Raw genomic sequence first — 144,179 nt, forward strand, 5'->3', positions numbered from 1 at the left:
ATGAGATACATAGATGAATAGAATGTTTATGAGTTACATTACATGCAGCATGTGAGTTCATTGCGAGTGATTTTTAAATTTGCACATTACAATTTTATAGAAGAAAAGTAAATTACACAATGAAAATTTGAAATCTTATTTAAATAAACTAAATTTTAAATTTGTAAATAAATCGAGTCATTAAATTTACAAAGATATGTAAATATAAGGGGTTTTAAATTTACATCTTTCACACATAAGATATAATTTTTCATGGAAAATGAAATGGTTATGGATCAAGGAGTTAAAGTTTTTCTAGATGCATTTCAATGCCAAGAACCCAACGTAAGTCTCCGTTTCTCAATCGGAGGTCATTTGACCTTCCATTTAATCCCTACAAGGTTTAGTGTTATGAAGCAACTAGCAGATCCTAGAGCTAAAAAGTGCCTAAAAAAGGCTAGCTTGATAGATTTTGATACCATGAAGCATCCGTCTAGTATGTTCATGATTCCAAAGCTTGTTTGGCCCTCTGTGTCCCAGGACGGAACCACTTTCGAGTAGTGTGAACATGTAAAAACTAAATCGGTTAACTTTTTAAGGTTAATGATTAAGCTAAGGGCTTAAAAAAAAAACATTTTTTCAGCATGGATGAGGGGGGGAGGGGCACAGTTTTTTGACACCCTTTTGATTCATCAAGTGTGGTTTTTTAATTTAGGCAAGATCATCAGAGATGGAAGGCATATCCCCAATCTACACATTTAAGGCTTCAATGTGACTACATACATGTGCAATATGATGCAAGGAATGAAAATCTCTGATTTCAGAGTTTCTCTCTTCTCTCTGCACCTTGTTCCCATGGCTTAATCTATGTGAGAGAGGGATGGACTAAAGTGATAGATTTTGGGCATGTGATCATGTTTAAGTATTATGGAGCATAAATCAAAGGTTGGGGATGCATTAGCATGCATGGAAGAGCATCAATGGCTTTTCGACTTTCAAATACATGAGGATTCTTATTAAATTAAATGTGTAAGTGCTCCATTTTATCGTTTTATGATGAATCTTTTGCGCATATTATGGAAAATGATCCAAAATGTTTCAATATGATTTCTAGTATCTAAAGAATCATAATTCTCATTTGTTTCTTACTGTTTGTATAATTAAAAAATGTGAGAATTGTAGGATTTTGGAAAATTTGAGAGTTTTATGTGTTTTCATGGTTTTTTTTGTGTTCACATGGGGTTCTATGAAGTATATTGTTAGTTCTTGGTTCATGCAAGCTTTATAAGTCTAAAAATAAAATATTCCAATGATAAATAATAAGATAAATCAAGAATATTAAAAAAAAGATTTTATATGGGAAAATATTTATGCACCAAAAATTTACAAAAACTTATGGATGTGACCATGAGTGTATGGTGGGGATAGGGCATGAGGTCTAGTCTTACCCGATCTCCATTTTTATATTAAAGTGTGTATTTATTGATTTTTGTATACAAAAGACACATGAAAAATACTCTTTATACCTACCAACGAATGCAAAACTATAAATGGTAGGAGAAAAGGGTTGTGAGGAGTTAAGAATCCATTGGAATTATATATACATACATATACATACATATATATATATATATATATATATATATATATATATATATATATATATATATATATATATAAACATATAGGATTTGTTTCATGTTAAGTTTTTAAAGAAGGGTAATAACACAAATTACTTCGGTGCTACCTTAGGAACGATGCATAACGTTAGGGTGAAATCATGAAAAGGATTGCTTGTGCACAATCCATGTTGTTTGATCTATAATTTTACATGTTTGTGCACTTGAGGGCATTCACCTTTGCATTGCATTACATATTCATAGTATCAGAAAAATAAATCTTGGATGCATTGCACTTGATTGTTATAATCATTGACCTATGTTGAGAGCGTAAGGAATCCCATGATGTAGGATAGTACATTCATTCCCTTTAGGGTCTGATTTGGTAAGAATCATATTATCCCTTGGGATGCTATATAAAAAAACGGAGAGGACTATGTTACATATGTGATATATGTTTGGATAACATATCTTGGAGCCATCCCTGAGGCATAGCAGAGTCATAGTGCTAAGTTGGGGGGTGCTCCCTATATTTATGGTATGATGTACTAGTCACCATTATGTTGGGGTACTCCTTGTGCAGAGTTGGGAAGGGATTCATTGGACAATGAACAATACAAACGTGTGTCTAAGTTAGATAAGTGTGGGTAGCCTCTAGATGCCCCTGGCCATGAGGCCATGGGGTAGTTTGGTTGAGCATAGAGGCCCCGAATAGAGCCTTAGAGCCAATCCCGGGCCCATTTTTTGGTCTCGACATATTTTCTTTTCATACTTGCCCAAAGTGATTCAGGCCTGGTTGGAGAGGCAAGTGGTCTCAAATTTGCAATTTGACTAGACAACTAGCTTTTTGGCATCAAAATCTATCAACTTGGTCTTTGTAACATGCTTTTTGGCTTCTGGATCTAGTAGCTATTTCATAATGCCAAACCTTTCAACCATTAAATGGGAGGTCAAATGAACTTCGATTGATGAACGGACACTTACGTTGGATTCCTAGCATCGAAATGCAACTAGGAAAACTCCATCTCTTTGATCCATAACCATTTCATTTTGCACCAAAATGCCTCTTTTATGGGTCATGGGCTTCTTTTGCACTTGAATTCTGACTTCAAAACCTGATCTCAATAGTCACTATGTGTGTGTGTGTGTGTGTGTGTGTGTGTGTGTGCGTGCAAGCAAAAATTCAAGAACCAAAAGTTGATAGATACATGAATTTACTTTTTCATTCTTTTTAAACCTTTTTATACAAAAAAGTAGCGTTAGGGTTTCCCTAATATCATTGGGCATCTTGCCCATCTTTTCAACCAAAGATTGGTCTTTCCCCCTTTTACATAACTATAATTTGTGTGAGAGGGAGCTCAACTCTCATTTACAACAAATGATTTCTTTTCTCAAAGCATAATAATGTATAAAAAATTTACAGCTTCCATGTTCTACTCTTTCCTCATGTTTTTGTGTCTTCAAACTCGTTAACATTTACTACCCTCCTACTGGAGTGCCAGTCCCATGGCACCTACGCCAAAGGAGCATGATGTGGTTGACAAGAAGTATTGGATCAATCGATAAAGAGATCTTGGAGGGCTTGGTGACAAGAATATAAGAGGATGTGCAACGGAAGGAGCAATGGCATAATATATGGAGACTCAAGAGTTTCTCTTCTTCTTCATCTTCATTCCTTTTCTTCTCTCATTCATCAATTGATATACCACAAAGTGTCCTCTAAAGTGATAGATGCCTTTTGACCTTTAAGTCACTTCACACAACCTCTACTTTATTTATGCATGCATAAGATATGACTTAGCCTATCTCTTATTTTTGAATACTCCCCCTCAACCTCAAAATGAGCTTGCAAATACAATATACCAAGTACACTTCTAAAGTACTTGAACTTCTCTTTACCTAATGCTCTAGTAAAGATATCCATGACTTGGTCATTTGTTTTGACATATACCAAGTCTATCTTTCCATAACCTTCTCTCTGATGAAATGGTAGTGCAATTTAATATGCTTCATTCCTTGCATGGTAGACAAGTTTCTTTGCCAACATAATGTTGCTAATGTTATCATAGTACATGATAAGTCCACCATCTATCTCAATCTCCATATCACATAATAGTAATCTTAGCCATGTCTGCTCATATGCTACCAATGCAATACCTCTCTACTTAGCTTCTATACTAGATCAAGCAACTATGGGCTGCTTCTTACTACTCCAACTTAGCATGGCTAAACCAAATGAAAATGCATAGCTACTAGTGGACCTCCTATTCATGATACTTCCTACCCAATTGACATCTTGTAACCAAACAATGTAGGCTTGATCCCTTTCTCATAGAACAAGTCAATACTCACTATCTTCTTCACATGTATCAAGAGTCTCCTCAAAACATCCAAATGTGACTAGCATGGTTTCTACATGAATTGGCTAATGATTTCCACTAAATAACTCAAGTATGGTCTTGTTATGGTTAGATAGATTAGGCTCCCAACCATCCTTTTGAACATAGTAACATCCTCTGCATATGTCCATCATCCACCATCTTAATATTTTGATCTACCATCTTAATATTTTGATTCCATCTTTTGTATGTTTGACATAAAGTGAATAATCAGCCATGCTTTGCTGAAATTCCATGCTACATAAGAACTTTTGATCCTCTCACACCAAGCTCTTGGTGCTTACTTCAATCCATACAAAGCCTTTCTCAACTTGCACATATAATGTGGATATTTATGGTGTACATATCCTTGGCTGATCCATGTATACCTCTTATTTCAATGTACCATTCAAGAAAGCATTCTTTGCAACCATTTGGTATCATTTTTAGTCATAGATAGAAGCTAATGCAATGGTTGATATCAATGTAGCCATCTTAGCCACTTGACTAAATGTCTCTTCATAATCCAAACCATATGTTTAAGATAATATTTTGCAACTAACCTTACCTTGTATCTCCAATGAACCATCATATTTACACTCGACTTTATACACCCACTTGTAGTCAATTGCCTTCTTGACATAAGGCAACTCAACTAAATCCCATGTCTTATTCTTTATCAATGCATCCATTTCTTCATCATAGCATTCTTCCAATCTTTGTTTCCAAATGCCTCTTCAAAAAAAGTGGACTTTACATTCTGAACATATGATACCATGTATGCATAGTGCATCTTCATGAAGCCATTATATGTCAATCTATCCACTAGATGCCTCACTCTATCCGATGTCCTCAATTGCGGTGTACTAGATGGTGTCTCAACCATTCTTGCATGTGGTGGAACATAATTTCTTGCACTCTTTATCCCTAGAGTTCTAACATGTGGTATGCCAAACTCATCATCCATAGACTCATCCTTAGAACTTTCACCTATAGGCTTCTTTCCTTGTGTAGTTTCTGTGCTCTTTTGTACACTCCTCAAACTCCATGGAATATAATCAACATTGCTTTCTTCATGGACTTGAGGTCCAAAAATATCCTCAACATGCCAATTTATTTGAGTGTTATTTGTTGCAATTTTCTTTATGTACCCATCATTATCATTGCTTTCATAGACATTCGTCTCAACTATAGCTTTCAATCAATACCAAGACTCATAATCACTGAACCTCGCATCCCTGGTGATGTAAACCTCTACACTGACAAGATCATAATATTTGTAGTCCTTTTTCTTATATTGATACTTAAGAAAAGTGCATTTAATAGCTTTTGATTCTTTCTTTTTCCTCAAATCATAAAGGACATGTATATAATATACACAACCAAACACCCTAAAGTATGCAACTATATATGTCATTCCATACATCTTCTCATATGGAGACATATGATGAGTCAAAACTATAGGTGTCTTGTTTATGATATTGACTATAGTATATACTGTCTCAGCCTAATAATTCAAGGGCATGTACATTGATTCATCATTGCCATTTTTACTTCCACAATAATCTTATTCTTCCTTCTTACTACACAGTTCCTATTAAAATATCGAGGAGCATGCTACAGTGGATCACTGATGAGCAAGAAGACAATCATAATGGACCATAAGTAATGACAAAAGAGAATAACTGATATTATTGAAACATGGCAAGTACAATTGAATGATAATGATGGGGTAGAATGAGTGTGGGGATGAGTTCCTTTTATAGGCCTATAGTAGGTGGTATTGGTAGGTGGTAGAGACTTGAAAGGGACCATGGTATTTCAACTACCGTGGTTTTAATCAAGCATGCACAAAATGACCTAGTCTAAGTTGTCAGTGTGATCCTTTGCCTCACTGCACATTTTTCAATACCCCTCCTCAATCACAACCATAAAAATCATCGAGTATATAGAGGTTGTTATGAATAGGACCTTGCTAAGTGTAGACATGGAAAAAGAAACCATGTAAAGCTAGAGGCTATGATAACACCTCACTAATTGTGTAGAGGCTATGGTGCACATGTTACATAAGGAATAAATGATCTTATGGAAAGAACATTAGGAAAGTACACACACAAAATCTAAAAATTCTATCAGAATTTGAGGGGCAAAAGAAGGACTAATGGGTCCTACCTTTTGGTCTTGAGTGTCTTCTTCTTCTTCTTCTTCTTCTTCATTATTCTCTTCATCTTCTTTGATTGTCATAAGGTATGCTCTTTGAGATCTTTTCCTAGCATGACAAAACTTCTCAATATACCCATGTCTTCTACAAAAATTACGAATTATGTCATTTCCTTTTTCCTTAATATAGAGGAGTTTTTGGTCTCTGACAAAAGAATGGATCTAGAGCATGGCTATGGTGGCTTGAAGAGATAGAGCGAACTCATGAAGCCATAGAGTTGAAGATGTAGTGTCATACAAGTGAATTAGGTTCCAAGATTGATTAGCTTGGACTCATAAACACAGTCTTGTGTTGTTGGAAAATGACTTAGACTCTCAACTGAAAGGACAAAATTACCATCATATCACATTAGTCATCTTGCAAGTACAATGCTTTATAGTAGTTGGATTGTTCCACTCTCCTCATTGTGCATATGGGATTCAGGACATCTCTTCCTGAAGCATACATCATTTGCCTATTTCTCAATACCCCCCCTCAAATAATGAGTCCCTACACTTGCTGGCTTTTTCCCCCCCTACAGATTACCTGGCTTGGGAGACTAGCTCATAGGCAGCCTAGTTAAGTTAAATCTTGAGACTTTACATCTTTGGTAAGAGTTTTTACAAAGCAAATCCACTATGGGAACAAATTCCTTAGAAAAATTTGTCAGAGTTATTGATGGTAGCGGAAGCATCATTATCTTCTTCTTCATTCATGAATTGGTTTTAGTGGTGGTCATTCTATATCTACTGTGCTCTTTTCTTGTGGAAACATTCATTGGCAATATGGCCGCTCTTACCACAATAATGACATGTCATCCAACTTTTGTTGTCGGCGTTGAATCCTTGACCTCTTCCTTTGGGTCCAGTAGCTCCTTTGGTGCATAGGAGATTTTCCTTTGAGCTGGTCTCTTTTACATATTTGCTTTTAAATTTTCTTTCTCCATCAAGCAATGGTGCTCAATGTCTTTGTGAGTGAGAGACTAGGAACATGGGCACAAGTTTCTTATATGGATCCTTATTTACACTTGCAAGTAGTACAACTATTGCTTCATCTTCATCAATATTCTTCTTAAGAGTTGCAAGTTGGGTTTTTAGGCTCTTGAACTTGTTAATGTGTGTGGCCATGGAAGCACTGACTTGATATCTAGTTTATAAAACTACATGAGTAATTTTACATTTGAATTATTGCCAAAAATATGATGTAATACATCATTGGATAGACCCCAGGAAATAACACCTAGAGCTTTGTTGTTCATCTTATTCCATGCCTTTGTTTTAGGCTGGTCTTTTGCAGCATCTTCCTCTTTAGCATTGTCATCTGCATTATCTTCCTAAAAGAGATCCTAGAGGTCTTTCCTCATGAGATGGTACATGGTCTTCTCCTTCCAGGTGTGAGAACCTTCACCATTACTCTTTGCTATCTATTCCCATTCAATCATTTTAGAAGGAGGTCTTACCACGAGACTTCTCGGATAGTGTCTATCCTTTTACAAGAGATTTGATCAATGTGACTTTAAATCATTACACAACTTGAGAATATTCTTTGAAATAGGAGTCTGAAGGTGAGTTACTTTTGAGTAAGTTGAAAAAGCTAAAGTGCCAAGAAGCACTATTTGAGTATCAATAGATACTATGTCTTGAAGATCTTGATATTTGGCTTAATGTTGCTGGGTAATCTTTGAAATTCTTTGGACACTTTCGGATCTGCAGTAGGCTTGAGAGATACTGTCAGAGCGATCAAGATCACTATTGATGATGGTAGTGAGAAAAGACAAGGTTGCCAAGCCTTTTTTTAAAAAGTTTCTAGCTATGGTGGAATTAGGGTTTGTAGGAACATGTGATTGATCTTTGGGTCGTAGCAGATTGTATGCCCAACTATTCAGGACAAGATTTATTGGAGAGATAGCCTATGAGATAGGCTTCATCAAAAGCTTTATGACAGCAGGGTAGATTGCGCCGTGTGGAGGACGACGAACTGATCGTACGAACTGAGATCAGTGCAGTTCTAGGTAGTGACCTGGAAAACCCACAATGTCGACCAAGGAGGAGACCAATCTCAAGGTTCCATGTGTTGGCTTGAAGAGCCTCGAGTAGAGGAAGGTTTTCTTAGTTCAAAGCATTGACTATCTCCTCTTCTTTGGCTAGATCCAAGGCCTCTAAGTAGGCATAGTGCTATTGGATATGGCTGCCATAATATGTCAAGCGAAGATGGAGATGAAAAATGAGGTCATCAGGTAGCCTTGAGTTGATGAATTGAAGTTGAGAAGGCTTGAGAGAAGAGATAGATTGAGCTGGGCCATACTTAGCTGAGCTTTGATACCATGACAAAAGAACTGATCTAGAGCATGGCTATGGTGGCTTGAAGAGATAGAGTGAACTCATGAAGACATAGAGTTGAAGATGGAGTGTCACACAAGTGAACTAGGTTCCAAGATTGATTAGCTTGGACTCATAAACATAGTCTTGTGTGATTGGACAATGACTCACAGACTCTCAAAACTTAAAGGACAAAATTACCATCATATCACATTACTCATCTTGCAAGTACAATGCTTTATAGTAGTTGGGTTGTTCCACTCTCCTCACTATGCATATGGGATTCAGGGCATCTCTTCCTGGAGCATACATTATTTGTCTACTTCTCAACAGTCTCCTCTTGAGGTGCTTGTTTGTCCTTTTTCTTAAATCTTATTTTCCTCTTCAAGGAAAGAGCCTTTAGTGTCCACTAGATTTGGCTTTGGCATGTTGATTATTATGGTAGACACATGATCATACTCAAGTGTAGACTCTTGTTAAGTACACTAATGCAAATGTCTTCATCCATCTTCAAGTTGATTCCTACAAGTTGTGTTAACAAGATTTTCATATAATTTAAATGAGTTGGAAGTAAAGTAGTACTCTTCATTTAAAGCCTAAAAAATTCAATGATTAAACTATATTTGAAGGATTTTGAGTGATCTCCAAACAAGGTTTCAAACCAATCCCATGTTGCTTGAGAGATTTCACAATCATCAACATAATAAATGTAGTTGTCATCAAGTTTGAGCTTGATAATAGCTTGTGCTTTGTTATCATTTTTCTCCCATATTACTAAGAGTGTAGCTTTCCTTGGCTTATTCTCTTGACTAGTTGTGATAGACTACAAGCCTTTCTTCATCAGGATGGGCTTGATCCTCTTTTTCCATGTATGGAACCTGACACCTTTGAAATGGCATGAGGGTGAATCCTTGCTCATTTTAATTGCAGGAGTACCAGCAAATAATTAAGAACAAACTAGCAAAGGATTTGAAATTGAATGTGTCAAGGGACACAAGTGTAATATTTCCACACAATAAAAGTTAGTTCATTAGTTTGAAAGCTATTTAATAAATTAATAAGTAAGTAAGATTACTAATTAAAGTAAAAAACCAACTATATTAGATTTTGGACAAAACTAGTATATTTTAAATATTTTAAATATTATCCTAAAAAAAGATATGGAGATTTTTAGAACTGGATATCATTTAAAAGAAAAGAAAAGTGATGTTTTAGTTACTTTTGGAGATTTTATAAAAAGAAAAATAAAGAAAAGTGACTGGCGAAATCACGCACACCGCAATTGTAGTCTACATACAGAAAACAACACTTCGAACAGAGAAAAGAAGGAGTGAACTAAGAGCTTTCTAACCAAGTGTCTTGTGTCTAGGGTTTTACCCCCCTTTCGGAGCCAATGGAACCATTAGATTTATGATCTGAGGATCAAATCACTGATCTTTCCAAGATCCCCCTCCACAAAGAGCTCCACTTCTCAACCACAAGCCCTCTTCTCTAATTCACTATAAATATGAGGCATGGGGAGGCACAAGGGAGTATAAGGAGACCTCGAGAGGCTGTGAGAGAGAGGTAGAGAGAAGGATACCCCTCCAAGAGATTGTGAAAGAAAGCTTGAGAGAGAGAGAGAGAGAGAGAAAGAGAGTTAGCTCAATTCCCTTGTCTCGATCTTCAACTAAGCCATATTCTCTTACACTCTCTCATCTCGAATCTATTCCACCTTTCCTATCTCTCAAACCACTCGTGGACGATGGCTCCAAAGCAACAAAGTGAAAAAACCATGAGCACCAATGTAACTGGTCAAGCAACAAGTATTGCCAATGATACGGGAGTGCCCGAGGTTGTAGGAGTTGCCACTACCAACGAAACATCGGGTGTGGCTAATGCAAGCACAAGTAAAGATGAAATTCCTAATGTCGTCATGCTACCAAACCAGAATATTCATTACTAGATTATTATTTTTCTATATAAGATAATTACATAAGATATTTGCTTCCATATTCTTCACTTACACAAATTGATAACTCATCTAGAAAACATATTAGTACAAGCATAAACAATTAATTGCTATGACTTGCATCTAGGTTAATTGAGATTCTAAGTCATAGAATCATGTTAGAATTAATTGCCAAAGGTTATTGTACACATGTCTTTATGCGCATTCAATATAGTTATGGTCAAATGTGACAAGGTTAAGAGTTGACTAGAGATGGTTATAGAAACTGATTGTCTATTTAAGAGTCCTATAGATCATCTCGTTGAGTTATTGGCACAATATATTTTGTTAAGGAATTTCGATTATGTTTGGTAAGACATCCCAAATAGGAAATTCATGCCTTGCTTAACATGTTATAAGAGATGTACTCAACACTTCTTTATGGGGAGGATAATCCTCATTAGAATGTAAGGTTACCTTAGGATAAGGTCTACCTTGGCTATGTGAAGCTGTGAATTGGATGATGGGGTGATGCATCATTTGATATACATTTGAAAGGATTATTTGTGTTTGCTAGAATCTAGATCTTTGATTGAAATTATTGTCAAAAAGAATATAAGGAAGGATCGCGCTAGGCTACCCCCAAGCGAGCGGCGAGACTCTACTCCAAGGGGGTTATGATTATTGCTACAAGAGGCTTGGACCGGCTTCGTAGGTCAAAGGTCTGTCAGTAGGGATAGTATCCAACAGTAGGAAATGTAGGTGCTAGAGGGGGCTTTGGCTCTAAATCTTGCATTGTTCTTAGAATCTGATGAGCCCCTTCGTGACCAGGATGGGATCTTGGAACCCTAAATACTAGTTACAAGGGTGGAATCTTGGTGAGCAGAATACCCTCGTGGAAATCTGTGTATCTTCCGCTGGGTCAGAAAGAATGGAATTTGTGGTGCCACGTGATTTGGACCAGTTACTTCTGTTGGACAGAAGGGATGCATAATTTCTCTTGTATGGGAGACAAAGATTAGCTTGAAGATAAGTTAAGGAACTTGTTTGAACGTGTTTGTCAATAGATTGCTTTACTATATTTTTGTGTTTGTATTGTAAGTTATGCGAACGGACCCTATTCCCTAAAAGGCTTAATTAATGAAGCTGACTTTAAGTGTCACACATAAATGTGGTAGGACCTAATTAGAAAACTAAAGCTATCAAGCAGGTGGGCGGAACCCCCAATGGGTCAGTCCTACGGTAGGATGGTCCCAAATAACTGGGAGGCTTCTCACAAGATTTTACCATCATTCGACCTTTAGAAATTGTTAGGATAGAACCTCGATTCATGCCATTTTAGAGGACCGGAATGGGACTATGCCCTACGGGTAGAGAGGTTGAGCGACACATCCCTCTCATTTCCCATTCTCTTTGAACCAAGTGCGGCATGGTTTTGCTTCGGCTTGGGTATCTTTGTAAAGTAGGATGTCCAAGATCCAATGCTAGAATGCTGTTAGGAGACCTTGGCCACTAGAAGTCTGAATTTCAGGTCGATCCTAGTGGGTTCGGCCGTGAACGTTTCGTTGCGAGGCGGATTCGGGAAACCCTAGGTGACAAAGCTTGGAACATTCCATGGGAGTGCTGAGCAGCGATGCTTAGATTCATTTCTCGATAGACCGCTAAAAGAGTGCTAGGAAAGCCGATGGGCAGGCACCTCACAACAAGAAGCTCTAGTGTTAAGAGACATTACGTGAATATCAACAGATATTATGCTTTGATGAATCTATTATGTTGGATCTTCAATATGAATCTTCCCTTTGCTGAGCATTACTAGAAATTGAGTGTTGGAGTAGATCGAAGTGTTAATGACATGATTTAATCAAAGGAAGTAAGAGATTGAAGAGATATTTGAGCTTGAAGTCAAGTGGCTATGGCTGCCCACTCAAGGTTTTTGATGTTGAAAATCGGAGTGGAAGTAACATTGGGATGTGTGCACAAGAGGGAGATGAGAGCTAAAATTTCAAGAATAAGTCTTAGTTATTAAGTTGCTTATGAAAGTACAACTTGGGTCACTCTCACTCAATCAACTAATGTAGACCCATGGGCTATTTATATAGCCCCCCAGATGGCTAGGGTTAGGGTTTTCCCTTCCCCTTAGGACCATTCACACTTAGCTATCCTTATCCTCTCTAGTATAAGGAGGATTCACATGCTTACATTCTCAACACCCCCCGTCAATGACATGTGGCATTGGATTACAAAGCATGATAGGATGCCCCCCTCAATCCACAATTAGATGCCTTTATAAATCAAGCTACAAAGATGGTTATAGGTAGAGAGTTTACAGGACTCAAAAGAGTCGATCATCAAATGGTTGAGAGGCAAAGTTAGCCCCCAATTCTTTAGGTGGTTCTGGCACACTGGGACACTTACTAATAATATACCCAATCTTCTTGCATTTATTTCATTTCATCTTTTTTGGGTACTTCTTCTAGCAATTACTTACAATATGCCCTTTTTTATGACAGAAGGAACATTTCATGGAAGTTGTATGCATCAATAGTTGACATCAATAGTTGATCACAGGAAGTAGATGTTGAATTGCCCACCTTATGGTTTCTCTTCTCTTCATCCAAGAATGAATGGATAGTACTTTCCGAGGTGGGATTTGGGATATTCATTAATGTTGTTACAAGAGTAGGAAAAACTTTCTTGACAGCCATCAAAAGGACAACAATACATCAAGTTCGGCCATAGTGCTTGTATGTAAGCTAGTTAGGCCATAAGCCCTTTTGTATGGGAAATAAGTTTTCCTAGATCATCCCCTTAATTATATTCTTGATTGAAAAACTCAATTTTAAGAAAATTTTGTGATTTTTTTCCACGAGCACCATAGAGTTGTTCCAACTCATCCCATTTGGCCTTGGCAATAGAGTGTTGATCTACATGGTGTATTAAGGATTCATCAAGATAAAACATGATAATAGCTTGAGAACATTGATTGTATTACATATCATTTGGGTTTGAAGGATCAATAGGTTTGATCCCTATAATAAGAGACCAGTAACCCCTCTCCATCATCTTGTATTTGATGAGCACTTGCCATGGATGGAAGTCATTTCTTGCAAATTTCCAGATTTGTGGACATATGTCAAGATAGGGGCTGAGGCCATAGGAAGGTCATAATCCTTGTTAAATGCAAGTAACAATGTCTAATCATTTACAATAAGGGCCAATAGATCCAAACTAAATGAAGAAAATGGTCTATGTGTTCATAGATGCCACATAGCCTCACAATAGTGTAGACTTAAAACTGCAAGGATGAGAAAGGTTGGAAGTCATACATGTGGAGTACTTCAAAATAAAATTTTGGTGGTCCTTTCCTTTGGACAACAATTTTTTAAGGTTTGATTGTCTTCCTAGGCTTTAGTGAAGTGAACTTGGATTGAACTTCTGGCTCCTCCCAATCTTATGGTCTAGTGGATGAGTATTTGGTTGAACAAGGTCAATCTTGAACTTTATTATTTATGGAGGAGTCTGATGAGATTTCAATTACATTCATATTTCAATTTTATCATAAAATAGTAGCAAATAATGACAACTAAATATATTTTAGTGCTAAGAAGCACCATTTCAAGGTTAAGACCACTTGAGATGATAAGTATCCATCTTGGCAAGTTTAGTGAAGGCCACCAAATGAAGAGTTCCCATTGAAATGAAGAAAAAACATCATGAATCTGGAAGTAGTGTCTCAGTGATTAAAATCACTGTTAATGATAGCAGAAGGTGAAAAAAACAAGAAAATCAAGCTTTCAAGCTTGTGGCTATGGCTACCACTATGACCCATAGTTAGGCTTTTGTCTGTAGAGCAACAAGCAATAGGAAGAGAGTTAATCCAAAACCTTTTAGGGAGAGATTGTTGAGATATCGAGCTCCACTCGTGATATGCCAGGGTGACCGTTGTGCATTTATGTCACCGACGTGTTAGTTGCAGATGCGGTTGGTACACCGCCCATGAATAATAGCTACATGATAGCTATCCTTATCTACTCTAGTTCGTGGCTTGGTTAGTATGCCACCTTATTTAGTTGAGTTTGGTTTGAGACCCATATATAGGGTTCTTCTATTTCTTTGTATGAGAGTTCTTTTGGCTTACACAACTAAGAAGAGGAAAACTGTTTTCAGCCTCCACCCTTGTGTGTATTCCCCCATTGTGCAAGCAAGAAAGCTTCAAGTGAGACTCCTTCCTTCTCTCCCACAATCTTGACATGGTATCAGAGCCTTGTTCGTGGTAAGGAGCTCAAGAAAGCAAGCCAAGCTCGCGGTGTTCTGGTAAGAGGAGCAGTGTTGCTTTCATTTTCTGTTTTGGGAGCAGATCTCTGCAGGTAGCACAGCCAAAAAGTGCAGGAGTGCATTGTCTCAGGTTGAGACGCCCTTCGCGGTGAAGCAAAAGGGCAGTATATGCTGCCGGGGAAGGCTTTAGCCCTCGGCGACCTTGTTTTTTTGATTTGAGGCCATTTCGGGGCCTGTTTTGGAGGCGGAAGTTTTCTGCACGCACTCAGGAAAAAGCCCAGTTTTATGCTGTGGAGCCACTGTTCTACAGGTCGGTGAAAAGTTACTGTAGAAATTGCATCGTATGCTTATGTGCAGAGACATTGGGAGTTACAGAATCATCCTTGGTTCCTGTTTATGCAAAATCGTCACTAGGAAGTGACTGTGTGGTCAAATACCACTTTCACCAGTTTTGCAGATTTGCCCTTGTGAGGCTGAAGCTGTGTTCTTTGCAGTGACAGAACTTTTTGCAGTATTCTGGAATGGCGTCTGATTCTCTCTCACAGATTGTCACTGAAAAGCTTGATAAGAACAACTTCCAAGCATGGAAGTTTAGAATGATGAATTTCCTTATGGGAAAATGATATTGGGAGTTTGTTGCAGGAAATGAAGAAGAACCAGTTCTTCCTGATGTTCCCAATCAACAGCAAATGCAGGCATTCAAAGCATGGCATGAGAGAGCCAGGAAAGTTATGTACTGGCTATCTATCAGTATTTTAGACTCTATGATTGTGCATATTCAGGATGCAAGTACGCCAAAGGAGGCATTGGATACTTTGTCAAAAATGTATAGCACAAATATGCAAGCCAGGAAAATGCAGCTCAAGCAAGAGTTGCATAATGTGCAAAGAGAAAATATGAGCATCAATGACTACCACATGAAGGTGAAGAAGATTGCAGATGCACTTGCTTCCATTGGGTCGCCAGTGGAAGATGATGATTTAGTTTCCGTGACCTTGAATGGTCTAGGAAAGGATTATGCACATTTTCGAACATCCATTTCCGTTCGTGAAAGATTTCCTGACTTTGAGGAGTTGATTGCTCTTCTAATTTCTGAGGAGCAAAGAAATGGTGGTGCATCTTCTTCAGGAGGAACTTCAAAAGAAGCTGTCTTCTACTCAAATGCTGGAAGAGGTAGAGGCAGAGGTAGAGGAGGCCAATTTGGAGGCCGTGGTAGAAATCAGAATATGCAGCAAACTCAAGAAAATCAGTCCTATGGAGGAGGACGTGGTAACTCTAGAGGTAGGGGGAGCCAAAGAGGTCATGGTGGATGGCAAAGAGGCCAAAATGCAAACAGTAATGTTGAATGCTACTACTGTGGTAAAATGGGTCATATGGCTAAAGACTGCTATAAAAAGCAGAATGACATCATGAATGGAAAACTGCAACAAGGGAATTATGCATCTTCTAGTAGACAGGGTGATGACAGAAATGAGCATTTGTTTATGGTGCAGCACATGAACAATTCTGTGACAAGTGCAGAAGAAAGCAATGATGTATGGTATGTTGACTCAGGTGCATCAAACCACATGACAAGTTATGCAGAATGGATGGAGGATGCAAGGAAAATGGAAAAACCAAGATTTGTGGAGACTGGTGATGATACTGCACATCCTATTGTGCAGATTGGAAAAATTCCTTTGTCTATGCAGGATGGAAAAAAGAAATACATGTCGGATGTATTTCATGTCCCGAATATCACCAAGAATCTGGTTTCTGTTGGTCAAATGGTTGAGCAGGGCTTGCAGGTCAGATTTAATCCTCATGGATGCTTTGTTGAGGATATGAAAAATAAAGGTCGCTTGATAGCAAAAGGAAATAAGAAGGGCAGAATGTTTACATTGGATGCAGACATGTCTGAATTGAGTGCAGCAATGTTTGCACATGGGACCGGTGTAGTTGCAGATATTGATATCTGGCATAAACGCATTGGTCATGTTAATGTACAGCGACTTAAATCAATGCAGGCCCAAAATATTGTTGCAGGATTGCCCAAATTCAAGGTTGCAGAAATGCATAAGGTATGTGAAGCCTGTCAGTTTGGAAAACAGGCAAGGAAACCATTTCCTAGACATGTTCAAGAGAGTGAGAAGCCATTGGAATTAATCCACTCTGATATGTGGACTACTAAAGCTACATCTCTTGGAGGCTGTCATTATTTTGTCACTTTTATTGATGACTATAGCAGAAAAGTTTGGGTGTATTTTATGAAAAAGAAAAGTGAAGTTTTTGGGCATTTCAAAACTCTTAAAGCTATGGTTGAAAAAGAAACAGGCCTGCAGATAAAATGCCTAAGGTCAGATGGAGGGGGAGAGTACCTCTCAAATGAGTTTGCAAGGTTCCTGCAGGAGCATGGCATAAAGCAACAATACTCATGCAGTCATACCCCACAACAAAATGGAATTGCAGAAAGGAAAAACATGCATATTGGAGAGGTATCTCATGCCATGCTCAATGAAAAAGACTTGCCAGATTTTTATTGGACTGAAGCAGTTGCTACAGCAGTCTACATAATGAACAGGACTCCCACTGCAGCAATACATGGAATGACTCCAGAGGAGAGGTATACTGGTAGGAAACCAGATATTTCTCATTTGAAAATTTTTGGTTGCATTGCCTATGTACATGTGCCAGATGAGTTGAGATCCAAGTTGGATCCAAAAGCTGAGAAGTGCATCTTTATTGGTTACTCTCTGCAGCAAAAAGGGTATAGATGCTATAACCCTTCTACTCGTAAGTTTACAGTGAGCAGAGATGTTGTTTTTGATGAGATGAGTAGCTGGTATAAACCAGTAAATGTGATTGATGATGTAGATGCACAAAATGGTAATGCTGCACAGAATTCACAGCAGCAGTCACAAAATATTAGTGGACCTCGAGCGTCCTCTAGCAGTGGTTCACATTCTTCGCCATGGACAGGCAGATTGAGATCAGGAGAATCTTCTCAAAGCAATGCAGATAGTGGTATGCAGGTATCACGAAAAGGAAAAGAGAAGGTTGATCAGCCCATGTTTGATGTGAATGCAGGTCACTCTTATGTGGATGGTGAATCCAGTGGCTCAAAATAGAGCATTGATGATGAGTTGGGTATTCCTTCTATTGTTACACCTCGAGTAAGGAAGACCAGGGATGTTTTGAGAGCACCTGGGAGTGAACCTACTTTGCGCAGGTCTACCAGAGCTAGCTATCCTGTGGATAGGCTGAAATATGATGGATTTACAGCCATTCACTATGCATATATGGTCAAAGTGATACAGGAACCAGAACCCACTTCTTTTGAGCAAGCCATGGGAAAAGAAAAATGCGAGAAAGCCATGGATGAAGAAATGGATGCCTTGGAAGCAAATGCTACATGGGAATTGGTACCTTTGCCTAAAAGGTAAAAATGTAATTGGCTGTAAGTGGGTTTATAAGGTGAAGCACAATGCAGATGGTTCTGTGAACAGATACAAGGCAAGATTAGTAGTCAAGGGGTATGCACAAACATATGGCATTGACTATGAAGAAACATTCAGTCCGGTTGCAAGGATGGCAACCGTAAGAGCAGTCATTGCTATGGTTGCATCAAAGGGATGGTCTTTACATCAGATGGATGTAAAGAATGCCTTCTTGCATGGTGATTTGCAAGAAGAGGTCTATATGGAGCAGCCACCAGGTTATGTGCATGCTGTTCATCCTGAGTTTGTTTGCAGGTTGAAGAAAGCCTTGGATGGCTTGAAGCAAGCACCTAGAGCATGGTCTGACAAGATAGGACAGTATCTTGTCACTATTGGCTTTCAGATTTCCAAGGCAGATTTCTCACTTTATGTGAGAAAAACAGAGAAAGGTATTATGCTGCTTGCCATTTATGTTGATGATTTGATTATGACAGGTGACAGTGATGAAGATATCCTTCATGTGAAAATGCTATTGAAGCAAAAGTTTGAGATGAGGGATTTGGGAGAGCTGCGTTATTTCTTGGGCATTGAGGTGATTAAATCACCAAGTGGGATACAGCTCTTGCAGAGGCAGTATGGATTGGACATGCTATCCAAATATGGGATGACAGGCTGTAAGCCTATTTCAGTTCCTTTGGAGCAGAATCTGAAGCTGAGCGCAGATGCAGGTGAGCTTCTGGAAGACCCTACTATGTACAGACGCATAGTAGGAAGCTTGATTTATATGACTATTACCAGGCCAGATTTGAGCTATGCTGTTGGATTGGTAAGTCAGTTTATGCAGGCTCCAAGGAAACCACATTTGGATGCGGCTAGACGCATACTCAGGTATGTGAAGTCCACATTGCAATATGGACTATTTTATGAGACTGGGGTTCAGATACAGTTGCATGGATACACTGATGCTGATTGGGCTGGTATTATTTCTGATAGACGATCTACCAGTGGATATGTGTTCTCTTTTGGGAGTGCTGCAGTCACTTGGAGCAGCAAGAAACAGCCTACAGTTGCCTTGTCGAGCACAGAGGCTGAGTACAGGGGTGCAGCAATGGCTGCATGTGAGGTAGCTTGGTTGCATAAGCTACTTTATGATATGCATCAGTCTACAGATGGGCCAATTGTCATTTATTGTGACAACATGAGTAGTATACACTTGGCAAATAACCCAGTCTATCATGCTAGAACAAAGCACATTGAGGTGCATTATCACTATGTGCGGGAGAGGGTTTTACTAGGTCTTATTGGTCTAGTTTATGTCAGCACAGAGGATCAGGTAGCTGACATATTTATGAAGGCATTGGGCGCAGAGAAGCTGCGCAAGTTCAGAGACCTGCTTGGTGTGCAGGAATTGGGATTGAGCTCGAGGGGGAGTGTTGAGATATCGAGCTCCACTCGTGATATGCCAGGGTGACCGTTGTGCATTTATGTCACCGACGTGTTAGTTGCAGATGCGGTTGGTACACCGCCCATGAATAATAGCTACATGATAGCTATCCTTATCTACTCTAGTTCGTGGCTTGGTTAGTATGCCACCTTAGTTAGTTGAGTTTGGTTTGAGACCCATATATAGGGTTCTTCTATTTCTTTGTATGAGAGTTCTTTTGGCTTACACAACTAAGAGGAGGAAAACTGTTTTCAGCCTCCACCCTTGTGTGTATTCCCCCATTGTGCAAGCAAGAAAGCTTCAAGTGAGACTCCTTCCTTCTCTCCCACAATCTTGACAGAGATGCCCACTAGGGGGGATAACAAAGCCCCACCATAGTTGCTAGGATTGCACCGCCTGCTGTCTGTATGCTACCATGAATCTGCACACTGTTTTAGACTATGCCCCCGTTCATGTTTTTTGGTAATGCTTCCTTTCTACTATTGAAAATGTCCGGATTTGATGTATCATGCTCAAACACCTTGAGCTAGGAATGAAGTCTCTAGAAGAAAACTAGAGGTAATATGACCTCCTTTGCTCACACTAGCTCCTCCAAGGTTAAGGGGTTAGCTGTGGCTATGGAGGTTAAGGGATAAGATGAAGAAGATGAAGGCTCATGTGCACATAGTTGAAAATGTGGATGATGGAAGCTAAAAGGATTAGATGAGGCTCTGATACCATGTTGAAAATCAAAGTGGAAGCAGCGTTGGAATGTGTGCACAAGAGGGAGAGGAGAGTTCAAATTACAAGAACAAGTCTTGCTTATTAAGTTACCTATGAAAGTACAACTTGGGTCACTCTCACTCAATCAACTGATGTAGACCCATGGGTTGTTTATATAGCCCTAGATAGTTAGGGTTAGGGTTTCCCCTTCCCCTCAGGACCATTCACCCTTATCTTCTCTAGTGATAAGGAGGAATCACATGCTTACATTCTCAACATCAAATAGGTGATTGGTTTTTCATTCATAGCAGCTAGAGGAAGCACCATCTAGCGAGATTTTTTGTGAGGAGAAAGCTCATATAGTGGGCTTCAAATACCCTATGTTAGTAGGAGACATTGTTATGGGTATAGGCGATGTGAACTATATGACAAAGATCAAATTGGCTAGCGAGGGGGAAGAAGCACAATGCTGGAGCAAGTAGACCTTAATGTCAGGTTTTGAAGTGATACATAGAAGTGCCCTAACCTAAGAAAGATCCCTCCTAGTCATTTTACCAACTAAAACTACCTAGAAAGAGATATCCAAGCCCTCCAAGGTAGGTAGGTGGCTATGGAGTAGGTGAGAGATTCATGAAGAGAAGGACGGAACCAAAAACTCAAAGTATAATGACCTATTCGACTTGATTTATGAACGTAATGCCTAATTAGGAATAATACCTACTCTGATACCATGTTAAAATATTGAGGAGCATGCTACGGTGGATCCCTGATGAGCAAGAAGACAATTACAATGGACCATATGTAATGACAAAAGAGAATAACTAATATTACTAAAGCATAATGCAAGTACAATTGAATGGGAATGATGGGATAAAATAAGTGTGGGGATTATGTCGTTTATAGGCTTAGAGTAGGTGGTATTTTTTGGTGGCAAAGAGTGGAAAGGGACCATGATATTTCATCTATTGTGATTTAATCAAGAATGCACAAAGTGGCCTAGTCTAAGGTTTATTGTTGTTGTGATCCTTTGCCTTGCTGTTCCATACAAAGAGGCGGGTGTGATTGCACATTTCTCAACAATTCTACTATGCGTATATCTACAAGTAACTATTCTTGATAGTTAGGCCCTTGAGGAAAAAACTAGACATGGAGAGAGAGAGAGAGAGAGAGAGAGAGAGAGAGAGAGAGAGAGAGAGAGAGAGAGAGAGAGAGAGAGAGAGAGAGAGAGAGAGAGAGAGAGAGAGAGAGAGAGAGAGAGAGAGAGTGTGTGTGTGTGTGTGTGCACGCGCATGCGCATGTGCACATGAGTGTGACATTTTACTAGAGGTGCAGATAACAAAATAGGGTGATAAAGTAGATAATAAAGTAGATTTGTCTACAATCTTCATCCTCAAAAGCTACCATGGTTTCCCTTCTACACTTGTCCTTCACAGATCTCAAGAAGTAGTGATGTGATACTTTCCATAGAAGTACTCCTTGCCCTTAATTGTATCTTAATAGCCGAAATTCTATTAGCTTCCCACATTTTAATATAATTATTAGCATTTTGTAAGGGATGATGAATATATGAATCCTGAGGAGACACAAATACAATCAATTAACAAAGTTTCTATAGCCATTGGCCTTTCCCCCTCCATGATCCTTATGCAAGTTGTTGATGATACTAATGTAATGCTCCCTCCATGCACTAGGAACTTCTACATTTTTAGGAGTAGTTGACCATGCAACTGTAATTCTCTTGAAAAAATGTATGCCTTAAAGGAATGATATGTTAAAATTAAAAGGAGGTGAGATTTTGGTTACTATTTTGATAACTCTACATGTCATCATTATGAGATATAGATCTAGCTCTATGTACTCCCCTAGGAGAAAACATTCAATTTCAAGTGACATCCATTTTCCATGCCTCCTACAAAAAACTAATCTAATCAAGCACCCCTCCATGTGGCATCCATATGTCTATTGTGCCACACATACCTACTACACTTTAGCTCCATCAAGTGTATAGGATCAACTAGCCTCTATTTTTATTTGATACTTCTCCACTTTTTGTTTTTGTTCTCAATCCCATTGTCTCCCCCCATGAGAGCTATCTATAATATTTGTGTCCATCCTCCAATTCCCTCCCAAACTAACCTTCTATATATTAATTTGTTTGGAAATCCAATCTTAGCACTTGGCTCTACTTCTAGATGAGTTGGGTGAATACATTGAAATGATTGATACCTTTCACGATTCAAGCCTAGATAAATGGCCAATATGGCACCTAAATCATCTATAAAGGAAATTATAAGAACTTTTCACTCCTCCTTAATTAACACCAACATACCTCCTCTCCCTCTACTCTAAGTACTGCTTATATAGTTGTGATCCTTACATTCAACCTTGACAACTATATTAGGGCATGTTTTAATTTCCTAGATCATCATCACACTTAGTTTTCTAGATCTAGTAATATGTGATAGGCTTGCTTACTATTTATTATTGGAAAATAATTGTCTTACATTCTAGCTAATAATAGACATACATCTTGTGGTTCTCTCTATGTAGATATATTTATACGATTGGATCCAATTCTCCTAGCAACCTATATAGATTAATGAAATCCTAGAAATTTCTAGCCAAATTCTTAATAAGATTAGCTTTAGAATATCTACCCTCTTCTTCTCTATAGCTTCATTTTGAGCCTTACATCCACCATATTGATTTTGTCAACTCGGCATTCTTCTTATTCTGCATTGTAGAAATCCCTCTCTCCAACACATCCTTTGCATTTACTAGTTAGCCACTCAAAATTATTCTTTTTCATTTCCTCTAAATCATCTCTTTCCCTTGGATGTTAGTGTCATACTACTTTGTGGGAATCTTTCTTGGTTCTCTTCACTTTACTTGGCAATATCTAATTCAATTTAGATGTATATGCGTTTACACATGTGCAAGTGGTTGATATATGTAGATAACATTATTACATTTCTATAGGTGGTGTATTGTAGCATGCCCGCCTATCAGTTGTCCAAGCACGTTTTTAGCAGTCGAGAGGCGAGTCTAAGTGAGGCCGCCCGACACTCCCATGGAATGACATGGGGTTTGTCACCTAGGGTTCCTTGAGTCTACCTCACAACGGAATGTTTGTGGCCAAACCCACTAGGATTGACTTGAAATCCAGGTTCCTAGTAATCAGGTCTCCTGACAGCATTGTAGTGTTAAGTCTTGGACATCGTACTTTGCACAGAGATACCCAAGCCAAAGCAAATCCATGCCACACTTGGTTCAAAGAGAATGGGAAATGAGAGGGATGTGCTGCTCGACCTCTCTGCCCGTAGGCCATACTCCCATTCCGGTCCCCTAAAACAACATGAATCGGTTTCTAACTTAACAATATCTAAGGTCGAACGATAGTAAAACCTTGTGACAAGCCTCCCAGTTCTCTAGGGTCACTCGTTGGGGGTTTTGCCCACCCACTTCCCTTGATAGCTTTAGTTTTCTAATTAGGTCCTATCACCTTTATGTGCGACATTTGAAACTAGCTTCCTTAATTAAGCCTTTAGGGAACAGGGTTTGTTTGCATAACTTACAACGCAGACACGAAAACAGAGCGAGAAAAATAAGTTCAAACAAAATTCTTAACTCATCTTCATGTTAATCTTTGTCTCCTGCCTATACATGAGAGATTATGTATTCCCTTCTGTCCAACAGAAGTACCCGATCCAAATCACATGGCACCATAATTTCCATCCATTATCTAGAATAGGATCTTCCAATGCCCTAGACGTTGGGCTCATGGTAGTATATAACTCTGTTCCAAACTCGACAAGGGGTGTGCAGAGCTCCACTGACCCCAAGTGACCTAGGAGTGAGACACAACTTTCCATGGTTGGCCTTTTCACCACTCGATCTTCAGCCCGTGAATCGAGCAATGCCCTCTTGGGGTAATCCGGATTGCAATCTTGGAGATGATCCATCCATGCAAATATTCTTCCTTAATTAATCCAATTAAGAATCAAGCACAATCAAGGAAATCAACCTAATATCATCTTCCAAGAAAACATCCCTTTATTTCCCATGGCAACTTGTCATCACGGACCCCTGCCTTGCATTTACCATCAAGCACAAGCACTTGGAATAATCATCCAGATCACATTCCAATAATCAGTTTAATGCAAAAAAGCATTTAGAACAATGTTAGATCAATCAACAAACGGTGATATCTCTTTTCCAACATTGCAGGAATAATCACGGTAACCTTGCCATCTCATATCTCCTCTCCCCCTTGGGATCAAAGAGCGATTCTATGTAAAATTTACCTAACACTTCTTTCTTCGGCTAAGACATATATTAGGGTTTAAACATTGTACACAATATAGGTTCACTTGCATTGTTCGATAACCTAACCTTTCTTCTCAACAAGTACAATGACTTAGGGTTTCCTAATCCTTGAGCCCTTCACTTGCCCTCGAGTTGTTGCATCTAGCCCAACCCTATTCGGGGTTGGGCTAGATGCAACCACAGTCACTATTGGGCGGATCTCAAGGCATTGTAGTTTTAATCCTAATGATTGTTGTTTGTACTAACTACGCACAACTTTGAGATCCCAATGAAAAAATAGTTCATGATATTAGCAAGAATTTAATGCAAGATTAGTTTGTGTACTATCGATGTATGTTTCATACAATCTTCCCCATGCATGCACTGTCTATGTGCATAACCCTTAAGTAACCTTTATGTTCTTTATTCCACGTATGACTTTGTTGCGTAGCACTGCAATGCAAAGTATTTGAGTACATGGGTTTGTACAAACCTCAATGTGCCATATGCATAAATCTATGAAGGTCATCTATGGTTGTGGAAAGAGTTAACCTATGATCCCCTATGATTTTGTTAACTATCAAAAAATAAATTCAAGCTACTTGTTGAGATGAATTCATCCGCATGCCTATGCCTCAATGAATAGCAAAGATGGAAATTAGTACCTCGATATTTAGATATGAATTATCCATATCCGACGTATTCATATTTTCCAAAATGCCCTGGCCGGTGGCTCCATTGTCGGATGCAAGATTACCGTTGATACGAGTCTCCCTCTGTTTGGGGGCCATACTTTGGGCTTATGAATCTCTCTCTCCCTCTTCTTCTTCTCCGTCTCCTCCTCTTCTCTTCTTCTTCCTCCTCCTCCTCCTCCTCTTCTTCTTCTCTTTTTCTTCTCCTCTCTCTCTCTCTCTCTTCTTCTTCTCCTCTTCTTCTCCCCTCTCTCTCTCCATCTTCTTCTTCTTCTCCTCTCTTTCTCTCTCCCTCTTCTTCATCTCTTCTCCTCCTCTTCTCCTCCCCTCTCTCTCTCTCTCTCTCTTCCTCTTCTTCTTCTTCTCTTCTTCTCCTCTCTCTCTCTCTCCTTCTCCTCCTCCTCTTCTCCTCCTCTCTCTCTCTCCCCCTCTTATTATTCTTCTCCTCCTCCTCCTCCTCTTCTTTTCCTCTCTCTCTCTCTCTTCTTCTTCTTCTTCTTCTTCTTCTTCTTCTTCTTCTTCTTCTTCTTCTTCTTCTTCTTCTTCTTCTCTGTCTCTCCCTCTTCTTCTTCTTCTCTTCTTCTCCTCTCTCTCTCTCTCTCTCTCTCTCTCTCTCTCTCTCTCTCTCTCTCTCTCTCTCTCTCTCTCTCTCTCTCTCTCTCTCTCTCTCTCTCTCTCTCGTGCAGAGGCATGGAGGCAGATCAGAGAACCATGCTCACCCACAACGATACATGACCCTGCAGTATGGCATGGATACGCACAGAGTCTATATCATGTACCCACACAGCCGCGCTGATACCCACACCATGTACACCGAGACCGGGTATTTCATCCTTTTTCACCACTAGTATGGTGAAACATGCTATCTCACGGCTACATCATGGCCGCGCTCGAGACCAGTTTGATCTTTAGGCAGAGCATATTATATATGGCAGAGACACATTGGCTCCACTCATTACTCACCTCTTCAACCGTGCATTGTCTGAGGGGTTCCTTGACTCGTGGACAGAGCACACCATTGTACCTATCCACAAGTCAGGGGATCCTATGGATCCTAACACATATAAGACCATCATGATTGGGCCAGTTTTGGCCAAACTTTATGGCACGGTGATGGAGGAGGAGCTCAGCACGCTGGCAGAGAGAGAGTGCATGCGCTCACCCGGACAGCCAGGGTTCAGATGGGCATTTTCTACCATAGACCACATCTTCACTCTCCGTTGTCTGATCGACCAGACACGAGTGAAGAAACAGAGATTGTATTATTGCTTTGTGGATTTCCGCAAAGCCTTTGACATGGTTCCGAGAGAGAGGCTTTTTAGACACCTACTTGATCTGGGGGTGGATAATGACATGATGTGGGGTATTTATGCACTATATGAGCGGGTTACTGGCAGAGTCAGATGTCCGGGAGGTATATCAGATCCCCTTGTGAGCACCATTGGTGTGAAACAAGGATGCCCATTCTCACCGACTCTATTTGGGCTATACATTGATGAGATAGCAGAGTTTATTCAACAGTGAGCCGGTGGAGGTATAGATCTCAGTGGAGCCACAGTTCATATCTTACTATATGCAGATGACATTGTGTTGGTCTCAGATTCAGCTCTGGGATTACAGCAACATTTATTAGCATTGGATGATTTTTGCATACAGAGAGGCATGACAGTGAACCTTGGTAAAACCAAGGTTCTTATATTCCATACATTAGCTCAGATACGCAGACAGAGTATTTTCAGCAGGAGGGAGTATTGAGGTCACTGGATCATATGTATATTTGGGAGTCACCATTACAGCAGCTTCAGGGATTTTCTTGATGACATAGGCAGCTCGTGACCGCCTCACTAGAGGATACTCAGCATTGGCTCTTATGGAGCGACAGTGTCATCAGGCACATTTCCAGGAGCCCCGCACCAAGGGGTGGCTCTTTGATACTCTAATCACTCCAACACTGATGTATGGAGCAGCTATATGGGGGCCAGGCCTTGCCGATTATGTATGGACATTGATGATCATGATATCTAGATTGATTCGCAGCAAGGCCTCAGTCCCACATGACATTGTGCGAGCAGAGCTTGCCACACCGCCCATGCTAGTCGAGGCATTATTTCAGACAGTCTGCTTCCTACACAGATTTCATGATATGGACAGAGATCGCATTGCATATAGAGCATATATGGCATCTCAGGAGATGGCTCGAGCGGGGGATACCACATCATGGTATGCACAGACCAGAGCTTGGTTTGACAGACATGGGCTGGACATTGATAGACTCCCACCTCTTCTATATGATACTCAGGCTCCCACTTACACCCTCTCTCTCTCTGAGAGGAACGGAGTCATCAGACAGGAGATATGGCATATTTATATACAGAGGACATGGGTCAGCCCTACACAGCCACTGCCATCAAAGTTGGCATATTATTATACACAGTTCTTGAGCATATCAGAGCAGGGATTCATAGAGATTCTGAGATATATGCAGATCTATATGCCACATCGATTGAGAGTTCTTATTGGACAGCTCAGGGTATCATCACATCAGCTTATGATTGAGAGTGGCAGAGCCAGTGGCATCCCATGGGAGGAGAGGATATGCCCCCTTTGCAGATCAGAGGTGGAGAGTGAGGAGCATTTTGTTCTCAGATGCCCGGCATACTCAGAGTTGAGATCTAGATACACATTGAGCAGCTCACTTCAGGGATGTATGACTGATATGGATCAGAGATCATTTGGCTGTTTTCTGGGAGAGGCATGGCACATCAGAGAGCAGAGCACACAGCGGGTCCCAGTCAGAGAGGGGCCCACCCAGACGACTATTACACAATTCTTTCAGACAGACAGAGTGAGAGCTACTGTACCAGCCTCCAGCCAGACCTCCGGGCTCACACTACAACAGGCTGAGGACCAGCGTACCCGACGCCGCACGAGGATTCGTGGGTTTCGGACCCCATAGCCACACCGACAGGAGATCCGGAGGATTCTTGATCTACATCGACAGTAGACTGAGATCCGATAACACTCGACACATTGGATCTCAGATCTCCAGTTTTGCTCTTTCTCCACCGCCCATGTACCACATCCTGCATCCAGGAGGGATCACCTGCTATTAGCGACTTCGACGACTGCTACTACATCCCAGGATAGTATATCTCCCTGCATCTGTTACATATACACATCGCACCACTTTATCACAGCCGATACTTGTTCCCCTATCACAGCCGACATTTGTTCCTCTTTTGTAGCCATTATCTAGAGTACCAGAGCTACATATGCACATACACATACACGACACTTATCACACTCACAGCATCGTATTTTCAGTTTCCAGTTTTTAGCTTTTCATTCAGCACTTTTATTTTGGATAGCTGGACCTCATCAGTTGTATCACAGTTTGTCTCATAGGCCAGTTTTGGTCTTTAGAAGACGTTAATATAACTTTCTTTCTTTCTTTCTTTCTTTCTTTCTCTCTCTCCCTCTCTCTCTCTCTCTCTTTTTCGAAAGCAAGTAAGGCAGCCTATTATCTTCGCTTAAGGAGGGGGTTTATAGGTGGTAAGGGGGTATTACTAGAGCACAAACTGGAGTGGTGGTGTAGTTTTTTCCACCCACCACTTGTCAGCTACGTGGGGGCTTTGTTGTGGACTAGTGTTAACCCTCAAAAGAACAAGGCAAAAAATCTGGAAAAGCTAAAGCAAAAGACAAAGGCCAAGGCATAGTGAAACGGAAGACAAAGATGCACAAGGAGAAAAGTCCTAAATAAGGGAACAAGGCGCACAAGGAAAAGCGCAAGTCAATACTTTTGTAAAAGAGTGCAAGCGCATAATGGTTTAATTCAAGGAGTGCTGGGCTCTCACCCATGCAATTTGTAAATGTAGACGAGCAGTGGAAAGGAAGCTAGGAAGATAGAAGGACAATGGGAAAAAGGGCCTACGGCCATGTAAAAAAGGGGATAAGGGGATGACCGCCCAAAAGGGATTTAGGGTTTTGTATATAAAGTTGAAAAGTGAATGAGAAGCTCATTCTTGTGTGTGTCCAAAAGTGGCTCTCCTCTTCTTCTTCTTCTTCTTCTTCTTCTTCTTGCTTGCTTGAGCTTGTGCTTGAGAGAGGGAGTGTGAGAGTATGAGGGAGTGAGTGTGTGAGGGTGAGGGTGAGGGACCCGGGAGGAGAAGCTCTCCATCTTCTCCTCTCTTCTTCTCTTCTCTTCTCTTCTCTTGTCTTGCTTGCGGTGATGGAGCTTGGAGCGTGGAGCTTGAGGCTTGAAGCTTGCACGGATAATGGAGCTACCGGAGTGCGTGGGAGAGGAGGTAACTTGATCAACATGGAGGTAAGCTCACTACACCCATAGATATGGATGGCACGTCGGCTATGTGAGAGGTAGCCATTAGTGCTCGCCTTAGAAGCTTGAACAATAAGTGGTCCGTGGGTCTTGGCGGTTGAGCGAAAGCTCCCACATTTTGGTTCCATTGCCGGGACCAACGGATTCAAGCCTTGAGCACTTGCGCACTTCGAATCGAGCATTGAAGTAGGACTTTCCCCGAACTGGTGCTTAAGGTAGATAGGTAGGAAATGAGGGAGTTTGAAGAGGTATTCGATCTCCTTAGCAAGTAAGTTTTTGGTTTTTTGGATTTAGAAAAGCATGTTGGAGTAGTGTAGGTGATTTCTTGTGATTTGTATGCATTTAGGGTAGGAAAAAACAAAGAAAAAGAAGCAAACAGTAGGGTTTTCTATTGCTATATAACAGGATGAAACATGAAAATAGGGACACAGATTCAGATTTCTGGCAGGAAAAGTATGAGGGGCTAACTTCTGAGGTCACAACAGGCTGGGATGGGGCAACAAGAGGGCCAGGGAACCAGGAAAGACCACATTTGACATCCTGCCTTTTGAGAAGAGAGTGAGCTTGAGAGCTAGGGAGAGAGAGAGAGAGAGAGAGAGAGAGCTGCGGAGAGATCATTGACGTGCTGATCGATTCGGGCACCACATTGTTTCTAGGTACACCAAGCGTTTCCCTCTGTTGCTTTGCATCTCATTGGGCAGCACGACACGATTCGTTGAAGTAGACATTGGCTTAGAGACATCGCGTGCAACTTGTGGGCCGTTGGCCATGCAATCGACCAGCTCGTCTGAGTCCCAAAGTAGGATTGCGATATCTCTGGAGTCGAATCGTCTGACTCCGAAAATTGGACCTCTCTGAAAACCATCTGACTCCGAAAATCGGACCACCTTTCCGATCCGATTTCGAGAATCGGACCAATCCCAAAACCGGACCACCTTTGCCTATCTGATCGGACACTTGATCGTCTGATAGTCGGACCCTGAGAATCGGACACATGAAAATCAGATGCAAGGAATCGGATGAGTTCAGAATCAGACACTCGTCAAAATTGGACGTCTATACGTCCGATTCTAGAAATCTGACGTGACTAAAATGGGACCATTGGGCCAATCAGACCAACCAAAATTGGACATCCGATTTTGATAATCAGACTCCTGAAAATTGGACATCTGAGAATCGGACAAAAAAAAACTGTCAAAATCGGACAGGTATCTAGAACACAAATTTTGACGCATCTAAGTCCCAAAATTGACCCCAAAAGCTACGTAGAGCTAAAGGCACATCACAAATCCATCACTGGGCTGAAACTTAGAGCAATTAGTTCAAAATTTGGCTATAAACGGTCCTCCAAATTGTGCATGGTGTTTACCGTAATGGCTCTGCGGGCCCGGGGAACTGCCCCCCTAGACCCCCGTAGAGGGGGTTCTGTCCCCTCTGCACCTCCCCCAAGTAGGTTGGAGAGAAAATGCACGCCATGATAGGTCCTCCAAATTAGACCCTAGTGTAGTAATGGCTATACAAGAGCATGGATTCTCACTTGCAAAAGAGCAACCAAAAGCCCATACTTGAACAGAGAGCAACAGAGACCCTAGAACATCAATGGGCCAATCTAGCCAACAAGGACAAAAAGTCCACACTGCAAAAACACATACATGTTGCATTCGAACTGCATCTAGTCAAAGCGAAAAGAAACAACATCAAGCTACAAGAGCGAGAATGACTAGATATGACAGTCCTGACAATAGATGCTCCTTGAATAGCACTACACTGATGATCCAAGACATCAGTGGAGAATCCACATCTGGTCGTGCAGTTGGGGAATCAAGGGCATTTGTCAGAAGGCTTAAATTTACAAGCCAAGACCTGAAAGACAAAGACATAGTACCACCTGCTTATCTTAGGGTCAAACTCACCACGAAAAGAGAACATACTATCGATGCTCTGATTGATGAAGGAGCAGATTTTAATATCTTGACCTATGAATCATGGACCCTACTAGGCCAACCATACTGACTAATGCAACTCTTAGCCCTTACGGGGGACAGCCACAAACACTAACAGGAAAGTGCAAAATCCTTGCGACAATCGAAACTAAAAACTTGCCTATCCTATTTTATGTTCCTCCAAGTAGTGCTAATTATAGGAAGGAAACCCTCCTAGGAGGACCCTTCAAAAGGGCGATCAAGTGTGAGGCCGACTATGTAGCACAGAGGATATACCTGACACTACCGAGTGTGAGGATAGTCACAACCTTTAGCAAGGGTGACCTCATCAAACCTCAAGGGAAAGGCAAGGAGGGTACTGACATAACACTCAAGCTTGCTAATGAGAGCAAGGACTTGTTGGAAGAGTTGATACAAGCACAGGTAGAACAACAAGAACCAGTGAGAGACACCATGCCTGAAACAAGAAGGTCAAGTGACAAGGCCAAGGACGGGCTTTGGACTTATAACTATCGTAGAAGACCCCAAAAGAAGCCCAAGCCTTATAGACACAGGCATCGATGGAGGGTCAGCACAACGTCGTGATGGATATCCAAAGTGTTGCTACGTGCTCAAGGGTATTATGTAGGTAACCGATGGATTTGGGTACCAAAATCCCCTGCTAAACCACCTCTATCAGCTGAAGGCCAGGTTGCATTAGAAGCAATGAAGCACAAGAGGAAATCTAAGAGAAACCCTAGGTCTCGAGGTAAGAAACCAGACATGAATGATCGAAAGAAAGAGCCTCAGCCTAGCATGCTTAATAAGTAGATGTCATATGTAGCCATTGAGTGTGCACAAAAGCCATTAGTGACCAAAGAGCCTTTGATTTCCCAAGAGGATAATAGGCATCATACGCGCAACATTGCTCATGGCAAGGCTAATGGCTCCACAAAGCAAATGGCGCAATCGTCTAATAGCCTTGAGCAAATCATTTAGCCAGTGCCAAGTCCACCTAAGAGTCCTAGATCTCCTACACCCTCTTTTTCCAAACGGACACAGGAAGCACAACAATGGTCATCAATGGCGGTTGCTCACTCCCAATATCTATCTCCATCAAAGCTTCCAAATGTCCAAGAGGTGGGACATGACACTAGCCATAGCTCTCGGTCCAAGGATATGCTTGTGCAACCTAACGTGACTGGATCGATCTACACATATGAATGCTCAAAGGGCAACAAAAGACATGACCACTTCCAATCGCCCAGAACCTAACACCACAATCCATCAAGAGTAGCCAGGCCACTAGACTAACCCCTTGCGAAACATGTCCTTAATAGTTTACCTATGGAGGAGGTATCGCAACCAACTTTCTTGACAACTCCAACACTTCCAAAGTGCCTAAAGCCTAGGCCGGAGGAGTTAAACACAAGGGAATTGGCTGAAGAGCTAGACTCTCCAAAAAGAGAGGTAGTTGTACCCTCACAAGCTAGCCACGCTATTCAGCAGGCTACGGCTATGTCCCATGAGGACACACCAAAGAGAGAGAATGCTGAGGCCCAACCAAGCACATCAATGGTTGACCTAGTCCAGGGTCCTGAGTCGTTGAGAGATGCACCTTCACTAACCAAGAAAAAGAGGAGAAAACAACGAAAACAACAATAGTTACAGGTGGTTGTGGACCCCAAGAACATTGACACCAAGAGCGCTGGAGAGCTGAGGAATAAAGCATCGAGTCCATCCACCAATGACCCCACTGATGCCTCTCGTAATAGCGGTGAAACCTCAAACACATCCGTGTGCTTTGAAAAATCAAAACAGTTGTTACCATCAACGGCTGCTTGCAACACTCAATCCACCAACAATAGAACTAGCATTGACCAATCAAGAGTGGATACAACACTATCACAACAGGGTGACAAATTTATTCCAGTCACATCCAAGGAGAACCATGATGCAATAACGAAGCCTCAGGAGAAACATGGAAACCCCAAGAGCATAAGAAATCCTAGCGTTGGCCAAACCTGCTCATCTAGGCTCGAGCCCCCAGCTATGCTAAAGCCCAGGCAAACTCCTAGAACCTTGCATGAGATAGCAACCGAGCAAGCCTTCGTTGAACATAGAAGTGTCACAAAATGCTTAACCAAGTTGGATGCTAAGCTCAAAGTGTTCGCACGTGTCTATGTCCTGGCAGACATGGGCGCATTCCCTAAAGAGAAGCTTGAAGAATACTTGCCATTTTCCTTATCCTGGGAAGAGCAAGAATATATTGACAAGCACTATAACAGACTCCTGTATGAACGCGTGCGACTCATCTCTGACAAGGAAGCCGACGAACTACGCTTAACTGTCACATTCAATGATGTGCTCTGCCAACCAAACCTCTTAGAGATAGAGCAACTAAAGCGACTATCAAAGGGCCGAAGTCAATTTGAACAACGTTGGTGTGAAAATCGCGTTGCAATGGCTGAACTAGGAGCCCAGATCATGACAGTCTCAAAGGAACAATTGGCCAAATGGCAGTCTCAACGAAACTCAACCTATGTGGCACCAACTTCCCTTCGAGTGCTGACTGCCATTCGGTGTATGGACTTAGCTAAAACTAGCTAAGAGAACTCTCTGGCTGATAAGGTTCTCATGAAGGAGGAGTTACATGTTGCCAGCAGACTCGGACAAGGTTCCTTGCTACTTGATGTTGCAAAATATCTATCGGTATTGAGTAAGCTACCACGAGTACTAGATGCGTGTACCATACTCCAGTACAATCTGGAGTTCTACAATTGGCTTTTATCCTCGTAAAGTGGCATGGATTCATAGATATGTATATAAATAAGTAATGACTTTTGTGACCCTGTATAGATAATGTCAACACACACAAGCAATGATAGTCAAGCGCAGGGAGAAGAGTTGGGTTCAATAGGCTAAGCTCCTCAAGTTCTCTTCTCACCACACATTTGGAAGTTGTGTGATCATTCCCGCTTCCAAGTGGAGGGCATGCAACCCTCATCACCACCATAGGAAGCTCTGACCAACATCTCTAAGGGTGTGGACAGGGTACTGTCCCTTCCTATACACCTTTCCCCTTTATGGCTATCCTTTCGAGGATGAGCCCTGCCCGCTCCCTGACAACCAGCCCACACAACTTAGCATAAGCTAAGATTTTCTAATGGTTGGAGGCCAAACGAACATCATCATAGGGGCCATCCCTCTACTACAACCATTGCATGCCTCACCTCTCTCCTCCTTGTCATATGCACTTGATAACCCATTGTATAATCCCTTCCATGAAAATGGTGTTATCCTGTCTCAAGGCCTAATCCTTGGTTCGTATTTTGCAGGTCCCCCTACGTAGCAGGCATGGAGCACCTAGTGCAGCTGGTGTGCAAAGACGCTCTTTGCCGTCAAAGGGAGCATGCAACACAAGCTCCCCTGCCAGTGCTCTACGTGCCTAGCCTCAAAAGGTATGCAAAAAAACGAGGCCCCAAGTGACACTGCCCTAGACGTAGGCCGAAAAATCCCCATGCCAGGGGAATAGAAGCTCAAGGGAGCACATAAGGCACTCGGGCACCAGGTGCTCGAAAGCGGAGAGGGTAGCTTGAGACAAGGAAGAATTCGATGTACTGTTCAAAAGCATTTTGGAAACGGTTGTGGCCAGAGACTACACCATTTAGGTCCTGGCCGACATCTTCCCTGCCCAACTTCACAGGAGCCCCTCATCAGCAAAGCCTCAGTCGCCTGACCACCCGGACTCACCCCGCCTAGCAAATATAGTAGCCCCTATGATATACAAGCAACTTAACAAAGACCATCGTGTCGTAACTTTTTGTCTTTTGATGGTTAAAGGGGCAGGCTCCCCACTTGTACACACTTTCCTCACCTATTGCTAATATATGACACGTCTTTAATAAGCACCGGAAGGCATCACAATCAGCATCATAGGATTTTGGTAAAGTAATATCTTGACATGATTACATTTGTTTGTTGTACTTGACGCATGCGACTTGCATATACTCTCATGAAGTGACAAGTGAATGCAGGATGACACAGGCCTTTGTGCAAACGTGTTCAATGCCCAAGTCGTCGCAAGACCACCAACCTCACAAACAACCGCAACAAAGCCACGTTGCCAAAAGCAAAAATCACCCTTGCGAGTGCCCACATTGCGTGGCCCAAAGCATAGTCATGGGCTACACTCTCTTTTTGGGTCAAGCTCTACAGTTGGCTCACAACAATTGTTACCTCAATTGCACTGACATCGCGTGTCGCAAAGAGGTTTGCAACATCTCAAATGTATCTCCCTATCTCAACAATTGCTTCTCTAACAACGAGGCTAAGGCACAATCATCACTGTAATATCCATTTCTTGAGCCTTCGAAGCTTGACATTTCCCAACCCATTGAAAGACTGATAGCCTCGACATATTGCAATGGTTGTACTCAAGAAAATCCAAAAAAATAAAAATAAAAAATAAAAAAACAAAAAAAGAAAGAAAGAAAGAAAGAAAAAGCATAAGAAAAAGAAACAAAAAAGAAAATAGAAAAGGAAAAAAGAAAAGAAAAGAACGAAAAGATAAGAAGCACCCCACGATCATAGCACAGCACCTAGGGGTCCTCAAATTCGGTGCATCTAGTGATCTTGGTCGGCTGTCTCCGTCCCTAGTCCCCTAGCCCCTTAGCATCACCCATAATTGTTCAGGGCACATCAAGGGTAGGACATACCTAGGGAGCTTGTCTCTCCTATGGTTAAACCTGTCACCCTGATGTTGAGATATCGAGCTCCACTCGTGATACGCCAGGGTGACCGTTGTGTATTTATGTCACCGACTTGTCAGTTGCAGATGCGGTTGGTACACCGCCCCTGAATAATAGCTACATGATAGCTATCCTTATCTACTCTAGTTCGTGGCTCAGTTAGTATGCCACCTTAGTTAGTTGAGTTTGGTTTGAGACCCATATCTAGGGTTCTTCTATTTCTTTGTACTTGAGTTCTTTTGGCTTACACAACTAAGAAGAGAAAAACTGTTTTCAGCCTCCACCCTTGTGTGTCTTCCCCCATTGTGCAAGCAAGAAAGCTTCAAGCGAGACTCCTTCCTTCTCTCCCACAATCTTGACATGGTATCAGAGCCTTGTTCGTGGTAAGGAGCTCAAGAAAGCAAGCCAAGCTCGCGGTGTTCTGGTAAGAGGAGCAGTGTTGCTTTCATTTTCTGTTTTGGGAGCAGATCTCTGCAGGTAGCACAGCCGGAAATTGCAGGAGTGCATTGTCTCAGGTTGAGACGCCCTTCGCGCTGAAGCAATTTCGGGGCCTGTTTTTTTGATTTGAGGCCATTTCGGGGCCTGTTTTGGAGGCGGAAGTTTTCTGCACGCACTCAGAAAAAAGCCCAGTTTTATGCTGTGCGACCACTGTTCTACAGGTCGGTGAAAAGTTATTGCAGAAATTGCATCGTATGCTTGTGCGCAGAGACATTGGGAGTTACAGAATCATCCTTGGTTCCTGTTTATGCAAAATTGTCACTAGGAAGTGACTGTGTGGTCAAATACCACTTTCGCCAGTTTTGCAGATTTTCCCTTGTGAGGGTGAAGCTGTGGTTTTTGCAGTGACAGAATTTTTTGCAGTCTTCTGTAATGGCATCTGATTCTCTTTCACAGATTGTCACTGAAAAGCTTGACAAGAACAACTTCCAAGCATGGAAGTTTAGAATGACGAATTTCCTTATGGGAAAAGGATATTGGGAATTTGTTGCAGGAAATGAAGAAGAACCAGTTCTTCCTGATGTTCCCAATCAACAGCAAATGCAGGCATTCAAAGCATGGCATGAGAGAGCCAGGAAAGTTATGTACTGGCTGTCTATCAGTATTTCAGACTCTATGATTGTGCATATTCAGGATGCAAGTACGCCAAAGGAGGCATGGGATACTTTGTCAAAAATGTACAGCACAAATACTCAAGCCAGGAAAATGCAGCTCAAGCAAGAGTTGCATAATGTGCAAAGAGAAAATATGAGCATCAACGACTACCACGTGAAGGTGAAGAAGATTGCAGATGCACTTGCTTCCATTGGGTCGCCAGTGGAAGATGATGATTTAGTTTCTGTGACCTTGAATGGTCTAGGAAAGGATTATGCACAGTTTCGGACATCCATTTCAGTTCGTGAAAGATTTCCTGATTTTGAGGAGTTGATTGCTCTTCTAATTTCTGAGGAGCAGAGAAATGGTGGTGCATCTTCTTCAGGAGGAACTTCAAAAGAAGCTGTCTTCTACTCAAATGCTGGAAGAGGTAGAGGAGGCCGATTTGGAGGCCGTGGCAGAAATCAGAATATGCAGCAAACTCAAGAAAACCAGTCCTATGGAGGAGGACGTGGTAACTCTAGAGGCAGGGGGAGCCAAAGAGGTCGTGGTGGATGGCAAAGAGGTCAAAATGCAAACAGTAATGTTGAATGCTACTACTGTGGTAAAATGGGTCATATGGCTAAAGACTGCTATAAAAAGCAGAATGACATCATGAATGGAAAACTGCAACAAGGGAATTATGCATCTTCTAGCAGACAGGGTGATGACAGAAATGAGCATTTGTTCATGGTGCAGCACATGAACAATTCTGTGACAAGTGCAGAAGAAAGCAACGATGTATGGTATGTTGACTCAGGTGCATCAAACCACATGACAGGTCATGCAGAATGGATGGAGGATGCAAGGAAAATGGAAAAACCAGGATTTGTGGAGACTGGTGATGATACTGCACATCCTATTGTGCAGATTGGAAAAATTCCTTTGTCTATGCAGGATGGGAAAAAGAAATACCTGTCTGATGTATTTCATGTCCCGAATATCACCAAGAATCTGGTTTCTGTTGGTCAAATGGTTGAGCAGGGCTTGCAGGTCAGATTTAATCCTCATGGATGCTTTGTTGAGGATATGAAAAATAAAGGTCGCTTGATAGCAAAAGGAAAGAAGAAGGGCAGAATGTTTACATTGGATGCAGACATGTCTGAATTGAGTGCAGCAATGTTTGCACATGGGACCGGTGTAGTTGCAGATATTGATATCTGGCATAAACGCATTGGTCATGTTAATGTACAGCGACTTAAATCAATGCAGGCCCAAAATATTGTTGCAGGTTTGCCGAAATTCAAGGTTGCAGAAATGCATAAGGTATGTGAAGCCTGTCAGTTTGGAAAACAGGCAAGGAAACCATTTCCTAGACATGTTCAAGAGAGTAAGAAGCCATTGGAATTAATCCACTCTGATGTGTGGACAACTAAAGCTACATCTCTTGGAGGCTGTCATTATTTTGTCAGTTTTATTGATGACTATAGCAGAAAAGTTTGGGTGTATTTTATGAAAAAGAAAAGTGAAGTTTTTGGGCATTTCAAAACTCTTAAAGCTATGGTTGAAAAAGAAACAGGCCTGCAGATAAAATGCCTAAGGTCAGATGGAGGGGGAGAGTACCTCTCAAATGAGTTTGCAAGGTTCCTGCAGGAGCATGGCATAAAGCAGCAATATTCATGCAGTCATACCCCACAGCAAAATGGAATTGCAGAAAGAAAAAACAGACATATTGGAGAGGTGTCTCGTGCCATGCTCAATGAAAAAGACCTGCCAGATTTTTATTGGGCTGAAGCAGTTGCTACAGCAGTCTACATAATGAACAGGACTCCCACTGCAGCAATACATGGAATGACTCCAGAGGAGAGGTATACTGGTAGGAAACCAGATATTTCTCATTTGAAAATTTTTGGTTGCATTGCCTATGTACATGTGCCAGATGAGCTGAGATCCAAGTTGGATCCAAAAGCTGAGAAGTGCATCTTTATTGGTTACTCTCTGCAGCAAAAAGGGTATAGATGCTATAACCCTTCTACTCGTAAGTTTACAGTGAGCAGAGATGTTGTTTTTGATGAGATGAGTAGCTGGTATAAACCAGTAAATGTGATTGATGATGTAGATGCACAAAATGGTAATGCTGCACAGAATTCACAGCAGCAGTCACAAAATATTAGTGGACCTGGAGCGTCCTCTAGCAGTGGTTCACATTCTTCGCCATGGACAGGCAGATTGAGATCAGGAGAATCTTCTCAAAGCAATGTAGATAGTGGTATGCAGGTATCACGAAAAGGAAAAGAGAAGGTTGATCAGCCCATGTTTGATGTGAATGCAGGTCACTCTTATGTGGATGGTGAATCCAGTGGCTCAGAGCAGAGCATTGATGATGAGTTGGGTATTCCTTCTATTGTTACACCTGGAGTAAGGAAGACCAGGGATGTCTTGAGAGCACCTGGGAGTGAACCTACTTTGCGCAGGTCTACGAGAGCTAGGTACCCTGTGGATAGGCTGAAATATGATGGATTTACAGCCATTCACTATGCATATATGGTTAAAGTGATACAGGAACCAGAACCCACTTCTTTTGAGCAAGCCATGGGAAAAGAAAAATGGGAGAAAGCCATGGATGAAGAAATGGATGCCTTGGAAGCAAACGCTACATGGGAATTGGTACCTTTGCCTAAAGGTAAGAATGCAATTGGTTGTAAGTGGGTTTATAAGGTGAAGCACAATGCTGATGGTTCTGTGAACAGATACAAGGCAAGATTAGTAGTCAAGGGGTATGCACAAACATATGGCATTGACTATGAAGAAACATTCAGTCCGGTTGCAAGGATGGCAACCGTAAGAGTAGTCATTGCTATGGCTGCATCAAAGGGATGGTCTTTACATCAGATGGATGTAAAGAATGCCTTCTTGCATGGTGATTTGCAAGAAGAGGTCTATATGGAGCAGCCACCAGGTTATGTGCATGCTGTTCATCCTGAGTTTGTTTGCAGGTTGAAGAAAGCCTTGTATGGCTTGAAGCAAGCACCTAGAGCATGGTCTGACAAGATAGGACAGTATCTTGTCACTATTGGCTTTCAGATTTCTAAGGCAGATTTCTCACTTTATGTGAGAAAAACAGAGAAAGGTATTATGCTACTTGTCATTTATGTTGATGATTTGATTATGACAGGTGACAGTGATGAAGATATCCTTCATGTGAAAATGCTATTGAAGCAGAAGTTTGAGATGAAGGATTTGGGAGAGCTGCGTTATTTCTTGGGCATTGAGGTGATTAGATCACCAAGTGGGATACAGCTCTTGCAGAGGCAGTATGGATTGGACATGCTGTCCAAATATGGGATGACAGGCTGTAAGCCTATTTCAGTTCCTTTGGAGCAGAATGTGAAGCTGAGCACAGATGCAGGTGAGCTTCTAGAAGACCCTACTATGTACAGACGCATAGTAGGAAGTTTGATTTATATGACTATTACCAGGCCAGATTTGAGCTATGCTGTTGGATTGGTAAGTCAGTTTATGCAGGCCCCAAGGAAACCACATTTGGATGCGGCTAGACGCATACTCAGGTATGTGAAGTCCACATTGCAGTACGGACTATTTTATGAGACTGGGGTTCAGATACAGTTGCATGGATACACTAATGCTGATTGGGCTGGTAGTATCTCTGATAGACGATCTACCAGTGGATATGTGTTCTCTTTTGGGAGTGCTGCAGTCACTTGGAGCAGCAAGAAACAGCCTACAGTTGCCTTATCGAGCACAGAGGCTGAGTACAGGGGTGCAGCAATGGCTGCATGTGAGGTAGCTTGGTTGCATAAGCTACTTTATGATATGCATCAGTCTACAGATGGACCAGTTGTCATTTATTGTGACAACATGAGTAGTATACACTTGGCAAATAACCCAGTCTATCATGCTAGAACAAAGCACATTGAGGTGCATTATCACTATGTGCGAGAGAGGGTTTTACTAGGTCTTATTGATCTAGTTTATGTCAGCACAGAGGATCAGGTAGCTGACATATTCACGAAGGCATTGGGCGCAGAGAAGCTGCGCAAGTTCAGAGACCTGCTTGGTGTGCAGGACTTGGGATTGAGCTCGAGGGGGAGTGTTGAGATATCGAGCTCCACTCGTGATACGCCAGGGTGACCGTTGTGTATTTATGTCACCGACTTGTCAGTTGCAGATGCGGTTGGTACACCGCCCCTGAATAATAGCTACATGATAGCTATCCTTATCTACTCTAGTTCGTGGCTCAGTTAGTATGCCACCTTAGTTAGTTGAGTTTGGTTTGAGACCCATATCTAGGGTTCTTCTATTTCTTTGTACTTGAGTTCTTTTGGCTTACACAACTAAGAAGAGAAAAACTGTTTTCAGCCTCCACCCTTGTGTGTCTTCCCCCATTGTGCAAGCAAGAAAGCTTCAAGCGAGACTCCTTCCTTCTCTCCCACAATCTTGACACCTGACCCATTCACAAGATTCCCTCTTGCACTTTGCCTTAACACCATTGCAATCAATTGCGGTAAGCACCGCACGAATGGCCATGAAAAGTACGCTGTCCTCATCATGCAGGTCTAATAGCTACCAGCTATACCGATAATGCAATGTCCCTGTGTTCAACTATGTTATGTCGTGCAATTACAATGTAAAGGATGTCGCATACACCTTCACATGTACTTCTTCTTAACACGGACAACTTTGCTTCATCCACACATCATTATGAGAAACCGGCCCACGGTCTTCTAACTACGTACTATCTAAGTATGCACGAGCACTCACATAATATCTACACCAAAATGTATACACAATTTGGGTCCTCAAGTGCAGGACAATACTCTCAACTTGCTTAGAGTTCGACCTATCTCCCAAACTAATTGAACTATGTCTTGTGCACGATAGAGAAGACTCATACTATCCCTAGGGAGAGACCACCTATGAGAGGTTTTCATTTGCAGGTATTGAAGACTCCAACGAAAGTTTCGTTCGCTCTTCATCGACACCCAACTCTGAATTCTTATCCTTTATCATCTTGCAAGCCCTCCAAGAATCGTCATGTACAAAATACCCAACAAACTAATACTTGTGCTAGCCATCAGTACAATCCCCAACAAAGCACAGCCCTACCACCAATCCCAATAACCCTACCACAAGCCACCTAGGCCACCAACGTGCCCCCAACGACCTTCCTCCACACCACCACCAACACTCCTCCACGGAAACCATTGATGTCCCTTCCACCCACACCTTCAGAACATGCCAAAGCCTGCTACCTACGACGGTGAGTGCCATGGGATTGGCACTCGTCTAGGAGGGGGGTAATGTTAACCCTCAAATGAACAAGGTAGAAAATCTGGAAAAGCTAAAGCAGAAGACAAAGGCCAAGTAAAAGTGAAACAGAAGACAAAGATGCACAAGGAGAAAAGTCCTAAATAAGGGAACAAGGCGCACAAGGAAAAGCGCAAGTCAATACTTTTGTAAAAGAGCGCAAGCACATCATGGTTTAATTCAAGGAACACCGGGATCTCACTCACGAGCTCTCATCCGTGCAATTTGTAAATGTAGACGGGCAGTGGAAAGGAAGCTAGGAAGATAGAAGGACAATGGGAAAAAGGGCCTAGGCCATGGCTGGCCATGTAAAAAAGGGGATAAGGGGATGACATCCCAAAAGGAATTTAGGGTTTTGTATGTAAAGTTGAAAAGTGAATGAGAAGCTCATTCTTGTGTGTGGCCAAAAGTGGCTCTCCTCCTCTTCTTCTTCTTCTTCTTGCATGCTTAAGCTTGTGCTTGAGAGAGGGAGTGTGAGGGCGTGAGGGAGTGAGTGTGTGACGGTGAGGGTGAGGGACCGGGGAGGAGAAGCTCTCCATCTTCTCCTCTCTTCTTCTCTTCTCTTCTCTTCTCTTGTCTTGCTCGCGGCGATGGAGCTTGAGGATGGAGCTTGCTTGAAGCTTGCACTTGGATCGTGGAGCTACTAGAGTGTGCAGGAGAGGAGGTAACTCGATCCGCATGGAGGTAAGCTCACTACACCCATAGATATGGATGGCGTGTTGGCTATGTGAGAGGTAGCTATTAGTGCTTGGCTTGGAACACTTGAACAATAAGCGGTTTGTGGGTCTTGGTGGTTGAGCGAAAGCTCTCACAACTAGAGGTGGTAGGCCCATGGCCTCCCTCCTCAAAATCATCGTCTTCTTCATCCTCGACGTCGTTGTCATCTCCTCCGCGTCCTTTGCTTCCTCTCCCTGCCATATTGTCAATTGATAGTGCCGTCTTCTCCTCCGTCCTTTCCGTTTCCCCCCCCCCTCGCCACCTGTTGGCGACAATAGGGGAGGGAGGGAAACAAAATTTCACTAGTGGTTAGTTATTAAAGGGGGGGAGAAGGTTGTTCCCATGTGGGCGGGACATTACATATATGTGCACATATATGCATATACAACTATTGAAACATGCTTTCTTTGCCTAATTGACTTTAAGATCCTATGTATAATTATATTTTATAAAGTATGGGATGAAAGTTCTACTTTAAACTTTAGAACGTGAGATTAATGCATTTTTAAACCTAAATTATATTGTGATTGGTTGGGTGAATACTGCGAATACTATTTATGAGATAGATTACAAATATATAACCTTAAAATTCTTTATTTTCAAACATATAAGGGAAAAAATTTGTCAATAATAAAGTAGCAAAAAACATACAATGAAATATAGTTCAACCATATTAATGAAAATAATTGTCACGATCAAAGTGAACTGAATCACTCAAATAATTAGGGCTAGTAATTTACTTCACTTTAATCATAGTTATTATTTTCATTAATATGGTTGAACTATCTGTTATGTAAGTTTCTAGCCAAGGCTAGGGCCTTGAGAATCAAATTTGTCTTGCCTAGGATATTGAATGCTATTCATTCACAATAAAAAAAATTCCACAAAAGGAGGATCCAGAATTCCATCCACAACATTCTATTTTGAATAGATAGATCCATCAAGCTTTGTAAAGATTTTACCTTATCAATATGGACTTAGAAAATATTATGATAAGATCTCTTGGGATATTATTTTTTAGGTGTTGCACTAGTGTGATTTTAGAAAAGATTTTGATAAGATGATATGTGTGCTCTATGCCAAAGGTCTATGCTTACATCAACATGAATGGGTAGTACAAACATCTGTTTAAGTTTAGGTACCCAATTTTTCAAGGATTCCCTTTGGACACACTTCTTTTTGTTCTTGTAATCAATCTACATTGAATCTAAGATATAAGATAGTTTTTGTTGAGATGGCAAGCTCATTATGTGCAAACATTAAAGATGGATCACTTGGCTAGATGGGTTCACATGTCTATACTTAGCACATTGGTGGTCACTATAATCCTCACATAGCCATTGAATTATCACTTATTAAATTTAGTTTGTTGTACCTATCTATAGCTAGCATTTATAGTGCAAGTCGATTAGTATAGTCAATTATGCACTCTTTGACTTAGTAGGCCACTTTTATTTATGTTGTATCTTATCTATACTTCATGTACATTGTCTTGTGTGTGGAAGAAGAAGAAAAAAACCAGTAAGAAAATGTTTTGGACTCCATCTCTCTTCTTGTATCATTGAGTGATCTTTCTCTTACAAGTATGATGTGTGTTTGGTGTAGCGGCTCAAGCAAGTCCCCCCCCCCCCCCCCCCCCTATTGAGAGAGGTTGGTTTTGAAGGTTGAAGTGAAGGAGAAGAAGCAAGGATTTAAGCAAGCAAGCAATGGGTAAGAAGGATAGTGCCTGTGGATGCATTGGAAGCAGGGCATAGTGAGAATCTTGGATTGCTGTGAGATTTGATGTGCAAGCAGAGCACTATATGTTCTGCAAATTATCCCTCTAAGGTCATTTTGGGCTCCCTTTTAGAGCCACAAGGTTGTAAATAGCAATTTCAAGGTATATTGCAAATTTGACTCTATCGTCCAAAGATAGGTGCACAGGTTGCAAATTTTGAATCTATAACTTTTGAGGTGTTTGCCACAAAGCAAACATAAGTTTTATCTGCAAACACATTGCATATTACATGTACTATTGAGAAATTAGTAAAAAAGTTTGCTTGGTATATTGTTATGCACTTATTTTGAAAGGTTGTAGAAGACTTGCTTACAGTTATATATCATTTTTGTGATAATGGTAGAGAACAATGGAAATCCCATCATTGAGAAGCTAGAGAAGAACAACTACCCCCATGGAAGTTCTATGTGATGAACTTTCTCATTGGAAAGGGACTTTATGAGTTCATTTGAGGTGAAGAAAATGAGCTAGATGATGGTAGATGAATTAAAGGCATGGAAAGAATGGAATGCAAAAGACAAAAAGGTGATGTATTGGCTATTTGTAGTCATTGATAATACTATGCAGGAATGTATTAGGAATGTAACAACTTCACATGCAACTTGGAAAACTTTTGAGAATATATTTTTAGTAAATAAAAAGGCACAAAAGATTCAACCCAAGCAAGAGTTGAATACCTTGAAGAAAGAGAAAATGCATGTCAATGAGTATGTTTTGAAGGTGAGGAGCATTACAGATGCTTTAGCTGATTGATGTAATGCTTGATGATGATGATTTGGTTTCATCTACTTTGGGTGCCTGTAATAATGAGAAGTCTTTGAAATCATTTGTCACTTTTGTATATGTAGGGAAGCCATTTCTAGATTTTGATGAGTTGGTCTTTCTCATGATTACCAAAGAGATCAATATGTAGGGTGACTCATCTGAAGAAAATGGTGAATAAGTCCAAGAATTTTATTGAGGAAGGAGACATGTCATATCCTCTTCATCAAGAGGCCATGTTGTGGGATGTGTTAGTGATAACCAGTTTGTGATAACCATCAAAACAAGTTAAATAAGCAATTTGGTGAAATGCAGGTTTTAGGAGGCCATGGAAACTTTAGAGGTAGGGGGAGATTTAGAGAAAGAGGTGGATGGTAGAATAGAGGTTCTAGAAATTATGCTATTGTTTGCCATTATTTTGAAAAAATAGGTCATATTGTAGCCTATCATTATGCTAAGAAGGATGATATTTGTAGTGGTAAATTGCAACAAGAAAACTATGCATTGTATTCATGACAAAATAAAGACAAAAATGAGCATATGTTTTGTATGCAACATATGATGAATGTTATTACAGGAAAGGGGACACATGATGATTTATGATATGTCAATTTAGGTGTATCTAATCATATGATCAGTCATGTTGAATGGTTTGGAGAGATGCATGACTTACAAAATTCAGGTTATGTGCAAATAGGTGATAATTCAGGCCATCCAATTTCACACATTGGAAATGTTTCGTGTTTGCATGATGGCCAAACAAAGAGTTTGTCAGATCTATTATATGTGCCATCAATCACAAAGAATTTATTTTTAGTTGGCCAAATGGTAGAGCAAGGGTTGTAAGTTCAATTTAATGCAAAAGATTGTTTTGTAGAAGACTTTAATGATAAGTGCAAATTAGTCACAAAAGGAATTAGAGTTGGCCCCGTGTTCACTTTAGATACTGGAATTCTTGCAATGAATGTTGCTATGCATGCTAAAGGGAAAGGAGTAGTTGTAGACATTGAAATATGGCATAAACATATTGGACATGCAGATGTGTAAAAAGCTAAAATTAATATAGTCCAAAAGATTAGTTATAAGATTGCTTGCTTTTAGAGTTATAGAATTTCATAAAGTGTGTGAAGCATGCTAGTTTGGTAAGGAGGCAAGACAAACTTTTTTGCATGATGACAGAGATGTGAGCAGAAGTATACTTGATGTTGTGCATACATATGTTTGGGACCTACACAGAATATATCTCTCGGTGGCTGTAAATACTTCATCATGTTTATTGATGATTATTCAAGGAAGCTATGGGTATATTTCATGAAGAAAAATAGTGATGTATTTGAGCACTTCAAATATTTCAAGGTAGCTATTGAAACAAAAACATGCTTTAAAGTTAAGTGCCTAAGATCACATGGAGGGGGAGAGTACCCCTCTAATGAGTTTAGTGGCCTCTTGAGGTCTCATCAGATAAAGAGACAATTTACTTACAGGTATGTCCCATAGCAAAATGGGGTTGTAGAAAGAAAAATTTGGCATATTGCAAAAGTTGCACGGGCATTGATGGTGGCTGAAAAGAATATGCCATGGGCTGAAGCTATTCATATTGTTATCTATATTATGAATAGAATCCCCATAGCTTCAATTTATAGGGTGACTCCCAAAGAATGCTTTGTTTCTTGTATCTTTCATTTCAGCCATGGTTTCTTTTGTCAATGAGTATTACATCAATGTGAGATTTGGCTATGGTTTCTTGGTATATCTATTTGATATTAAGGTTTCTTTGAGTTAGAAGTTAGCTTCTTTACAATTCAAAATAAGAAACCAAGTTTTCTAGTAAAAAATTATACTTTGCTAGGTGGATGATATAGCTTAAACCTTCGAGAGACTCATAAGAACAGGCTACTAGAGAGACTCATAAGAGCAGGCTACTAGAGAGACTCATAAGAAGGCATAGCTAAGAAGGCCACTAGTTAAGACCACACTCTATCAAATTATTGGAGGACATCTATACAAATTAGGATAAGCCAGACTCTTGGAATAATACATGTACAAGAATGAAATCAATGAGATTTTACAATCAACACATAGGGATTAGCAAGACAATGTGAAAACAATGGGATGAAAGTCCTTCAATCCAAACTATAGTGACCTAAGCATGCATTATATATCATTTAGAACTTTGATGAGTATCAATGCCAGAAATTTTTATTAGAAAATATTAAATATCCTTAACTCATAGCTATTATATTGGTAACTCAACATATGAATGTGGTACTAGAAAAATGACGAGCTTTTGTTTTAAAGATGAACTAGAATGCATAGTTTGATAAACCAAGTAAAAAAATAAAATCCATAATACTTGCATGCATTAGAAATGTTCTTTTGTTTGGTCATTCTCATTAGTATGCATCACGAATGAGGGAATGATAGAACAAGTGAATGTGTGACATTTCACTTTTCATATGTTACAATGCAAACACATGTACATTGGATGCATTACAATGAAATATAAAAGATTGTTCATGAATCTACACATGGTTTACTTTTAAATGAGGAAAAACAAGGTTTTTTTTTTTTTTTTTTGCACTATAGAATTCACTTCATGGACTTTATGTGTTATATCTAGTTAGTGAACCAACATAATAACACTTGTATTCCAATGAACTGACACAATAGCACTTGTATTTCGATGATGAAGCTCATGAAAAAATGGATGAGGGTGTCCCTTGCTACTAAATAGTATGATTTATATCTTCTTTGAATAGTAAGTGAGGGTGTCCCTTCCTATTAGGTAGTAGTATGATGTAGATCTCCTTTAGACCAATAAGTGAGGTTGATATGTGCATTTAGATAAGGATAGCTAGGTATTTAATCCCTAAATCCATAGGTAACATATGCATTAGAGCTATGCAGCAAAGCCATCAAGAGGTGCCTTTTCTGTAATCTATGTGGACAATGCATTATCTTGGATTTAGCTTGGATTGGGGTAGGATACTACATTAGCTTGGATTTGGGATAGGATGATTGGTTGTAGGACTACAAAATGAAGTATCATAGTATCTTCTCTATCACATCAATTGTTCATGGCCACAAGGCCATGAGGATTCTAGTTATAGAAGTCCAAGTATGCTCTAGAGTGAGAGTGAACCATTATCCAGCCTATTTTTTATTCTAGCATTCCTCTAGAGGATTCTATCCAAGGACATGACTATAAAAGAGATAGAGCTTCAAGATTAATTCTAGATGCTAATTTATTCCAAATCTCTAAACTCTCAAAACATCAAAAAATGATTCAGTGAGAAATAATGATGTTCTTACTAGGGGTGCACCTATAAGAAATCATCTATATAATGTGCAATCAAAGAGTATTAATGAATGCCCTTTCTTTACATGCTATAAGGCCATAAAATGACTCTTTTTCTCTACTAAACTTACATTTTTTTTCAAATTGTGATAAAGAACCCCTTTTGTAGATATAATCCTAAAAAGTTTACTAAATATAATAATGTTTTCTTTTGAACTCACATAGTATCTTACATGTTCTATAAGGTGAATCCCTAGACATAAAGAGAGGCCTAGAAATGAAATTAAATTAAGGGTTGATATTTTGAATAATAGAGTCTCATGCTCCTCACTAACTCAGGTTTCCATGAGCTTCTCAGTATTCAAGTTCCTCCATGAACAGAAATTCTAGAGTAGTAAGTACATGCATCCATTCTTGCTCATACTTGGGAGATCAAATAAATTTTTGAGAGGCTGTTCAGGAGGAGGGTAGCTAGTATCATGTCACAACATGCTAGAAATTTCCTCTAGGTCAACTAGAGTTGTTTTCCATTTTTATTTGTACTACATTCTTCCTATTCCCAAGCAAGACCAAACTATCTCTAGGTCAACTAGAGATGTTTTCCATGTCTCCATTTTTATTTGTACTACATTCTTCCTATTCCCAAGCAAGACCAAACTATCACCCCAATTTATGAGTCTTGTGTTTCACATTTATGAATGTCCAAGAAATAGATTATAGTTGACCCCTTTCATGATGACAAAGTCAATTGAAAACTATACCTTGGCCCCTCAGACTGGCCAATCTTTTAATATGCCTTGTGTATAGAAATCCATATGTGACAATTGGATTGATGTGAACAAGTTCAGTTGGAGGATTCCATCTAGGAATGAAGCATGTTCTCATTAAGAACGCTAACTCTAGTCCTAGTGTCGATGATTCTCTTCCTTATAGAGTCCCCAAGGGCTTTTATCAGAACTATTGCATGATATTATATCCCTTCCTAGAAGGTGCTAACCCCTAAGGCTCCTAGGATAGGTGTGCTTGGGTGGCTGGATTGTAGATTGCAAGTTAATGGTGTAGAGTTTGTGCCATCCATCTATCTTTTAAGTGCATGTTATATCCTTCCTTTCATCAATATTTAAAGTAGACTTGAGATGTTGATGAATACAAGGGTTGATATTACACTAGGTTCTACCTACTACTGATAATGAAATCAATGTTATCCTACATTATGTACAATTGTGGTTTGGTGTCTTGTTCATGTGATTGTTGGTCAAAATAGAGTAGATCAGCGATGGAGTTTACAATATTTAGGGGTTGAGAAGACATTAACTTATGTATAAAGTTAGAGATATTGAGAAGATTGATGGTTTTCAAGGCTACATCAAATAGAGTAGATTAATGGTCAAAATAGAGTAGATCAGTGATGGAGTTTACAATATTTAGGGGTTGAGAAGACATTAACTTATGTATAAAGTTAGAGATATTGAGAAGATTGATGGTTTTCAAGGCTACATCAAATGTTAGTTCTTTCTAGCTACTTCCACCCATTTCTTGACCATATTGATTGTGGCCAATCGTTGATAAGGGACAGGATATTCTCCTGCCTTTGTTGTAGCAATCATCTCTGTTTGAGGTATGATCATTACACTTAATGTGTTTGATACTCGGGTAAGTTACTCATGAAAATATGTTTGATCATGTGGGTTCAAAATAATGTATTTTTTAAATATCATTTTTAAATATTTTTTACATACAAAATGGTGTAATATAAAGGGGTTATTTATAGATTGAATAGAAAAGGGATATGTTTTATTCATGAAAATCCACAAATAAGGATATTTATAAATAGGCCTTGAATGCATGTGATGTAGAGAGTATACATATAGTAACTTCCTTGAGGTTTGATATAGGAGCTATGCCCTAGACTTTAGGATGATTTTTTCCATTTTTATTATATTTCTTGCCTATTTTTGAGCCATTTACTATGGTTGTTCCATATTTTTTTCTTTGTGCTTGAGTAATAGTGTTGACTAGAATGGGAAGGACATATTCTTCCTTAATCATTTCAATAGTGAAGAGTCTCAAAGGCACTGAGTAAATGATTACCTTGCTACTATTGCCTTTTCATTTGGGGAAATCTGATTAGGTGATCCCACATTTATGGCACCATTGGTCTACTTCATTCTCTTTAGGTTGTTCTTGTTTATATGGACAATGTGAAGACTAGTGCCCTGGTTATCTATAGTTCTAGCAAGCCATTGTTTCCCTAGGCTCAATCATTCCTCATCTTTTACATTGTCCTAACATCATAATATGCATGGGCCCAAAATGGATCAAGATAGGGTGACCCACTTTCTCATAGAAAATAAAGGCTTAGAGTATCCCTCATCCTCTAATGGTTTCTCAATCAAATGGATGGATGCATCACTTGGTGGATAAGTAATGATTGGGCCTAGTGGCCTATGAATTTAGCTCTTTATGTGGTTTCTCTTTTCCCTTGGGAGTTAGCAAGGCTAGAAGTTATGGCTATCTTGGATAGTTGAAGCATCAATTATACTAGGGATAGGTTGGGTTAGGTCTTTGGAGCCTCTATTGAAGTCTAAACAATAGGCATATTCATGCCCAAAGCATCCCCAATTAATGCAAGTGTGCGCTAACCTCAAGCACTCTAAAGGGAGGTGGCTTCCATTGCAATTTATGCATTATATACTCTAACATTAAGGTTGATACAACTTCAAGTTCCTTATGGTTTCTAAGGGCTCTTGTTGATGTTTCTCCTCATTGGTCATAAGATCTTGTGTGCCATTCACTTTAGAATTATCATGGCTTAGTTGAGGTCTTAATGGTTACCTATAGCTTTCTTGTCTCTACTTCTCTCTCGATGTAGATCATCAATGCAGATGGCTTCATCAAGCACATCATTGATGCTAGAGTGGCATGAGATCTTATGGCTTAGTTGAGGTCTTGATGGTTACCTATAGCTTTCTTGTCTCTACCTCTCTCTTTATGTAGGTCATCACTACAGATTGCTTCATCAAATACACTATTGATGCCAGAGTAGTTGAGACCCAAGTTACCTACCATGGTTTCATAAATATTTTCATCACAGATTATCTTAATGAATGCTTTGGTTACAACCTTAGCAATGGGTTTTTTAACAATCGGTATGCATTTAGAAAGGCTTCTTAATTTGCAAATGTAGTCTTGCATGCTCTCATCCTCTTTTTGCTCAATGTTCATTAGGTGCACAATGAGGTTATTACCAAAATCAACCTCTACAAAGTCTTGATAGAGAGATCTTTGAGCAATATAAATGAGGATTTCTCACTACCATCCAATCTAGTGAACCAAGTTTGTCTCTTCTCTCCAATGCATAGTCTAAAGACTTGCACCTTTTTTGTGTCATGAATGAAGTTATTTGCCTCTTAAACTTTCTCAAACTATTCACATGTTGTAAGGTTCATCATGAGCTTGATTTTTACCTAGTTTTTCTATCACTAACAACATTTTATCTTGGTCTTTAAGCATGTTTTCTATTCCTATCAAGAGAGTACGAGCTACGTGCATGCCTCTCTATAGCATATCAATGTGGTCAAATAGGCATCACTATACTAGATCTGATAATGAATTTTGTGAGAATCATGCAGCTTTGGCATTCAATAGCATTCTTTGAATGTTATCCATATCCATTTGCATGGTTACAAGCTAGTGCTTAGTGTTATTGTTGATGTTAAGCAATTGGTTTAGAGTATTGGTCTCTTATCATTGGAGTTGCATAAGTTTTTGTCCCATATCTTTTGGGCTCATGGTTGAAACGTCAAAGTTAGTTTCTTGTTGGAAGCTATTAACAATGACCTCAAAATTGTTTGAGGCTTCACCCAATGTTTTAGCTCTCTCCATTGTACTCAATATAGTCTGCATGGTCTCTTGGTTGACTACTTGATTTAAATGGTTGATCAAGTAAAGATGTGTATTTTCTATATAAAGAGAGTGGTTAGGGGGTCAAGAGATTACATCCACTATATAGCTGCATGTACCTATATCATGGTTGCAAGCCCTATGCTTTTTATTATTGGTTTAGCATCAATGTTTGCATTGTTTTGCTATCCTACCTATTTGGCTTTGAGAAAGTTTTGAATCACTTGAAAGCAATAACTTCTCATTTGAATTTTTATAGGTTTTTAATGCACTCTGCACAAACAAGCTTTCTAAAGTAATTTATGGTGGATGTGTTTGAAAATTCACAATGTTAGTTGATTAATTTGTTGTCCCTAAGTTGAGTTTTTGAGTTTCAACTATTGTATAAGATGTGTTCTTTGTTTGTGTTGTCTTGCCCCTTTTTAATTGTCTTGAATAATTTAACTTTTTTGTTTGGTTTATGTTATTTGATTTTTGGTTTCTTGGTTGAATCTATGAGTATGCTCATGTTTAGTGTTGTTCAACCTTTTTGTCCTGTGTTTGTCTACTTTAGAATGTGTAGATGCATGGCAAAAATCTATGTGCAATAATTTAGTTTCTACATACTACATGCTTGATGAATGAAAAGGTGAATAAGTTAAGTGTGTGAAATAAGTTCAATGAGTCTAATGTTTGTGCAATTATGCAAAATGCGAGTGCACTCTGATTGTGCTCATGGAATGCATGCAGGGTGATGTGAACAATACGCACACTTGTGGATGGTTAATGTGAAAATGCACACATGCACTAGGTACATGTGCACCATGTGTGTTTGTGCACATGCTCAACATGAGTCTGAGTGATTGTGTGCAATATTCTATAGGTAATTATGTAGAGATTCAAGCTCGTAGCCTTTGGTTAGTTGTTTATCCTAGTTGAATAAGGAGGTTAAGTCATATTGACTTAACCATGATTAGATCTAGGTCTGTTCATCTTTTATGTGAAGTACACAGTTGACTTCTGACTATGTTGATGGAATGGAATGACAGGGAGCATGACTACTACCCTTAGTGTGTGTGCCTTTTGTTCATCTCTCTCTCTCAATTGTAATATGGTACCAGAGATTTGGTCCCTCACCTATTGCCACCATTCACCTCCCTAAGGTTTTGACACTATTGTGGAAGGCTTCAGAGTTGTAAATTTAGAAGCCACAGTTGTGGCAGCTCTGACTGAGACACTGCGCAGGGGCATCGGACATGTAGGGAGAGCCTTGCTGGATAGAAAGGAGCTCTTCTTGCTCACAATGCTCAAAGCGGTGGCCATGGATGTCACATTGCTAGAAGTGCATACTACCGACACCATCTTCAAAGGTGTAGAAGTAGGTGCCTTGTAGTGAGTGAGTGTGCTGTAGACTGGATTAGAGCGGGCACCAAGAAGCTTACACGAGGCAAGGCGATCAATCATGGGTTGGATAATCAAGACCACTCATAGGAACAAAGAGAAAAATGATGATAATAAGGAAATATGATAAGAGAGGAGCCTCCCAAATCTAATCTCCTCAAAGAATGAGTATGCGAGATACAGGCAGCTGATGGTCACCATTTTTCCTAATTTTCGCAATCAACAGTGATTGTGAGACTACACTTACATTTTAAGACTATACTGATCCAACTGAATCACAAAGAATTGGATGCTTGTCCTTTCCTACACCAACATCCCATGAACTACTTCAAACCAGCAAGAGTCTTGCTAGAAATATCATAGGGTACATACAATGAATCAACACTGATTCTAGAACCCCCTCTTATTAACAAAGTCCACAGGGAATACACATCCCTCGGAATATTGAGATGCACCTTGAATGCAATTGGCATGTCCAAATGGCATGGATTTAGACTCTTGCTTATTGAACTAGGACATTCCTAGCCACCTCTTTTGCAAGTCTAGGCACAGCTTGTCCCAAATGGTTAGAAGGTGTTTCTTGGTCCATTGTCCAAAGTGTATTTGTCTTAAGCTGTAATCGGACAGCGTTAGAACCAATTTTACCAAGCTTTAAGAGTTGGGATGCATGAATGCTCAAGAGTGGACTTTGTGCATCTTCTGTACTACCATTCAGAATGCTTTTTGAAGATTGGATCTCCATTTCAGCAGTCTCTGTGACAGCAGAAGCAACACACTATTGTTACACAAACAGATGACAAGTTCATGGGTTATTCAATTGCACTTTTAAAGAGGTGCTAAGACACAAATAGAGAAATGCAGAGCAAGAAAGAATTGCAGTTTTTTCATGGCTCTCAGTGTGGCTACTACACACCCGGAATGTACATTTATGCTTGGTTGACCAGTGCTTAGTCTAACACTTCAAGTACGAGCACTTGCACTCTGAATTTGAGTTGGGTGTTTGTTGCTTGTAAAAACTGTCACTGCAATAGTTTTTTATCAGCAGGTGTATGCATGGTGAAATAAAAAATTTGTAGTAAAGCACTCATGGTCATGTCAATAATTCTGTGACAAAATATCATGGTGTCGCAGTGAGCAGTTGAAGGATTTTTTGAGGATCTATTTCTTGCATGTATTGGATCTTATGTAGTCATATAAGCTGAAATCTGTGCAGTTTGTGGAATTGAATGTCTTTGTGGAGTTTAGGGGTGCTAATCACGTATGTTGGTAGTATGGCACTAAATAGTCGGTGATAGACATATGCATATTCAAGAGCATTGTATGCTCAAGCTTGACTTCTATGAGGCTATTTTGACAGACTGTAGTTTTACAGTAAAAAATGGTTGCACTACAGGTCACTGACGTTTATTTCCTACTGGCATTTTGAGAAATTGACTAGTTCTTCAAAGCTGAAGACCTTGAAAATAGCAAACACAGGAGAGAAGGATACTATCACTCAGATAGTTGGTGAGAAGATGGACTACAACAATTTTATTCAATCGAAATTTAGATTGTCTAATTTCTTAATTGGAAGAGGCTATTGGGACCTAGTTACAGGTCTTGAAGATGAGCCCAAGCTACCGGAGGATAGACCTCCAACACAGGATCAGTTAAAGGCACACAGGACTTGGTTGGAAAAGGCCAACAAGGTCTTGCATTGGTTGCCATTATGTATGTCAGACACAAAAGCTATGCAAATTGCAAATTGTACTTCCCCAAAAGCTACTTGGGACTTATTGATGAAGAATTATGGGCATGTCACTCATGTGAGAAAGACACAACTGAAGCAAAAATTCAGCCACATATCTAGGAATGGAAGGTCTATTGAAGACAATGTCAGTGAGATTAGATCCATTGTAGAACAACTAGGCTCAATCGGAGCTAAAGTTGAGGATGATGATTTGGTGGCTACTACCCTCCATGGACTTGGACATGAGTATCAACAGTTCGATACTTCCATTTGAGTGCATCAGAAGTAGCCTCATTTTGATGAACTTATAGCACTTCTATTGCATGAAAAAGTGAAACTTGAACTCAATACAAGTTCCAGTGGGTCTAAAAACAACAAGGACAATGTCTTATACTCCAATCAAAGGGGTAGAGGTGGTAGAGGAAGATCAAATTTTAGAGGAAGAGGTGTTGGAAATACATATGCAACCCATGGACATCAAGCTACTAGATGAAAGAATAGGCATCCTCAAGCAAATAGAGATGCCTCAAATGCTTGTGGAAGAGGGGGTTATTCAGCTAGAGGAAGATGCACTTAGCAGTAGCCTCAAATGAGTCATGAATTGATGGGACCTGAAATGGGCCGGCACTGGCTATGGCACTAGCCGGACCTCATGCTCATGACACACAAACACCCTCACGGCCTCGCGGACTAGGAGCGTCTATCTAATGCTAAAGGACAAACTCCCCTAAAGCCTAATCTATGCGTTTATAGTTTATAATCTAACGTCTCCCTTTCCATAAGCTCCTCAGAGGGAGAACCCATACATATTGGCAATGCCATGATCACATACATGGAGGCAACCTCTCGGTAGAAACACCGCAGCCCCACTGCAGCTCTCCTACATCGCAGGGATTTGCCCCTTGATGCCCTGCTCAACATATAACACAAACAAACACACTCCACTCTTTCATATTTCTCGTATTTCCAGGAGATATACCATGTGTCCTTACTTAAAAATCCCTTAGGAAACCGACCCTCTATCCTACGGCAAGGGATAACCTCACACTCTCAATCGTGGGTCCAATTCCTAGGAAAACAATTGCTATGTAGTCCAGGAGCTTTTCCTTTGATACCGTGAACCATGCATAGTGCATAATGTGAATGGTTTAGTGCACAAACAACAGAAAATCAACATTGTGCATCGTGCGAAACCAATCTTTTCATGATTTCCACGCTAGCGTTTATGTAATGCAAATAGAAAAGACACCGAGCCTTACGCTCATGCTGCCTTTCTCTTTATTTTAAAACAACGTCCTATAGGCATGATACAACACATAAAATAGATTAAAGATTATACTTTGATGTTCAACCTCCCTCTCACCCTACCGTTTAATGTTTTGCATTCATTGATAGGTGAAAATGTCATTTTATATGTATTTCCTTATAAAAAAGTGATAAACACAAACAAAAGCATAGAAACGATGGTAAACCAAGGCCAACCTCATGCTCTACCTTCATTATACATTGCACAAACACACATGTAATTTTTTGGAATTTTCTTTTTACTGTTTTCTAATTTTCTCCCATTTAAAACCCATTTTCACCATTTTTGGGTATTTTTCCTCTATTTTTTTCAATTAAAAATGATTAGAAGTTAATATTGATTGTGGGCTGTGGCCCTTAGGTTTCTTGACAGCAAAATTTCATGGTTTTGTAGGTATTATGTCTCATATTTTCCATTTATTTGGCAAAATCCTCCATTTTTACCCCTTAAACGCATGGTTTTCGGGTTTTATAACATTAAGTTCAGCCATATCACTTATGATTTTCCGATTTTTAGATCATAAAATATTGAAACTCATAGAAAACAACATCATAATGAATATTCAGCCCATGGGAACAATGTTTCATCAACCAAATAGCATAAAAACTCATTTTTTCTTCATAAAAATTGAATTACTGCTTAGGCTCCATGTCTCAAGATCTCAGTTTTGCTGCAGGACTGTGGGTCAGCCCACATTCAATGTCCAGCATCTTCACAATCAGAAATATTCATGTCTACATCAATCCGAAAGCAATCCGGTCTCAACCGAACAAGCTTTCCTTCACTATTCTTCATTTTCCTCTTGCACACAATAACAGCCCCTTAAGGGAGAGAGAGGGAGGAGAGAGAAAGACTAGAATCAGAATTCTTCATTCAGGCCACCATTGTTCGGGTGAAGGCAAGCGAAATGATCAGCAAAGAGAGGGAAGATCGGGGCCATGATCGATTAGGTAGGTTGCTTGGAGCCGGTCATCTCCATCTCATCCATCCATGGCAAAAAAAACGGGCACAAATATGGTGCCCTCTTCCTCACGTTTTTTCATCTCTTACTCATCCCACGTTTTGATGTAGCATAAAATGCCCCCAAGGCCCCAAAGGTCACTACCCACTTGGCCCAAAGTTTGTCCATCTCTTCATATCTTGACCGGTTTCTTGGCCATTTCCCCGTCCGCAATCCGATTCGAGCTCTGAAAAATCCTGGGCGTCCGACTTGACATCTCGCATTGACTAGGAACTCCTAACAACCCACAAGGAAGTCTGAAAAATTATCAAAAATCAACAAGTGTCACTTAGATGCCTTTTAAAAGTTGTCTTTCACTTGGTGCTTAAAATCGTCCTAGCTGGAGCCGCCACCTTCGATGTTAAATATTTTTCCCCTAAATTTTGGATTTTTTGGAAAATTTTAAGCACATCCTAGGTTGAAAACTCCACTCTCATTGGCGACCATGGGATAGGGCGATTCAGCCCGTCGAATCCCACAATAGGTCTGCACAAAAACAACCAAAGGAAGCATCAAGCTGATACAAAAGACATACATACTTAAAACATAGCACAAAGCTCACCCTACCCCTTGACAAAACCAAGACATGACATCCACAAGGAGTAGGCCTAGCATAATCTAATAGAAGGTCCGAAGCTAGTCATGAACCGACTGCTCCAACACGGCCAAACGAAAAAGAACTATCAAAGAGGTTTCCTTAAGTGGTGGTTTGAACTATCTACCTAACTAAGGACAACACACCCAGGAGCTCCTACTAGGTGATGACTCCTAGAGCCTGATCAAGAAGTATTTTCTTTTAACACATTTCTTCTTTTAGGGTCTTTATTTTTCCATACTCAGGCTTGTAAAAAGGAGGGAGCTGAGCATAGTGACCCAAGGAGAACAGGGCATCGGCCTCAGGTCCTAGCTCGGTACCCAAGAACCTACCAAGCCCTCGCAAGGCGACACTTAATCCTTTTTTGACGCTCACTTTTATTTTCGCTCCAACCTTCCTTACTTTCTTCTTTTCTAGCAAGACGCCACCCCTAGGAAGACAAGGCATCGGCTTGTCCCCAAGAACCTACCAAGCCTTCACAAGGCGATGATCAACTGCGTATAGATTTTCCTTTCTTTTCTATTTCTATTGTTATGGGGGTTAGAAACCCTTTTTACACACATTTGTATATATTTATTTCCTTTTGAGATATTCATAATTTTTTTTCCTCTTATATCATCATCTTTTCCTTTCAGCAAGCTTCTCTAACTGCCTCACAACTAATAAGAACTCCTAGAACGGCTTCCTAGCAGGCTAGCAGAACAGGGTCACTAGGACTACCTTCTAAAACAGGTCTTTCAATGCCTGATAATGTCTTTACAGGAGGCAACGACTACTCAGACCGCCCTCAGACATACCTAACCTAACCCTGGGACTTGATGTCTTGGACGCCAGTCCCCAACAAGAAAAGGAAATCCCCTACAAGTACACAGATACATATAGCATAAAAACACGGTACTCATAAAGGAGAGACATCACCTGGATAGGGCCACGAGAAGCTTCACGCAACAAAGGCTCCTTCTAGGCTCTTCTTCAAACTTGTCTAGCACAAGACTAAAACAAGATACCATTAACCGCACCTATACTAGACAGAAGACTTGCCCTCTTGGCCTAACGAGATCAAACAAAATAACACCTACACATCCCTCCTCGAAATAGTGCAGATATACAATAATAGGCTCCTTTCCAAGGAGGAAATACAAGCTCACAGCCCTAAACTAAATGCATAAGGTTATGACCCATCCCTCCTGCATATATAGCAAGAGGCGTACGCATAACATGCTGTCTAATCAACCTATGAGTCCAGGATAACAATGGTAGATTGGTCTCGGCTACTCATTGCATCACCCATATAAACCATCGCCTGCCATATATTGCATGCTCTAATAACATTCCCCACAAGCGACCGGGTCCTGTTTCATTATTGATAGCAATATCCAAACTAGGACCACAGTTAAAGAAAATGTCTTCTTCATAAGTAAGATTTGCCACTGAATCCGCAAAGTGATTCCAGTAACGTGGAATCAGCTGAAAAGACACTCTCTCAAACTCCTCAAGTAGGGTCATGGCAGTTCGATGATACATACAAAGAATGGGATTCCGCACTGTGTATGTCCCATCTAGTTGATTCAGGATCAACTGGGAATCCCCTTTTACTAAAAACTACCAAATTACACCTTGTTTGGCAATATGCAGTCGCATAATCAAGGCATTATATTCCGCCATATTGTTAGTGAATCCTACCCCGAGATAAGCAACTAACTTCATCGTAACTCTTCGTCGGGGATCTCGGATTACTACTCTAACACTCCCTTTTTTATTAGGGCCCTTGGATGCTCCGTCAAAATATAATATGTACGTCCACAACGGGTTTACACAGCCTGCCATCATGAACTCCTCTATTCGTAAATATGATAGTCAAAATTTAAAATGTTTAGAGAATGAACTGACGTCTCCGTCCCACCTTCTTCATTGAACTCAATAGGGATACTTGTCAACAGTTATAAGCAGTGATGGGTAGAAGACTTTGATCTCCCATACAAAGGTTCCGTCTTCTTGCTCAATCACTTTGTATCCTTTGCTCCACCAGATAAGTTTCCCGTGATGGTATCTCTGCTCTAGATATGGGTGCTCCAAATAAGGAATTAACCGCCCCATCAACCGGCTTTAAGCTCTTGTGCAGGTCTCAAATCATCCCTAGCATGGACCTGCAATGCATTTTTCTGTATTAGCATACTTAGAAATAATAAAGTTTAATCTTATTAAGATTAACCTTATTTTTAAACTCTACTCCCTACAGATTAGCTAGTAGAGCCATAGACCTATTTTTTCCTATCCTAACAATCTTGTAGGGGCCATCTCATCTAGGTTCCAGCTTCCCTGGAAACAACTCCTTACGCACATCATAATACAGAACTAATTGCCCTTTTTTAAAGGTATACTTCTTCGCTTTAAGGTCATGGAACTGCTTCATGCGACGTTTAGCTATCTCCTGGTGTAATAAGCTCTGCAACTTCAGTTCATCGAGGTGGGCTATGGTTGTGAAACATTCAAAGAGTGACTCCTCTTCTCCCAAAGAGTGGTTAATTGCAAATTGTATGGTTGGCAACTCAATATCAAGGAATAACACACACTCTTCTCCATAAACGAGTTTAAATGGAGTATGGCCGGTAGCTCACTTGAACGTTGTATTGTATGCCCATACTGCCACATACAACTTCCTGTCCCAATCTTGTTTCTTCTTCGAGACTATTTTAGACAAGATACCCACAAGCTGCTTATTAGTACTTTCGACTTGCCCATTTTCTTGTGGATTATAAGGGGTTGTTTTATTATGCTTGATTTGCCAAGCTTCAGTCAAGCTTTTAACCACTTTGTTCAAAAAATGGGTTCCACGGTCCGATACTAGCTCCTTCGGTGGACCGAAACGGCAGATAATCTGCTCTAAAAGGAAACGTGCAATCTCTTTTGCATTGTCCTACCTCGTCGCTTGCGCTTCTGACCATTTTGTAAAATAATCAGTTGCTACTATAATGTACCTCTTTTGGGTAGTAGACGACGGGGTGATAGGACCCACAAAGTCAATGCCCCACTTCTCAAATGGAAGGATAGCCATGATAGGCGTAAGTGGGCATTTCCTATTCTCTCTGCTGTCATGTCTTTGACATGTATCACATCTCTTAACGTACTCAAAGGAATCTTGGAAGATGGATGGCCACCAATATCCAGCTCTTAAAGCTTTCTGTGCCGTCAACCGTCCCACGAAGTGCCCTTCACATGCAGAGTCATGGCACTCTTCTAAGTTAAAAGGAACCTCATCAGGCATCACACATCAGTGGTAGATATCATCAACACCCTGCCGATATAGTGTTCCTGCGATCAAGGAAAACTTCAAAGCCTGTTGTTTGATTTTCCTCTTTTCTGATTTTGATAGACCAGCTCTAGTCTCTCCTGTTGATATATAATGTGTAATAGCAGCATACCAAGATGGGATAGAAGCTGTATCAATTTTAAACATTTCTTCAATATCACTTCCTTCAGCCAAAGTCTCTTTCGGCTCCTCGAAATCCACAAGGCATTCCACAATCCCCTATAACCTCGATGGCTTACTCTTAATCTCATAATCGAACTCCTGCAAAGTGATTAACCACTTTGCCAAACGATCAGGCGGTTGCAGCTTGTTCCAAAGACTACCTTCTCATAGAGGATGTAGTGCCTGAATTTCATAGTCCCAAAGACCATCGCAAGACACAACTTCTCCATGTAGGTGTAGTTAATTTCTGAAATGCCCAATTTTCAACTAGCAAAAGCTATCGGATGATACCACTTTTCCTCCCATATTTGGGTTCAACAGCAGCTGATACTATGCATGGTGGCTGCTGAAAATATGTGAAACACCTCGCCTCTTTTAGGTGCTTTTAAAACTGGTGCTTTTACTAGCTCCTGTTTCACATCCTCGAAAGCTACCTTACAAGGGACGCTCCATTCAAATAGACAACTAAAGGATAATAAGTTCGTTAATGGCAACGTCCTTCCTGCCAAGGCATTTATAAACCTCGGATAGTACCCTATCGATGATAGAAAGCTATGTACCTCTTTCGGAGTGCGTGGTGGACTCATGGTGACTATGACCTTGATCTTTTCAGGGTCAGTTGCTATCCCTACTGAACTGACCACATGGCCTAGCATTAGCCCATAAGGCACTCCAAAAACACACTTCCGTGGGTTAAGAGCGATACAAAATTGTCGGCAGTGCTCGAAGCACTTTCTTAAAATAATCAACATCCTTTCCCTCACAGTGGCTCCCCCCAGGTCATCGATAAATACTTTCAACTCATCCGGGGAGATGTCACCAAAGGTCTTGTCTGCTGTTCGTTGCCATGATCCAAACACATTGCACAAACCAAAGGCCATCACATGGTACGCAAAAGTACCAAAGATAGTAATAAAAGTTGTTTTCAACTTGTCCTCTTTTGCAATTGCCATCTAGTTATAGCCCGCAAAGCAATCCATAAACAAATATACTTCCCTACCCGCTAATTGATCCAAAATTTGGTCAATAAATGGCAACGGGTAGTAATCCTTAACCGTCTGCTTATTCAGCTCTCTAAAATCTACACATAGTCGGATCTGGTTGTTTTTCTTCTTCTTGATAACAACTAGTGAACACCATTCCGTATGCTACACAAGGAAGATTAAACCAGCTTTTCGTAACTTCCATAACTCCTCAAAGAGCCCATCCCTCAATTCAAAAGGCATACGTCTTCTTTTACAGGAATAGTGTGAACTGCAACCAGGCTGGGAGGAATGCCTCTCATCTCATCATAACTCCAAGCAAAGATATCGCGGAATCCTTGAATCAAGGACACATAGTCGTCCCTTTCTGTTGAACTGAGCATGGAACCTAATTTAATTGGCCACGAATCATTTGGCATGCCAAGGTCCAACTCAATCACATCCGCGTCTCTTATCTTATCTTGCAGCTCTATCGACTCATTCAGAGTTATCTGATAAATATCCTCTATAGTGGACCCCTCTTTAGATTCGTCACTGGATGATGTCTCACTACCAGATGGTTCATCTGCTATTTCTAATTCAGTAGAGGATAAAGGAGCTCTCTCACTCTGAGGAGACTCAAGGTGAGCATCAACTATTACTCCATTAGCACCTCTACCTAGAACCACTCGTCCAGCGGGTATATCGACTTGGCAGTCTGTTTGTAAAATCCAAGGCCTACTTAGCAAGACTCGATAGCTAGGACGTCCTGCAAATCTTGTCACCCTAAAGTCCAAGAAGCATTCTACACTTGCAACTGTAACATGGACCTTAGTAACGCAACCTTCTGGTTGTCTTAGACTATCATCAGCCATTCTAAGAAGGGTGGAACTATCTTTTTGGATGCCTAGACCCAACCTCTCCATCAACTCTGAACTCATGATATTGACGGAGGACCCAGTGTCTACAATAGCATGTTCCACTAATATTCCATCCACATATGTTGGAACCCTAGGGCAATAGCATGATCAAACCAATCCTCCCCTCCTCGTGCTATGACCAAAGGTTTTACAATATACCCAATACGTAGGATCTTCTTGAATTCATTGCATACTCCTAGAGATAATTTAATCAACTGTAAAAGGTTTACATCTAGTTTGACTTCGCAAAGAGAACTTGCCAAATCAAAATCATGATAGGTAGCCAAAGCTCTCTTTTCTCGCCAAACCATCCTTTCTTTTGGTCTCGGGACCGGCTTTGGTGCTTTTTTTTAAGCTCTTGCCTTCTTTCTTGGCACTTTCTCATCCTTCTTAGGATCTACTTTTTTGTCGACAGGCCTTAGAGGTCCACCTTCCATGCTAGGATTTAGGACCTGCATCCCCTTATCCCCTTGCTTAGGGTTTCCCTCAACCACTTTTGCATTATCTTTGTCAATCTCTTTAGCCTTTGGGCCTCCTGTCACGGCTCTTAGGTTAGAGGTTTCAGTATCATTGACACATACAGCCTCAATAAGGCTGACTCCATTGCCTTGTGGCAACTCTTCTATAATGGTCTTTCCCCTTTGCAATATTTGTCTTGGTCCATCATTTTGCTGCAGGTTATTACCTTGCGCTCTATGATTAACTGGACCTCGCTGTTTACTCCCTTGTTGGAGGGAACTAATCTTACTCCAATAGGTAGCAGCTAAGTGGCCTAACTTCCCACAAATATCACATTTAACATTTGGACAGTTTCTAGGGAAATGTTGTCCGCCACACCACTTACAGTTGAATCTTGAGGGTCCACCCTCTTCAGGGCATCGACTCCCTATCAGATTCTACTGCTTCTTCAGGAAGTTGACGTCAACAGCTATTTTCCGATATTGTTCAGAAATCATGTCGGTATAATGCTTCATCATATCCTTAACTTCGCCAAGGACATTAGATGCACTCGAATCATAGCCTCGATCGTCTACTCGTCGTTCCATTGGTCTGACAATTTGATTGGGCGTTGGTTGTTGACTCACAGGAACAACATTAGGGTTTGAAACTTGGCCCCCAACATTTGGTGGAGCCAACTAACTTGCCATAGGCATAGTCACACTGGGAGGAGCTAGCAGCAGAGGTACATTTTGAACCATGCTTCATCTCCCATTAGGGTTAGTCATAGGCATCCCCTGACTTCCATTCTTCAATGGTGGATTGCCTCCAGGTACTAAACTTGTATTAAGATTTATTCGAGAGGAGTAGGCTGTTTGTAATCGTGCTTCTACTCTTTCTGCCCGTGCAATGGCGGCTCAATTGCACCTAAATATTGAAATCCAATCCATGCAAGAAATATTGCAATTGGATAGCTGGCGGAATAGGAATGTAAGTTTGTAACTTACGAAACACTTCCTTAAGCTTCTTAGCATAGGCTTTCACATTCTCATGGGGGTCTTGGCGTGTTACATTCAACACACGCAACCAGTATTGGCCACCTCTTTCAAGGGCATATTCTCCTCGGAAAGCTACATAAAATTGGTCAATTGTGGTTATGGTTCCAGACTCTATGCTATGATACCATACCGTAGCCCTTCCTTTTAAGGTCATGTTAAAGAACATCCTAAGATGTCCCTCATCTTGGATGCGATAATTAAACATTAGTCTTTGGAATTCACAAATGTGAAACTCGCATCTTCTTTAGCTAACCCATTAAAAATGAACAAAGGAACTCCTAAAGCTGGAAAATCCAGCGTCCCTGCAGGAATTGCAATGGGTTGTGCCATGGCGACAATCGGATTAACAATAGGAGCTTGAACTGATGGATTCACACCCCCACTTGAAGTGGGTTGACTTGGTGCAGTTGGGTTACTAAGACCACTGCCTCTTATGCGTATCGGGCTACTCCTTTGAGATGAATAACGACTTACGATCTCTAACCGCCGTCCAGCCTTTTTAGCACGTTCTGCTTTTTGTATTTCGGCTTAACGGTCCTTGTCAAAGGACATAAACCAACTTTCTTGGTCCCTAAAAACCCTAGATTCGAGAACCACCACTTGTTGGTAGCTCCCGGTAGACGCACCACTGACGGGACTTAAGATGGGCCAGCACTGGCTATGGCACTAGCTAGACCTCATGCTCATGACACACAAACACCCTCACGACCTCACAGACCAGGACCGTCTATCTAATGCTAAAGGACAAACTATCCTAAAGCCTAATATATGCATTTATAGTTTATAGTCCAACATCTCTCTTTCCATAAGCTCCTCAGAGGGAGAACCCATACATATCAGCAATGCCACGATCACATACATGGAGGCAACCTCTCGGTAGAAACACCGCAGCCCCACTGCAGCCCTCCTACATCGCAGGGATTGGCCCCTTTATGCACTGCTCAACATATAACACAAATGAACACACTCCACTCTTTCATATTTCTCGTATTTTCCAGGAGATATACCATGTGTCCTTACTTAAAAATCCCTTAGGAAACCAACCCTCTATCCTATGGCAAGGGATAACCTCACACTCTCAATCGTGGGTCCAATTCCTAGGAAAACAATTGCTATGTAGTCCAGGAGCTTTTCCTTTGATACCGTGAACCATGCATAGTGCATAATGTGAATGGTTTAGTGCACAAACAACAGAAAATCAACATTGTGCATCGTGCGAAACCAATCTTTTCATGATTTCCACGCTAGTGTTTATGTAATGCAAATAGAAAAGACACCGAGCCTTACGCTCATGCTGCCTTTCTCTTTATTTTAAAACAACGTCCTATAGGCATGATGCAACACATAAAACAGATTAAAGATTATACTTTTTGGAATTCCAAGATAAGTGCGTGCTTACAGAAATTTGGTTTCACTATGGGCAAGGCTGATCATAGCCTATTCACAAAGAAGACAAGGGTTGGTTATGTGATATTAGTCATCTACGTGGATGACTTGATCACTATATGTGATGATGTCATAGGAATTGGAGAGATCAAGGAAATGTTACACGCTGAATTTCAGGTCAAAGATTTGGGAGAATTGAAGTATTTCCTTGGGATTGAGGTTGTCTCTACACCTCATGGTACTTGGTAGTTGCAAAAGCAGTATGCATAAGACATGTTGACCAAGTATGGTATGTTGGATTGCAAAGCATTGAGCACTCCATTGGATCAAAATGTTAAGCTACTTGCAGATGTTGGACATGAGATTGAGAATGTCACTATGTATAGACAAATGGTGGGTAGCCTGATTTACCTTACCATTACTAGATCGAATCTTAGCTATTCAATTAGAATGATTAGCCAATTCATGCAAAAGCCTACGAAGCCACACTTGGATACAGTGGGGAGGGTCTTGAGATATGTGAAGGCTACATCCTACTCTATGAGCATGGTAAGCCTTTGGAGCTTACAAGATATACAAATGCTAATTGGGCAGGAAGTACCTATGACAGGAGATCTACTAGTGGGTATGCATTTTCCCTTGGTAGTAGTATGGTTAGCTAGAGCAGTAAGAAGAAACCTACAGTTTCACTCTCTAGTACTAAGACAGAGTATAGAGGTGCTGCATTAGCTACATGTGAGGTAGCATGGTTCATGAAGCTTCTTGATGATTTGGGCATGCAAGAAATCAGGCCTTTTGCACTCTATTGTGACAACATGAGTAGTGTGATCCTAGCTAGTAATCATGTCTATCATGCTAGGACTAAGCACATTGAGGTACACTATCACTTTACAGAGAAAAAGTGATTGCAAGTGACATTGATTTGGTCCATGTGAGGACAGAAGACCAAGTTGCAGATATCTTTACCATGTCATTGGGCAAAGATAAGTTTATGCATTTTAGAGAGATACTTGGAGTGAAGTACCCCACTTGAGCTTGAGGGGAAATGTAGAGATTCAAGCTTGTAGCCTTTGGTTAGTTGTTTATCCTAGTTGAATAAGGAGGTTAAGTCATACTGTCTTAACCATGATTAGATCTAGGTCTGTTGATCTTTTGTGTGAAGTACACAGTTGAGTTCTGACTGTGTTGATGGAATAGAATGACAGGGAGCATGACTGTTACCCTTAGTGCATGTGCCTTTTATCCATCTCTCTCTCTCAATTGTAGTAAATTATGTCCTAATGATTTCCTAGATTGGTCTAGGGGATGGAATGTATTAGATGCATGAATCTAGATGTCATGTGTTGTACCTATGCATCGTGCACTATGCACCATGCACTATGTGCAAGTCATGCGTATGTGCATTGTGTATCATACATTGAGAGGGTAGCTTAGTGTACTAGGATGTGTGGATGGATGGTAGAATGTGGATGTGCACTAGGTGAGTATATATGTGATCATGTGCACATGCACATACGTGCATTCTACACTCATATGCACATGTACACCATGCACCATGCGATGTGTAGTGTATGCTAATTTGTTATGGGGAGTGCACCTTATAGAGCACGTAAGATACCACATCAGTTCAAAAGAAATGGCATTCTATTTAGTAAAACTTATAGAATTTTACTCACAAAAGGGATTTTCTATTTACAATTTGGAAAAAAATCTATAAGGTTAGTAAAGTAAAAGGGTTCATTTATGGTTTTATTGTTCAAATAGATATGGAATCAATAGAGAGTAGTGTGCAATCATCTTCTTCATTATTCTCTAACTGAGAAAAACAAACCATACTTACATCAAAATAGGCTTGACTAACCATAGTAACTAACCATGACTAAGTAGAGTTAAGTGTATGAGAGCTGGATTTTAGGACTCGATTTAGACCTGTTCTTGAAGCGTTCAAGCTCCATTTTGGAGCCCGAAAAGTGCGTGAGAGGTGTTAAAGACCCAATTTTCATGAAGAATCAAACGGTGGTGGATGGCCGAGCTAGAGTTTTCCTACATGCATTTCAACATCAGGAATCCAACACAAGTCTCAGTTCGTCAATTGGAGGTCGTTTGACCCTCCATTTAATCCCTGCAAGGTTCGGCATTATAAAGCAGCTATACTGGATTGGTAAGATGTAAAGTGCATGGGAGAGGCTAGGTTAATGTAGTTCGACGCCACGAAGTCGCCTGTTCAATCGGATTGCAAATCAAAGTTTGTTTGGGCCTTCAAAATTGAAAAATCCACTTGCGGGACAGTGTGAACACAAAAAAATGAACCAGTTATTTTAATGTTAAATCTTAGGCTTAATAAAAACCTTGAAACTAATGAAAAAACTGTCGAATAGAGGGAAGCATCAATGCGCCTCCTTATTTTTGCTCGTTGCCTCTTCAATTCAAACCCGTTTGGAGAGAGAGAGGGAGATTCTCAATCATGGCAGGGAGAGGAACAAGATGGCTGCAAGCTTGCCCATTTTAATGGAGGATTTAAAAATATCATTTTTAAGTATTTCTCTCTCCTCCCTCCCTCTCCTGCAAGGGGCAGTTCCTGCATGTGAAGAAGAATGAAGCCCGGTTGATGAATGCTCGTCCGGCATGGTACCGGATTGCTTCCAAACTGAAGGTGGGCTAAAGATGGCAGTGTGGAGGAGGGTTGAGAATCAAATGGGCCCTAGTTTTCAGACCCGCAACAAGTTTTAAAACCCAAAATAATAAAAAATACACGGTAATGACATTTTTACAAAGAAAATGGCTCTTTTTTCGCATTTGATGAGGTTAGCAATGTTCATATGAGCTAAAAATTGATGGACATGTTGTTTGTTACTGGTTTTAGTCTTTCATAATAAAAAAATCAGAAAATATACACTTAAAGTGTGAAAAATAAATGGAAAAAACCTGAAAAGCATGGTTTTTAGAGTAAAAATGGGGGTTTTGGGCTTAAAATCGGAAAAGTAAGAAACAAAACACCAATAAAATCTGCATGATTGCTGTTTAAATACTCAAGAGCCACAACTTTGCAATAATGCTAAATTTTTTTCCTTTTTAGTGATAATAAATAAGGGAAAATAAGAGAAAACAATGAAAAATGCTTGTTGAAAGGGGAAAAAATAGGGAACGGACGAGGAAAATTATGGAAAATTATGGATGTGCCTATGGGTGTATAATGAGGATAAAGCATGAGGGTTTGCCTCAGGTTATCCCCATTTATATGTTTTTGTGAGTATGTACCGCTTATTTCGTGCAAAATACACATAAAATCACCCCTTTACCTATGCGACGAGGCAAAACCTTAAACGGTAGGGGAGGAGGGAAGTTTGAGCGTTGAAATATGATATAAAATCTGATGTATTTACTACATTATTCATATAGGATGGCATTAGGTTAAATAAAGGGAAGTACATCACGAGTGTAAGGCTCGGTGTCTTCTCTCATTGCAACAATTATGCGTTAGTGTATGGAAACATGAAAAGAATGGATTCACACAATGCTGCATGAGGCTGTTTTTCAATTGTTTGAGCACTTAAGAATATACACATTTGCATCAAGCATCATTAAATGGTATCAATTAGAAGCTCTTGGATGCATAGCACTTGGTTTCTCTAGGACTTGATCCACGTAGAGAGAGTGAGCAACCTGGCTGTAGGCCTAGATGGTGGGTTAAAGGGGATGGATAAGTGCATTCCTAGAACGTTAAATATATTGGCACTAAGAGGGAGTTTTTTCAAATGTGTCTATATGTGGAAGCAGTGCATCAAGGGGCCAATCCCCAAGATGTAGAAGAGCTGCAGTAGGGCGGTGGCAATCAACCAATGGGTGCCTTGTGTCTATGATATGTGGCATTTATTGCCGTATATGTATAATCTCCCTCTAAGGAGACGGGGAAAGGGAACATCTGCTGGATTACAAACTATAAACGCGCTATGATTAGTGTTTGGGATAGTGTATCCCTCAATAGACGCTCCTGGTCCACGAGGCCGTGTGGTGGGGTTGTCTGTTGAGGGCATGAGGTCTGGCTAGTGCCTTAGCTAGTGCTAGCCCATTTTAGAACCCATCAGTGGTGCATTTTCTGGGAGTCGCCAACAAGTGGTGGTTCTCGAATCTAGGGTTTCTAGGGACCAAATAGTTGGTTTATGTCCTCTGACAAGGACCGTCAAGCCGAAATACAAAAAGCAGAACATGCTGAGAGGGCTAGACGGCGGTTGGAGATTGTAAGTCATTATTCTCCTCAAAGGAGTAGCCCGTTGCACATAAGATGCAGTGGTTCTAATAACCTAAGTGTTACGAGTAGCTCTTTGAGTGCAAGTGGAAGCCCTAGTTCTTCCCTACTTCCACTTAATAAACCCACAACAAGTGGGGGTGTAGTTTTAACTACACAAACTCCTGTTGTCAATTCAGTTGTAACCATGGTACAACCTATCGCAATTCCAGTAGGGACACCGGATTTGTCGGCATTAGGAGCATCGTTGCCCATTTTCCATGGGTTAGCAAAAGAAGATGGAGAAATCCACATTAAGGAGTTTCAACACTCATGTTCAATTATCAAATACAAGATGAGGGACACCTAATGATGTTCTTCAACATGAAGTTAAAAAGAAGAGTGGCAGTATGGTACCATGGTCTTGAAGTCGAAACTATAACTAGGAGTTTCCAATTCTTTATGGCTTTCCGTAGAGAGTTTGCCCCTGATAAGGGTGGACAATATTGGTTGCGTGTCTTGAATGTAACACACCAAGAACCAAATGAGAGTATCCAAGCCTTTGCCAAGAAATTAAAGCAAGTTCTTTGTAAACTAAATACTTATATCCCCATTCCAGCACGGCTGCCTAGTTACAATATTTCCTACATGGATTGGATTTTCATATCTAGGTGCAGCTGAGTAGTCTTTCTTTGGCCGACATTGACACTACTATTACCCAAGCAGAAGGAGTAGAGTCGCACTTGCAAGTGGCTTATGCAACAATGATAAATTGGAATGGTAATAACGTTGCTTTGACCAATGGGAGTCAAGGGGATCCCATGTCAAACGTGAATGGGAGAGGAGGGATCATGCTGAATTTGCCTATGTTACTAGCTCCTCCTAGCATGACTATGTCCATGGCTAGTCAGACAACCTCACTAAATAGTGGGTGCCAAACAATGAATCCTAATGTTGTCCTAGTAGGTCAATGGCCAATTCGTAATCAAGTGGTTAGGCCCATGGGACGACAAATTGATGATTGCCGCAACGAGTCGAGTGTCTCCATTGTCCTTGGTGAAGTTAAGGACATGATGAAGCACTACACTGATATGATCTCTAAACAGTATTGACAAATAGATGTGGATGTCAATTTCCTTAAGAAGCAACATAATTTGATAGAGAGTCGATGCCGTGAAGAGGGTGGCCCCTCAATATTCAGTTGTAAGTGGTGTGGTGGCCAACATTTCCCTAGAAATTGCCCGAATGTCAAATGTGATACTTGTGGAAAGTCTGGCCACTTAACTGCTACCTAGTTGGAGTAAGATTAGTTCTCTCCAACAAGGAAGTAAACAACCTAGTCTAGTTAATCATCATCCATAAGGGAATAATCTCTAGCAAGATGAGGAATTAAGACAAATACTGCAACAAGTAAAGGCTGTTGTAGAGGAGTTGCCTCATGGCAGTGGAGTTAGCCTTATTGAGGTTGTACGTGTCAATGATGCTGAAACTTCTAATCTATGAGCCGTAACAAGAGGGCAAAAGAGTAAAGAGGGTGATAGAGGAACTGTAAAACCTGTCAAGGGAAACCCTAAAAAGGATGCTAGGGAAAAGCGAGTCCTGAATCCGAATATGGAAGGTGGACCTCTAAGGCCTATTGACGGTAAAGTGGATCCCAAGAAGGATAGAGAGGTGCCAAGAAAGAAGAAAAAAGTAAAAAAAGAGGCACTAAAGTTGGCGGTCCAATGACCAAAGGAAAGAATGGTTTGGCACGAGAAGAGAACTTTGGCTAATTACCATAACTTTGACCTAGCAAGTTCTCCTTGCGAAGTCAAATTAGATGTGAATTTCCTGCAATTGATTAAACTTTCTCTAGGAGTACGCAAGGAATTCAAGAAAATCCTGCGTATCGGGTATATAGTAGAACCTTTGGGCATAGCTAGAGTGGGAGAAGATTGGTTTGATCATGCTGAAAAGCATTGCCCTAGGGTTCTAGCGTATGTGGATGGAATATTAGTGGAACACGCTATCGTGGACACTGGATCCTCTGTCAATATCATAAGTTCAAACTTGATGGAGTGGCTAGGTCTCGAAATTCAAAAAGACGGCTCCACACGTCTTAGGATGGCAAATGATAGTCTAAGACAACCGAAAGGTTGCATCACTAAAGTCCACGTTACTGTTGCAAGCATGGAATGCTATCTAGACTTTAGGGTGATAAGGTTTGCCGGACGTCCTAGCTATCAAGTTTTGCTAGGAAGACCCTAGATTTTACAAACAGACTATCAAGTCGATATACCCACTGGACGAGTGATTTTAGGTCGAGGTGCCCATCGTGTAATACTAGATGTTTAACCTGAGTCTCCTTAGAGTGAGAGAGCTCCTTTATCCTCCACTGAACTAGAAATAGTAGATGATCCATCTAATAGTGAGATGTCATCGAGCGATGAATCTAAGGAAGGGTCCATTACAGAGGATATTTATCAGATAACCTTGAATGAGTCGATAGAGCCTCATGATCGAATAAGATACGTGGATGTTATTGAGCTAGACCTTGGTACGCCTAACGATTCACAGCCAATCAAATTGGGTTCTATGCTCAGTTCGGAAGAGAGAGAGAACTATGTGACCCTGATTCAAGAGTTCCGCGACATCTTTGCTTGGAGCTATGATGCACTTATGGGTATTCCTCCCAGTCTAGCTATGCATACTATTCCTGTAAAGGAAGGTACCCACCCTGTATGTCAAAAAGTAAAGCGTACGCCTTTTGAATTAAGGGACGGGTTGTTCGAGGAACTACAGAAGTTGCGAAAAGCGGGTTTGATCTTCCCTGTTCAGCATACTAAATGGTGCTCACCAGTGTAATCAAGAAGAAGAATAATAATCAAATCCAACTTTGTGTAGATTTTAGAGAGTTGAATAAGCAAATATTATAGATTACTACCCATTGCCGTTTATTGACCAAATTTTGGATCAACTAGCAGGTAGGGAAATCTATTCATTTATGGAATGCTTTGCAGGGTATAACCAAATGGCGATTGTTGAGAAAGACAAACTAAAAACAACGTTTATTATTGTCTTCAGTACCTTTGCATACCATGTGATGGCATTTGGGTTATGTAATGCACCAGCATTCATGGCAGAGAACAGTCAACAAGACCTTTGGTGACATTTCCCCCGGGGACTTGAAAGTATCCATTGATGATTTGGGGGCAGCCACCGTAAGGGATAGAAAGTTAATTATCTTACAGAAGTGTTTTGAGCATTGCAGACAATTCTGCATAGCTCTTAACCCACAGAAGTGCATCTTCGGAGTCCCTTATGGGCTATTGTTAGGCCATGTGGTCAGTTTCATAGGGATTGCGAGACTGATCCTGAAAAGGTCAAGGTCATTGTCGCCATGGGTCCACCGCGTACTCCAAATGAAGTGCATAGCTTCGGTAGGGTATTATCGGAGGTTTATCAATGCCTTGGCAGAAAGAATGTTGCTACTGATGAACCTATTTTCCTGTAATTGTCAATTTTCATGGAGTGATGCTTGCAAAGTATCTTTTGACGATGTAAAGCAAGAGCTTGCCAAAGCACCTGCTTTAAAAGCACCAAAAACGGGTGAAATGTTCTATATATTTTTAGTAGCAACTATGTATAGTATTAGCTGCTCTTTTGGCCCAAATTTGGGAGGAAAAGTGGTACCATCCGAAAGCTTTTCCTAGTTGAAAGTTGGGCATATCGGAAATTAACTACACCTATATGGAGAAGTTGTGCCTTGTGATGGTATTTGCGACCAAGAAGTTCAGGCACTACATTCTTTATGAGAGGGTGGTTTTTTATACGAAGGCGGAAGGGCTTCGATTGTTGTTGAATAAGTTATACCCATGTGATCATTTAGCAAAGTGGTTAATCACTTTGCAGGAGTTTGATTATGAGATTAAGAGCAAGCCGCCGAAGCTTCAAGGCATTGTCAAGTGTCTTGTGGATTTCGGAGAGCCAAAAGAGGTCGTGTGGCTGAAGGAAGTGACATGGAAACATTGTTTAAGATTGATATGACGTCTATTCCCTCTTGGTATGCTGTTATAACGCACTATCTTTCTACGAGAGAGACTGGAGCTACTCTATCAAAATCCAGGAAGAGGAAGATTAAATAGTAGCCATTGAAATTTTCCTTAATTGCAGGGATATTATATCGGCAAGGTGTTGATGATATCTATCACCGATGTGTGATGCCTAAGGAGGTTCCCTTTATTTTGGAAGAGTGCCATGACTCCACTTGTGGAGGGCACTTTGCTGGGCGATTGACAGCATAGAAGGCTTTACGAACTGGTTATTGCTAGCCATCCATCTTCCAGGATTCATTTGACTATGTTAAAAGATGTGATACATGTGAAAGACATGACAGACAAAAGAATAGAAAGCGTCCACTTACGCCTATTATGGCTATTCTTCCATTTGAGAAACGGGGCATCGATTTTGTGGGACCTATTACCATATCATTTGCTACTTAGAAAAGATACATTATAGTAGAAAAATTGATTACTTTACAAAGTGGTCAGAAATAGGGGTGACGAGGTAGGACAATGCAAAAGATACTGCTAGTTTCCCACTTAAGTAGATCATATGCCGTTTTGGTCCCCCAAAGAAAATAGTATCGGACCGTGGAACTCATTTTTTGAATAAGGTAATTAGAAGCATGACTAAAGCATGGAGCATTAAGCATAACAAAATGACCCCTTATAATCCGCAAGCCAATGGATAGGTTGAAAGTACCAATAAGCAGCTTGTGGGTATCCTATCCAAGATAGTCTTTGAAAAGGAACGGGACTGGGATCCAAAATTCTATGTGGCGGCTTGAGCGTATAATACGATGGTTAAACAAGCCATTGGCCACATCCCATTCAAATTAATTTACGGGGAGGAGTGTGTCTTATCCTTAGAAATTGAGTTGCCGACCATAAGATTCGCAATCAATCATTCTTTGGGTAATGAAGATGTCTTATTTGAGCGGTTTACGACTATAGCCCACTTGGAGGAGCTCAAATTGCAAAGTTTGTTGCACCAGGAGGTAGCTAAACGTCGGATGAAGCACTTACATGATCTAAAGGCGAAGAAGTATACCTTTAAATTAGTTCTGTATTACGATGCACATAGGGAGCTATTTTCAAGAAAGTTGGAACCTAGATGGGATGGCCCTTACAAGATAGTTCGGATAGGTAAAACTAAGTTTACGGTTTTACTAGCTGATCTACAAGGAGTGGAATTTAAGAATAATTTTAATCTTAATAAGATTAAATCTTATTATTTCTAAATATGATAACGTGCTAAATGCATTGCAGGTCCATGCTGGGGCTGATAATATCTTTGCTCTAGATATGGGTATCTTTGTGTGGGAGATTAAAGTTTTTTGCCATTAGTGTTTACAAATCTTGACAAGCATCCTTGTTGAGTTTAATGAAGAAGGTGGGATGGAGCCATCAGCTCATCCTCTAAATATGTTGAATTTTGATTATCATACTTATGAATAGAGGAGTTCCTGATGGTTGGCTGTGTAAACCCCTTATAGACGTACACGTTATACTTTGATGGAGCATCTAGGGGGCCTCATAGAAAAGGGAGTATTGGAGTAGTCATTCGAGATCCCCGATGTAGAGTTACAATAAAATTAGCTGCTTATCTCGAGGTGGGATTCACTAACAACATGGCGGAGTATAAAGCCCTAATTATGGGATTGAATATTGTAAAGAAAGGTGGCATTAGGCAGATGTTAGTAAAAGGGGATTCCTAGCTGATCTTAAATCAACTTAATGGGAAATATACAATCTAGAATCCTCTCCTTCGTATGTACCATTGAACTGCTATAACCCTACTTGATGAATTTGAGAGCATATCTCTTCAGCTCAATCCACATTATTGGAATCAGTTTGCAAATTCATTAGCCAATCTTGCTTATGAGGAGGACCTCTTTTTCAACTGTGGTCCTAGTCTAGATGTTGTTATTGATAATGAGACGGGACCTGGTTACTTGTGGGGAATGTTATCAGACCACGTGCTATATGGCAGGCGATGGTTGATATGGGTAATGAGGAGAGTAGTCGAGACCCATCTACCACTATTATCTTGGACCCATAGGTTGATTCGACGATATGCTATGCGTATGCCTCTTGCTGTATATGCAGGAGGTATGGGTCATAAAATGAAGCATGAGAGGAGAAGATAAAGGATGAGATAAGGTATAACCACCTCAACCCCCCACCTCCCCAAATCACCCGACAAGGCTCTTCCTTTTCCTTTCTTGATATATAAAATTGAATTTGCATACAACTTGACTAAGTTCTAAATACCCTTCAATTTTTGAAATGGGACAAAAGGTATTGACCATTCTTTTCCTTTATATATTTTTTTAATGTGAGCCTTTTGGAGTACACATTTTATATTGCTTTATATTTGAATTTTTTGCCAAGAGGCACATTTGCAATGAGTGATTTTACAAAAAGTTATTTCCATGTGAGCACATTTTGATGTCTTTATTTGCACTGATTTCCTATTCATCACAAATCCTTCATCTCAAAGCTCTTCTTTAGATGAGATTTAAGAGCATCCAGCTTATCACGAGCTTTCCCTGCTATCAGCATATCATCCACATAAAGTACCAAAATAAGCAATGAGACATCATAGGCTTTCTTCATGTAAAGACACAGATCCATAGCACTCCTGCTATAGCCATGTGACTGCATAAAGGCATCAAACTTATGATACCACTCCCTAGGTGCCTCCTTCAAGCCATAAATACTTTTCTTCAACTTGTACACTAGGTGCTCCTTGCCAGGTTTTGCAAAGCCCTTAGGCTGCTTCATGTAAATCTCATCATGCAAATCCCCATGTAAGAATTCAGTCTTGACATCCATCTAATACATGTCCAAGTCAAGCTGCGTGACTAAGGCCAAAACCAAGTGTAGGATGGTAATCTTGAGCACATGAGAAAAGACTTCATCAAAGTCAACTCCATGCTCTTGTCTAAAACCCTTAGCAACAAGACTTGCCTTATAAGCTGGATTGGGGTGCCCAGGGGTACTCGTCAGCTTGCACACCCATTTGCATGGCAAATTCTTCTTGCCATTAGGCAATGCAACCAAATCCCAAGTCATATTTTTATGCAAGGAGTCCATCTCAAACTACATAGCCCTCTCCCAGGAGTGATTGTCACCCCCATGCATAGCCTCATTATAGGTGAGAGGCTCTCGTGCATCTGTTACCAAGACATAATTCATCGAGGGCTCAAATCTATTAGCTGGACGTCTAGCTCTAGTAGAATGTCTCACTGCAGGCTCTACTGCATCTCTAGCATCATGTTACACCCTGTCCATGTGTACCAATTGCTATTGGAGGTTGTCCAGCTGGCTGTGCAAGAGCACGTGGCTCCTCCTAAAATATAGCCCTGCATATCTCTACCACCTTCTCAAGTTGCCTATGCATCTTGTATGCATGGAAGACTGCATCATGGCTACGGATGACTTTTCGCACCTGCGGATCCTAGAGGTGATAACCCATCTTGCCTGCATCGCCATAGCCAATAAAAATGCATTTGATACTTTTAGGATCCAACTTAATAGGCTTGTCCTTGGGCACATGGTAGTATGCCTCACATCCAAAGACAAGTAGATGCACATAAGACGAAGGTTTTTCAGTCCATACATGCTCTGCAACCTAGAAATCCAAACCACTGGAAGGTGATCTATTTATGATATGCACAGTTGTATTGACTGCCTAAGTCCAAAAGCTTTGTGGTAGGCTTGCATGGCTAAGCATAGTGCGCACATGCTCCTAGATGGTTCTATTCATCTGCTTAGCAAAACCATTCTGGGGTGGGGTATAGGGGGTGGTCAATTGACACTTAATACCCCTCTTATCAAATAGCTGCTCAAAGGCATGTGACACATATTCTCCCCCATTGTCAATCCTAAGGTGTTTCAACCTCCTATACCCTGTTTGGTTCTCAACCAATACAAGCTATCTCTTAAACACAACCAAGACATCTGACTTAAGCTTAATAGGGTAAGCCTCGACTTTACATGAAAAATCATCAATGAATGTCACAAAATACTTTGCACCACCCATAGACTGACAAGGCATGGGTCCACAGACATCCGAATGTACCAATGCTAGGGGCTAACTCATGCATGTTCTACCCTCGAGTAAGTTACTTATGAATATATGTGTGCATCATGTGGGTTCAAAATAAGTTATTTTTAAAATACCACTTTTATACATTTTTTACGTACAGAATGATGTAATATAAAGGGGTTATTTACAGATTGAATAGAAAAGGGCTAATTAGGAAAAATTCATAGATAAGGATATTTATAAATAGACCTTGAACGCATGTGATGTAGAGGATATACATATAGTAACTTCCCCAAGGTCCTACCTGACTTCTTATGCATATTCCTAGTCTGTTTTCCATAAAGACAATGCTCATATGAATCAAAACATGCAAAGTTAAGGGGCATAAGTACTACAAACTAGAAAGCGTTTTCATTCCCTTCAACAATATATGGCCCAAATGGACATGCCAAAGAGATACATGTGGGATGGAACTGACTAACAAAATATGGTCAATAGAGGACCCATCAACTACAAGAGGATAGAGGCTACCAGCCTTGGCACCTCTAGCAAGCACAAGTCTACCACGAGTGATCTTCTAGGCAAAAATCCCCAAATGAAACATGAAATCCAGCATCATCAAGCTACCCTAGAGACATAATACTACATGTAAGCATAGGTATATAACGTACATCTTGTAAGCAATAAGTACTGCTAGTAGAGAAATGCAACCATGCATCCCTAATGCCAACAATAGCAAGTGACATGTCATCACCTAAGAGAACTAAACCAGAGACAATGCGGTAGGAGTGAAACCATTCACGACATGGTTTAACATGAAATGAAGCACCAAAATCCAAAAGCCAACACTATGCATGTCAAGATTGTGGGAGAGAAGGAAGGAGTCTCACTTGTAGCTTTCTTGCTTGCACAATGGGGGAATACACACAAGGGTGGAGGCTGAAAATAGTTTTCCTCTTCTTAGTTGTGTAAGCCAAAAAGAACTCTCATACAAAGAAATAGAAGAACCCTATATATGGGTCTCAAACCAAGCTCAACTAACTAAGGTGGCATACTAACTGAGCCACGAACTAGAGTAGATAAGGATAGCTGTCATCTAGCTATTATTCATGGGCGGTGTACCAACCGCGTCTGCAACTGACAAGTCAGTGACATAAATACACAACGGTCACCCTGGCGTATCACGAGTGGAGCTCGATATCTCAACACTCCCCCTCGAGCTCAATCCCAATTCTTGCAAACCAAGCAGGTCTCTGAACTTGCGCAGCTTCTCTGCGCCCAATGCCTTCGTGAATATATCAACTACATGATCCTCTGTGCTGACATAAACTAGATCAATAAGACCTAGTAAAACCCTCTCTTGCACATAGTGATAATGCACCTCAATGTGCTTTGTTCTAGCATGATAGACTGGGTTATTTGCCAAGTGTATACTACTCATGTTGTCATAGTAAATGACAACTGGCCCATCTGTAGACTGATGCATATCATAAAGTAGCTTATGCAACCAAGCTACCTCACATGCAGCCATTGCTGCACCCCTGTACTCAGCCTCTGTGCTTGATAAGGCAGCTGTAGGCTGTTTCTTGCTGCTCCAAGTGACTGCAGCACTCCCAAAAGAGAACACATATCCACTAGTAGATCGTCTATCAGAAATACTACCAGCCCAATCAGCATCAGTGTATCCATGCAACTGTATCTGAACCCTAGTCTCATAAAATAGTCCATACTGCAATGTGGACTTCACATACCTGAGTATGCGTCTAGCCGCATCCAAATGTGGTTTCCTTGGAGCCTGCATAAACTGACTTACCAATCCAACAGCATAGCTCAAATCTGGACTGGTAATACTCATATAAATCAAACTTCCTACTATGCGTCTGTACATAGCAGGGTCTTCTAGAAGCCCACCTGCATCTGTGCTCAGCTTCACATTCTGCTCCAAAGGAACTGAAATAGGCTTACAACCTGTCATCCCATATTTGGACAGCATGTCCAATCCATACTGCCTCTGCAAGAGCTGTATCCCACTTGGTGATCTAATCACCTCAATGCCCAAGAAATAACGTAGCTCTCCCAAATCCTTCATCTCAAACTTCTGCTTCAATAGCATTTTCACATGAAGGATATCTTCATCACTGTCACCTGTCATAATCAAATCATCAACATAAATGACAAGTAGCATAATACCTTTCTCTGTTTTTCTCACATAAAGTGAGAAATCTGCCTTGGAAATCTGAAAGCCAATAGTGACAAGATACTGTCCTATCTTGTCAGACCATGCTCTAGGTGCTTGCTTCAAGCCATACAAGGCTTTATCAACCTGCAAACAAACTCAGGATGAACAGCATGCACATAACCTGGTGCCTGCTCCATATAGACCTCTTCTTGCAAATCACCATGCAAGAAGGCATTCTTTATATCCATCTGATGTAAAGACCATCCCTTTGATGCAGCCATAGCAATGACTGCTCTTACGGTTGCCATCCTTGCAACCGGACTGAATGTTTCTTCATAGTCAATGCCATATGTTTGTGCATACCCCTTGACTACTAATCTTGCCTTGTATCTGTTCACAGAACCATCTGCATTGTGCTTCACCTTATAAACCCACTTACAGCCAATTGCATTTTTACCTTTAGGCAAAGGTACCAATTCCCATGTAGCATTTGCTTCCAAGGCATCCATTTCTTCATCCATGGCTTTCTCCCATTTTTCTTTTCCCATGGCTTGCTCAAAAGAAGTGGGTTCTGGTTCCTGTATCACTTTCACCATATATGCATAGTGAATGGCTGTAAATCCATCATATTTCAGCCTATCCATAGGATACCTAGCTCTCGTAGACTTGTGCAAAGTAGGTTCACTCCCAGGTGCTCTCAAAACATCCCTGGTCTTCCTTACTCAAGGCGTAACAATAGAAGGAATACCCAACTCATCATCAATGCTCTGTTCTGAGCCACTGGATTCACCATCCACATAAGAGTGTCCTGCATTCACATCAAACATGGGCTGATCAACCTTCTCTTTTCCTTTTCATGATACCTGCATACCACTATCTGCATTACTTTGAGAAGATTCTCCTGATCTCAATCTGCCTGTCCATGGTGAAGAATGTGAACCATTGTTAGAGGACGCTCCAGGTCCACTAATATTTTGTGACTGCTGCTATGAATTCTGTGCAGCATTACCATTTTGTGCATCTACATCATCAATCACATTTACTGGTTTATACCAGCTACTCATCTCATCAAAAACAACATCTCTGCTCACTGTAAACTTACGAGTAGAAGGGTTATAGCATCTATACCCTTTTTGCTGCAAAGAGTAACCAATAAAGATGCACTTCTCAGCTTTTGGATCCAACTTGGATCTCAACTCATCTGGCACATGTACATAGGCAATGCAACAAAAAATTTTCAAATGAGAAATATCTGGTTTCCTACCAGTATACCTCTCCTCTGGAGTCATTCCATGTATTGCTGAAGTGGGAGTCCTGTTCATTATGTAGACTGTTGTAGCAACTGCTTCAGCCCAATAAAAATCTGGCAAGTCTTTTTCATTGAGCATGGCACGAGATACCTCTCCAATATCCATTTCAGACTCTATGATTGTGCATATTCAAGATGCAAGTACGCCAAAGGAGGCATGGGATACTTTGTCAAAAATGTATAGCACAAATACGCAAGCCAGGAAAATGCAGCTCAAGCAAGAGTTGCACAATGTGCAAAGAGAAAGTATGAGCATCAATGACTACCACATGAAGGTGAAGAAGATTGCAGATGCACTTGCTTCCATTGGGTCGCCAGTGGAAGATGATGATTTAGTCTCAGTGACCTTGAATGGTCTAGGAAAGGATTATGCACAGTTTCGAACATCCATTTCCGTCCGTGAAAGATTTCCTAATTTTGAGGAGTTGATTGCTCTTCTAATTTCTGAGGAGCAGAGAAATGGTGGTGCATCTTCTTCAGGAGGAACTTCAAAAGAAGTTGTCTTCTACTCAAATGCTGGAAGAGGTAGAGGCAGAGGTAGAGGAGGCCGATATGGAGGCCGTGGTAGAAATCAAAATATGCAGCAAACTCAAGAAAACCAGTCCTATGGAGGAGGACGTGGTAACTCTAGAGGCAGGGGGAGCCAAAGAGGTCGTGGTGGATGGCAAAGAGGCCAAAATGCAAACAGTAATGTTGAATGCTACTACTGTGGTAAAATGGGTCATATGGCTAAAGACTGCTATAAAAAGCAGAATGACATCATCAATGGAAGACTGCAACAAGGGAATTATGTATCTTCTAGTAGACAGGGTGATGACAGAAATGAGCATTTGTTTATGGTGCAGCACATGACCAATTCTATGACAAGTGCAGAAGAAAGCAATGATGTATGGTATGTTGACTCAGGTGCATCAAACCACATGACAGGTCATGCAGAATGGATGGAGGATGCAAGGAAAATGGAAAAACCAGGATTTGTGGAGACTGGTGATGATACTGCACATCCTATTGTGCAGATTGGAAAAATTCCTTTGTCTATGCAGGATGGGAAAAAGAAATACCTGTCCAATGTATTTCATGTCCTGAATATCACCAAGAATCTGGTTTCTGTTGGTCAAATGGTTGAGCAAGGCTTGCAGGTCAGATTTATCCTCATGGATGCTTTGTTGAGGATTTGAAAAATAAAGGTCGCTTGATAGCAAAAGGAAAGAAGAAGGGCAGAATGTTTACGTTGGATGCAAACATGCCTGAATTGAGTGCAGCAATGTTTGCACATGGGACCGGTGTAGTTGCAGATATTGATATCTGGCATAAACGCATTGGTCATGTTAATGCACAGCGACTTAAATCAATGCATGCCCAAAATATTGTTGCAGGATTGCCGAAATTCAAGGTTGTAGAAATGCATAAGGTATGTGAAGCCTGTCAGTTTGGAAAACATGCAAGGAAACCATTTCCTAGACATGTTCAAGAGAGTGAGAAGCCATTGGAATTAATCCACTCTGATGTGTGGACTACTAAAGCTGCATCTCTTGGAGGTTGTCATTATTTTGTCACTTTTATTGATGACTATAGTAGAAAAGTTTGGGTGTATTTTATGAAAAAGAAAAGTGAAGTTTTTGGGCACTTCAAAACTCTTAAAGCTATGGTTGAAAAAGAAACAGGCATGCAGATAAAATGCCTAAGGTCAGATGGAGGGGGAGAGTACCTCTCAAATGAGTTTGCAAGGTTCCTGCAGGAGCATGGCATAAAGCAGCAATATTCATGCAGTCATACCCCACAACAAAATGGAATTGCAGAAAGGAAAAACAGGGATGATTTTGTAACTCCCAATGTCTCTGCACACAAGCATAAGATGCAATTTCCACAGTAACTTTTCACCGATCTGTAGAACAGTGGCTGCATAGCATAAAACTGGGCCTTTTCCTGAGTGCATGTAGAAAACTTCTGCCTCCAAAACAGGCCCCGAAATGGCCTCAAATAAAAAAAACAAAGTTGCCGAGGGCTAAATCCCTTTCTCGCAGCATATACTTCCCTCTTGCTTCACCGCGAAGGACGTCTCAACCTGAGACAATGCACTCCTGCACTTTCCGGCTGTGCTACCTGTAGAGATCTGCTCCCAAAATAGAAAATGAAAGCAACATTGCTCCTCTTACCAGAACACCACGAGCTTGGCTTGCTTTCTTGAGCTCCTTACCACGAACAAGGCTCTGATACCATGTCAAGATTGTGGGAGAGAAGGAAGGAGTCTCACTTGTAGCTTTCTTGCTTGCACAATGGGGGAATACACACAAGGGTGGAGGCTGAAAATAGTTTTCCTCTTCTTAGTTGTGTAAGCCAAAAAGAACTCTCATACAAAGAAATAGAAGAACCTTATATATGGGTCTCAAACCAAACTCAACTAACTAAGGTGGCATACTAGCTGAGCCACGAACTAGAGTAGATAAGGATAGCTATCATGTAGCTATTATTCATGGGCGGTGTACCAACTGTGTCTGCAAAACTGACAAGTCGGTGACATAAATACACAACGGTCACCCTGGCATATCACGAGTGGAGCTCGATATCTCAACAATGTATACATAGAGTGAACCTTGGTCAACAGTATAGCATCACAAAAACTAGCTGCAAGTATGTACTCCCCATCAGAGTCATCAGTCTGCATGACATTGATTTTCTCTATTTTCACACAGGAATTTGTAGGTACCATGTTGTGATAAGATGACTTTTCTTATACTTTTTCTTTCCCCTTCTCTTTGCGCTTCTCATTGCGCAACTCATGACAATGTCAGCATATGTGACCCTTCTTGCCTCAATGATGACATGTCACATTAGCATTTCTCCCATGAGACTTGCTGCGCAACTTACCACACAACTTAGACCTAGACTTTTTCGAGTCTCTGCCATGGCTATTTCCACAATCATTCTTTCCATTACCATATTTGCCTCTAACAATCAAAGCATGCAACACACGAGTGACATCTAAGTTCTTATGGTTGATCTCTTCTGCAAAAGAGCACTCTCTTTATCAGGCAAGCTCAAAATAGTAGCAGGAGCACATAAGGTAGTGGGAATACATCCCATGACTCACTCAGAGTCCTAAGCAAAAACAATGGAGTAACCTCATCATTAAAGGTAATTCCTTGCGAAGTCAAGTTCTTGAGAATAGCATGGAATTGGCTCAAGTGAGCAGACATCGTCATATTCTCCTTCATGCACAGGTCCATAAGTTGCTTCATCCAATACATCTGACTTGCCGGACTTTTCTTGTCATAGAGGTTCTTGATATTATCTAAAATCTACCAAGCGCTCTATGCTTCCTCAACCACATTGTAATGCACCTATTCAGTGAGATACAAGATGAGGGTTGACTTGCATAACTCGTCAAGCTCATCCCATTCATCATTAGTCATAGTTTCAGGCTACTCATCATGCATCCTTTGTGGCTTTATTTGCGAATTCTGCACCAATAATTGCCAAACTTGGCTCTTCCAGTAGGCATAATTCGTACCATCAAGCTTAGTGATGTTGAAGATAGCACTATCAGTGGTGGAAGAAGATGCCATACTGCAATCCAAAACGGTGTAGAAAGTTCAAAACTGCTTGCTATTTTCTATTGTAAACAACCAAAATACCACCAAAACCAAGGCAAAATGACCATGAACTGATAATAACTAATGATGCTGCCCACCAATTACCACCAAAAGTGTATAAAATCAGGATGATTCAATATGAAAATTCCACATCAGTACATGCATGGTTGCTTGTTGTAATAAATTACATCTAGGTACAACGAGAGCAGATTGTAAACAAAATGGATGCACCAAGTCAACCACTGACTTTCAAAACATAACCAGCATCAAACGGGCATAAATCAGCAAGTGGCAGTCATACAAACATTGAGCAAACACCCAAGCATATCAAATGAATCTGTCAATAAGCCAACACACCCCCTGTGTAATAGGGGAAAGTGTACACAACAGTGGCAAGACCTGACACAAATAGGTGTATGCTCAGGGAGTGAAAACCCCAAATCAGCCCAAGTACATCTGTGAGGACCAAGGCATATCAACCGTGCAATATCCAAGTGAGCATCCCAATCTCAAGTATCTGAATGCTCAAGTAGCATAAACCCACTTCCTCTATGTTTTTCAAGCATATCAAGACACTCCCACTGGCACAAAATTCGTAAATGTCAAGTAAGAAAGCTCAGACAAAGCATATAAGAGTGCACTAGTGACATGTGTCCAAGATCAAGCATCAATGAAACATCCCTATAGGCTCCATAGCACCCATACATAGCATCCATAGACATCAAGTACATCCTAATTGTAGCTTTGGCAAGCCAAGAAATAGCCAAAGTAAACTACGAGCAATCAAATGTCAAGCACAAGTAAGTCGCAGTAGCAATCAACTCCAAGAAAATGTAACTAGCATGTATAGAGATGGCATAAGCCAAGTATGTCAAGACCGGTCAGACACAAGAAAAGTACATGCCATAAGTACATCAAAGATGGAGATCCAAATGCTATGAAAAGGGATCTTAATCTCAACCAATGATCTGAGAGCAAATTTAAGCTCTATGTCGATCCCCAAGAGTCACTACATTAATGTATACATCCAAGACATAGCGGAAATCCAATAGGCATATCCAAACATAAGCAAACAAGCTTTGGCCCTAAATATTCTAGCAGCAAATAAACGTCCAAATTTTATAAAACAATGGCTCAATCAAAGCTCAAAACTATAGACAACCATAGGCATACTTTCCCATATGTATAGGCACCAACCAGGCATAATCAGGCATCAAATGACTATGTAGCATGAGCATAAAGTGTAATGATAGGGGACTGCCCTGTTTTGGGCTACCTATTGGACTATGTAAAACCGTCAGTGACCAAGCAAATTCAGCCCCAAAATCATCTCATATCATAGGCATACATTCCCCTAGCAATCAAGGAGCATTCGAGACCAACCGAGCAACTAATGTCAATGTCAAAGTGGTGTAGACATAAAATGCTAATGCATCACTACTATAGACTATCTGTAAACTATGTATAACAGTCCCAAACTTGAAGTAAATCACATCAATGCTCAATGCCAAGGCTCAGGATGAAATGCTAAGCATAAACCAAGTATATAGTGCCCAAATGAGGCTGCCAATGACTAGAATGAGCTGGAGGAGATCAAACAACTAATCACAAGTTGTAAATGCACTTGGAAAAATGGTGAAAATCTACGTGGGGTTGCTGCTCACGTTTTTGTGCCAGTAAAAGTGGTAGGAAGCTCAAGTGGGTGCCAAAGAAGGCACACAACAAGCCTGAGGTGCCCTAGTAAAGCCTATGTCAAGATATGGAGCACCGAAGCTTCAAGGGTGGTAACCAACATAAAACCCTAAAGTAAATGAAGAAATACCTTTTTTGGAATGCCTTGAGGGTGTCGAAAGGGGCCAGGTAGGTGCTCAAGAAGCTGTATACTGACAGGAGCACAGGAGAGTCGGCTATGGCTACGGGAAAGGAGACCCAATGAGTGTAGGTAATCAATAGGAAGTTGAAGGAGTCATGAACCAAGTCATAATGCTTGAGCAACGATGCTTTGATAGCGGTTGAAAGGTGAGAAGGATCGAAGCTTGCTTTGAAGAGCTATGGCGAGGGATCAAGAGCAAGAAAGAGAGAGAGACCAAATGGGAACTCTAATAGTCACAATGTATGTCTGGGCCTTCCTTTATTCAAACTATCACCAAAAGAATAAAGAATAAAGTGACAGTGACGGGCACCCGCCACCTACAGTGTGCAGTGGTGGGTACTGTCAGTGTAGTAATACACGCGCTGCTAGGCAGAGGTGCCTTTACCCCCAACAATTGCTTGAAGCAATTGAAGCATTAAGTGTTTCATTAAGTTTGGCATGTGTGGATTGTAAAAGTGATGAAATTTTGGTTCCATTGTGGGGGCCAATAGAATCGAGAAATGAGACATATACTCTCTATGCAAAACGATGGAGAAGGAGCACAAGCAAGTTGAGAGGCAATCAATTTGTGCTTTTGTGTGTTTATGTTTTCATTGAAGCTTGTCTTTGGATTCTCCTAGAAATCATAGCTAGGATCAAATATTCATAGGAAGGTAGAAGGGTGAAGACCAAGGTTCAAGATTTTGAAAATCTTAAAAAAGCAATGTTAAAGTTTTGATCTCTATTGTCATTAGAGAGAAATTCTAAAATCAAGGTTGTTAGAAAATAGGGTGCTTGATATGAACTTGTAGTTTTTTGGGATAATAATATTTTTTGCTATTGTGTAACTTTCACTTTTAGTGCATTTTCTTTGCATGTTCTTTTTTTTGTGCTTCTTACCAAATGCTAATGTGATGGGGAAGATATAAGAATTGGAAGAGGCATATGAGAAGAGACCACATTTGGAAGCATTGCAAAGGAGAGCAAATGAGATGGAGAGATGGAGATTGATCTTGTTTCTTGAGTTGGTACACATGTATGAGCTTAAAGAACACAAGTTGAATTATTTGTACCTTGAAGGGTGTGAGGGCCTTACGTGTCTCGATATTCAATACAATAGGCCATTTCTATTTGTAGTTGGCCAAGAAATCCCCTTATGCATAAAATTAGCCAAGTTCTAGAACTATAGGACAGATAGGCCTCCTAGACAATCTATCAATTGCCTAGCTAAAGGCTAATGGGCCTCACATAATGCCACCTTATCCCAAAGCTAATAAGCCTTAGCAATAGGCTTCAATAATGATCAGACATCTTGTTGTAACACGTCAATTTTTTCAAGGCCAATTAGGCTCTCTAAGAGTCAACAAGCCGAGTTTTTTAAAAATTGTGCCAAAATGCCTTTGAAATGGCCAAATTGCCTCTTATAAGGGTTTAATTTCTCTTCCCAATGGTCATTTCAACCTACTATCAATAATTTCACCCACGCTCTTTATGACCTACTACTCATATGTGGCTTCTTTGTTTGTCTTTGAAAGGGCAAATTTGGTTGTCCGTAGGGCTAAATTATGTATAATGCATGCAAATTAAATAAATGAATATTGAATTTCTAAAATAGGAGCTGAATTATTTGAAGGAGTGCTGAATTGCTTTTGGTAGGGCTGATTGCCTTTTGATAGGTTAATTTACTTGGCACCAAATATTCTTCTTAATGGGTTGGATGGTCTTTTTAAAGGGTCAAATCGCCTTATAATGGGACCAATTTTCTTAAATGGGCCAAATTATTTAAAATAGGGGTTGAAGAGGGATGAATTATTTGATAAAGCTTGTTTTTTTTCATATGCCTTGAACTCTTAAATGGGGCAACTTTGCCTTGATGGGCTGAATCTTCATCCAAGGAATTTGAATTTTCTCTCAATGGGACAAATTCTAAGCTATTGGGTTTGTTCTTGCCAAGACGGTTGATATTTGATTGATAGGACATAATTAGGCCTTATCTTAATAAATAGGCCTTAAACTATCCCCTACTATCCATATTGGCTATACTTGATCACACAATTGAAACTCTTGGTCATGCAGATGAAGCCCTTGCCATGCACCTATAGTTCAACTACACTATGATGCATTAGAGCAACTCAACCACAAGTAGTAGTTGCACTCACTCATAACCAAGTTAAGTGTGTCCACTTTTAGAGGATCAGGAAAACTTTGGCAATAGGCCACTTTCTAGCCACATAGAGTTTGGCACATAATTAGAAAGTACACTTGCACTTTTATACATAGGCTTAGCACTCTTGCAAGTACTTAGAGGCACCCCACTTAGCAAGCCCATAGTCACATATTGCACTTTCTACATGTAAAATAAAACTCACTAGACTTCATGCACTTGGAAACCACAACACATAGTGATAATACAATTCTAGGCATAAGGCCTCAATGATGGGGGTCCATAACCATGCACTTTTTCACACACTCAAGTGCGCGACTAGTATGCACATAGGGTACTGAACACCATATTGGGGAATATGGGCATTTCCCACAAGTTTGGGAGATGTGGTCAAATCTTTAGATTTGTCGTAACTTGAACACTATAACTCCAAATCAAGTGCTCTATACCTCAATAGATTCCATTTTTCAAGCGCTTTCCAATGATAGGTCACATCATATGGCTTTGAGAAACTTATGGCCATGTTATCTGGTGCCACCTTTTTAGTATTCAAAAAATGGGAATTGGGAGATTCCCAAACTCACTAATATTGTGTTACTGACATAAACCCTTAGCACTTAGATATATACACACACACCTTAGAATTAGGCACCTACCTCACATTGTCCTCTTTTGTGCATAAAATTCCTTAGAATACCTTCATGTTAGGGACCCAAGCACATAGTTGACCTTCCATTCTTATGCAAGTTTCTACATTGCAATTGCCACATAAGCACACTTATTAAGCACAAGAACCAATGCACAAAGAAATAGGTTGTGAGATACCTAGCTTGTACTTGGGTGAAACTAATACAAATAATGGATTGGACATCTCTTAAGGACTAGAAAACCTTAGGCTACTCTCATAGCTCTGATTCTACACTTAAATAGTTGCATCATAAGAATCCAGATAATCCAAGCAAACATGGTTAGGATCCACTATCACATAGACTACAACTAGGAGCATGTCAATTGATATAAAGTTCTACAAGTACAACCACCACTATATACACAAGGATCGAGAGAAATTTCATTCCATAGCCAATGACCAAAGCACACTTTTGCTCCATCACACAACTACTATTAGGCTAGTAGCTTTATGCCACTACAAGAAGGTAACTCATGTGGTCATTTAGGTGCCATATATCACACAAACCCATTGCATAAGGCACAACACCCTAGGATTAGATCGCCTACAGTCACATCCCATGATATACAATAGGATTTTAGGCACAAGACAATTGCATTTAGAAGAAATAAAAAATCGAGTGATCACAAACATTAGGGTTGAATTTAAGTCACTCAAAAGGACACAATTGATTGCATCTTCATTAGATTATCAGGGAAAAAGTGAACACCTTATTCAATTGTGGAATTGCTTGCATAATTGAGCCACAACTTGGCCTAATGAACCACATCCAATATGTACTCACTTAGCCCGATGGATATCCTTGTTTCTTATGGGTCAAACTCCAATGATTTTCCCTTGCTTCAATTAATTGAGATTAGCCAAGGAATTTGTTGAAAGCATTGTTACTTTAGATAATATTGGCCAAGCTACTATCGGATGATACACTTGATTGCACACTAATTTAGCGAGAGGAGGTAGTCACCTTGAGGGATAGACTTGGAGCACCATGTCGAAGGATGATTGTCCCAAGCCACAAATCCATGGAGGTTCAAGGATGTAGCAAGATTAAAGGAGTTCAATTGTTTTCAATGAAGCAAGACTTTGGCATACACAAATACTTGAATTGATGTCTAATTGATGTTTTCTAAGTATAACAATTTATTCACCAAAGAACTATATAACTTTTGCACAAGAGAGCAATAGAAAACCAAAGAGCTTTTGTGTTTGTGTCTCTAATAATTGGCATCAAGGAAAGCCAACTCTGTACTTTGATCTAGGATTACAATTGATGAAGCACTCCTTGTCATATGCTATAATTGTAGAAATACATTATTTATCTTCTAGTCAGTGCTATCGATTAGGTCCTTTTAGAAAAGAGCCACTAGCTTTATCTTGTGCTAGTCACCCTATTATTATCACATGGAAAAGCCCCCCAGTAGTCAACTCACGTAGTAGGTCTCATTTTGAACTATTACTGGTACAATTATCACTCTTTAAAACATGGCTCTAGTTTTTGAAATTCTCCTTTGTATTCTCTATTGCACAACTCTCGAGAGCCTAAAAAGACAAGAAGTCAATCAGTCTAGACATTTTTCAGCCAAACTCCACTCAGAGCTCCTCCTATAGCATTGCATTACCATGAGGGAAGGATGTCAAACTTGATACCAAGCAATCTATCCCTTTCCTTGAGCTTTGGAAGATAAGAGATTCTCCACGTTTGTTAACCCCAACATGAAGAAAGCAAAAGGAAATAAAAAAGATGCAGGGCAAAGGCAGAAAAAAGGTAGCCCGACTGAAGAAAGAAGAGGAGAAAAGGCCAAAAGCACAGGGGCAACCTTAAAAAGTCCAAGGCAAATGCAAAAGGGGAAAGGTGCATTTTAAAATACAAAGGTGCACACTGAAATCTTGTAAAAGAGTGCCAAGCGGTGGAAAATCCGGAAAGCTAAAACAGAAGACAAAGACAAAGGCCAAGGCAAACAGAAACAGAAGACAAAGGCGCACAAGGAAAAGCACAAGTCAAAACTTTTGTAAAAGAGCGCAAGCGCATAATGGTTTAATTCAAGGAGCACTGGGCTCTCACCTGTGCAATTTGTAAATGTAAAAGGAAGCTAGGAAGATAGAAGGACAATGAGAAAAAGTGCCTAGGCTACGGCCGGCCATGTAAAAAAGGGGATGACCGCCCAAAAGGGATTTAGGGTTTTGTATATAAAGTTGAAAAGTGAATGAGAAGCTCATTCTTGTGTGTGGCCAAAAGTGGCTCTCCTCTTCTTCTTCTTCTTCTTGTTCTTGCTTGCTTGAGCTTGTGCTTGAGAGAGCGAGTGTGAGAGTGTGAGGGAGTGAGCGTGTGAGGGTGAGGAACCGAGGAGGAGAATCTCTCCATCTTCTCCTCTCTTCTTCTCTTCTCTTCTCTTCTCTTCTCTTCTCTTGCTCGCGGTGATGGAGCTTGGAGCGTGGAGCTTGAGGATGGAGCTTGCTTGAAGCTTGCACTTGGATCGTGGAGCTACCGGAGTGCGCGAGAGAGGAGGTAACTCGAACGGCATGGAGGTAAGCTCACTACACCCGTAGATATGGATGGTGCATCGACTATGTAAGAGGTAGCCATTAGTGCTCAGCTTGGAATGCTTGAAACAATTGTTGAGATATCGAGCTCCACTCGTGATACGCCAGGGTGACCGTTGTGTATTTATGTCACCGACTTGTCAGTTGCAGACGCGGTTGATACACCGCCCATGAATAATAGCTACATGATAGCTATCCTTATCTACTCTAGTTCGTGGCTCAGTTAGTATGCCACCTTAGTTAGTTGAGTTTGGTTTGAGACCCATATAGAGGGTTCTTCTATTTCTTTGTACTTGAGTTCTTTTGGCTTACACAACTAAGAAGAGGAAAACTGTTTTCAGCCTCCACCCTTGTGTGTCTTCCCCCATTGTGCAAGCAAGAAAGCTTCAAGCGAGACTCCTTCCTTCTCTCCCACAATCTTGACATGGTATCAGAGCCTTGTTCGTGGTAAGGAGCTCAAGAAAGCAAGCCAAGCTCGTGGTGTTCTGGTAAGAGGAGCAGTGTTGCTTTCATTTTCTGTTTTGGGAGCAGATCTCTACAGGTAGCACAGTCGGAAAGTGCAGGAGTGTATTGTCTCAAGTTGAGACGCCCTTCGCGGTGAAGCAAGAGGTTTTTTTGATTTGAGGCCATTTCGGGGCCTGTTTTGGAGGCGGAAGTTCTCTGCACGCACTCAGAAAAAGGCCCAGTTTTATGCTGTGCAGCAACTGTTCTACAGGTCGGTGGAAAGTTACTGTAGAAATTGCATCGTATGCTTGTGCGCAGAGACATTGGGAGTTACAGAATCATCCCTGTTGCCTGTTGATGCAAAATCGTCACTAGGAAGTGACTGTGTGGTCAAATACCACTTTCGCCAGTTTTGCAGATTTTCCCTTGTGAGGGTGAAGCTCTGTTTTTTGTAGTGACAGAATTTTTTGCAGTGTTCTGTAATGGCATCTGATTCTCTTTCACAGATTGTCACTGAAAAGCTTGACAAGAACAACTTCCAAGCATGGAAGTTTAGAATGACGAATTTCCTTATGGGAAAAGGATATTGGGAATTTGTTGCAGGAAATGAAGAAGAACCAGTCCTTCCTGATGTTCCCAATCAACAGCAAATGCAGGCATTTAAAGCATGGCATGAGAGAGCCAGGAAAGTTATGTATTGGTTGTCTATCAGCATTTCAGACTCTATGATTGTGCATATTCAGGATGCAAGTACGCCAAAGGAGGCATGGGATACTTTGTCAAAAATGTATAGCACAAATACACAAGCCAAGAAAATGCAGCTCAAGCAAGAGTTGCACAATGTGCAAAGAGAAAATATGAGCATCAACGACTACCACATGAAGGTGAAGAAGATTGCAGATGCACTTGCTTCCATTGGGTCACCAGTGGAAGATGATGATTTAGTTTCTGTGACCTTGAATGGTCTAGGAAAGGATTATGCACAGTTTCGGACATCCATTTCAGTTCGTGAAAGATTTCCTGATTTTGAGGAGCTGATTGCTCTTCTAATTTCTGAGGAGCAAAGAAATGGCGGTGCATCTTCTTCAGGAGGAACTTCAAAAGAAGCTGTCTTCTACTCAAATGCTGGAAGAGGTAGAGGCAGAGGTAGAGGAGGCCGATATGGAGGCCGCGGTAGAAATCAAAATATGTAGCAAACTCAAGAAAACCAGTCCTATGGAGGAGGACGTGGTAACTCTAGAGGCAGGGGGAGCCAAAGAGGTCGTGGTGGATGGCAAAGAGGCCAAAATGCAAACAGTAATGTTGAATGCTACTATTGTGGTAAAATGGGTCATATGGCTAAAGACTGCTATAAAAAGCAGAATGACATCATGAATGGAACACTGCAACAAGGAAATTATGCATCCTCTAGTAGACAGGGTGATGACAGAAATGAGCATCTGTTTATGGTGCAGCACATGAACAACTCTGTGACAAATGCAGAAGAAAGCAATGATGTATGGTATGTTGACTCAGGTGCATCAAACCACATGACAGCAGGTCATGCAGAATGGATGGAGGATGCAAGGAAAATGGAAAAATCAAGATTTGTGGAGACTGGTGATGATACTGCACATCCTATTGTGCAGATTGGAAAAATTCCCTTGTCTATACAGGATGGGAAAAAGAAATACCTGTCCGATGTATTTCATGTCCCGAATATCACCAAGAATCTGGTTTCTGTTGATCAAATGGTTGAACAGGGCTTGCAAGTCAGATTTAATCCTCATGGATGCTTTGTTGAGGATATGAAAAATAAAGGTCGCTTGATAGCAAAAGGAAAGAAGAAGGGCAGAATGTTTACATTGGATGCAGACATGTCTGAATTGAGTGCAGCAATGTTTGCACATGGGACCGGTGTAGTTGCAGATATTGATATCTGGCATAAACGCATTGGTCATGTTAATGTACAGTGACTTAAATTAATGCAGGCCCAAAATATTGTTGCAGGTTTGCCGAAATTCAAGGTTGCAGAAATGCATAAGGTATGTGAAGCCTGTCAATTTGGAAAACAGGCAAGGAAACCATTTCCTAGACATGTTCAAGAGAGTAAGAAGCCATTGGAATTAATCCACTCTGATGTGTGGACAACTAAAGCTGCATCTCTTGGAGGCTGTCATTATTTTGTCAGTTTTATTGATGACTATAGCAGAAAAGTCTGGGTGTATTTTATGAAAAAGAAAAGTGAAGTTTTTGGGCATTTCAAAACTCTTAAAGCTATGGTTGAAAACGAAACAGGCTTGCAGATAAAATGCTTAAGGTCAGATGGAGGGGGAGAGTACCTCTCAAATGAGTTTGCAAGGTTCCTGCAGGAGCATGGCATAAAGCAGCAATATTCATGCAGTCATACCCCACAACAAAATGGAATTGCAGAAAGGAAAAACAGGCATATTGGAGAGGTATCTCGTGCCATGCTCAATGAAAAAGACTTGCCAGATTTCTATTGGGCTGAAGCAGTTGCTACAGCAGTCTACATAATGAACAGGACTCCCACTGCAGCAATACATGGAATGACTCCAGAGGAGGGGTATATTGGTAGAAAACCAGATATTTCTCATTTGAAAATTTTTGGTTGCATTGCCTATGTACATGTGCCAGATGAGTTGAGATCCAAGTTGGATCCAAAAGCTGAGAAGTGCATCTTTATTGGTTACTCTCTGCAGGAAAAAGAGTATAGATGCTATAACCCTTCTACTCGTAAGTTTACAGTGAGCAGAGATGTTGTTTTTGATGAGATGAGTAGCTGGTATAAACGAGTAAATGTGATTGATGATGTAGATGCACAAAATGGTAATGCTGCACAAAATTCACAGCAGCAGTCACAAAATATTAGTGGACCTGGAGCGTCCTCTAGTAGTGGTTCACATTCTTCACCATGGACAGGCAGATTGAGATCAGGAGAATCTTCTCAAAGTAATGCAGATAGTGGTATGCAGGTATCACGAAAAGGAAAAGAGAAGGTTGATCAATCCATGTTTGATGTGAATGCAGGTCACTCTTATGTGGATAGTGAATCCGGTGGCTCAGAACAGAGCATTGATGATGAGTTGGGTATTCCTTCTATTGTTACACCTGGAGTAAGGAAGACCAGGGATGTTTTAAGAGCACCTGGGAGTGAACCTACTTTGCGCAGGTCTACGAGAGCTAGGTATCCTGTGGATAGGCTGAAATATGATGGATTTACAGTCATTCACTATGCATATATGGTCAAAGTGATACAGGAACCAGAACCCACATATTTTGAGCAAGCCATGGGAAAAGAAAAATGGGAGAAAGCCATGGATGAAGAAATGGATGCCTTGGAAGCAAATGCTACATGGGAGTTAGTACCTTTGCCTAAAGGTAAGAATGCAATTGGCTGTAAGTGGGTTTATAAGGTGAAGCACAATGCAGATGGTTCTGTGAACAGATACAAGGCAAGATTAGTAGTCAAGGGGTATGCACAAACATATGGCATTGACTATGAAGAAACATTCAGTCCAGTTGCAAGGATGGCAACTGTAAGAGCAGTCATTGCTATGGCTGCATCAAAGGGATGGTCTTTACATCAGATGGATGTAAAGAATGCCTTCTTGCATGGTGATTTGCAAGAAGAGGTCTATATCGAGCAGCCACCAGGTTATGTGCATGTTGTTCATCCTGAGTTTGTTTGCAGGTTGAAGAAAGCCTTGTATGGCTTGAAGCAAGCACCTAGAGCATGGTCTGACAAGATAGGACAGTATCTTGTCACTATTGGCTTTCAGATTTCCAAGGCAGATTTCTCACTTTATGTGAGAAAAACAGAGAAAGGTATTATGCTACTTGTCATTTATGTTGATGATTTGATTATGAGAGGTGACAGTGATGAAGATATCCTTCATGTGAAAATGCTATTGAAGCAGAAGTTTGAGATGAAGGATTTGGGAGAGTTGCGTTATTTCTTGGGCATTGAGGTGATTAGATCACCAAGTGGGATACAGCTCTTGCAGAGGCAGTATGGATTGGACATGCTGTCCAAATATGGGATGACAGGCTGTAAGCCTATTTCAGTTCCTTTGGAGCAAAATGTGAAGCTGAGCACAGATGCAGGTGAGCTTCTAGAAGACCCTACTATGTACAGACGCATAGTAGGAAGTTTGATTTATATGACTATTACCAGGCCAGATTTGAGCTATGTTGTTGGATTGGTAAGTCAGTTTATGCAGGCTCCAAGGAAACCACATTTGGATGCGGCTAGACGCATACTCAGGTATGTGAAGTCCACATTGCAGTATGGACTATTTTATGAGACTGGGGTTCAGATACAGCTGCATGGATACACTGATGCTGATTGGGCTGGTAGTATTTCTGATAGACGATCTACCAGTGGATATGTGTTCTCTTTTGGGAGTGCTGCAGTCACTTGGAGCAGCAAGAAACAGCCTACAGTTGCCTTGTCGAGCACAGAGGCTGAGTACAGGGGTGCAGCAATGGCTGCATGTGAGGTAGCTTGGTTGCATAAGCTACTTTATGATATGCATCAGTCTACAGATGGACCAGTTGTCATTTATTGTGACAACATGAGTAGTATACACTTGGCAAATAACCCAATCTATCATGCTAGAACAAAGCACATTGAGGTGCATTATCACTATGTGCGAGAGAGGGTTTTACTAGGTCTTATTGATCTAGTTTATGTCAGCACAGAGGATCATGTAGCTGACATATTCACGAAGGCATTGGGCGCAGAGAAGCTGCGCAAGTTCAGAGACCTGCTTGGTGTGCAGGAATTGGGATTGAGCTCGAGGGGGAGTGTTGAGATATCGAGCTTCACTCGTGATACGCCAGGGTGACCGTTGTGTATTTATGTCACCGACTTGTCAGTTGCAGACGCGGTTGATACACCGCCCATGAATAATAGCTACATGATAGCTATCCTTATCTACTCTAGTTCGTGGCTCAGTTAGTATGCCACCTTAGTTAGTTGAGTTTGGTTTGAGACCCATATAGAGGGTTCTTCTATTTCTTTGTACTTGAGTTCTTTTGGCTTACACAACTAAGAAGAGGAAAACTGTTTTCAGCCTCCACCCTTGTGTGTCTTCCCCCATTGTGCAAGCAAGAAAGCTTCAAGCGAGACTCCTTCCTTCTCTCCCACAATCTTGACAACAATAAGCAGTTCCTGGGTCTTGGCGGTTGAGCGAAGGCTCCTACATTTTGGTTCCGTTGCCGTGACCAACAGATTCAAGCCTTGAGCGCTTGCGTGCTTCAAATCGAGCATCGAAGTAAGGGCTTTCCCCAAACCGATGCTTGAGATAGGTAGGAAGGGAGGGGGTTGAAGATGGTATTCAATCTCCTTGGCAAGTAGGTTTTTCTCTTTTTTGAGATTTATGTTGTGATATGGAGTAGTGTAGGTAATTACTTTGTGAATTGGATGCATTAGAGTAGGAGAAAACAAAGAAAATAAGCATTAGGGTTTACTATTGCAAAACAGGGTAAAACAGGGAAAAAAAGTTGTGCAAAAAAATGGTGATAAACTCGCTTGTGACGCCTATGATTGGCAAGTGAGTGATTGGGGGAATCAACACCATACCCGGGAAGGGGCATAAGAGCCAAGAGGCCAAGGGAGAGCTCATTTGTGACCATTTCAGTGAGAGAGAGAGAGAGAGAGAGAGAGAGAGGGAGGGAGAGAGTCATCGCACGATTCACTCCGATCTTGCCATTGACGAGCCTACTGCTCTACTCAGGTATATGAATCCCTTTCCCTATCCCCCTAGATAGGATTTAGAGGTTTCTTCTTGAAATGATTGAGCAAATCGCAAGAAACGACCGATATCAAACTCTCACTATCAACATTGCACCGCATTCGGCCCGTTTGAATGCCTGCTTCTGGGCCGAGTCCAAGAATCGACCCTCGGCCCTCTTCCGCTTGGCCCACTCGTCCCAAAACCCTAATCGGCCTTCTGCCTAGACCTACTCGGCCCTCTACCACGTGTCAAATTTGGCCCTCGGCCCAAGTGCCTCGGCCATCCGAGTGACCCCATCCGAGTGACCCCATCTAAGTGACCTTGTCTGAGTCACGAATTTGGCCCTCGGCCCAGGTGCCTCAACCCGTCCGAGTGACCCACTCGGACCCTACAATTTGGACCAACTAGGCCGAGTGTAAATTGTTGTCAACTTCTCAGAAATTTGACCTAACCCAGCTGGAGCTCAGCAGCACAAACTGTCGAAAGTCCCTCTGATGCTCAAAACTTGATTTTGGCACATGGAATAGACAAAATCATAGGAAGCAGTCGCTTAGTAGCCTGGAGAAGGCAGCAACGAGACCCAGAGACTTAGACGCAAAACGTTGAGCAATTAAAATCTGATTGGCCAAAAATAAATGAGGCAATATCTTAGAAGAACCCTAAACCCCGAAATTGATTCCAAAGGCTACACAGAGCTAAAGGCACATCACGATCCATCACTAGGTTGAAACTTAGAACATTAGTTCAAAATTTGGCTAAACGGTCCTCCAAATTGCGCATGGTGTTTACCGTAATGCCTCCCCCAAATTAGACCTTAGTGTAGTAGTGGCTCTACACGAACGTGGATCCTAGAACCAAAAGCCCATACCCAAACTGGGAGAAACAGAGACCCTAGAATCTCAATGGGCCAATCTAACCAACAAGGGCAAGAAGGCCACACTGCAAAAACGCATACGTGTTGCATTCGGACTACATCTAGTCAAAGCAGAAGGCAACAACCTCAGGCTACAATAGTGAGAATGACTAGATATGACAGTCTGGACAATAGATGCTCCTTGAATAGCCCTGCACTGACGAGACAAGACATCAGTGGAGAGTCCACATCTGGTCATGCAGTTGGGGACTCAAGGACATTTGTCAGAAGGCTTAAATTTACAGACCCGGAAGATGAAGACATAGTACCACCTTCTTATCATAGGGTCAAACTCACTGCGAAAAGAGAGCATACGATCGATGCTCTAATTGATGAAGGAGAAGATTTTTAATGTCTTGACCTATGAAGCATGGACCCTGTTGACACCGACTAATGCAACTCTTAGCCCTTATGTGGAGGACCCCCACAAGCACTTGTAGGAAAGTGCAATATCCTTGCAACAATTGAAACTGAAATCTTGCCTATCCTATTTCATGTTCCTCCAAATAGTGCTAAATATGGTAAGGAAACCCTCCTAGGAAGACCCTTCAAAAGGGCGACCAAATGTGAGGCTGACTATGTAGCACAGAGGATACACCTGACATTACCATGTGTGAGGATAGTCACAACCTTTAGCAAGGGTGACCTTAGCGAACCTTGAGGGAAAGGCAAGGAAGGTGCTGACATAATGGTCAAGCCTACTATCAAGAGCAAGGACTTGTTGGAAGAGCTGATACAAACACAGGTCGAACAACGAGAACCAGTGAGTGAGGCCAAGCTTGAAACAAGAAGGTCAAGAGACAATACCAAGGAATGTCTTGGGACTTACAAATATCGTAGAAGACCCCAAAGCAAGCCAAAGCCTTATAGATGAAGGCATCGATGGAAGGTCAGCACAACACCGTGATGATCTATATTTAGGCCGTGTTTGCTACTTCTTCTCCTTTGGGTGGAACATCATCCATAACCTGTTTTGGAACTAGTCTAGAATGGAGAGCAAAATACTCACCCCCTCTAGTCTTCTTCAATGTTCTAGGAGCCTCATCGTCTCGTCTCCTCTTCTCTTCTATATGTATTTTAGTTCCATGGGTCTCTACGAAGAAGGCATAAATCGAGTAATTGTCCACTAGTCAATCTCAACTAGTCTCCCTATGTATTCTTTGACCTACAGTAGCTAACTCTGATGGATGCATCTTTCGTCTATGAGTTGTATATCCAAAGCAAAAGACCATAAAGCATACTTACTCAATAAACTCCAATCAACCTGCATACTATAGGTAGAAGCATCACTTCTAGCCATATAAGAATTTTGAGTAGTCATCTCTTTAAGAACCTGCTTCATTCCCACTTTGCTAAAAGGCTGCAAAAGCAATCTAGTCTCTATCAAACAAATTTTGTGCCTAGGTCCCCAAAACACCAAATTTCTTATCCTTTCTTCTTGGAAAAATTCACATTCCTTGTAATAATAATCAGGATTATCACACCAAGGACATTGCGAGTTATTATTTCTCCTTGAAGCTCTAGGAGGTGGAGATGCATGTCTCTGTTATCCTACACATTGAGAATTTCAGTAAATAGTGGAGTAGGAGTTAGTGAGATAGTTGAAGAAGGTATAGGAATTAGCATGGACATGAGGGTAGAAACCAATGTAGGCATAGGAGCTGAAGAAGGTATATAAGGTGTAGGAAGAACAATCATAGGCATAGGAGGTGTAGGCATGGAAAAGAAAGGTACATGAGTGGGTATAGATAGAGAAACTAGAGCTACAAGTGGAGTACAAGAAGATACAATAAATTAAGGGATTGTGGGTGAAGCCACAACTTTCATATCTATTGCTTCACCAAGGTGGTGATAGTATCTTTTGCATCCTACTAGTGAGTATTCAAGCCCATAGGCTGCATCTTATCCTCTAACACGGGGGGTTCACTCATAGTAAAGAAGACATGTTACCTATGTGCAAGGACTTCTAAAAAAACCCCTATTTATGAATCTTGTAAGACTAATATATCCCCTTATTTAAGCTTATAAGATATGTACATGTATGACTTTTTATGTATCCCTTTCTTAAATGTAAGTCTTCATAGAACATATACTAACTTTCTTTTTAAAAGTTGGAATTATCCTAAGCAATTAAAAGTATCAAAATGGTCATATCACAAAGTGATTTATGTAGTGGCACTTGGATATCATCGAAGTATGTGTCACAATGTTTTTGAGTGCCCGTGACCCCTTACCACATGAGGAGAGAAAGTAGGAAAATCGAACCCCTTTAAACTTAAAGTGACTACACCAAGCGGACACCAAGCTCTCTTTGGAAGAAGGGGAGTCAAATCTCTCTACCAAAACCATGGAAGAGTGTCAACTCCCCCCCTCCCACACTATGATTAATACAATGATCCTACTATGTGAGGATTTAGGGTTTTAACCTTACTTGTCAAGGTCTCTTGTATGCCATGGAGAAACCAATCTATGGAGAGAGGTGATCAAATGCATCCCCCCCCTTCTTTTTTCCCTCTATCCCCTCTTTAAATTTAAGTTCAATATAGGAAATTAGAGGGGTCTACCTCTAATCTATACGCTTAAGTGTCCCCTTCCAATTCCTGACACTCACGTGATGCTATACAACATCTACAATGAACCATCCGGGTCCTTTAAAAGCTCTCATAGGTGCACTTGTAGCATGTGAACCGTCACCTGTAAGAATAACTTCATCTTTTTAGGATCTAAGGCTACTCATCCTATAGTATCCATCTCATTAAATTTAAACTCAAACTCCCAAAGAAGCTCAGCCAGTACTAGACCCTTGTTTCACTTAAACATGTGTCTCGTATCCATCCCAAGGCTCTACTTAAAAATATTCCTCCTTCAAAGCTTTTTAAAAGCAGCCCAACTAGGACTCACAACATACAACTCATTGATGCACGGCTTCAAAGGAGAAGTAACCAGTCACACAAAAAACCAGCTCATCATATGAGTGGGCACACCAAAAAACTCTATCTTCCATTCATAGAGCTTGAAATAGCTCGAAACATTGTGGCTATTAAAAGAGTGCCTTTGGCTTTCTATCGCCTCCTTAGCTTTTAGAGCAGCAACTTCATACTGTGCATTGGCTTGTACTTGCATTTGTTGCAACATCTACTGTTGATGGTGTTGCTCTTGCTGCTCCATAAGCGTACAAAGAAGCTGCTTCATCTCTTCAGTCATGGATAGACCTATAGAAAAAGATGAGTCTTCCATCTTACCGATGTCTTGGTGTGGCTTTCATGTCAAGTTCACCATCGATGTCAGAGGATGATTGTGTCAAGCCACAAAGACACAGAGGTTCATGAATGTAGCAAGATGAAAGGAGTTCAACTATTTGCAATGAAGCAAGCCTTTGGCAACATGAGTTCTAATACACAGATTCTTGAATTAATGTCTTCTAAGTATAACAATTGATTCTCTAAAGAACTACACAGCTTGGGCACAAAAGACTAATTGAAAACCAAAGAGCTTCTGAGTTAGTGTTCCTAATGTTTGGCATCCAAGGAAAGCCAACTCTCAATACATTTGTGCCGACTACCCTTGCTATATTGCACACCAACTTTGATGCAGGACTACAATTGATGAGGCATGACTCCTTAATGTTGTATGCTGCAGTCCTAGCAATACATGGATTATCTTCCAATCAATGTTCAGCTTGATCGGCTCCTCTTAGAAAAGAACCACTAACTTTGTCTTGTGCCAGTCGCCCTTTACAACATAATAAGTCAGCTCACACACAATAGGTCTCGTTTTGAAATGTTGCTGCTACTACGACTATCACTCTTTACAACAATGATGGCTCTAGTTTTTGAAATTCTCCTTCGTATTCCAGCTCCTACAGCCTCGCATTACCCATGAGGAAAGGGTGTTGCAACAAACATCCTATTTGATACCAGGCAATCTGTCCCTTTCCTTGAGCTTTAGGAGATCAACCGTTCTACAAGTTGCTGTTGCAGTCGCCAGACTGTTTAGCTCACGACGACCCTCCAGACGACACAAGCCTTGGTTAGCATGCACCATCCTCCATATAAACTGATCCCATGTAGCAATCGGCTGCTTTTGTCAACGGTAGAGAGAGAATTTCCCCCCCAGGAAATGATGAGTAGAAGATGCTCAGTACTGCCACGAGTAGCCTTTACGAAAAGCATGTTCTCTCTTCCCAAAAACCATGCTAAGTGATCATACATAAGATTAGTAAAGATCTCTTTTATAAACCCCAATCTCTCCTATAGCTATAACACATGGTGGGCATGCTTGTCCATAATTGATTGAATAAGATGCATAATAAAGCCTCAAGTTGAGTATTGTAAACTATGGGATTTCATTTCCCTTGTATAGACACTATTTGAGTACCATATTGAGATGCATAAAGCCATTCTCCTACCCTTCACACCAAAACATTATAAGTGGCATAAATGAATCAAGGAAAGTTAGACCCAAAGCGTTATGCCTTCACCCCCAACTCCACCAACCATGTAAGAGCATCCCAAATCCATTGTCGAAGCAACTCTAACTTTTTTCTAGCTAATGATCCGACAAACATCCTTCTTGTGTGGTTTTTTGAAAGTAGATGCACAATGGCACAACAACAAGCAGTTGAGAGGCATACAATAAGGAAAAGCTTGTTAGTAAGGATATCACCTACATAACTTCTAGAGGACCCTAAGTTTTTACTTGGAATCGGCCATCATACAGTGGAGTTGACTCCCACTATGCAAAAAAGCATGGCAAGTATGTTTTCCCTTCAATTTTCAATGTGAACACATATAAGCCAAAAAATAACCCCAAGTTCCACGAGAGAAGGACTAGATTCCCTCTTTCAAAGAGTTCATGAAGGACTTATTAGCTTGTCCCAGACCTTGCTTTCATCACTATATGTAATTACTTAAGGTTACTTCTCTAATTTCTCAATCAAAAGAAGGTAGTAGAAGAAAGGGTCTACCTCCACTATTCTTTGATATGAATACATGAATAGATAGGTATACCATGGTAATATTACTTCTTTGAACTACATTACTATTGGTATATTGCTTTGAATTGCTGGAGGATATTAATGCTAGCCAATTCACTAATTCAAGTCATACCTTCCTCCCGTCAACACCTCGGTTGTAAAGTCAATATTGAAAACCTACATGATGAGCAAAGCATGCTTGGAAAGATCACTATGGCTAACACCAAGGAGTCAAAGAGATCCACGATGAAGTTCTCGCCATTTATTTATACTATTTTAAACAAAGAAGAGGAAAAAAGGCAAAAAAATCACACACACAATCACTATACCTCAGGATTCCAAGCTCCTAGCCCTTCCCCACCTCACAAACTTAGGGCACCTCAAGGGCACAACATTTCAAGAGCATTAGTAGACTTGTCACCTTGAGTTATGTACCATAGCTCCCCTACCACCAATTGGGTTCTCAAGTGTGGGACAATACTCCAAGCTTTCTTGGGGTCCCCAGTTGCACTCACATATGCACAATAGTCACAACATAACAAGGTAGACACATACCCTTAGAAAGTGCATAATGTTTTTTTGTAATGAGAACTTAGCTCGAAAAGAGCCTAAAATTGCAGCATTACTAGTTATAGTTACCCTCTATTCCAACCAGCACAACCAACCATACATTGACCCTATTGAAAGATATGACAAATGATGTATATTCCATGAAGAGATGTCTTGAATCCCATATGCACAGTGAGGTTGAGTGCTACTATCCAACCACTATAAAGTAATGCAATATCATGATATTTTATACTTTTAGTTAGTGTCATTGTCATTGTTAGTGTAACACTTGATCTATTCATTGTCCATGTCACCAAGAATCTAATCTTCATCTTCCAACCTTCATAGCTGTCATGCTCTAGATCCATATTTTTGACATGGTATCAAAGCTTAGCTGAGCATGGCTTAGCTCTCCTCTCTGCTCCTCTGGTCTCTCCCCATCTCTCATCATCTTAGTCAGAGCTCATGATCTTCCAACTTTCATAGCTTTCATGCTCTAGATTCATATTTTTGACATGGTATCAGAGCTTAGCTGAGCATGGCTTAGCTCTCCTCTCTGCTCCTGCGGTCTCTCTCCATCTCTCATCATCTTAGTCAGAGCTCATGATCTCATTTCTTCATTTGAATCTTACACTCACTGTTTGGTAGCTATAGCCAACTGGACTAGAGCACTTTGAGCTTTCATAACTCTCTCTACAGGCCATATCTCAACTCGATTTCTTGTAGAGAGTTTCTCTATAGTTTAAGGCACTTCTTTGTATTACTTTACAGGTTGACATTGCATGCTCTACTATCCAACATTTTAAAAATTTCAGCTCACTGTGCCTGATCTACATTGACAACTTATCGTAAGATCTGTGCCTGCACTCAGCCTGCCTGCAATTCACCTTGCGCATATAGGGATTTTGAAAGCCTACACATAAGCTACCTTCCACATAAATATTGTGGCAAATGATCCATTGTAGCTGCTACACAAAATAAAAAACAAGTTTGTCCTAAAAACCCTAATAGAGACTCCATAGCCACCAAGCTCGAGCTCCTTTCCACTCCAATTTCTCATTGTTTTCATCCCAAGTGATGCTCTATCATTCAGATTTGGTAAATTTCCAGCAAGTGCATAATATTTGGAGCAACCCACCTGAAGATCAAGAAGACCGCCTATAATCAGACATCATACAGCCTGACATCAAGCTAGTATCCCTTGATACTAACCTAGTGCTTCTTGGCACTTGTGTTCTTAGCACATTCAAGAATAACTCATTAGTTGGTTTTACCTCAATTCTTGCAATTACAAACATGAAGATTTTTAATGCGGAATTCCCAATTGATTAAATCCCTTGTAAGCCTCAATCTCATTGTAAAAGGATAGACACTGCCCAAGTATACTCACGGTAAGACCTCCTTCAAAATGTTTGAACTTAAGCAAATAGCCAAATTCAATGGTGAAGGCTTTCACACTTGGAAAGAAAAGACAATGTACCATCTCATGATAAAATACCTTTGAGATCTATTTGAGGATGATACAAGAGATGCAGATGGCAAGAAGGAAGATGATGAAGACAAGTTCGTTGAAGAAGTCCAGTTTAAGACAAAAGAGTGGAAAAAGATAAACAACAAAGCTCTAGGCATCATTGCATGGGGACTATTTGATGATGTATTGTACTAATTCTCCAGCACCAAAGATGCAAAAAAGGCATGGGATGAGCTTGATAGGATATTTTGAACTCAAGCTAAAAAGTCAAAAGTAAAATTACTCATGTAGTTCTATAAGCTAGATGTAAAAGATAGTTCTTCTACAACCATGTACATTAACAAGTTTAAGAGCTTAAAAACTCAACTTGCAACTTTAAACAAGAACATAGATGAGGACGAAGCCATAGCGGTGCTACTAGCAAGTGTAAATCAAGAACCATATGAGAACATTGTGTCTACCCCAAGTAATGTTCCTAATATCTCACTCAAAGATATTGAGCATTCTCTAATTGATGGAGAAAGTAAACTTAAAAACAAGGATGCAAAAGAAACCATCTCAAAGGACAATCTCTTGTGCACCAAGGGAACGTATGGAGCAAAAGGACAAGGACGAGTATTCAACACCAATCACAAGGATCGGGTCACATGTTATTATTGTGGTAAGACTCGACACATGGCCAATGAATGTTTCCATAGGAAAAGAGTACAACATGTGCAGAATGGTAACCATCAAAATTAGTTTATGAATGAAGAAGATAAAAAAGATGCTTCCGTTATCTACAACAACTCTGGCACATTGTTTTGAAGAAATTGTCATTGTATCTTTCGATCCCATAGTGGATCTTGTGTTTTCCCATAGTGGATTTTATTTCCATTAGTGGATGTTGTAAAAACCCTTGCCAAATATGGGCTAGTCTCCCAGGCCATGTCATCATGTAGGGGGGAAAAAAGCCAGCAAGTGTAGGAACTCATCATTTGAGGGAGGGGGGGGGTTTGAAGATATGACAAATGATGTATGCTCTAGGAAGAGATGTCTTGAATCCCATACACACAATGAGGCAAAATGCTACTATGCAACTACTATAAAGCATTGTACTTGACTATCGCTTTCAATGAGTAATGCAATATAATGATGCTTTGTACTTTAAATTTTTAGTGTCATTGTCATTGTCAATCTCTTATACAACATTGTGTTTATGAGTCCAGACTTGTGTTTATGAGTCCAAGCTTCCATCTTGGAACCTAGTTCACTTGTGTAACAATTGGTTTATTCATTATCCATGTCACTATGAATCTAGTCATCATCTTCCAGCCTCCATAGGTGCCATGCTCTGGATTCATGTTTTTGACAGATACCCACTAGACTATAGAGTACCACAAGACTCGCATAAGTCTAGGAGGAGGGTAATGTTAACCCCTTCTAGGAAGGCATGACAAAGGAAACACGCCAAAAGAATGATTTTTTTAAAAAAATTTAGAAGAACAAGAGAACTGGAAATCAATGTGACTATCTAGTGCATGTACTTTTGAACAAGAAGATCTTTGTCTAAAAAGGCAAAAAACAATCGTAAAAAATAAAAGAGTGTGTGCAAGGCAAGAAAATGTTGAGAAATGGCAAGCAATGTATGCTCCAGGAAGAGATATCCTAAATCCCATATGCACATTGAGGAGAGTGAAATAACTCAACTTCTATAAAGCATTGTACTTGACTATCACTTTTACTATGGAATGAATACAATATCATGATGCTTTGTACTTTCACTTAGTATCCTTGTCATTGTTAGTGTCCTACAGAAGATTGTGTTTATGAGTCTACGCTTCCATCTTGGAACCTAATTCACTTGGGTAACAATTGCTCTACATTGTTTATGTCAACATGAATCTAGCATTTCAACTTCCATCCTTCCCATAACTCCTGCCATGCTCTAGATCCGCGCTTTTCACATGGTATCACAACCCAGTCGAGCATGGCTTAGCTCCTCTCCATCTCTTCTCAGCTCAATTTGAGTGCTAGACCCCATCTCCAACCTCATTTGCATCTCTACCTTCAATGAAGCTTCCATGGCAGCCATAGTTAGCAGCACCCTGTCAGCTTGAAGCTTTCATATCTCTCTCCACAAGCCAAATCTCTCTGAACTTCCTTCTGGAGAAGTGTTTCTCTGCTTTTAGAGCTCCTCTCTAGCACGTCAATCATTGACATTGGGCAACTATAGCTTCAACATTGCCTCTTTTCATAGTCGTTGCTATAACTATGTCTGTGGACAGTAGCACCTACCTGACTTGGAGGCATTGGATCTCCCAAAGAAAGCAATATCTCCACATTACTTCTTTTGGAGATATTTCCCTCTGCTTTAGATGCAACTTCCTGCCACCAGAAGAACTCACAACATTGAGCATTCTATACTCTGACATTTCCACATTTCATGGTTATTGCCCTAAATTGTGCCAATCTCTATACATACGATCAGAGCTAGTCCACGACTAAAGTTGGGGAGATACAATACATTGAAGGATGCTAAAATGTGTGTGGCAAGGACATTGCGTACTGATTAGGTGGAGATTGAAAGGGCGAGAAGAGCTTAGAGGATTGAGATGCAAGAAGGCATATGGGAAGCTATCCTCAAAAATCTTTGGGCTCTTACATTGCCATTTTAAGATAGAGTCTTTGTCTTTGGCTAGTGTATCATCACGAGGGTTGTTATCACAGCTAGTAAACTTGAGAGTACAGTGATGTTGCATAGCAGTTACAATTGTGAAGAGCTAGAATCCATGAACTACTTGTTTTAGAGTGGGTGTGTCGCCCTTTAGGTATGGAGAAGCATCGTGGAGCATTCGTAGTTTGGAATTTAGAATGGCAATGAGTTTGCCTCATGTGTCTTTGGGGAGAGTAGAACCTTAGGAAAGCTCAAGCTATATCCTTCAACGTTGTGAGCTTAGTGACACTGAAGGTCATATGGGAAGCATGGAAATAAAAATTATTTTAGAGTGACTACAAAATGAGGTGGTCACATGGTCTAAATTGGGCCCAAAGATATAGTGGTTTTGAAATCTTTTGTGCCTTTTTGGATCTGTAGATAGTGAGGATATGGCTAAGCTTGCCTCGTTGAAGTAGCCTTTCCTCCACAATGTAATATTTGAATACTACTATCAATACAAAATAATCCTTGAAAAGTCCATTTCTATGAACATTGGTGTCAAGTTCCAAAACTTGAATTCATGTTGTTCTTATAAGTTGTTACCTTTAGTACTTGACTTACTATGAGATTCAATGCTTTTGTTACTTGATTTACTGTGCTCATTGCTTTGTCAAAACATATTTGACTTCATTTATATCACCTTGTTATTAGAGTCAAGCCATGCCTAAGCAAATATAGTCAAGTTTAATAGAACGTGTGTGGTTTGTTTGACCACTCCTAATGTTGTGTCAGAACTTTAGGAAGTTTATAGAGTATCTCTAAAAAGGGAGGTACTTCATGAACTTGGAGAAGTCAAAAGGCTTGGCAATTATTGATTAGTGAAAATAATATTCGCTCTGTTGAATACCTTTTTCTCTCTCCTCTAAATGGCTCTTTCTTAACTCAAAGACCCTCTCTCTCCTTGTTAGTACAAGTGGGGTCCTTGCATAGTCAATGTATGGTGGTTGGCCTTGGTGGTTTCACGCCCCCTTTCAGGTGTGTCTAATAAGTCTATCTACTTAGGCATGGCATGGCCCTCGGGCAAAAGCAGGACGTGACTTCTCGAGCTTACATACGAGCACAATAATGGATTTATGGGCCTTTTTGCAAGCTCCTCTCTCTCAGTTCTACTAGTCTTTTGCAGTCTCATGCAATGATGCAAGAGACTCTTGCTTGATCGATTCGTTCAGAATCGTCTGTCAAGATGAAGGATTTTCGCAATGCTGGTGTATCTCTCTTCTTCTTCTTGATGCTCGTTTCTGTCTTTTATAGTATTTTCTCCGTAAGAGCAGCCGCTGCTGGTACGAAGATCAGTAGCACTGAAATCGAGGGCTTGCTAGCTTTCAAGGGTGGCATAGTCTCTGATCCTTATGCCACACTCTCGGGATGGAGTAGCGATAATTCCCAGGCAGTGTGCAACTGGACCGGCATCACGTGCGACCCGACCTCAAACCACATCACTGCCATCACTCTGGTGCAAGCCGGCCTGCAGGGCAGCCTAATAATCGCCCCTCAGGCGACCGCCACCTTCCCTCACCTCACCCACCTCAACCTCTCCTCCAACAACCTCACCGGCCCCGTCCCTTCCCACTTGGGCAGCCTCACCTCCCTCCTCGTCCTAGACCTCGGCCTCAACCGCTTCAACGGCACCATCCCTCCCCCTCTGGGAAACCTCTCCTCGCTTCAATCCCTGTGGCTGGACCAGAACCTCCTCACTGGAAGCATCCCCGACACCCTTGCCAACTGCACATCCCTCCAATCTTTAGCACTGCCCTACAATTACTTGAGCGGCATGATACCTCCTGGCTTGGCCAAGTGTTCTCGGCTCACACAGCTTGCCCTTCAAGGAAACCTCGTCGATGGCCGCATTCCGCCGGAGCTTGGAGAGTTACCACACTTGGAGCTTCTTCTTCTGTATGATAACCGGCTTACTGGCACCATCCCCTCATCCTTGGCAAATTGCAGCAAAATGAATAGCCTTCAGCTATCCCAAAACAGCCTTCATGGAGCCATTCCTCCAGAGATAGGCCAGCTGAACAAGCTAACGCAGCTGGTTCTGTATCATAACAACCTCACCGGCACCATTCCTGCATCTCTTGGAAACTGCACTTCCCTTGAGATATTAGACTTGGCCGAAAACAGCCTCATAGGCCCCATACTTCCTGCTTTCTTTCAGTTCCAGCAGATAGTCCTTCTGAAATTGGCTTTGAACAACTTATCAGGAAGCATACCACCCATTGGTAATGCGACTGTACTGTTGACACTCTATCTCTCATTCAACTCTCTTACAGGATATATCCCGCCGGAAATTGCTAGGCTCAGAGGGCTTCAAGGACTGTATCTAGGTGGCAACCGGCTCTCTGGACAGATTCCAGACCAGATTGCGAACTGCACTCGGCTGTCTGAGCTGAGTCTGACTGGAAACGCCCTCTCGGGTCCCATCCCGTCTAGCTTTGGCAATATGGAGTTCTTAAACAGCCTTAGGCTGGGGAAAAACAAGCTCACTGGGCATATACCAACACACATCGGCAACTCCACCCGTCTACGAAGCCTCTCTGTAGAGCATAATGAGCTAACCGGTGAGCTCCCTCCATCTATAGCTACCCTTTCATCTCTGCAGCTGGCCCTGGATGTGTCCCATAATCATCTTACCGGTCCCTTACCTAGTGAATTGGGAAGCCTTATGCTTCTAGAATCCATGAATCTGTCTGATAATGCTTTTTATGGTGCCATTCCGGCATCCATTGGCAATTGTGCTGGCTTGCTTCAGCTCAACCTTGCAGGCAATAACTTGAGTGGTCCGATACCTGCTTCTCTTGGGAACATTCATTACCTCACCTACCTCAACCTCTCAAACAACTCCCTTTCTGGTGATCTGCCTGCACAGCTTGGCCACTTATACTTCTTAGCTCAGCTTGATCTATCACACAATCGCTTTACTGGCCTTCTCACAACAGCATCCCTGCAGAATATTTTCACTCTTCTTTACCTCAATGTCTCCTACAACGACTTCACAGGGCCCATTCCGCAGGGAGGCATTTTCAAGAATCTCACAGTCACCTCATTATTTGGGAACGACGGCCTCTGCGGGCCGCCGCTTCTGCATCGGGACTGCCCTGCTTCGACCAAAGCTCGTGCAACGAGCACCAAGGCTATCATAGGTGTGATCTTTGCAGCATGCGTGTTGTGTGGCATCATCCTTTTATGTCTGCTGTTGCTTATTACACGAGCTAAGATGATTGCGAGGAACACCCGCCCTTCAAGCAAGAATCATATAATCCCATACACCCTTCACTTCCGGCATCTAACAGAGGACGAAATACGAGCCGCAACGAACGGCTTCAGCGAGGAGAATGTGATCGGGAGAGGGGGTGCAAGCACTGTGTACAAAGCCAACGTCTTAAACGATGGGGGAGGATCAGGGCCCCTGGCAGTGAAGGTGCTGCTGGCGCGGGAGACCGGCACGCGAAGTTTCTTGGCGGAGCTGCAGTCCTTGGGGATGATCCGCCATCGTAACCTCGCCTGCATACATGGATACATCGCGACCCCAGATGCCAGGATGATATTGCTGGACTTCATGCCCAATGGAAGCCTAGATGCTCTCCTGCACAGAAGTCCTGATGGTGATCATCAGCTTAATACGTGGGAGACCCGGCACCGGATCATCCTGGGGGTTGCTCACGGTCTTGTTTACCTTCATCACCATTGCACACCTCCCATCATCCACTGCGATTTGAAGCCTAGTAACATCCTCTTGGATGCTGACATGGTGGCTCACATCAGCGACTTCGGATTGGCTAGGCTCATTCCCTCATCAAGGACTGCTTCGGCGCCTCTGTCAATTTCAAATTGTCAAGGCTCCATTGGCTACATGGCGCCAGGTAATCAATCAGCAGCTTATTTTTTTTCCAACCCTGAATTACTGCACCCTAAACAATATTTATTCTGCACACGATTAGTATTGAGGCAGCTCCTGCATCTGATTTGTTGTCTGCAATGGATCCATACATCACAGAAACTGCCGTCAGCTTAAGAGTATCATCGAAATCAGATGTGTTCAGCTTCGGTATTATCCTTCTGGAGCTGGTAACCGGGAAGAGACCAACGGACGCCATGTTCGATGGGACACGCAGTCTGTTGAGTTGGGTGCAGTCCTGCGTTTCTGGATCTGACGAGGGCACCTTTGAGGTCATGGATGCAGTGCTTCCCAGGTCTCCGGAGGTTCGCAAGGAGGCCTTCCATGCGTTGAGAGTGGCATTCTTGTGTACCAACAAGGATCCCCGGCACAGGCCCACCATGAATGACGTGCTGTACCTTTTCGAGGCTAGGATGGCGCAGCGCGAATCGCCCATGACTGGTGATTGATGAAAGAGCGAATTACATTTTTTGAGCTTTCAGCTTCAAATTCCGCAATGACCGCAGACTCCAGAGTGTCCATCGAACCTACAGTAAGACACCGTACACGTGGACTGAGAGGTCCAGTTTATTGTACAGATAGTTTGGCCCCCTATATGTTATTCATGGGCGATGTTGCCTCTCATGAGTAGATCATGTGATAATTGCAGCACAGAGAATCCTTTCCGCATTAGCATCAGCATATGTATATTATAATGCTTGTTTCCTGTAATATCCACATTTCTTTGTGATGTTTTACTATTTGCTGTTAGCAAGCCGGCATAAATCTGGGTGGCGGATCGCCCACTCAAGGCCCACGTCCCTTGGATATTCATTATATACATAGCCTCTATATCACATACATTCAAAATCTATTTATACATATTTTTATCTGTGAATTTTCCTTGAATGAAATATAATTTTTATTTATTCAATTTGTAAATAATTCCTTTATACAACACTTTTCATTATATTAAAAAAACTAAAAATTACATATTTAAAATCCCTTATGTTAAACTTCCGTGATACATACATAAATTCATGAGTGATCGTGCAAGCCATATCCGCACCCAAGTTGCAAAGATACACAATTATATATATCGAAAAACAATTTTCAACTAGCAAAAATTGAATTTGCACCAATTTTCTCACAAGGCCTAATCAATGGAGGAGCCATACTTTTGTGATGTTAGCCCACCATTAGTTTGAAAGGATTTCTTAGTGTAATTTTCACAGTGTAACTACCCTAAGGATATATGCCTATCTATAACTACATTCAAATATATGTATATAAAAGTACGTACAATGATTTTACATGCAACATTTAACACACTTTTAAATGCAATCAATAACACATAAATACAATAATTTATGCATAGGTAAACATCTTGATAATTGTAACTTTTGACAAAATTATAGTACTTGGATTTTTCCTTGACGAGTTGTCTTAAAGCTTGGATTATCATTATGACCTCTCTTTCATTGCTCTTGGTATTATAATATAACTTGTCAAGAAAAAATCTAGTTATTTAAAATCCATCAAAATGTGAAGTTGAGCATAGTAAGGGGCCTCCAATTGGTTGGTTTAGTGTGGTTCTATGACTTGGAGACAAGTTTTATCATTCCTAGGTTAATTGCCTCTGGTAGAAGTCCTAGTGCCCTTATGTAGTGATGCCAGGAGGCATATTCCACGGTGGATTCCGTGCCACGGTGGATTCCGTGAGGATTTACGGTGGATTCCGTAAACTTAGATGACCAGGGCTCATACACAAAGTGGATTCTTTGTGCGAGAAGTTGATGGGGACGCCTGTCCTTTTCGGGCGTTTCATTAATTTAGTGTGTACATGGGTAATTCCATAGCGGGTGATTCCGCAAAATGCATATTAAATTAATAAACGTTTATGAGTTTAGAGTACGCACTCGTAATAAATTAAGGTTAGGATTTATTTCTAACCAGTTGATTTATTTATGTAGCTGAAGACTGCTAGGTATTCACTTTTGTCGGTTTAATTGTATTATTTTACTAACGATTGTGAATGCTTCAGTTGATGTGTAGAGATAGCAGCAGTGGCGGAGGAAAGCATTGGAGTCTAGCGAGTATTCGACCTATGGATTATATTTTGATAGGCGCCACGCCTATATTTTGTTATGTCTATTGAGGCATTGATTATTGATTATTATTTTGTATGCGCCTATGCGCACGGATATGTTATTTCTATTTGGACATTGAGATTGGGCGTGCCAGACTCTATGGGCACCGTCCATTAGCTTTATTTCCTATTTTTGTAAAAGGCAAACTCAAAAGCTAAAAGCTTGTCATATTTTTGTAAATTGGGCTATTATTGAGCATAAAGATGGAAATATACATAAAATACATGCTTTGTGAAGCGCTCACACAAGGCATGGGGGGAGATTGAACCCAATTGGTCTCTTACTTCTTGTCGTTCATGCTTTTACATTGTTTTTTGTGCAAAAAGGTAGAGTTCATTGTTCTTGGGGACCTTCCGGGATTCACTACGTGAGCATACAGCGACCGATCTGCGCACCAGTGGTATCAGAGCGGAGCTGAGATCAAGAGCTTCCAATCGCTACCCATCTCGTGCGAAGGCGGAGCTCCTGGAACGATCGGGCTCTACAGTCAATCTCGTCGCGAGCCGTCGATACAGGCAGACTTCTGGCGATCAAGAACCCCTATTTCTACTCTCAGATCGCAAAGGACCAGGCTGTACAGGCGGAGGACCACACAATCATCTCCTTCACCAAAGTCGTGGATATACTGTGAGAAAACTTCATATCTCTTATCTCTCTCAAGTTAAAGCTTGACTTAAGCTTTAGAAGAAGCTTAATTGCTTCAAAACTTGTCATCGAGGTATCTGAGGATGTCCGAAAAATCCGCGACGGCATCAAACGCCTGCCCACGTCCTCCACGAACTGTGCCGTTTTCATAATTAGCCCCCCCTTCCATAAGCTTAAGCTATTAAGCTTAAGCCATTAAGCTTTCATCAAATCAGACAAGACAATCAAGTTCATAAACTCTGGGTCCTGCACTTCCGAAGTCAAGTCCTGCAAGTCGACTGTAATCAAGTTCTGCAAGTCTGCAACTCTGCAAGTCAAACTAGTCAACTGGAGTCAGAACTGACTAGTGCTCAAAACTCCTAGAAGGGTCGTTCCTGCGCAGAAACTCTGAACTGCAAAGTTGTTCATGGCAAAGTATTCTACCCATCCACAGGTTTGCTGAAGTATTTTCAGCATACGAAGAAGGAAATATTGCAGATTTTCTGAAGAAATACCCAAAAATACATAGCCTTGTAACCCCGAATTTGAGCTACGCTCATCCCACTAACCTGATTTTGAGTGAGAAAGGTCTTTTGAGTTTTACACGATGACGGAACCACATATGGATGATCTTATGGTTGACGACGACCTACCTGAGCCTACCATGGAGCAAAAGCTGGATCTAATCATGCTGCAATTGGAAGAGGAACGAAGGGCTAGGCAAGCATTGCAAGTGCAATTGACAAAATTACAAAGAGCATCTACCGACAAAGAAGAACCTCAAGCTGAAGATTTGATTCGACGTACCATCGACGCCACTCTTGAAGCTCAAACCATTCGCAAGGAATCAAAGATAAGTAAACGAAGTTTCAAATTTCGCACTTTCAATGGCATACGAGAAGGAAAGACTGTTTTATCATTCATTAGTCAGTTTGATGACTATTTCCATGAGGAAACCTATCCAGAAAAAGATAAAATCAAGTGTGTTACTAATCATTTGGTAGACAGAGCATCACTTTGGTGGACTGTAGTACGCAAGAGCATAGAATGTCCTGCTACTTGGGAAGATTTCAAGAAGAAGTTCATGCAGAATTTCCTTCCACCGCAATTTCATGAGAAGGCTATCAAGCAATGGGATCTACTTCAACAATGGGATCGTGAGCCTATTCCACAGTATACAGAGCGTTTTTGGAATGCACTCCTACAGCTACGCATGCTTGAAGACGTACCAGAGATGACACATAAGCGGAAGTATATGTCTGGACTTCTTGGACATTACTACGCTGAAGTGAACAGGTTCAAGCCTGCTACTCTTGAAGACGCCATCTCACTAGCTCACGACACTGAAGATAAGTTACGTGGTAGAGACAGACGACCACAGCAATTCCAAGCCAATGGTAATTATGGATCTAAACAATTCAATTCCAATTTTAGAAGGTTTAATCCAGGTCGTTTCTCTTCACCATCTTTCCGCAAGAATTGGGCTAAACCACCTGCATTACCATCCAATGTCACTCCAAATCCTAAGCCTATTCCACAACCAAATCCAAATGTACCCCAGACTTCCAGCCATTGCAAATAATGTAACCAAAGCCAAGCCAATAGTATGCTATAAATGTCACCAGCCTGGACATCTCGCAGCAAATTGTCATTCAAAGAAGCCACCAGCTCATATCAACTATCTTGGAGCCATGGACGAAGACGAGCATGAGGATATGCCTAATTTCACTGAAGATGAGGATGACACTACTACTATTTCTGACACTTTACCAGGTATGCCTACTCCACATTCATTATTGACTATGAAATGTTTGGTGCATGGAAAGGAAAAGACTATCTTGCATGATGACGGTAGTACTCATGATTTTATTTTAGCAAAATTGGTAAAGGAATTGAAATTATAGACTGTACCTACGCATTATCGCATAAAAGCTGCATTTTTAGGTACTAGGTTTAATGGTACACAAGAAGTACAAGATTTAGAGATTCAAATTGGTTCATACACTGAAAGAAGAAATTTCTTAGTTGTTCCATTACAGTCGAGTAACATTATTTTAGGAATGCCTTGGCAACACCAGCATAATCTAGATATAGATTATTCCACACACACAATGAATATTAATTTCAAGGAAAATCTATTATATTATATGGTATGCATGCATCTAATGTTTTTCCACTGCTTTCGCATACTCAAGCAAAACGTGTATTACGCAAGAGTAGTAAATCATATCTCATTTGGGTGAATGAATTGCACGCAAAGGAAAATCATATGCACCCTAGGCATAAGGAATTTCTTGCATATTTTAAGGACTGTTTTGCAGAAGACCTACCACCAGGTTTACCTCCTTCACGTCCAGAAGACCATAAGATTGATTTGATACCTGGCACACAGCCACCTTGCAAAGCACCATATAGGCACAACCAGATAGAGCAAAAAGAAATCCAGAGTCAAGTTGAAGAATTACTAAATAGAGGTTTGATTCGACCTAGCAGTTCTCCATTCGGTGCACCTGTACTTTTAGTCAAGAAAAAGAATAATACCTATCGTATGTGTATTGACTACCGAGCTTTAAATAAGATCACTGTAAAGAATAGGTATCCTATACCTAGAGTTGATGACCTTATGGACAAACTGCAAGGATCTTCTATATTTAGTAAAATTGACCTTAAGTCTGGATATCATCAGGTGAGGCTAGATAAATCTGACATATTTAAGACTGCATTCAGAACACAGTTTGGCCATTACGAATTTTTAGTCTTGCCATTCGGATTGACTAATGCACCTGCCACTTTTAGTAGAATGATGAACCGTATCTTTCTGAAATACCAGTACTGTGTGATTGTTTTCTTTGATGATATTTTGGTGTTTAGTCAAAATGAGAAAGAGCATTATGAGCATTTGTCATTAGTTTTTCAATTATTGAAAGAAAATCAATTGTTTGCAAATCCTGAAAAGAGTGAATTCTTTAAGACAGAAATTGAGTATTTAGGTCATATTGTATCATCTGAAGGAATTAAAGTTGATCCTAAGAAAATTGATGCAATATTGCATTGGCCTGTTCCTAAAAACGTGCATGAGTTACACTCATTCCTTGGTCTTGCTAGTTTCTATAGGAAGTTTGTACGTAATTTTTCATTACTTGCTTTACCATTAACCAAACTTCTCAAGAAAGGAATTCGTTATCAATGGACCGAAAATCAACATAAATCCTTTGACTTACTGAAACATGCATTAACCAATGCCCCTGTTCTACAGTTGCCTGACTTTAATAGACCATTCTTTCTAGTTGTGACTGATGCTAGCGGATCAGGAATAGGAGCCGTACTAATGCAAGACAATCATCCAATAGCATATTCTAGTTGTAAGCTGAAACCCTCTGAGCTGAAATATTCCACTTATGATAAAGAACTATTAGCAGTTGTACAAGCATTAAGACAGTGGAAACACTACTTAATGGGTTCAGAATTCATGATAAAGACCGACCAGCAAAGCATTAGACATTTACTTAGCCAACCCCAAATTTCTGACCATCATATCAAGTGGGCTTCCTTTATTCAAAGTTTTCATCCTATCATTCAATACCAACCTGGAAAAGAAAATGTAGTTGCTGATGCATTGAGTAGAAGACCTGCAACTCATAATATTTCTGTCATATCTTTTGATTCTTTGATTGCTATGAAAGATACATATCACCAGGATATTACTTTTCATTTTGATTGGAATAAATTAGTTCAAAATAATTTCATTCCTGTTGATTCATTGTCATATAATGATGGATTTATGTTTTATGAAAAGAGACTGTGTGTTACTATTCCATTCCGATCTTTTGTTTTGAATGAAATTCATTGTCCCCCATATCAAGGTCATAGAGGTATCATATCTACATTACGTATATTAACTGAAGATTTTTATTGGCCGCATATGGATGCAGATGTATCTAATTTTGTTTCTGAATGTTTGATTTGTCAAAGAGTTAAGAGACATCATGGTAAACAGTATGGATTACTAATGCCTTTGTCTATTCCATCTAAACCTTGGGAACATATTTCTATGGATTTCATTACTGGTTTACCAAATACTAAATCTAACCATGACATGATTTGGACAGTTGTAGATAGATTTAGTAAGCAAGCATATTTCATTCCATGTAAGAAAACTTTAACAGCATCACAAGCAGCACAGCTATTTTTGAAAACTGTTTTTACTAACCATGGATTGCCAAAAGTGATTATTTCAGATCGTGATTCTAGATTTTGTAACAATTTTTGGATTACCTTGTTTGCTAATCTAGGCACAAAGATTGATTTCTCATCTGCATTTCATCCAGAAACAAATGGACAAATAGAAGCCACAAACAGCACCATTCTAGATCTTTTATGTGCATATACTATCTCTAAACCTCAGACATGGGACACTCATTTGCATTTATTACAGTTTGCATATAACAATACACCGCACACATCTACAAAGAAAGCACCGTTTGAAGTCATTTATGGATATAGATTGTCTACACCTGTTGCATCTTTGTCTAATAGAATTCAGAGTGCTGATGATATTGCTAGTATGCATAACAGTATTTTTGATGAGGTTAAGGATATGATTGCTAAAGCCCAGCAATCATGTACCAAACAAGCCAACAAGAAAAGACAAGCCATGAATTTCAAAGTTGATGATTATGTTTGGCTGAGAATAGAAAAATGTAGACTGCAAAGTGTAGATAGACATCCAGTTGTCAAACTAGCTCCTAGATTCTATGGACCATTTAGAATCATTCATAAGATTAATGATAATGCATTCAAGTTAGAATTACCATCTCATTGGAAAATTCACAATACATTTCACATTAGTTTATTGAGACCATTTAGAGGCCAATTATCTATCCACCCTGTTTATGAAAACCCACCTTTATTAGAGGAAGAGACTGAAATACTTGAACCAGAAGCTATCATAGACACTGACTATATGACCACTAGAACTGGCCGAAGGTATTCTAGATATCTAGTAAAATTTAAGAACCATCCTGTAGAGGAAGCACAATGGATGCACGCTAGAGACTTAAATGCTTTCCCCACTCTGTTAGCTCCACATTGAGCTAATAGCAATTGAGGTCAATTGCTATCCCACCCCGGGGGTATGATGCCAGGAGGCATATTCCACGGTGGATTCCATGCCACGGTGGATTCCGTGAGGATTTACGGTGGATTCCGTAAACTTAGATGACCGGGACTCATACACAAAGTGGATTCTTTGTGCGAGAAGTTGATGGGGACGCCTGTCCTTTTCGGGCGTTTCATTAATTTAGTGTATACATGGGTGATTCCATAGCGGGTGATTCCGCAAAATGCATATTAAATTAATAAACGTTTATGAGTTTAGAGTGCGCACTCGTAATAAATTAAGGTTAGGATTTATTTCTAACCAGTTGATTTATTTATGTAGCTGAAGACTGCTAGGTATTCACTTTTGTCGGTTTAATTGTATTATTTTACTAACGATTGTGAATGCTTCAGTTGATGTGTAGAGATAGCAGCAGTGGCGGAGGAAAGCATTGGAGTCTAGCGAGTATTCGACCTATGGATTATATTTTGATAGGCGCTACGCCTATATTTTGTTATGTCTATTGAGGCATTGATTATTGATTATTATTTTGTATGCGCCTATGCGCACGGATATGTTATTTCTATTTGGACATTGAGATTGGGCGTGCCAGACTCTATGGGCACCGTCCATTAGCTTTATTTCCTATTTTTGTAAAAGGCAAACTCAAAAGCTAAAAGCTTGTCATATTTTTGTAAATTGGGCTATTATTGAGCATAAAGATGGAAATATATATAAAATACATGCTTTGTGAAGCGCTCACACAAGGCATGGGGGGAGATTGAACCCAATTGGTCTCTTGTTTCTTGTCGTTCATGCTTTTACATTGTTTTTTGTGCAAAAAGGTAGAGTTCATTGTTCTTGGGGACCTTCCGGGATTCACTACGTGAGCATACAGCGACCGATCTGCGCACCATGTAGTTTAGACGTTTTGTAGATCTGTGCCATGGACTTGCCACATTTTCTAAAATACCTCTACTATCTGGAGTCCATCTACACCTTGTGATTTGTTTAGTTTGAAGTTGTTTACCACCATCTTCATTTCTCGCAAGGAGAATGGCCTTTCCAATAGAAGACCCTATTCTCACGAGAGATAGGTGATACGGTCCCCTTGAAAAAAATTTCCATTCTTCCCTCATAGTTTATCACATGTAGTTTAATGCCCACTATCAATGCTAGATGGTCTTTCAAAAATTGTGTGATTTGTTACTCCTCATAAACCAAATTCCCATCTTTATCTTGCACATAGGTGGTTGTTTCCTTCTTTGCCTATCAGATTCCACTGGCCTTTCAATTGAATTTTGGCCACCTAAACTGTGGAGTTTTGATTCCTTTTGATGAATTCATCAATAGCTTTCAGGGAGTTTGGTATGATACACTCATTGGAAACCTCGAGTATCGCCAATATAGTGTCTTTGGTCCTCTTATTTTGCCTTGTCATTGTGCCATAGAGCCTTTCAAGCTTATCCCACTTCTCCTTGGCAGTGGAGAGTTGGTCAATATGATGAATTAAGGATTCATCCAAATGAACCATGATGATGGACTGAGCTCTTTCATTGTCTTCTACATCAAGGGGATTTGATGGGTCAATAAATTTGGTCTCTTTTATGAAGGGCCACTAGCCCCGTTCCATCATTTTATATTTTACCACGACTGGCAAGGGATGGAAATCCTTTCCATTAAACTTGCGGATTTGAGGCCTTATATCTGCATAGGCCATGGCCATTATAGGAAGGTCTTACCTATTGCCTTAGGTAATGGTAGTGTCTAGTCCTTTACAGATGGCCAAGTATGAACCAAATAACATAATTGATACCCCTACAAATGATAACCAACTTTAAAGCTGTAAGGATGAAAAAGGTTGGAAATCATACATATGTAATATCTCGAGGTAAGTTTTTGGCCATCCTGTCCTTCGAACAACCCTTGATTTAAGTTTTACTGTTTTCCTAGGTTTGAATGAGGTGAACTTTGACTGGACTTCTAGCTCCTCCCCACCTTGTGGGTTAGTGTATGAACATTTGGTTGAGCAAGGTCGATTAATGACTTCGATACTTGGTGAAGAATCCGAGGAGATCTCAATCACATCAATATTCATGTTTCGACATAAGGCATTAATACTAATGTCATTAAATGCCTTTTCAGTGCCTAGAAGCACTCATCTCAGGATTGAGATGTTTAGGTATTTGCCTTATCAAGCTTGGTGAGATACTTGACTCATTACCGGTGTTGAGAGTAGGCTTCTCGGTGAGCTTTTGATGTCCTCCGAGTATTGAAGCTATTCAAAATTTAGGAATACACTTTATAGGGGGGATTTAAAAAAGCAAGCCCCCAATTTGAAGTTTTTTCACAAAATTTTCCAAAACTTGGAGTTTTTCAATGTATTTGCCAAAACTTGGAGTTTTTTCACAAAATTTGTAACTTTATGAGGGATAATCTTGTTACCCATATTAAAAATTTGTATTAAACAAGCTATGCAAGGGACCATTTTTTTCAAACTCTCAAAATATACCGAAGAGAGAAAAATGAATAAAATTGGGTTTCTACCATACATCTCAAAAAGTACCCTTATCAATCAGACTAATCTCTAAAATTATGAGTCAATCTAAACAAAACAAAAAAAGAACTCAATATAGGAAAATATAATTATTTCTCTTGCAACTATTTAGGCAAATTATGAAAGCCACTTATATATAACTATTATATAGTATCGATATGTGGACTTGATAGGAACAAATGTCAATATCTTCCTCATCTTTTTTACTAATCACTCCAAAGCTTCTCATATATGCAATGGTTGTAGGGAGCTTTAACTCTAACATATCTACAAGGGATATATCATTTTCATCCTCTTGTTGAAAAAATTGGCCAAGTATTTGTTCAACCTTTCTAATGGCAAATGTTGCATCATTTATTGACCACTTCTCATCATAGTTTGTAGCTTTTGACAACGAATCTAGTTTACCATTTGCGGTTCTGAAGGTCTTTCTCATGTCTAGCTCCTCCTGTGTAGGTTTAGGCATGATTTGACTCATGTAGAATTTAAAGAAAACCTTGTGCTAAAAATAAAAATTAGTAGAATTGACTATGGAAAGTGGAAGGAAGACCAATATGCAAAAGAGAAGCAAAGAGTAGAGTTGTTGCATAAGGACGGGAGGCAACCATATCATGGTTTGGTTCAACATCAAACTTGGCCATGGTTTATATCAATAGCAGACTTGCCAATCAAAGGTTAGATGAAACATGGTTTAGATAAAAAATACCCAATTAACAAATGAAAATTAGAAATTAGAACATGGTTTAGATAAAAAAACACCTTGATAACGTGATAAGGGGAAGCAAACAATTGAGAAGGTGTAACATGGGAAGGAGAAGCAACCATAATATATAAACACCATATTGGGAAAAATGGGAATTTCCCATAAGTTTGGGACACATGGTCAAATCTTTGGATTTTTCATAACTTGAACACTATAACTCCAAATCGAGCACTCTATAGCTCAATAGATTCCATTTTTCAAGCACTTTCCAATTATAGGTCACATCATATGGTTTTGAAAAACTTATGGGCATGTTATCTGAGTGCCACCTTTTTAGTAGTCAAATTTCCATTTGGGAGATTCCCAAACTCATTAATATTGTGTTTATATTAGAAATGTGACTAGAGTAGATGATACACGATTAGATTCTATGTAACCATGCTTTCCATAATAGGAGTAAAGGACAAAGATCAAGATTACCTTAAGAAAAAAGTATCACAATCAACAAAAACGAACTTGGAACATCAATACCAGGAAAAATGAAAATGCTTTGCACACAAAACAAGAATGATTTATAAAGAGATATTTCACATATAAATAGACAATCCTCAGAGGGAAATTAAAACGAAGTGATCAACAAGCTTTATGAAACAAAATCGAGATTACCTTGAGAAAAAAATTGTCACAACTAGCAAAAACGAACTTGGAGCATTAAAATTAAGAAAAATGAAATTTCTTTGCACACAAAATAAGCATGATTTATAATGAGATCCATCACCTACAAATAGGTATCCCCCTCAGTGAATACCAAGCTTTATGGATGTATTCATCACAGCAAAAGGCAAACAATAAACTTGTATACTTTTCATAATAGGAGAAGAGAAGCAAGATCTGGATTACCTTGAAAAAAAATTGGCTCAACAAAAATGAAGTTGGAGCATCAAATCAGGAAAAATGAAATTACTTTGCATACTAAATAAGCATAGTTTATAAAGAGATCCCTAACCTATAAATAGATGGCCCCCTCAATGAATCAAAAAAGCATGATCAATGATTCCACTTTTAGATCCTCGTCCAATCATGTCCACAAATGGATAACTGGTCCATGATTAATAATTTCTACTTTTACTAGAGTTTTCATTATGCTCAAAAAGAAAAATACCAAATATGCGGTCCCTTCACATAATGTATCCAAAATGAACGTCCACCTCCACTTCTTCATATGCCCTTTAAATCTTTCATTCAGTACTGCATGGTCCCCATCTCATTGAACAATAGCCAACATAAAACTCTTAAGTCTTTGATTTGCATTTTATGCGTCGCGGAAGGGCAAGCATAAAATTTAAATCAGTTTGCTTAAGGGAAGGTTGATGCATCATCATATGTTGATTTTTGTCCATCCCAAGCACACGAATGTAGACATAATACATGTGCTTGCAGGCCAGGAAGGGTTTACTTTCCAACTCTCTCTTTTGAAAGTCAGGACACATGCAGAAGGGCTCGGGATTGACATGCACCTCATACAAATGCTCTGACATAACATAAAATATGACTTTCTCATTTGCCACCACTACTTTCTCTTCCATGAAAACTACATCCAATGCCTTAGCCAATGCAATTTTTCTTTCTGCATCCTTAGAAATACCATGTCTCCATTTTTTTCTTCGTTTGCCACTTGAAGAGGTAAGTGGTTCTGTCCCATGGGTCGTAGTATTTTTGGGGGTAGGTGGAATGCCATCATGCTTGAATACAAAACCTCCTTTTATAAGAATTGAAATCTCCTCTGCAGAAGCATTGGTGCCCTTGTCAATAGACCAAATCCTTGGTCGCAAGGGCACATGCTTAACTTGTTTATCAACATCTCATATATGCTCCACATCATGACTGCAAAACCAGAACCATTGTGCAATAGGCTTACCTTGAAATTCCCTCTCTGACCAAAATGAAGGGCATAGTAACCCAGGTGATCTACTTTCTATCACGTTGCAGCACTTCTTTCTATTTATAATACCAAAACATTTTCGTTTGCAATGAACAGGCATTCTCTGGATGGCCCACAAACTTCTATGCATTTCCTCCTCTGAGACAATATTAGTTGGGAGATCCATTTCAATCGGCACTGCATGCACCTCATGGTCCAAGCCTACTTCTGTAGGTTGGTCATTTCTATTTTGAAAATTTATCTTGTATGGTCGCGTCCTTTTTGTTTTCTATCCCTTGACTCCTTTACGTAGCCAGGTTTATGAGAGCTACAACCATCTAGAGTTCTTCTTTTCCTTTGAACTGTTTCTTTGTTTCCAGAAATGAAAGGCTCTCCGTACATGGGGGTGCCAAGAACTGCTCCTTGAACTGTTCGAGCTATGAATGCAGGTGAAGGGGTATTTCTTGCAATGACCCTATTAATAAGAGCATCCATGTCGGGACCACTTCCAGAGTATCTTCCAGTTGTGAAGGCCAGTTGCCTTGAACATTGAATATATGAGTTGATCAAGTCAGTGACGCATGCAACATACAAACCAATTTTCTTCTTTCCATCCTCCCCTGCCAACCAACTTGCATGCACGCTCTCAGAAAGATTTGTGTTGGGAATACAAGCCCTCTCCCAAGGACTCAAGGAAGCCTGCAACCCAATAAAAAACTCAGCAATTCCTCTTACATGTCTATTTTGTTCTCATACTTGGGTATTCCCACCCTAATGATATTAGTACATGTGTATGTAACAAATAGAAAAAAAAAAAACATTTACATGTGTAGTACTACCCCAATGGTCTATCCTATTCTCCCACCATTTGATCCATCTCTTCAATGGTACCAATCCTACTTGCTGCCACCAATTTTGTATAGCTGTGGCATTCCTCTTGCCCTCTTCAATGGATTTTGAAAGGCGCCACCTCTCACATAAATTCAAGTGATGCTTTCGAAGGTTTGAAGGCACGTATTTCGTTGTGTGCTTTTGTAAGCTTTGTTCCCAGTGAAACAAACACGATCACTCTCTTCCTTCCAAAACATTGTCAGGTCCCGCATTGAAAACAGTGCAGATCGCCATCCAATTTGCACCGGCTTCATCCGCCATAAAACCTGCAAAGTCTGCAGGAGGGTGTCCACACTCGAGCATCACATTATTAAGGCATCTCCAAAAAATAATTTGTGTTTCTGTATCCTCTTCCTTTGTATCACAAATAGCAATCACCGTGATCCCCTTCAAGCTGCAATAAGAAATACAGTGATAAGCAACTAGAATATGTCAACGAAAATTGATAACAAGTAAGGTTCCCGAACAAACCATGGATCGTACACAGAACAAGACATTGTTGCCCAGTCATCTATTCTGTGTGTGTAAAGTCAAAGTGAACCCAAGACTTGCAAAGGTCTCCATTTCCTAAGCGTCACATTGGATTAACCAATTCCACTCCAGAGCCCGGTCCTTTAGTAGACATCTTGAAAATGTAACTTTTTTCACCCACCCCTCCTTGCCCTGGAAATCTACTGCCATGAAAAAAAGGAAACATGCATCTTTTTTTCAACTCCAAAATGTTATCAAAGCCATCTCCAACAACACATGTTTCTTTTTTTTTCTGGCATGTCACGATACTATTGAACCTGCAACCTCAACAAACGAAAGTTTGTTAAACTAATAACAATGCTAAAAACCATAGTTTGCAGACTTGAATAACCGAAACTAACCTCTGATTTTGAACCAATGGCATCAACTCCTCCAAAAAGTTTGTAAGCTCTTGTTCTCCCTCCACCATTGAACCATTAGTTGTCAAAGATTCAATGATAATTTGTTTTGCTACAATCATTTGAATCTTCCTAGCACCACAGTGTCGATTCACTTGCAAAACTGAGTGAACTAGAGATCTAATTTTTTTAATTGCAGCCATTGAAGTCCCTGGTTGCACATTGTGTGTGTGAGTGCCTACATGAAGCATCAATCTCTCCATGCTTGTGTCCTTTGGCAAAATGTAATAGACTTTGCAATCACAAGTTGCATAACAAGTGACAACTTTACTACAATAGTGACACGTGATTGAATGTTTTTCTTCACTTGCAAGTAGCCCCTTGCTCACTATGCTATTGAGGTAACCATGAAAATACATTTTATTATGTTGATTGTTGCTCTCATAGTAAGGACAATTGACTCGATGACATTGTAAGTCTCCAAGGCAATGGCTAATTCTCGAAGTAGCATCAGGGAAGATATTAGTTGGATGGGGTCTTGTCCAGACATGACCATCATATTGTTGCTTCATCCCATCCATGTTTGAAGATGTGCCATATGTCGGCAGAAGAACGAAAGCAATAGAACCATTGTACTCTCTTGGAATCTCACTAATAAAAAAAAGGACCTTCACTCATCTGCAATAAAGCCTTCAACTTCTTTCCTCTGGGGCTATTAGCAATCCAAGGTAAAATCTCTTTCTTTATTTGTGGAAATGAATGAGGACTATCAAGTCCATCATCCGACTCTAAGTCAATAGTCGGAGTTGAGACGGGTGCACAAAAAGCATTTGTTATAAGTGGCGAAGAAGTTTGAGATGATGTCTCTGCGAAGGAATCGGATGTAATGTCTACAACAGGTCCTGAAAGTGAATGAGCTTGTTTGCTATTTTCTACAGTGTGTAGTCCTTCATCTTGGTCCATGGTGAAAGTGGTATCACAATGTACTATTTTATACTGACATGAAAGAGAAGAATCGAGCAAAAATTGCTCCGCACCATTGATATCCGGTTGGCCATGAACCGCGATCTCTTCACTGTAAGCATCAAGTTGGAAAATAGCATACAAACCTACCAGCTTCCGGTCAGGGGGTAGAAGTGATTGAAGAAAATAAGAGCTCACAAGAATCTTTCCATCCCTCAGGGGCACAACACGTTCCAGTGATTCGGAGCCGATTGACCATTGAAGAGTAACTTCTGCCATCGTCTCTCACAAAAGCCGGTTTGAAACTCAACAAACAATGGAGCTATGAAGGCGAAATATTATATCTAATAGCATGCCTATCGTTTATCAATTTCTTTGAACATAGAAATAATAGTCCGTTACCCCCACCAAATATGGATTAAATGAGCTCTTACTCCATGGGCAAGTTCTTAGTGACGGTTGAAGTTGCGAATCAGTCCATTAATGAACCAAATCATTAAAAAAAGTCTACATATTGAAAAAACACAAGATTTAGTTAAATATTTTTTTTAAAAAAACATGTCTTTTCGAAAATAAATCATGTCTTTTCGAAAATCATGTCGTGTTGTAGCACATATTTTTATAAGCACGTTTTATTTTGTCAGATGTCAGGCGCCATCAGCATTTACATTTTTTTAGTAAATAATTTTTTGGTGTTCGAGAGAAACATTTTCTCATGATGGATGTTCAATATGCATGTACCGCTTGCCATTGAAAGTTGTGTGTAACGGTTTAAAGATATCTTCTTATTTGTCCTTCTTCTTCTTCTTCTTCTTCTTCTTCTCCTCTTTTGTTTCCCTCTTCTTCTCTCCCATTGCAAGTTGGAAGGCATAAAGAAGAAGCAAGAAGGAGAGCAGCCCCTGCAACAAGCTCAAACAAGATCAACATTCTCCATCAAACTCACCGGGTAAGCTCCCCTCTCAGTCCCTGCTCCCTAAACCACTCCCCTCTCAGCCCCTCATCCTTAAACCACTGCTCCTCCCTAAACCGCCCCTTAAACCTCTTCTATAGCCAAGTTACGTACAATTTTTGGCTTCGGGGGTGCTGCCCTTGAACCCTCACCAAGGGGGGCCTCATGGCTGTCGCCGGCCCCCCTTGGAACCCCCCGGCGACACTAGTAGGGGGGGCTGATGCCCCCCCTACACCCCCCTCCATATAGAGTGGGTGTAAACCGCGCGAGTCCAAGGCATGAAAAATTAAACCATTTTTAAATCGTACGCAAATCATCCTAAAGAAATAAGTGTGACATGATTTGATTTTTTTGGATTGGGAATTGTCAAACACTCAGCATTGTCTACGTCAACGCAGACAGGAACAAGGGGCTGGGAGTATCCCCCCTTTGGGGGTGCGGGGGTGAAAATGTGGTCAGGAGGTTCAAATCATTAAGAAAATTTAATACATTTATTAAAACCAAATAACAAATGATATTAAAGTGTGTTGTTTGCGTCAAATGGTCATATTTTGGTGGAGATTAATTAATAGAACATGTGATTTAGTTGAGTTGTCTTCATTTTTAAAATGATTTGTGGTTTGTTTTAGTGCTTCTTAGCATGGCTAGAGGTCGGCGTGGTGGTGGTAGGAGAGGTCAAAGCAAAAGGGGCCGTCCAAGTAAGTCATTCAATCACTCTTTTAAATTTACATATTCTATTCTTAATGGTTAAGCAACTCTTTTAAAGTTTCATATAAATGTTATATTCTATTTTCAAATTATTTTTGTAGATACTCCAATTACAAGGTTAAGATCCGGTCTACGCAATAGACTAGTAAGTATCGATCAAGAAGCATCCTCCCGTGCATTCTCTGAATCTCCAAATAACAAGGGTGGAAAACCAAGGAAAAAATGTCCTTTCATTGATGATGAAGCGCTTGAGGATAGCATGGATGAAGCAAGCAATGACATTCATGCTGATCCTATGAGCACCCACACTACCACCACGGAGTGTGGTGAAACAACACAGGGGAGGTCTTTGGATTTGCAAATTGTACATGAGGAAAATGAAGAGGTGAATGAGGATGTTGCTAATGAAGAAAAGAAAGAGGTCAGTGAGCATGATAGACACATTGGAGAGAATGTCAAGTTTGGGCTTATGTCAGATGTGTTGGCCTCATTTTTTGTAACGAGGTCTACTTCTCCTCCTCCTATCCCTTTGTGTAGACTTGTGCCCTATGAGGCTATAAGGCTTGCATCTAGTTCTGCTACATGGTTGATTTCATCTTTCGATAATGCTTCGTATATGGAAACAATGGGAAAATTTTTGGTTTCTTTGAGAAGGCCCACTGGTGAGCTAATGGATGTATCTCCCCAAAATTTGGAAGAGTGGGGCCCTCTTTGGAGAGAAGTTAACCAAAGGTTTGAAGATGAATTGACTGATGAGTGGGCTGATTTAAGAGGGCGCAAGTTTTTGGTATGGGATGGTAATCATAGGTTGAAGACATGGATGAAGAGGATAAAGGAAGGTAACTATGCATTGTCTTGCTTTCTCTTGTTTATTGTGATGATACTTCCTTCTTTGACTAATTGTTTATTTTATTATTTGATGTATGTAGTTTATAATGAAGATATTTCACGACATGTTAGAGTTCTATGTCAATTCATTCAAGTGGAGAAGAAGAAAGAAGGAGAACTATTGTTAGCATTGGATACATCAAATGCGTAAGTATACTTATCACTATTAACTTTTTCAAATGGGTTAATAGATCATCAATTGTGTGTGAATATTGCCAATAGTTTTTATTTATGTGTGAATCTCAAAATATAAAGATAATTTATGTGTGAATGTCAAGATATTTTATTTATACCAATAGGTTTCATTTACGTGTGAATGCCAATTTATTTATGTGTGAATCTTAAAATTTAAAGACAACTTTCAATGTTGTAGTGTAACAAGAGCACATGTCAAAACCCAACCTAGGCCATGAAATTTTCATGTTCCAAAAGTTTGGCATCGCTGATAAACAAAGCATTTTGGAAAGGATGAGCCCTTCTCAAAGACGGTGGGCTGAAATAGAGTATGAAATTGAGGGAAAAAGTAACCATGGCAATGATCCATGGTACAAGAACCCATGTTTGCTAATATCGCTTTTAGTGTGGAAGGTAAAAAGTTTGGTATAGTATTTTAGTTTTCAGCATAACAAATTGTGGTATCTTGAATTTAACCATAACTAAGAATAGTGTATTGATTTTTCTATTTAGGATGACTATAACTCTACCATACTCAAAGAGGAGGCCCGCCTCAAGGAGCTTGCATTGGCAGAGGCAAATTATGAGGCAAAAAGAAAACAATTCATAAACAAAGAGCAAGATAAATTGAGGGACAAAGGATACAAGTACCTTGGAATAGCTAATCTTGCGCATGGAGAGGATTTCTTTTCTGTTTTGTTTGCATTGAATTGGGATGAAAAGAACATGATGGCTATTACCAAGGACAAATTGTATGCCATTTGTAGTACTAATATTGCTGCGGAGAGGTATGTTTTCCTCATGGACTAATGTTCTCTTATTTTTTGGAATTGAACATAATTTGGTTCAACAATATTGAAGTTATGTTTTGTTCAATAACCAATATATTAGAAAAATGAAGATTTTACTTCTTATGACTGTCACGAAGGCAAAGGACTCCACTATGTCACACTTTGCGGATGTAAGGAGATTTCGTAGCTACATGAAGCAAGAGGTGTATTGGTTTCATATGATTGGAGAATGCTCCTTATTGATCAGGAGCTTACAAGTTGATGGCACTGAGATTCCAGGAGGCTTTGATGTTTTTTTAAAAGGCCAAAGACGTTTACATATTTTAAAGGCATTTGCAAATATTTCTGGTGAAATGAAGAATGTTGGAGACTCTGAGAAGGTTCCAAAGCTCACACAATCAAGCAAGAGGGTGGTATACAGGTATTTCTAGTATAAAGAAACCATATTTTCTAAATAACATATGTACAAATGTATTCTAACTTAAGAGTGCTTTTGTTGTTTGTTCTTATGTTTTTGGAAAAGATGGTTGCGTAGTCTACAGGAAAGTGGAGTGCTAGAAAGCCTCCCTCCTCTAGTGGAGGAGTGGATGAACTTGGGATTTGAAAATTGTATGTTCTCAAAAGCACTGCTTGAGAGGGGTCTGTCGGAATGGGAAATGCGTATTTGTCCATGGTGGATAGACTATCCATTGGATGACATTCCACGACAAGAGATTGAATTAAGAGAGAGTAAGTACTTTGAGATCCAAACATAGTAAATTTGTGGTAACTCTTGCTCTTAGCTATTTGTTTTAGTAATACTTGCCTTATATGCAGGATTTCTGGAACAAAATAGAGTAATTTCTATGCACAAAGAAGAGGATGAAGGAAATGGTACTTTCTAAAAATGTATTTATTTAACATGAAACTTATCATAACTTTTTAGACTTTTGTGTTTTCTTAACTTTATTGTTTTTGCAAATTAGAAATGTCCAATACAATAGACATGGTCCCTCATGTTGTGGGGATAAAGGCGACTTGTGGTGGTAGCATGGCAAAGGGTATATTGGATGGAATGCAAATTTTTAGTTTGATCCAAGGAGCCTTGTTTCTAATTTGCATGAATATGATATTATATTGTGTTGACTTCACACTACTTAGGTGCCATTGGTGATGCAACTGTTGATACTACAATGAAGAAAAAGTCCATGGGAAAACGAAAGAATATCCCCACGATAGATGATGCATTGAAGCATAGCAAGGGTAAGCCAATTTGCATGAATGATAGAGTTTAGGATTTTCATTTGACGAGTCAATTTATTAAAGTATTATTTTGTTGTCTTTATATTGCGTAGGTAATATAAGTGAATTAAATGAGGTTGGTACAACAAAGCGAAGGTCTAAACACAAAGAGAAAGTTGTTTCATTGGATGAAGAATTAGAAGGTGAATCAAGTATCATTTTTTGGATTATTGGAGTCATGTTAAAAGTACATTTTTATATTTTTTTGAAGATAATATAAAATCTAAACATTAAACACTAAATAATTTGCTTTTCTTTCTATTTTTCTTTACAACTTTAGGCAAAAAAGATGGTTTTGACATGCATAGCATTTGGAAAGAAAAGGAAAAAAGTAAGGGTCACTTTGAGGGATCTTTGCAACATACTACACCTTCTCGGGCTATGTCGTTCATGACTTAGTCATCAGAGCCTATACAAGAGTCTTGTAGACGTCCTGCTATACGCAAGACATATATGTAGATTTCTAGCTTTACATTCTGAGTCTTAACATTTAGCCAACATCAACATTTGTAAGTAAACTTTATTTTGATGATAGGATTTCAATACCAAACTATCGTAGATGCTCTATTGGTAGAGGTGACATCGATCGACGATTTTGCATTGGATGGGTATATTTTATCACCATTCTCTATATACACATCTATTGTAATGGTTACTTATGCTTTGTTATTGTGTTTTCAATTTTAGCATTAAGCACTTCATGGAGGGAAATACCATCAACTCTTACCAGTGTAATGGTGTCCCATCATATGAGGTTGCTAAGTTGTTGTTTGCAGATTTTCCTACATCTTTGCTTGTTGTTGGCCTTGAGGCAGAAGGTATATGTGCTTGCATTAGTTTAGTTTATAAACTCATGTGATATTGCATGGTCTTATACATCTTTATATTTGAAAGGGATTCCCGAATGGAATATATTTTCTAGTGCACTTGTCAAAGGTGTCATGGACCTAGCCCATAGATTCTTGGCAGATGAGGGGTTCTTGGTGACTTTGGGACTTGCACAACACTTTGGAAAAGTGCTTAGAGGAGCTCATGCCATTGGATTGAAGCTCCATCGCACATGGACTCTCGTGTGTGAGGGTGGATATAGACACCCTGATACTCGAGAGGAGGTAAGTGTGTTGAAGACAAACTTGTAACTTTTTAAAATAAAAGTTTAAGTAGCTAACAAGATGATTCTACATTGCTAGGTCATGGACCTTACTATTGGCTTGTTTTATCGAGGGATGCATGTCCCTTCATATGATAGAGAGGCTGGCGAGAGGGTTAGCCCATACAGGTTTCCTGCCTCTCGTAGCTTCCTCTTCGAGATAGACCTCTAGGGCACATCATTTGAGCACACTTATGTGGATGGTGTAGAGGTTCGAGGGGGTGCAGAAAGATCACTAGTTTTTTATAGGTGCGTTATACACTCTCAGATTGGTTTATACTTTGCATTAAGATATGTCATGCTTTTGTTATGGATGTTACTAAATGGTTTCTTTTGTAGGTGGCTCCTTGCTACGTTCACGGAGGATCTCGACTATGTGCTGGATATTTTTTCAGGTTGTGGCGGCCTCGGTAGAGCATGCACAGAGATGCATCGTTTTTGCATGTGCCTTGAGGGTGATTTTAGCCTCTACAACCAGTGCTTGGTTGATGTGGCATGCGGACCACCATCTGTTCATCCTAGTGACGATGATGATTTCACATGATTTGTAGTTGCATTATTTTTAATACGATGCCTTGTATTGGTAGTGCATGCCATGGGGCTTGATGATGCTCGAGAATTATGTATGACTCTATGGACTTTGGATCTCACTTAAATTGGGATTACTTCATAAACTTATAAAATTATGCTAAAACTTCATGCTTTAGAAGTAGTTGCATACCTATTTTTTGTTAGAGATCAAAGCATTCAATAGTTTGCGATTACTTTGCAATTCAACATCCTAATATAATTGATCTAATTAGTTTGCAATTGCAAAATAATTAAATTCAAAGCGATAACATAATCAAACAAAAAGCTCCATAAAATAACCTAAAAAATCCAAGTGATGACCAAAAAGCTTCAAGAAGCACTTAAAAAGCTCCAAATGAAGAGCTTGCTAAATAATAGCACTCACTTTATAGCATGTGCTTCAGTGATTAAAATCACTGTTAATGATTCCCAGATTGAAAAAAATGGAAAATAGGAAGCTTGAAGCTTCTTGGCTATGGCTGCCAGAAAACCCACAATTAGGGTTTTGGTCACAAGAGCTAGTAGAGAAGGAACTAGTTCAAACCCTCTTAGAGGGAGATGACCCACTAGGGGGGACTAACAAAGCCCCATGGTAGCTACCAACATTGCGCCTTCATCAGCACGCACAGTAGCTCAAGATGTGTCACCTGCAAATCTACACCAGTTTCGAGAAAAACATAATGGCGCCCTCCATGTCACCTAATCTCCACCTTTGATGTGCCACGCTAAAGTGCCCTGAGCTGGGGAAAAGATTTCTAGAAGGAATTAGGAGCTGAAATGGTCTCATTTTCTCTTCCTAGGTCCTCCAACAAAGGTGGGTCAAGCTAGCTATGGTGGAAAGTAAGGTAAATGAGAGGGCAAGAGTTCTTCTTGTGCACTTGGGTGTGTAAAGAGGCTGAGGGAAGCTGAAGGATCAAAGATGGCTCTGATACCATGTGGAAAATCAGAGTGGAAGAAAAGATTGAAGTGTGCACAAGAGGGAGAGAAGAGTTCTCAAGTACAAGAACAAGTCTTGCTTATTCAGTTGCTCATGAAAGTACAACTTGGGTCACTCTCACTCAAAAGTTGATGTAGACCCTTGGGTTGTTTATATTACCCCAACTGGCTAGGGTTAGGGTTTTCCATTTCCCTTAAGACTATTCACACCTATCTACCCTCATCCACTCCTGCATAAGGAGGGTTCATATGCCTATACTCTCAACAGAAAGAAGAGGTGGCACAATAAATATTGCATAACCAAGGGTGGATTACATAGGTTTAGTCTAGCTATAGAATCATTGGTGTATTCTCATGTCAATCGTCTAATATACTAGTGAGTAATATCATGCCACATCACCAAGGTCCGTAGTTGATGCCAGCTCATGTAGAGCTCAACATCTCAAGACTCCCTCTCGCGGTCAGTATGAGCTCTGAACTTGAAGCATAGTTCTGAAGTGTTGAACCTTCTCAGCTCCCAAAGCCTTGGTGTAAATGTTAGCAGCTTAATCCTCTGTGTTGACATACAACAAGTCAATATCACCCACCAAAACACCTACTCCCGAATGAAATGGTGATGGACCTCTATGTGTTTTGGTCCACGTATGATACACTGATTTTTTGGCCAATTGAATGCTACTAAAGTTACCACATTATATGATAACCTTCTTGTCCACATGTATCCCCAAATCACAAAGTGGCTTGTGTAACCAAGCTACCTCACATGCTGCAATTGCAACATCTCTATACTCTCTCTCTGTGCACTAGATAAGGTAATTATCAGTTATTTCTTGCCACTCCAAGTAAGAATAGCATCGCCAAAGAAAAATATAAAACCATTGGTAGACCTGTTTGAAATACTATCAGCCTAATCTACATTTGTATAACCATGCAAGTCCAATGGTACGCCTACACCATAGAATAAGGTGTAGTCCAATGTGGACTTGATGTAGCGCAATGTGCATCAAATTACATCCAAACGTGGCTTCCACATGGAAGGTGTATTAATGAACTCTCCAAAGTAACTCTATAGTTTAGATCTAATTGAGTGATCCCCAAATAGAGAATGCTACCCACAATCTTTTGATACATAATGACATCCTCAATCAAGTCACCCTTGTGTACACTAAGCTTAGCATTTACATCCAAAGGTATAGAAATAGGCATGCAATCACCCATACTATACTTCTTCAAGATATCCAACGCATGCTGTCTCTATGAAAACTATATATCCTTGGAGTCTTGATTATCTTTAACCCAAAAAAATAACACAGTTGTTCCAAATCCTTCATCTCAAATTCAGCCTTGAGAAGAGCCTTCACATTGTCAATCTTTGTCTTTGTATCACCCACAATGATCAAATCATCCACATATATAATAATACACAATACCTATATCACTCTCACATACATAGGGTAAGTGATTAGCCTATGCTTTGTGCAATCCAATACTAATAAGGTAATTGTTAATCCTATCATGTCATGACATAGGTGCTTCGTTGAGTCCATACAAGGCCTTACAAAGCTTGCATACATAATCTAGATACTCTCATCTACATAACTAGGTGACTTTTCTACATAAACTTCCTCTTGCAACTCTCCCTGCAAGAAGGCATTCTTTACATACATTTGATACATGATCCAACCCTTTGATGTAACCATTATTGTGAAAGCCCTTAAAGTGGACATTTCAGCCCCATTGGAGTAAAAGTCTCCTCATAATCAATACCATGAGTCTATGCATACCCTTTGGAAACCAGTTGTGCCTTCTAACACTCACTACATTCATTTGACTTATGCTTGACCTTCTAAGCCCATTTGTAGCCAATAGCTTTCTTGCCTTTAGATAAAGATACAAACCCCCATGTGTCATTATCCTTAAGTACAGCCATATCTTCATCCATAACACAATTCCAATACTCATTACCCACTACATCCTCAAAACAAGTGGGTTCCACATCTTGCACAACCTTAGCCATGTATACATAGTAATGAGCTACATAGCTATCATATGTCAATCGTTGCATTGGTTTTCTTACTCTACTTGACCTACATGGACCTGGATCACTATCAGATGCTTTAGTATCCTCTTGTGCCTTTCACACACTAGGCACTTTAATAGATGGAATCCCAAAATCCTCATCCAATCTCAATTCAGAGCCATTTGAGTCAACATTAACATGAAAGAAACTTGATGATACATCTATCATAATAGCTGAATCTTCAACTTTCTCTGTACATTTTTTTGACATCTATGATGTACTTGGTGGAGTAACTTGTGATCTCAATCTACCGCTCCAAGGTTTATAAACATATAACCATGACTAGGATACTCTTATAGTCTACTCAATGTTTGTGATTACTGACATATTTTCTATATAGCCACACTCTCATGCTCATGAGTCCCAAGTGCATTCTACAAATTACTATACTAGCTACTCATTTCATAAAAACAATAACCCTGCTAACTCTTAGCTTGCATATAATAGGGTTATAACATATATATATCCCTCTTGCTCAAGTGAATATTCCAAAAATATATATTTATGTGCTTTGGGATCCAATTTGCTACACAACTCATGAATATGCATGCATCCAAATGCTTTCAAATGGGATAGATTTGGCTTTCTACCCATAAACCTCTCTTCAGGTGTCATACCATGTAAAATGATAGTGGATGTCATGTTCATAATGTGCATAACAATAGCAAATGCTTCAATCTAATAGGAATGAGACAAGCTTCTTTTTGACATCAATGCACAAGCCTCCTCTACAATATGCCTATTTTTTTGCTAAGCAACTCCATTTTGCTATGGAGTATATCTATATATATACTTCCTTTATATGCCTTTTTTGCAAAAAAATAAAAAAACTCATTGGAGAGATATTCTTCCTCTCCATCTAACCGTAGGTATTTAATATGTAACCCTATCTCCTTCTCAACCAAAGCCTTAAAGCTTTTAAAGTGAGTGAACAACTCACTTTTCTCACACATAAAATAAGGCCATACTTCGCGAGTATAATCATCGATGAAGGAAACATAATACTTGCAACCACTCAAAGTTGTAGTCTTTGTAGGACACCACATATCAGAATGTATCAATTCAAGTGGCTTCTTGTATACATGCTTTTCATGTGGAAACACATGCCTTGCTTGCTTTCCAAATTGATATGCTTCACACTGCACATTTACATGACCAATTCTCTTATGCCAAATTTCAATATTATCCACAATACTACACGTAAACCTTGTGTAAATATGGTGGTATCTATTTCACGCAGATTTACATCAAGAGTAAACAATCTGCTAACATGTTTCCCTTTCGCAATCAACCTGAAATGTAGCAACCATTATATGTGAACCAAACATGTAGTCCTTATTCTACCGGTTGACTAATAAAAACTAAGTTCTTTGTAATATTTGATACATATAACACATTAGCCAAGTACTTAGTTTTACTATCCTATATAATCAAATGAATATTTCTAATAATAGTTATGGGGTGAGCTGCATCATCCCCTATCTCCACATATCCTGGAGACTCTAGACTACATATCTCTCTAAACCACTCTCCATGAGAGGTCATGCAGTTAGAGGCATTTGAGTCTACATACCATACATTATTCTTTGATGAACCAACAACAATCATAGTATTCATAAAGTGTTGCATAACAAACAAGTGTTCACTTTTGTCATCATTGTTTCTACTATTAGATTTATAATAGCCTTGTTGATTTTTTCATTTCTAATCTCAACCTTCTTTTTTGAACCAAATTTTAGAATTGTGGCATTTCTAAGCACAGTGCTAGCCCTCTCTACTATCATGAAAATTATATTGTCTATTAGAGATCTACAACTTGGTCTCTTTGACTCCCCCTTCCTTGGGACTGTCCTACTCTATTTTTTCATGCACCATAACTTTGACCATGGCCACCACCTTGGCCTTTACCACACTCTACCCTTGCTAGTAGAGTGAAATAATTGTTTAGACTTATTCTTACTTTGAGAAGAAGAGAAATCTAAAACAAGGCTTTTCTTTTCAAGTATCAATACAGAAATCGAGTCTACAAAATCACGGATATTATCCCTTTTATTCATAGATGACTTGAAGCCCTTATATTCATCTCCAAGTCCATCTAAGCATGCACACACAACATCATCATCATCGACTACCACATTGATAGATTCAAGAGCTTTCACAATACTCTTGATCTTCAAGGCATAATCATTAATGGACAGGTTCTCTCTTTTCACTTGGTTCAGCTCTAACTTGAGTTGTAGCTTTTTTGACTTTTTGTTTACTTAAAAAAACCATAACATATTCTTTCATGCAATAGTGTATCATAAATCGTATGGTGAGAGGAGCTTGCTTGAGCTGTTGTGTGCCAAACACACAATCTATACAAAAGATAAAGCTCACTTAAGAACACAAGAAGAGAGATGGAGACCAAAACATTATCTTAGTAGTTTTTTCTTCTTCTTTCACACTAGATACAATATACACAAAGTATAGACATAAAGAAAAGTAGCCTATTAAGTCAAATAGTGCATAATTGACTATACTAATTGATTGGTGCCATAACTATGCTAGTTGTAAATATGTGCAACAAACCAAATATATTAAGTGAAGTCAATGGCCATGTAAGAGTTATAGTGACCACCAATGTGCTAAATGTAGACATGCATACCCATGTAACCAAGCAGTCCATCATCAATTTTCGCACATGTTGAGGTTTCCATCTCAACACTTTTTCTCAGTCTTAATTGTATCCTTGCAAATCCAAGTAAGCTTCAAATTTTTCAAAGCTTCTCTTGCACCTAACGCCTTTGTGAAAATGTCAACTATTTGATATTGTGTGTTGACATAGACCAAGTCAATCTCTCTTGCAAGTACCTTCTCTCTCAAAAGTGGTAATGCACCTCAATGTGTTTTGTTCTAGCATGGGGCATTGAAAGAGGCTTACACATTGTTATATCATACTTGGAAAACATATTCAAGCCATATTTCCTTCGAGAACCTTAGTTCACCCAAATTCTTCATCTCAAACTTCTTCTTTAAAAGGTCATTGACTTCAAAAATCCCACTATCACTGTCACCTATAATAATCAAGTCATCCCCATAGATGAATATGATGACCAAACATGTATATTCCATTGTTGTGTCGCTACACGGTCACAATGTGAAAAAACCTCGAGCACATCATCATCCATCTTTCTTATTGATCTATAGAGTAAATGCAATATTAATCATTAGTGTTAGTGTGTCCATAGTATGGATGGTTCAAAACTACTAGATTTTTGGACAAGTTTAGCCTATTTTTGATATTTTTGATATTATTTTTTGTAAATATCCTAAAAAGCTATAAAAACCTTTAGAATAGGGTGACATGCAAAAAGAAAGTTGTTTTTTCAACCAGTTTTGGAGATTTCATGCAAAAATAAGGATTGACGAAATCGTGTGGCATGGAATCGTAGTTTACAAGCAGCAAATATCACTCCAAAATCTAGGAGAAGAAGAAGGAGTGATCTAGAAGAATCCTAATCAGGTGTCCTAGAGTTTTACCCCGCTTTTGGAGCCAACGGAGCCATCAGATTTGAGATCTGAGCAGTAGAGAAGAAGTAATGTTTGATACATGTTTTTGGTCTACCATGGAGCTCCAGGAGATCTAATGCTTGGAGATTGGTTTTGAGTAGTCCCAAACAAGGATTTTGTTCATTGTCTCAAGCTCTATCAATACATAGTGCTTTACTTCATTGTGCTTTGTCTTTATCTTGTATACCTCTTGTTTATTCCTTATCTACTCTTCTATCTCCTATTCTCTACTTCCTTCTATTCGTGATCCTCAGTGGATACGACCTTTCGACTAAAATCCCTTTGACATTGGTAAACCCAACATGAAAGGTAGCCAGAAGGAAAGACAAGATGCGATAAATTTCAAGCATAATTTCTAGTACTGTTTTGTAGTAGTTAGTGTAGAATATGAATATGCTTATGTAGATATAACAACAACAACAACAATACCTGATGTAGGCTTATGCTCAAATAGAAATTTTTGTGATAAATGCTCTGATGGCAATAGAGCGTGAGATAAAGTTGTTTAATGGCAGGAATGTATATTCATATTTGCATATCTATGCTCAAATCACAAAATTGGATGAGAAAGGATAAGAAGAAAGGGGATGGGTAACAACCCCTAAACTAGAGAAAATATGTATGTGGTGTGATAGTTTGCAGCAT

At 40.3% G+C, this 144,179-nt stretch overlaps 1 protein-coding gene across 1 annotated transcript; it reads left to right on the forward strand.

Annotated features, from left to right (window-relative positions):
* The first annotated feature begins 111,904 nt into the window (after positions 1 to 111,904).
* On the forward strand, positions 111,905 to 115,577 carry LOC148020432 (uncharacterized). Its single transcript, XM_087700738.1, has 2 exons — positions 111,905 to 114,665; positions 114,800 to 115,577. The coding sequence occupies exons 1-2, from the start codon at positions 111,989 to 111,991 to the stop codon at positions 115,147 to 115,149; spliced, it is 3,027 nt and encodes a 1,008-aa protein (XP_087556864.1). The 5' UTR covers positions 111,905 to 111,988; the 3' UTR covers positions 115,150 to 115,577.
* The last annotated feature ends 28,602 nt before the right edge of the window (positions 115,578 to 144,179 follow it).

This window comes from Lygodium microphyllum, chromosome 19 (genome assembly GCF_053477565.2).
Source record: "Lygodium microphyllum isolate KBCC chromosome 19, Lygodium_microphyllum_v1.1.10, whole genome shotgun sequence".
In the NCBI taxonomy this organism is placed as follows: Eukaryota; Viridiplantae; Streptophyta; class Polypodiopsida; order Schizaeales; family Lygodiaceae; genus Lygodium; species Lygodium microphyllum.

What these genes read in the sequence shown, in the direction of transcription:
- LOC148020432 (XM_087700738.1), top strand. Translation starts at nt 111,989, where the DNA reads ATGAAGGATTTTCGCAATGCTGGTGTATCTCTCTTCTTCTTCTTGATG. An exon ending in CATTGGCTACATGGCGCCAG is followed by an intron (nt 114,666 to 114,799) that starts GTAATCAATCAG and finishes CATACATCACAG; the next exon opens with AAACTGCCGTCAGCTTAAGA.